Source organism: Gymnogyps californianus, chromosome Z (genome assembly GCF_018139145.2).
Source record: "Gymnogyps californianus isolate 813 chromosome Z, ASM1813914v2, whole genome shotgun sequence".
Taxonomy (NCBI): Eukaryota; Metazoa; Chordata; class Aves; order Accipitriformes; family Cathartidae; genus Gymnogyps; species Gymnogyps californianus.
Window position 1 is genome coordinate 15,702,531 of NC_059500.1, and position 106,045 is coordinate 15,808,575.

Sequence of the window (106,045 nt, forward strand, 5' to 3'; positions counted from 1 at the left end):
TTGACTGTCTCAAGAGTGAACTCCTAGACTGGCTGTACTTTTGTCATTGTTTCTCTCTTTTTTTTTTTTAAGTTTTGCTTTCTAAATTAAGGCATAATATTACTAATGTCAGCAAAAACTAAAGTGTGACTAGTGTTTGAAATTAGGCCACAGCCAACCCCTCACCCTTACTGTCCCCCATTCCACGACAGGAACATCTCTGTTCTTTTCCAGCAGCAACAGGTCACTATTTGCCCCATCAGTGTGTGTAAGAACACACTGCTGCATGGGGGCATGGAAGAAGAGGACACCCTCTCTCCACAGAATACCTTATCAAGAGTCACAAACAGCATTTTCCTTGTATAACAAAAGCTCTGTGTACTCTTTTACTGAAAGCCATTTCACCCAGAGGGCATCTTACTTAACAAGTCAAAGCTGGGCTTAGAATGAAATTGAACCCTACAAACCAGTTCTGGACTGAGAAACAGATTTTTATTACTACTGCTCTGCTGCCTATCTGGGAGTTCACATCTTCACAACAATCAAACCATACAGGCTCACCAAAATCCCAACGTGGAGAAACGGGGCAGCATTAAACCACACAATTTCTGTACCAACCTCAACATACGCAGCCAAGCAACTGCAAACCTTGATAGCTCATTACTCTGCAGAGCAGTAAAGCTGGTCATTGCTAATTATCCACGCATTTTTATATACAAATGATTAAATACATCCTTGTACATGAAAGAGATTGGCTGCCCCTCTTAAAGCCTGAGCAGTGACTACCCTGGTGAGGGGCAATGCCTGCTCCATAGCTAAGGGGAAGTTCAGCAGCACTGAAATCGTCAAGCCATGCTGTGGCACAGCGAAGTGGGGACGCTGTAGCTGATGCTCCTTCCCATACACTCTCAGTACATTCCTTTGACAGTTTTGCTGTCAGCCACACCAGCCACTGCAACATTATCACTTAAGAAACTTCAGTGATAGGCAGAAGACATCAAGAGAAAGACTTCTAAATCATCGTTTCTTTCCTTTCTCAGTAGAAACCTCAATCTGGGCTCAACGCCTCAGCTTCTGAATTAAAATAAATCCTTTCATCCAAACAAAACACTTCCTCCAGACTTCAGTTCATATACAGATTAGTGTGGCAGTACCACAACAAAGCTGCAAACACACCTTCAATTTCAGAAGTGACTTTATTTTATGTTGGGGTTTTTTTGTCTGAGCTATTACAAAGTTAGCATGCTGCTGTTTCTAGGCTACTTTTTCCCACATTACATTTGTCATTCCAGTTAAGAAAAAACATGCATGTCCACTAACATTTTGAGGTCTTTGTTTTAGCCTGAAATCTGAAGACAGGTTGTAAGATGATTTTTTGCAAAGTCATTTTGGCCAATGTTTCCTGAGATGTTCCTTTAACTGCGGGATAGTGGACAGCTGTTGTTTGCAATGATGGCATCTGAGGGGCAATTTGAGAAGTTCAGAGACATGATCTTTCACCATCACTTTTCCCTTGCTTCTTACCATCTCTATCACATCTGAAAAAAAAAAAAAGAGACCAGAGGTATTGCAACCATGTAGCATCATGGAACACATGACACTGCAGTGCCTCTGCACGCTGCTTCACATGCACAGCATGTCATCACTGCATTCTAATTTAGACCAGTCACAAAACTTGGTTGACTTTTACTTAGTGCTATTCCCCAACATCTGAAATTACATAAAACCTTTCGCTTATTACAATAGAATTTACGGCTTACAGATTTGTTTGGGAAAAAAAAGCCCAAAGCCAGAACCCACAAGCAGGATTACATGTTATGAAATACCTTTTCTAATCGTTACCTTGAGAGTTTAAGAAGTAGTCTGTAGTAAAAGAGTTCCAGTGCTTTTTGGTTTTCAGGGCTGGAGAATCAAAATCCTGGCTGATTACATGCAAATGTAGCTGACTGAAGCAAATATATTATGTAGATAAGAGAGAAGAAGAATGTTAATGCTCGAAGTTCTTTTGCAGTAGTATCAGTTGCAAGCATGATTCAGCAGAGTCAGACTGCCAGCCTTATAGGTCAGTCTTATCATGTCTGACCCATAGTCCTGCGACAGAAGAAACCCAGTCTGTTCTGGAAGCACTGTCTTGTGCCAAGTGTTTCACTTAAACAGTCAAGGTCCTAGTCTGCATATTCCATTGGCCCCTAACTACAGTCTATATTCCTGCTAGTTTCCAAAAAGACAGAGACAGTGGTTTTAATAAACCAAAGGTTTAAACTTTGTGGAGTACGTGAATGGGACTTGATGAGTGACTCAAAGCTTCATCCAAGAACTGGAGAACAACTTAGGAACACTGACTGCAATACCAACAGGCATTTGGACACTGTAAGATCTGGACTTATTGACACACAAGACTCAAATCCTTGCTCAGTATCAGGCAGGACTTGATAGGCTTAAGAGTCACTCTCTGATCCCAGATCAGTGCCCTGGGAGGGGGGATGCCCTAGCACTTGGCCATTGGCAGCGCCGCCTCTGTTGCCAGGCCTGGACCACAGGTGTGCCATAGCCCCAGCTACAGACCTCTGCTAGGGGAACCCAACTGGCATTTCCCGCCGGACCCAAGACACCTGTGTAGCCCGTCGGCATGTACGCAGCAGTGTGCGCACAGCTGCACGCAAAGGACTTGGACACCAAACTGTTTGTAGTGTTTAGGAGGATTAGTTATTCTTTAGCAATGCCAGATCACGCTACAGATTTAGCCTCAAATCTGTATAATCAGAACAGGGTCTCCACCTGATGACTCATCTAGGTCTTACCTCATACTGGGGATAGCATGGTAACCCAGTCTGAACTCCAGACTCTCTCTGGCAGGGCACTGTTCAATCATTTTTTGCCCAACTGCATGCATATGTTCCAGGAGTTGAAGATGGTCCCTGGTGACTGACTTCAGGCTTGAAATGGCATCCCATGGTAAGATAAGCCAGTGGTAACGTGCTTTGGGATATTTATCCTTGATGACTACAGTCTTTTCATCCTTGTAAACCTTGCAAAACAAGTAACTAGATTATTGACTGATTGAGAGTTAAGTATCTTATTCCTATAAGCACTATATTTAGTGGATTTTGAGATGTTATCCATCTGCACATCCCACTGTGGTTGCAAAAGTCCCTAAGCACACGTATATGTTGCTACTGCAACTGGGACTGCCAGGAAAAAAGCCAGGAAAGATTACCAGATGGGGAGAAATATCAAGCAGCAGAGTGTTCCACTTCAAGGAGGACTTTTGCTGGAACTAAGTTGGTCCAGGATATGCACCCTTTTCCATACCATGCACCAGGCAGCTACAGAGAGATGTTCCAGCATCCCTCTTTATATACTTTTCCCAAAGGAAAAAGCTTTCTATTCTTACATAGCAGTAAGTTAACCATTGCTACAGGTGGATATGAACTCTCTTGAAAATCACCTGGACTCGGATAGCAGTGAGGTCTAGGAAACTCTACTTCCAATATAGAGCACATAGGAATGCACTGGACTGCCTCATCCTTCACAGATTTCTAGAGTGAAACACAAGTCTCAGAGGTGCTACAAATAATGTGCTCAGTGCTGCAGACCTCCGCTGGCGTTACAAAGACAAAAACATTCAAGTCCGAGCTATTTCAGTTCATGCTACACAATGTACTACTTTGTAAGGTCACTCACAAAAAGGAGAACAGATTCCTGTCTATCATGCCCTTCTTCCCCTGTTTTCATTTTGTTTTGCCTTCTGCAACAATTTGATGCAGCTGATGAAGAGAACCAGTAGCAAAGCATGTGGCAAACATGGGGGACAACCTGCCCCTGGCAATAAAAATCTGTCAGGTTCTGAAGCAGAAACTGTGCTGTGTTTCTGATCTCTTAGCAGCGTGTCTATTGGTGAGACATTGATGATGTCTTTGTCATTTTTGCTAATTATTCTCATATGTTTATATACAGAGCTGATCAGTCTTGGTCTACAGGAAGGAAGATTAAAATGTTATCAGCACACAAATCATAGGACTGATTCTTTTCATCAGCAAGACTGGTTGATGCTGTTATATTTTTATATACACACATTAGTGTCTGCATATGCAACCAGTGGCAATGGGATCATGATCAAGTGTTTTCAGAGGAAACACTGCCATTTATTTAATATTTGATTAAAAAGCAAAGATAGGAGTTCTATTGATTCTGTATTTCGTTCAGAACCACAACCAATAAAGCTAACACTAAGTCACAGTCAGTTATTTGTGTTCTAACATTCAAAGAACAGTTTTAAAACCAGCTTATCTTTTGGGTCAAGAAAGCACTGTCTTGGTAAGTGCTATACGAAATTCCGCTTAAGGGATGAAGATTAAATTTAATGTTTAAAAAGTAGGCAAGTATTTCAATAGCTTTATCATTCCCCATAGAAAGACTCATTTGAAACTGATGGCATTTCCAGGAGAATGGGCATCCAGTTCTCCTACAACTCTACACAGTTCAACACTTCAGACTTGAATTTAAAAAAAAAAAAAAAAAAAAAAAAATCAAGAAATAGGGACCCTCTGATTAGTTATCACAGAAATTATTTTCAGCCTGAGGGTGATCATCACCTGAAGGTGCCCAGTGAGGCTGTGGGATCTTCGCCCTTGGAGATCATCTCAACTCACATGGACAAAGGCTGGGGCAATCACACCGAGTGCAAGTGGTCAGACTGGGTGACCTCCAAAGGTCTTTTCCAGCTGAAATTATTCAGTGATTTCAAGAACCAAGTATCACAGGTGTCTGTGATATCCATCCTCCTGAACACATACTGCCACTGAGAAGTACAAAGGGAAAAACACATCTCTAACGTTAAGATGGCCATGCAGTAGTCAGCCAGCCAAAACCCAAGCTAAATGGACCCAAGCTTCAGGCCTTACTCTGCCAGACAGTGGACTATTGATGGAGAGCATTCTCGCTATTCTGGAGTTGAGCTAAAAAGCTTATTTTTGAGAAGGAGTTGTCTATATATTTGCCATAACTTAAAAATAAAATGAAAGTAGGTTCTACACATGGATAAGGAAGATCCTCTTAGGGCTCTCTGAGAATACAATAATGAGAAAGTGTGTATACACAGCAGCCACAAAAGACATTGGTCAGATTTCTGTGTCTTGAGTCTGACCTCCCCAAAAGCAGGCAGCAGACAACAAAAAAAAGAGCTCAAGGAAAACCATTATGCAGCCACAGGGAAGCAGAGGGAGGGAGGTGCATCTGGAGCATCTGCAGAAGGTTAAAAGAAACCACCCAGGAAATTCCTGTTGGCACAAAGAAACCAGGTGGAGGAGGAGCCAGAGGTCACATCCTGTCAGCTGGCACAGAGGTGTTGCAGTCAAGAGTTTGCTGGAAATCAAGCCCTGCTGACTGCCGGAAAACAGGAACCTCCACTACTTGGCTCAGCTTCAAACCACACCCCCATTTTAGTTGGTTTCCCTGAGGAAACAAAGCAACTGCACTGCTTGCCTGCTCTCCCAACAACCTTTTTGAAATCCGTTGGCCAAATTTGACCGTGTAGAGGGCTCGAAGATATTTAAGATAATGACATTCTGCCAAATCAGTATAGTAGAGACTCCCAAATAAATGCTACTACAGAGAGAGATGCAAGTACGGTTCAGCCCTTACACAGTACCCCACTGGTTAATCAGACCATTAAAGTACACTGCAGGAGGAGGAAAGAAAGTTAAACTAACTTTGTTAGGCAGGAACTACTGTAAAGTACAAGTGTACAGCTCTCACCTGCATTTTTGGATCTTGCATGGAGCTCTTTAGACCCTGACTCCAGTGTCCTAAGTGTTCCTAAAGCACAGAAGGAAAAAAATAATTTATAAGAGAATTAAGAATCCAATTATATGTTTTAAAGCATTCAGTTAAGTACTTTCATTAGTATACAACAGTAAAATAACAGCTAAATGACAGCTGAATTACTTCCTTTCTATAAATGCCAACACACCTGCTCCAACTGCCCCCACAAAGCTACTTTTGAAAACTTTTAACAAGATACTGTTAAGATTCAAAGTTAAGTCTTTCAAATGTTGGAAATTTAACAACAGGGAGCTCTAGATCTGTTTGAATTTAATAATTTGCACGCACATGTTATGGCACAGTCCTTGATTATTATTGATGACAGATTACTTTACTAAAAGACCCTCTGCTTCATGGATCACATGGGCCAAAGGAAGTAAAAGGATCATCATTAACTGTCCTATCACATGCTCCTCTGCACAGAACAAAGAAGTGGTTGTGGTGTGTGGCCCTACTCTTATATGTATCTATTTTTTGATACTGTGCAAGGACTGGCTTGTACAGAAAACAAGGCAGGCACAGGAAGATCAAGCCAACACTAGCAGATACCTCTTAACTTGGTTACTGAATGCCTAATAGAAGGTGCCTCAAGTGCACTTTTTCCAAAACGGATAACATTTTATCAGTTCAGATCACTTTACAGGCATTATCAACGATGATCATCATCATATTCTTAGAGGAAGACATTCAAACATTATTATAAAGCTGACAGAGAAACAGTGTGAATCGTCTTGTCTCCCTGCTCATACCACCACAAATCTGGCCCTAATATAACTAGCCTGAGCTCACAAATTAAATAAGTAGTCAACGCAGCAGAACCTGGGACTGAAATTTTGTCCTAAGGGGTTTCATTTCTGTGCCTTCTCCTCCAGCAACTGCACTGTTACACTTCCAGATGCACTAAGCAGTCTTTTATTTTGTCCATGTCAGCAGGGCTAAAAACTCCCTTTCAAAAGATTTTGGCTGGTAACATTAATTAATGTAAACATGGTTCTACCATAAAGAATGACCAAAACGGGGGGGGGGGGGAGCAGGGAGGGAAAGGCAATTAAAAAAAAAACAACAAGGAGGGTCCAGTTGTTCCATTCTCTGTGTGTAAGCTTTTAGATATCCACTGCTCTATTTGTAACAGCAGATTTCATCTCAAGAGCCAGCAGAGTATCCTTGTGTGACTCCAGCTAAACTGAGCTCATGTGGACTGTCCTTCTAGCAGAAACTGCAGCAGGAACCAGAGGTTAAATCCTCACTCGCTACAAGCAAGCCCCTTCACACACACCTCCCCCCAGCTCAGGTTAGAATGGGTCCCATGTAACTTTCTCAGGACCTGGGAGATGTCAGGAGCAGAGTCTTTGCCTCAGCGCATGTCAGCTCACGTGCTCTGAATACTCAGAATCTGTGTTCACCCGAGACACTTCCCCATCAGTAGTACCCACAAAAGTAAAAGATCAAAGCCCTGGTGGAGGAGACAACCCCAGGAGAAAAAGAACAAGTACTAATACCAATATACTTGCCTTTTTGCTCGAAGTTCCTTCATGTGGCGATACACCGCTATTGCTTAGCTTGGGATTTGCAGAACTGCCTTGTGTATCCACCACCTCCATCTTCATTGTTTTTCTGGGCACAAGCTCTACATCATCATTCTCGCAGGAGTTCCTGCATGGCGTCTTCTTGGTTTGTATTTTCTCTTCTGCTTCTGTAACAGTTTTCCCTGACTCTTCAGCAAATTGCACCATGTAGGGGTAAAGTTTATTCACGATATGCAGAACTTGGCCTGGCTTCATTTTCACCTCTTCATCCTTGCCAATATTCACGAGATCAACACTAGTTGGGTTGACTCCTATCTTTGGTAGGGAGAAAAAGGAAAAAAAATAGCAAATGGTGTTGTAACTGGAATCTCCAACTACTGTTCCGTTGTCCTGGAATATCACTATCCTGGAAAGCTAACGCGTTTCATATTCACTGCACCACCTCCCCACACCGACCCACTCTAGAGGATCAGGGAAGTCCAATGCTGGAGACACCTCTCTCTGCCCCAGTCTTGCAATCACAGCTGTCAGCACGCAACCCTCAGGGGCATGGTGTCACAGGGACCCGACAGTTCTGCAGCAGCTGGCTACAGAGTTACAGCAAGACCTATGCCACACTTTGCCTAAAAAAATTAACAACCTATTAAACAACTGTTAAAATAATAACAGCCTTAGTAACAATTATTTCTGAAATGTAATAGTAGTTAATTATTCAGTCCAGTCACCCCCAGAAAATTTCCTGTTTTCAAATTATTTTACTTTCTTCTCCTTTTTACTACATTTTGTTTTCTGTTTCTACCAAGTGCTGTCCCATCAACACATTTGCCTTCAAATACACAAGCACACTCTTCTGGCTCATTTCAAGAGAGAAAGGAGTTCAGGCTCACAACTGCTGGCTCACCAAGCACAGCCCACTGCTAACACTTGCAACACACTCCCTCCTGCGTAAGCAAAAAAAAAAAAGAAATATTAGGAAAAAAGTCTGAGCCCCCAAAAGACTTCACTACACAGGGATCAGCTCCTTGCTCCCGTCTTTTTTCTTTCCCAAGCTGAATGTGATAACCCTACTCCAGCCCACAGAAGACTATGTTCAAACATGGTGACAACACTTGCCTGTTCCTTCAAGAGAGGCTAAACCTCTCTGTCCACCTCAGCTTATGCAAAGTAAATACCAGCCTGTCTGTATTTTAATGCTTTTATTTTCATTTTGCATCTTACACTTTCACAAAACTAACCATGTTATTTATTCTGTTCTAGCAGAAAATGAGGACAGCAAGGTCAAATTTTTACCTGCCTCTCTCATTGCATCAGTTTACAGCTCTCTGCAACTCTAAAATAATTTTCCCCTCAAAACAGTGTTTTAAAGACTGAGAAGTTACCTGAAGTTTAGCTGATAATTGAAAAACAATAATTTCCTCTGTCTCAGGCATAACTGATAACACAAAGTGGTGTGGGAAACCTACAGTGACTGCCTGATAGACAGATTTTGCCTGATCATGAGGGTGACCCTAGGGAAATTAAGAGTCTCTGACTTCAGCAAAATGCTTTTGGTTAATGTTTATGCATGAAACAAGCTTTAGGAAACCAGCTCTTCCCTGTGACTGATAAACTCTGTCACAGAATGTTTCTTTAGCTTTGTCACTGCGATACCTGCCTGCTTCACAAGATGGTACTGTGCCTCTCATCACTTGGTATTCACTGCGACGAAGTACCCGCCTGATTCCAGCCAGGATCTCTTCAGTCTATAGTTCTGCAGTTTCACTCAAATCAAGTACACTTCACATCCCCCGGGGCCAATATGCTATCAAACAACTGATCACTGGAACCCTGTGCCGCACACAAAGCACCTGGGAAGCAACTCTAGAGCAGGCAGCAAAAACATGCTAGCACCCACCGCCAGAAAGTATTCCCACCCCTAAGATTCCAGTAACACAGTATTCAAATTGTGGCTAAGGCTGACTTCCGTGAAAACCTGTCTGAGAGCTCTTTGTTGGATTCACCAGATACTGGTGGGGGTCCCTGTGCTTACTGAGCTCTGGAGCCATTTTGATGGAAGACATTACTCCTCAGTAGGCAGAACACATTGATGCGTTGTCCGCACATGCTGATGCTGCAGGCGCACATACCTGCCCCAGCACATGAAGCCAGAGAATTTTCCCTTCATATTATCTCAGGGATACTGGTCCTCATAAGTCTGAGAGAGTAGGCCTACATCCTACATCCAGTTAGTAACATGAGAATGCCTTCAGTGCTGTCTCACATCCCATCCCTTCCCCGAGGTGACCACACCTTTGGCTCCATCAGCCATCAAAACAAAAACCTTCCACAACTGCCCAGTCCCATTAACACAAGATCCAATTTGACCTTAAATGAAGGGCTGTCTCAGCTTTAGAGGTTTAAGGCTCAGGAGGCAGATCAGCAAGTTCAGGGGAAGAACTCCAAAATCACCCAAACATAGCACTTGGAAGAACAGGTTGGGGATTCACAGCAGTGCTCCCTGATGCTGCAAGTCTGGCTGTCTGAGACTGGAGCGTATCTGGAAGGAATAGTGCAGTCTTCCCATTGAGGTACACAAAAAAAAAAAAAGACAGATCCCTTCCAAGGACCATTCGCTGTGCTCTCCTTGGTCATAAAACAGCTTCAGGCCCTTCAGACCCAGTGATCAGAATCATCACTTGCAGCATTTGAGGAGTTTAAGTACAACCACCGTCCCAGTAAGTATCAGAAATATTGTACACCCATTTAAAAACATACCTGCTTAACTGTGACATACCCCTTGTTACAGTCTGCTTTTAACTGAACTGGAAAGAAAGAACAAAGTGTCACAAAACAGTGTAAATAAAAAGGCCAGAACGCTGCTGAACCACCCCTTGCAGAAAACACTCCCGTATTTTAAGACCTGCTACCTTCTGAAGCTGATCTCTGTGAATGTACGCAAAGAATAGTTCTGCCTCATCCTCTGCTTCCAAGACCACGGGTAAAATGGAACCAACCCACACACTGAGTCACACCTGAGTATTTCACATCATGGATCAGCAAAATTACTTCAGAATAAAGGTGAAATCTGTGGAAGTCTTCTACACGTTCCTGCTATTCTCACCAGCCCGCTGTGACAAGAAGGCATGGAGCAGGACTGTGTCCAGAGGGAAGAAAGATAAGGCAGGGAAGATGTGAAGGGGAGTATTTTATAGATCACAGATATTTTTATATATTCTCCCAGCGCATCTATAAAATAACAAGTCATACTAAAAATCAGTTGGTGGAAGACTAGGGAGATGAAGTGCCACTCACAAAGCAAGAGTGCAGGCAGTGGAACATGACTGCAAGCCTGGGGACTCATGTTAAGGTTCAATGCCTTAGTTTATGAAGGTAAACTTCCTGTTACTAGGTGTCTCCTCTGATTGTTTAGGACCCAGAGATCTCCATAAGTGCTTATAAAAAAAGCTTGATGACTTCAAGACTCAGGCAACACTATGGACCATGCAGAAAAAGGAGACCATAAGCCAGTGACTGCAGAAGCAAGCCTAAGGAAAGCCTCCTTAGGTTTCAAGGAAAAACTGTGATTTCCCATATAGACCCTGCTCAAAGCAGGCTTACGAATTAGGCCAAAACATTGGTCCATGAGCTTCACTGTAATTTAGCCAAACAGAAGAATGATGTTTATTGATAAACATGAGTGCTGTACTTGTATCTCACACTCTTCACCAGTTTGGTTGCTGCTGCGTGTATAAAGTGGGGTTTGAGCTAAACCTTACCTTGCTGCCGTGAACACTTCTTATCCGTTATCCCAGTCTCTGGGCCACGCCCAATTACCACTGCTTCCAAGTGTGGCAGTTTCATTCGCTGACTGCATTTCTCTTTCCCCACGAGCCAGCACACACGCATCACTGTGCTACAGAGCAAAACAAACAGTATGTTACTAACATGCAGCTTCCTGCTGGGTCACCTTCCTCTGGAACAGGCTCTGGGAATTCTGCTGCCAACCCATTCATTAGCTGAGTCACTTCTGCTAACTGGGTTTATGTTTCTGAAATTCAAGGCAAAGCACTGCATTAACACTAGCATAATCTAAGAGCAAGTTGCTGTTGAAAGGGCAATCTTATTTTCCTTCCTTCTACATCACCATACATTCTCACATCCATGGATCATATATAGGAAAAATCAACTGGATCAACAGTTCCATCTGACAGAAAACGCTACCCACAAAAAAAAAGTCATTTGTTTCCTACTGAATCATACCCACCAAAACAAAGAAAGCAGCAGAAGACATAGAGGGCAAGAGAGGGGGACAGCTTCATCCAGCCACAGTCTGCAGATGCACCATGCTACGAAATCGGACCCTCAAGTTTACACCAATTTAACCCTGGACAGCAAACATCCTGCACCCTCCCCCCTGCCTGGCGCCTGGCGCTAAGCACGCCTCCTCCCAACTCTGTGGTGAGCTTAGCCCGGTGGAAAGCAACCCTCCGTCCCCAGTGCAACACCAGCAGTCACACACTCAAAAACGTGCGACGTGCAGCTAGGCCCACCCAGCTGCACCTCCCGATCGGCCTGCTGGTCAGGACGGGCCCCCTCCACCGCTGACTACACACCTCGCCTCAGGGCGCCGCCTTTACCCTCGATGCCCTACCACCCGGGCGGGGGCCCGGCACACGGCAACGACCGCCAGCACCACACAGCCGAGGCAGACGCGAGGGAGCCCCCGCGGACGGCCGGGAGCACCCCAGCCCCGCACGGCGGCAGTTACCGGCCCGCGGCGCCGCAGGCCGCCGGCCTGGAGGGGAGCCGGGCCCCGTCCCCATGGCAACGCCGGGACCCACCCTTATCGCGCGCGCGGGCCGCCAGCGCCGCAGCCGGCCCAGCCAATCGGCTGCTCCAGCGCAACCCCCGCGTAACCAGAGGGCAGGCGCGGCGCGCGGCCCGGCGCATGCGCCCTGAGGCCGCGCACTCCGGAGCGGGAGCCGGCGCTCGGCGCAGGCGCCGTGGTATGGAGCGGGGCGGCGAGCCGGGCCGCCAACAGGCCTGCGCAGTAACCCCGCCCCGGCGGTGCCAGACCCGCGGGGGCGGGAGGCGCGGAGCGGGGCTGGAAAGCCGCTGCGTACCCGCCTGCGGCTCGGTGCCTCCCCGCAACGAACGGCCCCGCGCCGGCAGCGCTGGGCGCGGGAGGTGCCGGGGGTAGGGCCTGCCCGGTACACACGCGTAACGCGAGGCAGCGGCGGCTGCTCTCCGACACGCAGACGGCGCGGCCGGAAACGCCGCTCGCCGCCCTAGCGCCCGCCCAGCGCCTCAGCCCGCCGCGCGGGGCAGGGCGGGAGCCACCGCCCGCCCGGAGCATGCGCAGGACGGTGCGCGGCCGCTGTACGCCGGGAGTGGCGGCGGCGGGCGAGCTCGGCCGCCGAGGGGCGGCGGTGATTGGCCAGCCGCCTTCCGCCTCCCATCCCTATTGGCTGTCCGCCCCCCAAAGCCCGGAGGCCGGCGGGGCGGGACTTCCGGGGGCGGGGCCGTGCCGGCTCAAAAGCGCCCGGATGCGGGACCGGCTCGGAACTTTCCAGAAAAGTCGGGATCGGTGCTGGGCGAGCAGCCGCCGCGGGGTGCGGGACCGCCCGCTGCTCAGGGGCCGCCCTCCGCCATGGTGAAGGAGACTACGTACTACGATGTGCTGGGCGTGAAGCCCAACGCGTCCGCCGAGGAGCTGAAGAAGGCCTACCGAAAACTAGCGCTCAAGTACCACCCTGACAAGAACCCTAATGAGGGCGAGAAGGTCGGCGGCGGGACGGGACGGGGCTGCGGGGCCGGCTGCCGCGGGGCGTGCTGACATGGAGGGCGAGGGGACCGGCTGGGGAGGGGTTGGCGGGAGCGGGTGGGGGTCCCGCCGGGGGGGCCGTTTGGGGTTTCAAGGGCCGGGTGTCTGAGCCACGATATATGTCTCTCGCAGTTTAAGCAGATTTCCCAAGCGTACGAAGTACTGTCGGACCCAAAGAAGAGGGACCTGTATGACAAAGGAGGCGAGCAGGCCATCAAAGAGGGTGGCTCTGGTGGTGGCTTCGGGTCACCCATGGACATATTCGATATGTTCTTCGGCGGCGGTGGGAGGATGCAGAGAGAGAGACGAGGTAATGTGCCATCTTCTGACACTTTCCCAGACTTTACAGCGTGATCGTTGGGGTAGACAGGATCAAAGTCTGTGAGGAGAATGCCGTAGATGTAAGACTTTAAATAGCATTAAAAAGAAGTTACAGACTTGATCTCAAAATCACAGAAAATATTATCTGTAGCTCTTAATACCTGAAACGAGCCGGGGAGGGAATTTGGTTCCTGCGGTGGTAGTTTCGTCTCTTGTGCATTGTCTTATGTTAATAGCTAACCAGATTTTGTGTTTGGAAAGCCTTTAGCTGAGTGTAAGCCCAGCTGCTATTAGGCTGAATAAGAAACGGAATGGTAACATACCTTAAAATGATTTTTTAACTAAGCTAACATAAGTGTAGTGTCTAAATGTGAATTTGGTCTTTAGTTGCAAGTAACTATATCTAAATAAGATAGCCAAATCAAATTCAGTCTGTGAAACCTTTTTGTTTTCCGGTGCTGTTCAGTGGAGTTGAGTTGAAGCTGTGGTAAAATGCTGCTCAGAAATTAAAGTCCAGATTAATCACACTGGGAAAGACTTTGGTGTTAATTAAACTGGTAAAGAGTAGTGCTGACCCCATCACTTCTTAGTGTACACCTGGTAACAAAGGGAAGAAAAAAGGGTTTGTATCAAACTATTTACAGCGTTGTATCAAAACGTTTACAGCATTGTATCAAAGTATTCCTAGTAAGCCAGAACTTGGTATCCTTCACAAAATTAAGCCTGCGGTAGCTAAACTTCTAATTAATTCCTGAAGGTAAAAATTTAATTACTCAATTCAGTTTCCAGAAGGAGAGGTGAGAGGAAGAAAGTACTTTGAGTCTAGACAGCGTCTCCTGCTTCGTCGTAGGAGACATGTTCAGTCACTTTGTTAAAACTGAAGTCCTGCATTATAAAACTTAAATGTCTAGGGTTCTACATATTTTGTTTCTGTTATTGTTTGTGCTTTCACAGAAGAGTCTCTTGACTCATTCTAACACAGAAGCATTGCTGACAAAGCCGTTAGAATTGTTATCTAATTTGGCATCATATAGGAAGGGGCTATTGACTAATACCAGCGAAACAAGATAAAGCTATATTAAAACAGGATGTTAAAACTCATAGACTTGGTTTGTCATGACTTGAGCATAGTGACATGGGAAGTTTACTGTTACTTGGAGACCAAGCTTTCAAACTTGAGTAAATATCTGTTTTCTTTTACAGGCAAAAATGTGGTCCATCAGTTGTCAGTAAGTTTAGAAGATATGTATAATGGTGCAACGAGGAAACTTGCACTGCAGAAGAATGTTATCTGTGACAAATGTGAAGGTAACTGTGAAACTGAAACTAAACACGTTGCTTCTAAAGTTTTCGAGTTTTTTTTTCTGGCAGCGCGTAACCATCTGTCTCCAATTTTTGTTCTCCTCAGGTCGTGGTGGTAAGAAAGGTGCGGTAGAATGCTGTCCTAATTGCAGAGGAACAGGCATGCAGATCAGAATTCACCAGATTGGGCCAGGAATGGTGCAACAAATCCAGTCTGTGTGTATGGAGTGTCAGGGGCACGGGGAGCGTATCAGTCCCAAGGACCGGTGTAAGAGCTGTACTGGCAGAAAAATTGTTAGAGAGAAGAAGATACTAGAAGTTCACATTGACAAAGGTGAGATGTTTTACTAAGATGAAGTATTGAACTTGGATGTACTGACTGACTTTGCAGCGCTAAGACAGAAGCTTTAGCAAATGCATGGTGTTGATTTGGTGAGTAACACTGCTGAATACATATACAGTAAAATTGCCTGTTGCTGCCTTTAAAAAGTAGGAGACTTGTTTTTAGGGAAGGTTGATTACTTCTATGTTCGCATCTAATACCTCTGCACATAACTAAGAATGAATTCAGAAACCTGAACTATTGTAAGCAGTGAATTATTTTTGAGCAACCTCATAAGCGCGAGTCTTGATCAGGTAGCTGGGCTGATTAAAATATAACTCATCACTTGTTGGCTCAGCTTGCCTAATGAGTTTTCCCTGCCTGTAGGGAAACCCTGCAGACTCCGATCACTTCTACTGTGTTTCAGTGTGAAGGGGAACCAGGTCTGCTATAGTAATAGGGTGCAGAGACAGTGCTAAGCCTCTCATGCTTAGAACTCTGTTTGCTACGCGACCCTGACAGTGCTGCTCAGCGCAGGTACTCTTTGCCTGGCAAAATGCAACTTGATGCACAAACCTTCACGGTGACGGGAGAACGTGACAGTGTCGAGTGACAAATGCATCTCTGTTGAGGAGGCTGCTCAAAAGCTGGTGGGAGAAGTATCTGCAGTAGTGCAGCTTGTATGAAAAAGCAAGCTGACAAGCACAAGCACATGGCTTCTACAGACTTGCACCTAATTATCACCTACAACTGTTGTATGTGTAAGCACACCTTATGCAATGCCTGGATTTGTTTTTAATGGGAAAATCCTACAGTAACATTAAATATGAGGGCCAGTAGGGATATATTACTGACGTTTTAAACAGGGAAGTCACTGAGAAGTGTTTCTTTTCCCTTCCTTATAGAAAAACAGACTGTGAGCTAGCATGAGGCAGCTAGAATTTATGGTAGAGACACTTCCGTGTGGGTGAAATGGGTTTCTTACATGATGGTTACAGTCCTAGGGAGAGTGTTTCTTGCACTTGGCAGGCACAGAGATCGTGTTTCATAAGTAGCTCTGCCACATATATTTATAAAACTGAGGAAGCTGATTGGTCACTTGCTCTCAAAATGTACTCTGTACGCAGTGCTTCTGTTTTCTTTTTAGTCCTTGTGCATATAATGAAAGCTGTTTTGATAGTGTTTCCCTTAAGGATTTTATCTTGGCAGGTGGCTGTTTTGCACTACGATTAAGCTTAATGATCTTGAGACATAATTCAGGTTGGCACCACTAAAGTCTGTTGGACATGTGAGTGGATTAAAAAAAAAAAATTATGAATGCTTCAAGGGAAGGTCCTAATGTTCTAATTTAAAGATCAAGAGATCTCCTGGTACCAGCTTGTGCCTATAAAAATATTTCTTACTGCTGCTTTTCCCTTAAAAAGATGGAAAATATTTGTTTGTTTTCTGCAATAGGAATGAAGGATGGTCAGAAAATAACGTTCCATGGTGAAGGGGACCAAGAGCCAGGACTAGAGCCAGGGGACATTATTATTGTCTTGGATCAAAAAGACCACTCTGTATTTACAAGGTAAAAACTCTGGAAGTCCTTTGTGTTAACTCCTGAGATGCTTGTGCACACGCGTCCTTGATTACCACTCACCTTTTATCTACTGGAAATACCAGTAGGTAGGATAATGTGGCTAGAACTCACCTGTGAGTTTGTTTGGGTGGCCAAAGGAACACTGAGGTGTGCAGGAATCCCAGTGCAACTCATCACAGCTGCTTGTGTTCTGGTAGCATGAGATAATCTTATGTGAGCTTTGGCAGTGGAAGGGGATGGAAGGCAAACAAAACCAGTTACAGTTATTAGAAGAATTTACAAATCTTGAATTTTAAGAACTCTTAAAATATTGAGATTTTGTTTAATAGATGTGAATATTTGTGATTATTTCCTTGCTCTTTCTAGGATAGCATTCCATCGCTTATCTCAGACAATTACCATTTAGTGTAGGCAGCTGTTCGTGGCCCACTTGGCTTCAAGGCACAGAAAACTTCCAGTGTGTTCCCTTGTGCTCAGGGATCTTATTTATGACCAACTTGCTGAATATAGCACGCACCCTTCTGACCAAAGGTGATTTCCCGCACTTCATTTCCTGCCTGAGTGCACTGGGCAGAGTAATCAGTTCTGTCTGTTCTTGCGAAAGCAAAAGTGACTCAAGCAGCATTGACCATGTCTCCAGTATTTCGTGTTACCGGACAGTACTGCTTGGTGTTGCAAGCTTCCTTGTTTCAAGTTACCGTTTGTGGAATGAGTCTGTCCAGTACATTTTGGTCTGATTAAAAGCAATACTGGTCATCTCACAGAAATGTGTTGCCCTTGGTGTCTCACTGCTTCTGTTCAGAGCAGTAACAAGGGAATCAATGGATTTAGAGAAAGCATTTTTCTGAATGTGAACCACTGACACTGTACTTGTAAATAGGAACGGTGAGTCAAAGGTTCTTGGGAAACCTGCAGCTGGTCTGCCTGACTGTCGTGTATGGTGCTGAGCTCTGGAAGTTGGTGCCAGAACTCTATGCCAAAGAACACTGAGCTCACAGGTTGAGAATCAGTTCTGTTAGCTTTGGATAAGCTTACTCAGCTGATTTTTCTTAACTTCCAGTGAAACCAGATACTGAATCAGCTATGCCAAAGGGATAGTCTGGGCCAAACTGTTTGCATGGTTACCTGGGACTTGACGTTACAACTCTGCTGGCTTATTTTTGTCCATCTTTCTGCCCACTGCCTTCAGTTCTAGTGTCCTTAGATAACCCTTGATGTTACTGGTCTTGTGGGATTATACTGAGGTCATGCTGCTCTGGGACAAGTGGAATGTTCCCCCTCTCCCATCAGTCTAAAATTAACTTTTCAGGCAAGTCTCCTTCCAGAGACCTTTAAAATGGGGTGAGTGAAATAACTAAGTTCTTTGAATAGGCTGGAGGATTTTGTAGCCCTTGAACATGCAATACATGCAGACATCAGTAGCACTACCTTACTGAAGTCGGAATAGGCAATTAAAACAATTACATTATCTCTTCCAGATAATTCTTGGTGCTTTCTAAAAGGTACTTTAATCATAACTCAGAGTGGCCATCACCTGTTCAAGCTTCCCTAGTACCAGATCTTCAGAAAACGAGTGTCACAGAATAATGTAGAGCTAGCTGATACACTTAAGAAAGTATTAATCTACATAAAGGAAGGGATTAATTGTCCCAGTTGCAATGTTTAGGAGGCTGAGATAAATTTTTCCTAGAATTGGGAAGGAGCTGTGAAGTGAAACTGGATGCAAGTGAGCCTTGCTGTGTTTATTTCTTTTCAATAAACACTTCCACACTTTGGATAGCTAGACTTGATTAGTAATGGCTCTCAGTGTGGGTATCATTCCTGTAATTGCTGGCTTGAGGTGCTGCATCAATATTCAGTATTCTTTATTTAATTGCCCAGGCTTCTATTAAAATTACAGCTTTATTGTCCTTGCCAAGTTAAATACTGAAGTTGGGTATGATCCTTTTACTGCTTCTCCCTCTATGTGACTGTTTTTGATTGGTTCTGCCTTAGACGAGATGAAGACCTTCTTATGTCTATGGATATTCAACTGGTTGAAGCACTATGTGGCTTTCAAAAGCCTATCACAACGTTGGATAATAGAACTATTATTATTACCTCCCATCCTGGTAAGTGTTGGTTTGCTTTCTGCTAGAAGTCCAAACATACAGTGAATGTAAGCTGGAAATTTAAAGGAACAGAAACATCCCATCTTTGATGCACAAGGGATGTGTGCTGCTATCAAGCTTTTTTTCCTAGTCTTTGCAGTACAAATCTTTAAAGAAAAAAGAATTTTTGGATAGCAGTCAGCAGTAACTTTCTCTTTGCGTGATATAGTAACAGACCTTACCTTATGGACATACTTGTATCCTGAGGATACCTCATGAGAATTGAAGGCCGTGGGTCTCTGAAAACCACTTTTTCAGCCTTGGAACTGATGGAGCACTTAATAAATTTGTAAGTATGCTTCCTTTGGGAAGCATAACAAGGTTACAAGAATGTAATGTAGACGTCAACCTGCTTTCCTACTCAGAAGTTACCAGGCAGTAAGTCCCTATTAGACTACTACATTTTGGTGTAGCTGTCTAACCACAATGTAGAAGGTTACATAAATGTTGAAGGGAGTTAAAACTAAAGCTTCTGTTGCCTGCATGCATCCCTTCCTTTTTTTGGTCTTTTTTCTTTTTTTTAGGCCAGGTTGTCAAGCATGGGGCTATTAAGTGTGTGTTGAATGAAGGTATGCCAATTTATCGCAGACCATATGAAAAAGGACGTCTGATCATAGAATTCAGGGTAAGTGGATCAACTTACTTCCATGGCCCAGTTCAGCACTGAATATCCATCCAAAATTGGATTGGGCCTTACCTCAATCGAGAAGAGATACCAATTATCAGATGTCTCGGTTTGGTATTTGTTTTTGACAACGGTGAGAACATATAATCCATCAAACAGAATTACCGTTCAGAATAAGGAGAAAACTTCTGGAACACTCTGTTCTGAAAATACGTTAAGTACCAGAAGAATTTCTTCAGATACCTTGTGAATTACCATTTGCTTGGCACATTCTTTAGTTTCTGTCATCCTGTAGGAAGGATGGATTAGTAACTTCCCCTTTGCAGGAGCAAAGGAGTAGGCTGGAAAATGCTGATTTCTTCTCTGGAGAGAAGCTAATGCTGGGAGCTGTGGCAGCAGGCTCTGTCTGCTACGGTTTTAGAGGAGATTCAACCATCTCTCCAATGTTGATAAATCCTGTACTTTGCTTTTAGGGTGATTCCAGAGGGCAGCCTGAGGCAGAAGAAATGTTGGATAAGACTTGGTTAAGTTGCCAGAGTTAGAAGCTAACTTCTTGCAGGATTAAAAAATAGCCTAGTGACTTACGTGGCTTTTTTAAGCACTGGGTTTAGGTCATCTGTGATGATAAAGCTGACTTTGGCAGATATTTGACCTGTAGTGGAATGGAAAAAGGGCAATTCAGGCAAGCTTGAGTAACCCCAGTTCTTGATGATTTCAGGTGAACTTCCCAGAGAGTGGCTTCCTCTCCTCAGATAAGCTGTCTTTACTTGAAAAACTGCTACCTACAAGGCAGGAAATAGAAGAAACTGAGGAAATGGAACAAGTGGATTTAGTGGACTTTGATCCATCTCAAAAAAGAAAACACCACTATAATGGAGAAGTCTATGAAGATGATGAGCATCACCCTAGAGGCGGTGTTCAATGTCAGACATCGTAAATGGGCCAGTGAATTAACTTGTGATGCTTGTTTTGTATGCATTAGTGGATGAGTGAAGGACTACAAGCACCCTCACTTCCTGCTATTTGTTGTTCTATCCAGCCATAGTTGTTTCTAAAAGCAGAAAGAAATAAACTAAGTAATTAAACTGACTTTGCAATTTGTATAAAGCTCGAGGATGCAAGCTCAAATGAAGTTGATTGCACTTCACCCTTGCCTCTTGGTCACGAAAACTCCCTTACCTGCTTGTCTTTTATTCCAAGCCTTGTAATTCCTGTATGTGTGCAGTTGCCCAGGCTTAAACTAAGATTCTGTGGTGGTCTTTTTAGGAATTCTAGATCTTATACTCTGTTAATAACGTATGCACAAGTACTTATAATTCATGGTAAGATATAGTTAAGTTTTGTACCAGTTAGGATAACATGTTAATGTTTTGGGCTTGTACTGGTGTTTGTTAAGTAGGGACTGGCTCTAATGCAACCACGTAATACATGAAGCTGACAAGGATGTGGTCAATCTTCACAGGCCCGTTAAAGTCATGCAGTCCACAGGCTCTCTGAAGCTACTGCACTTAAGATCAAATAGTCCCTTCCTCTGCCAGCTTTGGTCCTCACCCTGGAGCTAGATGTGAAGCTTGCTTTGGTTCATCGCTGACTACTGTTTGGCTGCTGTCCCACACCATCCTGCATATAGAGCCAGTGGTTGCTTGGCTGCTGCAGGAGCTTCCTTTGCTACCGCGCATGAGTAAAAACCTCCAGGCTTTATCAGCACACATGCGGTTTGGAATCTGTCAGCCTGCTGGCACGTGAAGCTTGACTTCCACCTTGATTACTGAAATCGGATACCCCTCCGTGGTGTGTCATGGAAAGCAGTACCAGCCCTGTTGGGTGGGCATATGTGAGCCTGCAAGAGGAGAGAAACTTACTGTCAGTGAATACAACCAACCAATGCATCTAGGATGTTCTGAAATTAATGTATTGTGTGCATTATTTTAAGCTGACTCTTGAAAATTCTGTATGAATGTTCTAATTATTGTAGATGAAGCATTTCCAATATAATTACAAAATTGTTCATTGCCTCTTTTCTTAGACCAGATGTTGGTTTAAAGACACCACCCCCTTCTTTTTAGACAGCTATTCACAGAAAAATCTTAGCAAAAAACTTCTTTCAGAAAATATGCTGAGAAGACAGGTCCAGATTTAACCTCTAGCGTGGTAGTTTAGTCTTGTTCTACCATCTGGCTTGGGACAGAGCTTGTGCTTTTCATACTGCTTTGAAGCAAAAGTGTCACGAAGAGAACTCTTTTTCTTCCTGGAAATAGCTGCTACATGACAGTACATGCGTTGTAACTTGAATATCAGGAAACTTAGTCTTAGAAAACATCTCCAGCTCTTGTAAGCGTTATGGGTTTCATTTTGTCAAGACAGCTGGTACCATGGGTTTTGTACCTCAAATGTAGTTCCTGTTCAGGTACCTACAGAATAGTGATCCCCTGCATTTCACCTACATTTATTTGTTTCTTTCTTTGTCTCAGCAGGAATAAAATTCTGTAGGCGAAGTGTCTTTCCAAATTCTACTAGAATGAGCTCATCACTGAGCTGTACACGTGACCAGCAGGAGCCTTTGCTGTATCAGTAGGACAGTTTGGCTGAGTCAAGGGGAGGAACAGAAAGTAATCCTACCTCTGGCGAGGGCTGAGACTCCTGGACAACTGTCTTGAGACTAAGCAGCACTAAGATATGCTACTTGTTTTCAGTTCGATAAGCACCCTTGTTTCTTTTTTTCCTTAACCACTGGATCAAAACAGCTAGGGAAAACCAAGCTCAGTGCAGTGCCTTGAGGATGGCAACAGGACATTCTTTTGCTTCAGATGACTGTGTATTATATAAAAAACCATTCCATAGCCTTTTTTTCACAGGAACACTTTAGTTTTGCTTTCACCACGCGTATAGCTACATCAACACAGTTGAGGTAATATTTCTGTTCTTGAATTACTCTCAAGACTGTGGTGGCCAATTCTGCTTCATGCTTGATGACACCACGGCTAGTTTAGAGGATGGGCCAGGTCTAGCTTCCAGGAGCGTGGCTGACCAGAAGCCTCCAGAAGCCTTGGCAGAGCAGCCTGGGGAAAGATGCTACTACTAATGCAGGAAGGGCAGCAGAAACACCACCAGTTTAGCATTCTGCTTTGAAATGAGCTAGTGACTGACATAAAAGCTGTGTCCCAAAGAAATACACTGGCAGCAGTAGAGTAAGCCTTCAGCAAAAAGCACTAGCAAACGAAGGCAAGAGCTAGCAAGAAGGAGGACCCAGCCCTTAGATCTTCAAGCAGGATATTGAGTACGATGTATGGCCTCTTCCAAGCTTCTTAGTTCTCCTGTGATATTCTGGGTATCATACAGCTACAGCAAGCAGCAAAACATGTTCTGTGCCACTGAAAAATGAAATAAGACAATTTTTTCTGACTTGTTGCTCTATGTGAGATACAGTTTCCCGTTCTGGGGAATGAACTGAATGGACAGCTGTAGAAATTGAGGCTACGGTAGCACAAAATAGCTGCTTCCATAACTACCAGCATAGTAACCCAACATATCATAACCTGAGTTGATGTTTGCGATTACTTCCAGTGTTTCAGTTTCAACAACACCAAATTCCCATGACCAAGCTTATAGTCTAGTCTGCTACAATGATTCTTTCCACTGTGCGCCAGGCATGTAGGACTTGTTTTTTCCCCAGAAATCTAGCAGCTCCACTTTTCCACAGGTTTGCTGTGAAACTGAGAGAATGCCTACTGCAGACTCATTTAAGAGCCTGCTCTCATTTTTGCTTTTGCCTGTAAGGCTTCAGGGCCCTAACTGTCCTCTCCTCCCTGTGCTTTGTCTACCTGCTACCCAGCAGCAGTGCCAGAAGTTTGCTCAGCCCAGGGGAGTAAATTCAATGATCCCAAATCTGCTTTGAACTTGCAGTGTGACGCAAGGTCAAGCAAGCAAGCACCTTGCCCTATAAGTTTTTCATTAGCAACTTCATCTGGGAAGACATGTTCCTGCTACAATTTGTGATTGATTGGTGCTCAAAGCATTAGTGAGGCACACTGAGAGAAGCACAGTTTGATATAAGCCATCCTTTTCCAAAACCACAGATGATAAAGAAATGCCAGGTTCCATGTTTTCTTAGGAGGTAAGATGAGCACTATTATAGTGCCCAAAGAATGGGGGGCTTCAGCCACCCTGATATCTGCTGGCAGGACAACACAGCAGGACATAATCAATCCAGGAGGTTCCTGGAGTGCATCAATGAGAACTTCCTGACCCAAGTGAGAGAGAGGCCAATGAGGAGAGGTGCTCTGCTGGACCTCGTACTCACCAACAAGGGGCTTGTTGGGACTGTGAAGGTCAAAGGCAGCCTTGGCTGCAATGACCATGAGACGATGGTGGAGTTCAGGATCCTGAGAGGAAGGAGGAGGGTAAAAAGCAAGCTCTCAACCCGGGACTTCAGGAGAGCAGACTTTGGTCTCTTCAGAGATCTGCTTGGAAGCATTCCAGGGATAAGGCCCTGGAGTGAAGAGGGGCCCAAGAAAGCTGGTTTATATTCAAGGATCACCTCCTCCAGGCTCAAGAGCAGTCCATCCCGGTGAATAGGAAGTCCCTGGCAAAAATGCCAGGAGGTCTGTGTGGATGAACAAGGAACTCCTGGCCAAACACAAAAAGGAAGCATCCAGAGGGTGTAAGTAAGGATGAGTAAGTTGGGAGGAACACAAAGACGTCCGAGCTTCCAGGGATGAAGTTGTAAAAGCTAAAGCCCAGCTGGAGTTGAATCTGGTCAGAGATGTCAAAGACGACAAGAAGGACTTCTATAAGTACGTAGGTGGGAAAAGCTAGGGAAAATGTGGGCCTGTTGCCAAATGACATGGAACATGCCTGGTTACACAGGACATGGAAGAGGCGGAGGTACTGAATACCTTCTTTGCCTCAGCCTTACTAGCAACACTGGCCTTCAGGAATCCCAGGTCCCAGAGACCAAGGGGAAAATCTGGAGCAAGGAAGATGTACCATTGGTGGAAGAGGATCAGGTCAGGGAAGATTTAAGCAAACTGGACATACGTAAGTCCATGGGCCCTGATGGGATGTACCCACAAGTGCTGTGGGAGCTGGCAGACATCACTGCGAGGCCACTCTCAATAACCTTTGATTGATCATGGTGACTGGGGGAAGTGCCCCAAGACTGGCAGAAAGCAAATGTCACTTCTGTCTTCAAGAACGGCAAGGAGGATCCAGGGAAGTAAAGGCCTGTCAGCCTCACCTCGATCCCTGGGAAGGTGATGGAGCAGCTAAACCTGGAAACCATTTCCAGGCACATCAACAAGAAAATCATCATGAGTAGTCAGCACGGCTTCAACAAGGGGAAGTCATGCTTGACCAGCTTGATAAACTTTTACGACGAAATGACTGGCCTGGCAGATGAGGGGAGAGCAGTGGATATTGTCTACCTGGACTTCAGTAAGGCCTTTGACACTGTCTCCCATAAGATTATAGAATCACAGAATGGTTTGGGTTGGAAGGGACCTTAAAGATCATCTAGTTCCAACCCCCATGCCACAGGCAGGGACACCTTCCACTAGACCAGGTTGCTCAAAGCCCCATCCAACCTGGCCTTGAACACTTCCAGGGACTGGACATCCACAGCTTCTCTGGACAACCTGTTCCAGTGCCTCGCCACCCTCACAGTAAAGAAAAGACACAGTAAAGATCCTCATAGAGAAGCTCCTGATGTATGGGATGGATGAGCAGTGAGGTGGATTGAAAACTGGCTGAATGGCCCAGAGGGTGGTGATCAGTGGAACAAAGTCTGGTTGGAGGCCAGTGATTAGCAGCGTACCCCAGGGGTCAGTACTGGCTCCCGTCCTGTTAAACATCTCCAGTAATGATCTGGATGATGGGACAGCATATACCCTCAGTGAGTTTGCAGATGACACAAAACTGGGCGAAGTAGCTGATACAAGAGAGCGTCGTGCTGCCATCCAGAGGGACCTGGACAGGCTGGAGAAATGGGCTGACAGGAACGTCATGAAGTTCAACAAGAGGAAGTGCGAAGTCCTGCACCTGAGGAGGACCAACCCCAGGCACCAGTACATGCTGGGGGCCACCCAGCTGGAAAGCAGCTGGGCAGAGAAGGAACCTGGGGGTCCTGGTGGACACCAAGTTGAACATGAGCCAGCAATGTGTCCTTTTTGGAAGGAAGGCTAATGGTATCCTGGTTGCCAGCAGGTTGACAGAGGTGATCCTTCCCCTCTGCTCAGCACTGGTGAGGCCACACCTGGAGTACTGTGACCAGTTCTGGGCTCCCAAGTATGAGAGACATGGATATACTGGAGAGAGCCTGTCAAAGGGCCATAAAGATGGTGAAGGGACAGAAGCATCTCTCCTATGATGAAAGGCTGAAAGAGTGGGACCAGTTCAGCCTGGAGACGAGAAGGCTCAGGGGGATCTCTTCAGTATCTGTATAAAAACCTAAAAGAGGACAGAGCTGGCCTCTTTCCAGCAATGCCCAGTGCCAGGACAAGATGCAACGGGAACACACTGAAACACAGGAGGTTCCCTCTGAACATCAGGAAACACTTTACTGTGACGGTGGTGAGGCACTGGCACAGGTTGCCCAAGGAGGTGGTGGAGTCTCCAACCATTCCAACCTCAGACATCCTGTAATTCTGTGAATAAAATTGGAAAGAACACTTATTTGTTGATTTGGCTTACAAAGCTTCTAATTTAGGAAGACAGGAAAGGCTTAACTAGTTGGCAGCAGCATGTGCCTGCTCCCAGACAAGCAAATGCCATTTCCTGCCCAACAAAGCAGAGGCAGTACCAGAAGAATTTGTTACTACACAGGGAGCAGTTTTATAAGCTAAGGGACACAAAGAAACTGAGGAGGGCTTCATCACCCCATTTCATAATGCAAGCAGCACCTTTTGTAGGTAAAATTGTTATGCTCCCTTCACTTCAGCAGCATCCATCTCCTTCTATCTTGCTCCACAGGCAGCCATAGGATTCCTACTCTGCCCCTGAAATAAAGCATTTAGCCCACTTTCTCCTTAGGATTCACCTAAAGCCTATGCTTTTCCCCCTGACATTCAGATCCAAGTTTGCTCAGCCTGTCTCTCACAAGTTGCCATGATCCAGAAGGTCATAAGGGTTATTTACAGCTATCCAGTGAACACACTGGAGCCCACATCAACAGGAACTGAAGATCGAGTAACTATGCTTAAGAAGGACTTTCGAAACCCATGCAGACACTAGGCAGAAAGTGCAGAAAAGCTGTACTTAAGCATTTAGAACTGACTTTCAGCATCATCTTTCCTGTAAATCTCTGCAACATACTTTCTCTTATCTCAGACTGAACACTGGTGTTACCAAGCTGCTCCGAATCAGAGGCAGGCCCTCTTACCCAAGCTCATGGCTCAAAATCCTCAGCAACATGCAGAATCACAGATTCATGGGGGCTGGCAGGCACCCATGGAGATTGTCTAGTCTCTCAGAGCTCATGAGAATTTGGCTGCTTTAGAAGACATTCACAAAGGATCTTTTCCTTTTGAGATCGTCTTCAGTTTTCAGCTGGTCTCTCAATCTTACTAGGACTCAAGGGAGGGTTTGGTTTTTCTTTGCAGATGGCAAGCTGGCAGTGGTATCAGAGCAGGACTACACCCCATATCTACAGGCTCACATGTTACGTGGACAAAGTATTACCCCAATAACATAAAAAAAAAAATTGTTACATCCACCACTTAGATAACTGTGCAGGAACCTAAGCTTGCTTATTTTTTGCTGAGATGGCAGTAGCTCTTCCACAGACGTTCTGCAAGCACATACAGGCAGCTGATTCTACCCAAGCAAGGCTGAAATTCATTGATCCCCAGTTCAGAAACAGGAGGATGAACTGACCTATGAGACTTTCACTACATGGTGCTCCCCCCACAAAGCATTTTGCACCCCTCTATGTATGACAGAACTCACCAGCTCCAAGCAAAATAATTCAAGAATAAAGCAAGGCCCATGGGTGAACAATGCTTTCTTTAATATTAGTTAAAGCACTAGATGTTGCCTTGTTCAAGTCTTACATACAGGTAAGTGGCATAACACCTGGCTGATTCTTCAGAGAGAAAAAGTCTTCCTAGATTACATTAAAAAAATTAACATTTACATTAAAAAAAATTACATTTTAAAAAATTAACATTTTCAAGATTATCATTGTACTTTTCTGCCAACTGCCAGCTATTTTTCAAATTACAGCTGCAGCCCAGGAGGTAAGTTTTACCATTGCCCTTTCATAATTATTAGTACATTTCACTTTTTTGTCTTGAGTAGTTGATGCAATAAACTCTGAAACTCTTAAATTAAAAGCATAAGAAATGCCAGATTTTCTCACATTTTTAAGCTAGAGAATGTATTTTAATCTTTAAACATTCAGGATTCTGACATTTTATTTGCTACAACTACTTTTCTTTTAAAGAACAATGTAAGATATAGTTTACACTGAGGATTAGCAGTTCTGTGTAATCTGAAGGCAAAATGAACCACAAGTTAGATGATATTAAAAATATTTTGTCAAGATCTTCTCCTGTATCAAAAGTACTAATTGCCAATAGAGCTTGTCAGAGGTGTTACTGCCAGATGTTTCTGACACACCTGTGTCTTTTCAGGCAGGAAAAATAATCACTTTTTGCTATCTAAAAAGTAACTTCACTGCCATATCTAAGGAAGTAAAAACAATTTAGGAATTAAAACATAACAGCTAAACATAGAACCAAACACTACAGTTGTAGTGAACAAGCAATGCTATGTGAGAAGTTAAGCTACAATTTTTCTGCATTTCCTTAGGCCAATATGAACATAGAGTTGATTGAAGTGCACCTGTTAGTGCTGAAGGTCAGTCACCAGCTGACAACCAACACTTGCATTAAGATCAAGCCCTCCAGCTGAAAAAAATTGTGAGGTTATTTAAATGGGAACTAATTTATTAAGTCAAAGACAAGTTATCGCTGTTTGAAAGATTATTGCAGCAGGAAAGCATTCTACACAAGATGAGGACAGGAAACAGTGCTGCAGATTCAAATCTACATGTGTTTGTCTCATCATTACAGACAAAACCTCATTTTTTGCTGCATCCTAGAAAAACTATGGTGAGACTTTAAAAGATTGTGGTGTACATTCACAACAGTGTGCATTAGTCAGGATCTCAAACGGAATCATCATCTGCTCCAAACTGAAGAGCTTGAAAACTTCTTTTTATCATAGTGCGGGACCTAAGTATCACCTTAACTAGGTCCACAGGTATATGAAATTTAAAAAAAAAGTCTTACAAATAATTATTTAAAGCTTAAGTATGCCATGCCCTTTTGGGAAAACAGGAAGCTAAACTGAGTCAACTGGAAAAAAACAAAACAACTGCAGCATGTGCAGCATCACAGCACTAGGAACTCGGCCTGTGTAAACCAGCTTTTGCATGTTTTAAAATATTGATCCCCTGAGGCCTGCTTCAGTTAAAATTGGTCTGAAGACATTATGCACTTATAGGAAGAGGGCCCAAGTAGTAATTCCTTTCATCCTGGAAGTAAAACAAAGAAAAAAACAAAACAAAAAAACCCCCACAAAACCAACCAACCAACCAAACGAAACAACCCCCCCCCTATATCTCACTGCTGCATTAGGCAGGTTTATAGCAGGAAGTGCTGAGAGATGGGGAAGAATAGTTTTGTTCTGAGGAAGCTGTGTAACACCACTGTGTATATGTACGACACTACATACACTATATGTATAATTGGAAAAATTATAGTGAAAATTGAACACAGCAAAACCCACTGGACTTGAAAAGCCTCTGCCTTCAAGCTGAGGACAGACTAGCTTCATCTGCATTCCACGAAAACTGTGCCTTTGTTTCAGCAGTGGAGAAGAGACAGCTTTCCCATTCCACATAATTCACTCAAATAAAAAAAGCATTTTACTGTATTCTAGGAAGTCAGCAACCACTTGTAAGTGTGTATAGTTCCTAGCTCATTCAACTTTTATAAACACTGTAGGAAGAGTATAGACTTCAGGAGACAGAAAAAACACTCTCATTGAAGTTGCTTCAGCTACTCTGGTAAAAATAAAAGTACTTGAAATTAACTGATGCTATATTTAAGCATCAATCTACCTAACTTTAGACCAAGAAGTAAAAATGTCATTCTCTGGAATCCTGAACTGAAAATTGAGCAGATATCACACTCTGTGCATTTAGACCTTGTTCAAGCACAAACACCAATAACCTGCAACTAACAAGCACACTTCATAGCTCACTGTAAAATCAAGCTATGGTTTCCAGAGCTTGAGGAGGCCATCTTCACTGTAAGTCGCAATCAGGTTCTGGTGGGGGTGATGAGCAATGCCAATGACATCTTTTTCATGAACCTAGGGAATAAGCACAAAGATATATCAGGAGATTCTTCCTTTTGCAGATTCAAGCCAAATATTCTCTTCAAACAAGAACTAGAGGAAAGCTGGACTGAGGTTTAACATGCTTTGTGCATACAGCAAAAGCAGAGGAACATACACCCCCCCCCCAATATTAAGTTCCAGTTGCAAACAATTTTTGTGACATAGCAGTTACTTTTTGTTGGGCGAGGGAAGGTTCAGTGACGGTTTACATCCACTGAAATCCATGACATCTAAGCGTTCCCCATTAAATTTAGACATTCAAGCTGGTATTCCTCTTTAGTTTAATCCAAGGCAAGTTTAAGCCTGACAGCTTTAAATCTGACAGCTTGATCAGATTCTCCATCAGCCGGAGCCCAGCTCAAGACATGCTCTAGTTCAAATCAGTTTGAACTAATTCACTCTTGGCTTGGTAAGTAAACATTTTCATAACTTTTAAAATTAAAATGGTTCTAAAAAAACCTAAAGACATTTTACAGCCAAGTGTTCTGGAATACGTTTGTTACACAACATGGCTGCTAGAGGTGAAAGATTCCTTGGTACAAGACTTCTCCTTACGGACTTCTCCTTATGGACTTCATAAACATGCAGATCATCCTTGTGTTTAGAACTCTGCAAAAGCTCAAAGCTAAGAACTTACAGTCAGAGTTCTCTCCAGCTTGCCGGTCACTGTGCTAAAGCAATAGAGCACAAAATCTTCACCAACGCAGTAGATCCATTCACCACGAGGTGAAAGCGCACAGCAGACAAAGTCACCACCTTCTCTCTTACCAGAGCTAAAACTTCTTACAATCTGTAAAGACACCCCCCCAAAAATATTTGGCAGGGTTAAACTGCAGCACATCATTACTATGTTCAGAGCAAAAATATTTAGGCAGTACTAGGTCTGTTTAGAACACAGGATCTCTCCATAGCTGCAATCGCTTTCTGCAAGTCAAGTTGTTCTATAACCCGGGTACAGAATAGTTTGTCATGAAAGCAAACTGGAGAAATCAGGTTTAACCCAAGGCTAGGTTATTAACTAGGTTTTTGGCATTCTTAAAATGACTGAGAGAGAGACTTGAAAGGACACCAGTAAGATCACATACTTGTCCTTGCATATTCATAATGACGACTGTGTTCGATCTGTTGCAAACAACAAAGTGTTCTGGGTTTTTAGGCAGCAGAATGACACTGTTCACAGTAATGTCTGTCCCAGCAGTGCTGCCAAGAGATTTGAAGGTGTTTGAGCACTCTGTCGTCTTCACGTTCCAAACCTAGTATGAAAAATAAATGTAAAACCAATTAGCTTTAAAAAAATTAAACAATAATGAGCTGATTCAGGATACAGGATTCAGATTTTTTTAAGGCTCCTGAAGGGAAGTATGAATTCCAAAAATTGTAGTTTAAAGCAGATCTAAAAAAAAATAGATTGTCACATCTATTTTGAAGTGTGGACACCCTGAACAATTTCACTACAACTGAACTGAATTTCCATTATCCAAATTCAGCCTGGCTCCCTTTCATTAAGCATATTCCCCGAGAGGTGAGCCCAGACTTGCTTTCTGCTTTTAGGTGGTATCTGTGAATATATGTGCAGCATCTGCACACTGAATTTGCCTTACACAAGACAGACACAAAAATTGCTGAAAAAGCAAAGCCTCACTGATATCTGTGGGAGAGACATCCCAGCTTACAGATGCTTCAGGCTCAACACCAGGCTGTTCTAGCTGTTTAGAAACAGGAAATGGAACTGCTTGTTTAATAATTAAAATAAAACGTAACTCACCATCTGTGGAATATTTTTTCTGTTTACATACTAGTACAATCAAAATGAAAGATACCACCTTCTTATGCTATTCCCACGACTGGGGCAGTCTAGCAAAGAGTGCAAGTTTGAAGTAACACCCCATTTAATATGAGCAAAATCTATCACACTCTCCTAGGCCACATCTATAAACCGGATCTGTTTACCCATCCCCCATGCACTGCATCGATGCCCTCCTTAATGTAGCTGTTTCCATATTTATTAATTTATTATTAGTCAGTAATGCCCTGTACACAACAATGCTTTACTCCTCTTAACTACTACACACTGAGTAGTTCCACTCTTCGCCGAGACTGGAACCCAAACCTATCACTTCTACAATCAGTTTCATTAATGCTAGACTACCTAGCTTACATGGCAAGGGACTCCAAAGCACCAAGAAATAAACAGGTGTCGAACACAGTAAGCAAGAAAATGCCATTATTTCAGACACGTGAATCCTCACATTCTAGGACAAGAGGTGTCACAGTCAATTCTATTTCTAGAATAAAGCAGGAACAGGCAGGTAAGTACTGCACTTATGTCCTCCTTTCATAAATACAGCGGAAACAAGCGCTGCAACTATCTGTAAGCACAGCATGAAACTTCATCAGTTCTCATTTACACCAGTCTACAGCAAAGGTCACAAGCAGAAAGACTTATTATTGCAGATAACGCAAAGTCCTTCTCCAATGACTGCAGCAGTTATGACAAATCAGCTACAACATGCAAAGAGTCTGAATGTGTTATTTACAAAGGGTAAATGCTATCTTACCTTCACTGTGCCATCAGAGGATGCACTGATAATATAGTGGCCGTCCTGGGTAAAAGTAGCTTCATTGACGAAGGAAGAATGACCACGGAATTCCTTTAAAGTTTTCCCAGACTTTAAACCATGAATCCTGTCACACAACAGAGGTCACAACTGAGTGAGCAACTGAGGTAGTCTGAACCATCCTCTGGCTTCACTGTATTTTAAATTTGTGATACCTTTGATAGGCAACAATAAAAAGTGCTAAAAATCTGCAAGCCATAAGTCTTTATCACAAGCCCTTTTCATCAAAGACATTACGTGTTCCTGTGAAAAGCTTATGAAAATACCATCAACCTTCAGCCTCAAGAACCTGTATGTAATATACGCTGCACATATTAGAAGACAGGACTATGAAAGGGGAAATTATGCAGCTGACAAAACAAAAATTACAGAATTAAGTTTGGAAGTCTCTAGTCCAACAGACTCCTCAACTTTAAGTGAGGTCAGCTTGCTCAAGGCCTTGACCAGGGCCTTGTCCAGTTGACCTAAGAAAAATTCTTTCCTTACACACAGCCAGAATTTTTCTCTTTTGCAAGCTGTTGCCATTGCCTCTTACTGTGCAACTCTGCAAAGAGTTTGCTTAGTCATCTAAAAGGAAATTACATTGCTAATTTGTATCAGCCTTAAATTGTAGTACCTACTGGCTACAGAAATGTAGTTTTGAAGCAGAAGTCTGAAGCCTTGAGAATGAAATTCCTTATTCCATTTGAAGCTTGCCGTCCTTGATTCAACATCCAACCTTACATCATTTCAATTAAAATGCTTACGCTATAGTTCATATATATCAGGATTTAAAGATTAACATCTCTCATTAATATGTTTTGCAATGCCTGTTCACCGTGCAGTTGCCTCCAAATCCACACATTTCTTCGTTTTCATCGAAAACAGTACCATTGGTACCACTGGGTTTTACAGTACAGGCGAGAGCCTAAAGCTATTAAACCTATTACCTAATCCCATTCAATTAAACATAAAACGTATACAGTCATCAAGCACTGGATCAATCTGATTCACAAGGTAAGTCCCATATCCTGCAACTCAATTTTGAAAAAGATAGATAAGGAAGTTGGAAACGGTGACAAACCAGACAGATGGATTGAGAGAAACCTCATGATGCTGAGAACAGATTGTTGCAGAACCACTTCAGCCATCAGAATCAACTGGGGGCTGACCGGCTGCAGAGGAGGTCTGCAGCAAAGGACCTGGCAGGCCTTGGGGAAAACAAAGTGAAAGCCAGCAGCGTGTTGTGGCATTGAGGAAACACAGCCACACACCAGATGCATTAGGAGAGGCACAGTCTGCAGATCAAGGCTCCCCCCTACTTGGCAGAGGTGTAGCCACCCCTGGAGGACTGTGTCCAGTTTTGGGGCCCCACTAACGGGCCACTAAGATGGCCAGAGGGCTGGACCACATGATGCATGAGGCTGAGAGGGCTGGGTGTGTTCAGCCCAGAGAAGTGAAAGTTCAGGAGCATCTAATTGCTGTCTTCCTTGTAGACAAAAAAGTTAAACAAATTATTATTGAGTAAGCCAGAATAACCCCAAAGAAGAAAAACAACTGCGTACTAGACAAAACTCATCTAAGCTGCTTTCAACTGCAGCAAAGTGTCGGCGTAGCAACAGAATAGCTTTGTTGCAAACCAAATCTACCCAGCAGTGACCAGATTCCACTTAGTAACAAGACACCAAATAGGTGCAGGATCAGAATTACTGCACTACACAAATGTTAAGCAACTTTCCAGATGCCAAGAGCTGCAGGAACAAGGGTTTGATGAGGTTGCTGCCCATCTGGTAACTTAGATTACAACAGAGTTTAAGTATTTTTGTGACTATTTGCTAGTATTAAAAGTTACAATTAACTTCCATTTTTGCTTTTATCCACCCTGCAATGATCCTTTAAAAAAAAAAAGAAAAAAAAGAAAAAGGATACCTAAGTCCTTACTAAACACCTGAAAAATTGTAACTATTTGGTTAACATCACTACCTAACAAGTTTTTACAGAATAAATCCAAGTCAGATTCTTCTCAGAGGTGCACAGCTTGAAGGACAAGAGGCAAAGGGCACAAGTTACAAAGGAAAAAAACCAAACCAAACCAAAAGGTCTTGCCTTATGTCCAAACAGGATTTTCTCCGAGCGGGTTGTACAGCCCTAGGACAGGTGCCAAGAGAAGAAGTGGGGTCACCATCCATGGAGATTTTGAGAACTCAGCTGGACAAGGCCCTGAGCAAGCTGTCCTAACTGAAAGGTTCATTGTGCTTTGAGAAGCATATTGGACTAGTGACCTCTAGAGACACCTTCTGAATTAAACTATTTTATAATTTATGCCCAGTCTGCCTTACACAGGTTGCACAGACATTTGAGCTTTCTTAGAGCACAGATGCAAGCCTAACCACCTTCATACCTGTCCCACAACAATCCATTGCTTTATCATGTTGTTGCTTTACAGATTATCTGCACACCAAGTAAGCTGCAGTAACCGTATGCATGTAAGTCTTAGCACATAGAAAGTGTCAGGTAATGCCAAGTTTGTTCAGTTTAGCCCAATCACTTTAAGAGGGATGTACTTCCTTGGATTTTCAGCAGACAGACCTCATATCCAACTGGTGTAACTGAGCTGACACACTAACTGGATTGCGAACCAAAGCAACTCCAAAGTTTGTAGAAAGACTCAACTCCCATTCCTGGGTTCCCAAGATCTCAGCTTGTGGATCTTCAACATCATGAACAGTTTCACCGCCCAAAAGGAATGCCACAGACATTGGGAAATTGAACTATACAGATTGGTTAAAAAAACCACAGCTCATAACCCAACATAGTGCTGGTGCTACACAGCAAGGGTTGGTTTGCATGAGAAACGGAAAGAATTCCCGTGCCCAAAAGCAGAGCTGCAGAGACAGCCTGGATAAATGGGAATTATCTTTAGGGAGTGAAGAGAAAAGTGATCCTGTCTCTATGGCTCTTTTTCATCACTGAAAGAAATTTTTTTCTCTTGCCAGCATAAATGTATAAACCATCTGGCCACATTTTTCTCTAACAGAGATTCCAAAACAGCAGTACATGTCAGAGAATCACAGAATAACTTAGGCTGGAAGAGACCTCAGAAGACTGCTATTCCACTGCTCTCCTCAAAGCAACATCAACTTCCAAGTCACTCATGGTCTTGTTCAATTTAGCTTTGAAAGTCTTCAAGGGTTGAGATACCCCCCCCCCGCCTGACCCAACTCTCAGTATTGTCTAAGCACTGCCTATTTCTCAAGGGAAAAAAACATTTTTCCTCATATACAATCAGAATTTAACTTCCTGGAGGTTGTCCCTTATAGGAACTGTGCACTTGAGAAGAGTGTGGCTTTGTCTTATCTATGATTACTTCTAGATGAGGCAATTAGGTCCCTTCTCAGCCTTCTTTTTCCAGGCCGATCAGGTCCAGCTCTCTCAGCCTTCCCTTATACACCACGTACATCTGAAGAGATACTCAGATCAAAAACCAGCACCCTAAAGCACAGGAAAGGCTGTACTGCCATTTCCAGACACAAACTGCAACTCCTGCTCTTGAAGCTCTCAGGGTCCGTCAGCCTGGCTGTCTCCCAGGGTGGGATCTCTAGTATTCCATGTCAGACTGCTAGGAAGAACAGATGCCCAGAAAATATTTTCCTTGGGTCCTTCTTCCTCCTGTTCCCACTCTAAAGGGAGTTATCTGGATCGAAGAGAGAGAGGGGTAGATGTGGGGGCTGGGATTACAGAGATGGATTCAGGGTGTGAGCTGGGACAAGAACCCTTTTACGATAAGGGCTGGCAATGTATGACTTAGACAGGGAGCACCAACACGATGCAAAGCGACTGTCCCTGAATGTGTAGGGGACACAGTATCTCCTCTCACCCACAAGCAGCTCAAAGGGACACACAGACCCTTATTCAAGCCCACGGGAGAGCCACGACTATTGCTAATTTAGATTCCCAAGCACTTCTGGAAATTTTGCTTTATTCAGCAACTATCAGGAGGAAGCAGAGAAGATGCACCAAAATACTTAAAGCTGCTCTCAGAGGATTTCTTTAGATAGTAGAAAAAGAAGAGCCCATGATACTGCTTCACAAGGAAAATAAACAGGATGGAACCAACTACTGTCATGTCGTCTATTAAAGCTAGTGAGTATGATTAGGCTGTTTAGGCTGTTTCAAAAAATGTTATCATCCTGTTACCCTCACATCTATTTTACCCTAAGCTTATTATAAAAAACGTTATTTTTGAAGGTTGACAGAACTGTTTCTTAAAGCTAGGAGTCTCCCAGAAAGAAAATGCACAAGACCAACGTAAATGACAATAAAGCAGATGAAGTACTTGGCCCTTAGCCCTGGAATAATGCAAGTTAAGCAAGGTGAAAGGTCAAACTTTCAAACTGTTCCTCTCCAACCCTCAGCAGTCATGCTCTCCTATTAGTATTAAAACTCAACAAAAAGGGATCAAATCCCAGGTCAAATGAATCTATATTCAAAGTTTAACTGCTTAATGTGAAAATTCTGTTTGCTTTTCTCCTGCACTGTAGCTCACACATTCTCAGTTTATTTACCTGATTGTCTGATCAAAAGAAGCACTAAGAATTTGGCTGCTGTCTTTAGAGAAACTGAGACATGTAACACCTTTACTGTGTGCTCGTTCAAATCTTCTCAGACACTGACCGCTCTGGATTTTCCACACCTGGAGAGGAAAGAGCAAATGAAATAGAGGTGATTACTTTGTTATGAGATCACAGAAGCTTAAACATCAGAGCCAATACATATCTGTTTCTGAGTCATGCTAAACTTAATTTTTTTTTATATGGAACTGCAACATTACTGCAATTGCAAGTGAATCTTTCTGGTCACCGCCTCTACCAACATACCGTACAAAAAGATTTGTACCTTGATCTTTCCATCTTGTGCTCCGGTTGCTAGCATTTCTGTATCTCTGCTGAAGCACATGCACAGCACTGCATCATCCATCATCATAAAATTATCTTGTGCCTGGTACTTCAGATCCTAAATGAAAGCAGAAGATGCACCAGTCAAAATAGTGAATTCAATGAAAGACATTTTAAGGCGAAGTGCAAAAGCACTAGCAGTTTTAATTTCAGTTATATTTTATAACCTATCATCAAGCAGACCTCACAGCCTTGTAATAACAGGGAAGTGCTATTGTCACCATTTTAGAGGCAACAACGATGATCCAGAAAGGTAAAAAAAAAAAAAAAAATGTTATCACAGAGGGAAGCCTATGACAAACCAGACAATTAAACCCATGTAAAGATTCCAGACCGACATTTGAATCGCCCAAGCAGACATCCTTTTCAGATTCACAGTCCCCGAGAAATGAAAACAAACATAAAGTATAATCTCAAAGAATAAAACCAGGTGCTCTGGCCAATGAACTATCCGCGTGAAATAAGGCGCAATTTACCTTCCTAATCTTTCCAGTAGTGAAGTTCCATACTTCAATGAAACCATCAACAGAGCCAGTAACGAGATACTGTCCATCTGGGGAAAACCGAGCACACTCCACATGCGACTTCTGCCCAAACTGTTTTATAGGAGAATACAAATTAAGCCTCATAAGCAATTTAAAAGAAGCAAGTAATCAAAATAAACTGTAGTCTCATTTTGGTGGCAAAAATACAGTATTTTCTAGAGGTATGCATTCAGAAATTTAATGTTAAGGTACAAAAAAACCCCTGTCAATACCTACTGTCCTGGTTTCGGCTGGGACAGAGCTCATTTTCTTCTTTGTAGCTGGTATAGTGCTGTGTTTTGGATTTAGTGTGAGAAATAATGTTGATAACATGCTGATGTTGCTGATGTTCTACTTGTTGCTAAGTAGCACTTATCTTAAGTTAAGGATTTTTCAGTTTCCCATGCTCTGCCAGCAAGCAGGTGTGCAAGAAGCTGGGAGGGAGCAGAGCCGGGGCAGCTGACCCGAACTAGCCAAAGGGATATTCCATACCATGGAACGTCATGCTCCGTATACAAATGGGGGGGAGCTGGCCAGGAGGGGCGGATCGCTGCTCGGGCATCGGTCAGTGGGTGGAGAGCAATTGCATTGTACATCACTTGTCTTCTCTTGGGTTTTATTTCTCTCTCTTTTTGTTATATTCCTTTTCATTACTATTATTATTATTATATTTCATTATTATTATTGTTAGTATTATATTTTCCTTTAGTTATTAAACCATCCTTATCTCAACCCAGGAATTTTACCTTTTTTTCCCCGATTCTCCTCCCCATCCCACTGCGGGGGGGGGGAGGGGCAGTGAGCAGGCAGCTGCGTGGTGCTTAGCTGCTAGCTGGGGTTAAACCACGATACCTACATACTAGCACTTCAAAAACAAACAAAAAAACCCTCCTTTTGATCTGGTAGTATCTGTGAAAGTTACATCAAACACTCCACGCTTACAGCAGCAGCTGGGTTGGTTGTCTTCACATTTCTGTTTTTCGCAGTGAATTGTGTATGTTAACAAACACCTTTCCAGTACCCAACATATACTCCTAGCAGACTTCAGAAATTTCTGTAGTAGTACAAGTTGCTTCACTTGGAATGACATTTCTCCAGTGAAATTTTCACAGAGTATGTTTGGTACTTTTTATATACAATTTTTAAATACAAGTAACCATGACAACTGAGTATAGAAAAAGTTTTCACTAATCAGTACAAAAATCCAACATCAGTACTGGTAAACAATTATTACCAAGCTGCTACTGAACACAATAAATTGATTTCACAAGTTCCAACTCATGACTGCCAAAAAACATTATGTTCTGTCCACTGTGAGAACTGGTAGAGCTACTACAGTGAACTAACACTTCTCACTGTACAGAACTGCTTGGTGAAGTTGAAAAGCCTTCACAGGAGGAAACTGCCTATTCCACATTGTGAGTGCTGCAGGAGGACTATGTCATTACAGCAGGTTTTTTTCCTCTTTTGAAATCTACATGATAAAATCCTTAAAAAGGAGATACTGATCATGTTAGTATACCTGGTATGTACTAGTTCATGATCAAAACTTAAGTGGTTCACAGAAGCCAATAGGCACACGCAGAAGTTTAAGACACAAGTATTTCCTTGCCCAAATAAAGAGAGGGACTAGGCAAACCCCTTCTGAAAAATGAATGATTCTGAACTGTGAAGTAAAAGAAACAATTAATACATTTATCATATTCACAAATACCATGAGCACCCAATCTTGTTAACGAACCTCATTCCAGACTCTAATGAAAAGTCTCCTGATGAGATAAAGCATGGAGAAGAAGGGGCGGAAAAAGAGAGAGAGAGGGAAATGACTTACAAAAAAAGGAACATAAAGAATTCAGAGGTTTACTCTTATCTCCCAACATAAAGCATAGCAAGGAATGAGCAGCAGTAACACAGATAACAGCAAACACACCTTAATATGTCTGCTCAGCTGCGTGGGGAACTTTTCTTCTTCCACGTCCTTCACAGCTGCTTTGCCTCTGAACAAGTCAATTGTCATACCAGGAGGAAGCAGGCCCTGATGCTGCTGCCATTTCAGTGCCTTTTGAGGAGTTGAAAGCCATACTGTTAGCTATCAGTTAACATACATCTTCCTCATCAAAGCTTGCTTCTAATTAACAATACAGCAACAGTTTCTTGTACCCCTACGAATTGTAGGCCTATACAGTTTGAGACAAATACACTGCAAACAATTACTTGAAACAAGACTTACCAGATTATGCTTCCCAACTCGTGACCACAAACAGAATAGAACCTTATCTCCAAATGTTTTTTGCAAGTGAGAATGACTCAGGCCCACCCTTCTCACTCTGCCTTTGTAATGCGTAAGTAATCTTATCTTGTATGTATAGAGAGGATTACAAAAGGACAGCTGATCACTTCAGGATATTATGAAGGCCTATATCTGGTGCATCTTGAAGGAAGATGCAGACAGACAGTAGTTAATCAACTTTACTTACATAACTTTGAAACAGACTCAGCAGTACTGTGGAGTTAAGTGACCCTTTAACGAACTGTCTCATTAGAACACTTAGAATCACACCCACAAACCTAGAAGCCCCTTACTCACAGAAGCCCCTTCCTCTCTGAGCATGCGTGGTAGAAAAAGGAAACTCTGTACCTTTAATTGAAACCGAGGACTACCGGGACCAGTAAGAATCTTGAAAGATTACATGTAAACAGTATTGTCCTGATAACGAATGGTCAAACAGTATCAAATGTCCAGCGGGTGTTAACCGGGTGTGCTAGCTTTGTGGAATGACCACCTGGCACCCATCTTTGCACAAACATGAAACAAATATCTCGGCTCTGTGTGTGAGATTGGATTATTGCACACCAGGTAAAAGAACCCCGATTTTGGGACAACACCCTCAGTACACAGTATACAGTACGTACACAGTGTGAGTTCAATATTGTGATAATTTAAATTACCTGATCTGTTGTCTATTTGCCTAGAACTGCATACATTAAAACTAAAAATGACACACAAGCTTTTCTGGAAGGCACAAGTAAACTCCATTCAAAGGGCAGAATCTTATAGAACCCCTTCAGCAGAGAGCTGCCTTCAGTGACAAGCTTAAAAACTAAGATGTAAGCCATAAAACAGCAAAATACATGAAATACTGTCTGCATAGAGTATCAATGAATACATTCTGAGAAAACAAAAAAAGAGTTGTAAGTACAACAACAGAAACAGTTTGTGTTACTATGTACTTTGAAAATAATCTTCTCTATGCACTGAGTATTTATTCTATGGGAAGAAATCTACCGCTGGAGTGCTGACTTTTCCTACAAACGCTAAATCCTTGCCACATGGAGAAAATAACATTTTTAACTATACCACATGTAAATGTGCAATATTTAAGCTTTACTTTTATAAAGCTGGCAAATCAACTACATCATAGTTTTATGCGGCAAAGATCTACAGAAACTGACATAGCTACTAAAATATTTTTCAAGAATTACCTGCCCCAACAACGCCATAAGACGAGATGGAGGTACCACGCTGACTTCTCCAGCTAAAGCTTGTGCAATAGCAGCTCTCCGCTTCTCTTTGCTACTTCCATCTGGGTATGCCTAGAGAGAAGATATTTTTATGAAGTGATTCTTCTGAACTATTTTCCATAAAAACATTCATTGCTCTGAACTGAAGCCCCTTCCAGGTTAATTTTCTGTTAGGCCTTCAAAACAGCCCTTCTTTTTAACACCAACCCTTGAAACATTTGGGATATGCTTTCACTAAAAATGTCAGACTGATATAATCAGTCAGAAATCGTGTCTTATTATTACTGTTGTTATACAACAACAATTTAACTTACAAAATGTACGTTTTCTTCTGCATATATAAGACAGGAAAAGCAAGGCACAGATGTCATCCTGTGGCAGGATACAGGTATAAATCCCCAAACTCCCACCTGCAGTGTACTTCAAAATCACTGCTCTGCCGCCTTGTGATCAAGTGTTACACATCATTTCCCAAACAATTCATAAAACATGTAAAATCATCAAGTGGGAAGCTGCATGTTCTCACTCCCAGAATGGAAAAGAAAAGATGCCGTAAGCCATTAGCAACTTGGACCGATGCTAGGGGTCATGCAAGACAGCACCGTGAGGTCTCTAGGAAGAGCATAACATACCTCACGAGGATCAAAGTAAGATCTGGCGAGAAGGTTCTCAAGGTGGATGTACCGCTCTGGCTGAGTTTGTTTTAGCATGATCATGGGATCTGTTTGTCTCAGGAGAGACCTGGCAGCACCTAGTTCCCGGAGCTCAATCAACTCCAGCACAACCTGCACGAAGAGACAAACATCTGCATCAGCAAAGGGTAAGTGGAAAACACCAGAGAGAGGCTTCCACTCAGACCAGAAAAGGCCATACACAGCCTGCACTCACTCACCTGCTCGTAGAGATCAATGAGGGTCTTGTCGGGCAGCTTCAGCGACTGTATGGCTTGCAGCACTGTGTCCCAGTGCCCGCTGTTGATGTCAGCCACAAAGCTCTCAATACTATCCACAGTGTTGAGGGACACAGTAGTTTCCTCCTGCAGGGTGGCGAGGGCTCGGTGGAGGCTGTTCTCCTTCAGGTACTGCATGATCAGCCGGATCACGCTGCAGGGGAACAGGGCGCAGTCACGGCACCCACCCCACGGGCGACCCTTCCCCGCGGTCCTCCCCAGCCGCCGCAGCCCCCTCCCTCCCGGGTGCCCAGTCGTGGCGTAGCGGGCACCACCGCCACTCCTGCGACCGCCCTCATGCGCCCCGATCACCTCAGGGACAGCCCCTCCCCCGCGGCCACGCTGCCCCACAATGGCTCCCGCGTCGGCCCGCCTTCACCGTCCTCTCCCGGCACCACCCCGCCGCCGGGACCGGGACCGGCACCGCCACCCCTCCCCGCCGCCGCCACACGCACTCGGAAGACTCGATTTCGATCGACATCTTGAGCCGCCACCGCCACCGCTCACGAAGGGCCCCGCGCCACCTCCACCACAACTTCCTGCCTCACGCTCCGCCGCTTCCGGTCCGCGCCACGCCGCGCAGGACCGCCCCTCCCACCAGACGCGGGGCTTACGTCACGTGGCGGGGGAGGGGGGGGGGAGAGAAGCCGGCGGCGCGCATGCGCACTGGGACATCCCCGCGCCACGGCGGCGGGGCGGATCGTGCGCCCCCTGGCGGTGGCGGGCAGTCACCGCGGGAGGGTGCTGGGGCCTGCGGACTGGGCGGGGGCGCGGGTCGGGCTGAGGGCGGTTGGCGCCGCCAGGCCCGAGCTGGGCCTAGCTGGTGTCCCCGGGGAGGGGGGCCCGCGGTCCCCGGCAGTGCCGGGAAAGCCAGCAGCCTCCCGGTCCTCGTTGTTACTCTTCAGGTAGGTAAGTTGGAACGAATATGGGGCTTAAGGCCTGTGACGTAGCGCAAGCCAAACGCAGGCTTCGTGGAAGTGGAATTACTGATGAGCCTAGTACGGCGCTGACCTGGCCAGGAAGGCTGAGAGAGAACACGTGAGGAAAAAAGCATCAAAAAGGATGGGGCCAGTATTCTCTCAGGAGCGGCTGTCAGTTCTGGGAACTGAAAGGGTTGGGGGGGTTTCCTATCCTTCAAAATAGCAGCACTTGAAACAGAACAGCCATTTCACTGAGCACAGCAAGTGTAACATCAAGGCAAGAGCACTAATGTAAGTTAACCTGCATAGTTACTCTGCAAGTTGGCTTTACAGTGTTGTCTTAGACGTATGGTCTGTGCTTTCAGCATAAGCCTTGTTTGAGTGTTTTACAGTTTGAATACAGAACTCAGGGTTTCCAGCTGGTTTCCCACAGAGCTGCAGTGCACCCACTGCCCTTCACTCATCAGGATTTCAGAAGATTCCATGCGCTGACACAGATATGTCGGAGTGCAGGTCAGGCCTGGCGCGGCTGTGCAACGGTTCCTTGGCCGCCTGCTTCTTTGCATGTGCAGGTTCGCAGATGCAAACCAGGGATCTTACTTGCCGTTTGCAAGCCTTAAGCCAGTGTGAGCCCTGCATTTCAAGAGTGTGGTCATGTATGAATGAATGACACGGCACAAAGTAATATTTCATTAGTAGGGAAATTAATAGCATATCTTGGCTGCTTTAATTATGGACTAAGAATTGGAAAAATGCTGCTGTACTTGGCAGAGCCCTCCAGTAGCAACGGGGGACATGAGAGACAACTGCCCTTTAAACACACAAGGGGTGGCTGTGGCAGTCCATCCGTGCTGCTTGGACTCTGACCGAGGCCAAAAGTGTTGAAGCCCGGGTTAATGCTAGAAGACAAGTAAAGCTACATGTGTCCCTCCTGGCTGCATGTAGGCTTAGGTGGCCTTGCCAGGAAGGGAGCTCCTCACTCCCTGGGTAGCACCCAGGATCTTGCTGCTTGTGTCTCCCTGGCGTGGGGTACTTCCCACCTGCTCCCAGTAAGTGCCTGATACCGGTGCTAGACTGCCAGCGCACGGGGATGTGAAATCCACTGTACTTGGCCCCTCTTGGATGGACTTGTTCCTTGCTGTTTTTTTAGGCTTAGCGTACAATTTGCTGGATGAGCCATGGAAAATAGAGCCGTGTGTGAGAAACTGCCTGCCTTTGACAACAAAAGCTGTTCTTTGCTGTCTCTGTCCCTAGAGTGCTTAAGAAAGTAATCCAATAGCATAAAGTTGAAAAAATAGTGAGTGAGGCACACGACTAACGTTTTGCATGCTGTTGTTTTCTCTCCGTGATCCCAACTCATTTTTTTTAACTGCTGTTACAGAGGTGTGGGGATTACTGCCAGGAAGTATCGGTTAATCATTCCAGGCATATTTGTTTTCAATGACAGGTGTATTTATGTCTGTTGAAGGTTGTTTTGAAAACAAGTCTGATCCAGACTGTAACAAAGCAAAGCCGTAAAATCCAAAGATGGCAGCTATTTTTGTGCTGGCAGCCCATAGGAATCTGGCTGAATCTGTCAGTAAATTCAGCTGGTGCTCTCCTGCCTGCCCTCCCTCCTGTGTTACTGGCCTCTAGCAGGAAAAGCCAAACAGGCAGGCTACCTGGTCCTGAACCGTCACAGTCCTCAGGATGGAATTTTTCTGAAAGGTGAAACCGGCACAGGAACGCGCTAACAGGCTGGACAAGTGCTATATACCTCATCTGGCCTTCCTTCCCTGATAGCTGCAGAGGGAGGTGGACACCCCAGCTAAACCTCCCTGTGCGGTGAGTCAGAGCTCTCCATGAACTTCATCCGAGAAAAGGGTCCTGAAGCACCAAGTGCTGTGCAAGCACACGAGAAGCAGACTTTGGCTGTGTGGCTAGACACAGCTACGGCCAACCTGATCTGGTGCTGGCAGCAGTCCTGCGTCTGGAGACCTCCAGAGGTCCTTCCAGCCAACACCTGCAAGGATGCCAACTCTGGCAGAGCATTACATAAGGGAAGGAAAGGTTTCCATTTTATATTTTGGCTCCACTGGGAAATGGATGCAAAGGAAGATATACAGTCTTGCTGCAGTTAGGCAGCACAGATGATCTGCAGTGAAACGGGGTTGAACCCAGTCCTCATCGGTCCGAGACCTGCTCTTTAAATGAGAGCTGAGCGAGTGCCTTGGACTCAATATTTTTAAGGGAATAATTTTACCTTTTTTCCTGGCAGAAAATTTAATAAAATAATTTTGAAATCCCTCCTGATTCAAAGTCAGTTTTCTGCATTCCCCTTCTGCATCCTTCCTGCTCTCTTGCTTCCCTGGGAGAGCATCTTGAACACCAAGCCAGGAGTGAGCCATGCCTTACGCTGACCAGGTCACCCATCTGCAGTGGCTGGGGAGTGGGACCCAGGTGCCAGCTGGGGTGCAGAATCACAGCCCGCAGCTTAGGGTAGCTGTACACCTACGAGGACCTCACTTTCCCTGCCTGATGGCCGTCTGGCTTCATGTGTGACTGTCCGTTGCCTGACAAGCTGCAAGACTCAGTTTCCTATGCTCCAGAGCTGCGCTATGGCATCAGGAGGCCACACAAGCTTACAGTGACAATGATGTCCTTTCTCTGCTCTCCGAATTACTCTAGTGACCTGCAGTAGAGTTTTGCTTTTCTCAGCTTTCAGACCACAAGGCCGGAAATGAGTCCTTCCGTCGAAGTGCATTTGCTGTAGTCTCAAAATAAGATGCACCCCTCTGAGGCCAGCATCTTGAGAGAGGCTGCGTAGGGGAAACAGCCTGTGTCATTTCTGTCTCGCTGTTCTTGAGAATATTTTTTATGGGTTCCAAAAAAAACCCCCACCCCAAGACCTGTGTCTTGCAGGGAGAGACATGTGACTTGAAATCGGTGTGCGGTTCCAGAGAGTCCTTAAACCTGTGCAAAACCAAGCTTTGTTTCTCATTGCTGGTGAGGCAAACCACATGTCGGGCCATGCGAGGAGACACAGATCAAGGGACACTAGTATCCCCTCTGCTGGGCATCCATCGGGGAGGGATGCGGAGAAGCTGGAGGGGGGCCAGCAAACAGCTGCAAGGCAGAAAGGGGCGTGGGGCACGTGGCCTGCAGGCAGAGCTGGCAGGAGCTGGGCTTGGCTCGCCTGGCCGAGGAGAGGCAGGAGAGGGGTTTAACATCAGCCTAAAACTGCTGGAAGGGCAATTGCAAATGGCTGAAGGCTCTTTGGTAGCCTCAGCTGATGCAACGAGGGGCAACCAGATGGTGCTGGGGGTTTTTACTTGGCACAACTCCTTTGCCAGCAGCCCTGGGACAAGGCACCAGGGAGATGGGGACGATCCCTGTCCTGGGGAGGGAGTTTTAGCTGTGGCCACACAAAGCCTGGGGGGCTGGGAGAGCCCGGCCACTGGCGGGGCTTGAGCCGAGACCTTCCTGAGAGCCCTGGTGCTGCTGGGGCCCTGCGAACTGCGGACCATGTTCTGGCTTTATCCGACCCTCGGTGGCACAGCGGGAGGATTGGTAATTTAGGCCTGTCTCTGAGAGATATCCAATGAAATGTATCTTGGACTAATTAGGCTTTAGGGCTCAGGAACTCAGTTCCAGTTGCCTGGCCTCTGTTTTGACCCCTCTTTTCTTTGAAGTTCATAGAGAAGAGGGGAAAGGAAATGAGAGGCCCTGCTTTTCCTGTAAAATGCCTCATTCCTTATAAAATCGTTTGGCAGAAATCTCTTTCAGCTGGACAAGCTGAATACTTTGCTACATGCCTGCAGTCATTTTCCTCCCTTGTCTCATTCCTCTGGCTGCTCAGTCACTGCTCTGCATCAGTAAAACCATGGATGCACAGACAGAAATACTCCTCAAACAGGTAGCAGAGAAGATCTCCAAAAGCATGTTAGGGGGCTCTGAGTTGCAGCAGCTGTGTTATTTCATGGGATGGCTGGAAGCACACAGCATGGCACCGCAGAGTACAGTGTTGCCAGCTCCAGCTCAGCTCTGGATTTTCAGACCTTTCTTCCAGGCAAGCCTGCTGGGACAGACAGCTTCCAGCCTTTGTAGGCCATGGAGAAACCACACCAAACATCCTCCCTCCTGTGTTAACGTTGCACGAGGAGGAAAGCAGCCCAGGCATGGTGAGGGAGAGGCACGTAGTGTCTCAGATCTGTCCTGGGCACTAGGGATGTTTCAGAACAGGGGGTAGCCGAAAGCCCCAAAGGAAGGCAGCCATATTCCCTCCCTCCCACCGTAACGCAGAATCCCCAGGAGGTCTTGTAGTCCAACTCCCCGGCCCAAAGCTAGATCACGTTGTGCTGGGCCTTATCAAGTTGAGTTCTGCACACCTCCAAGGACAGAGATCTGGTCTCTGAGATGCACCACCCTCACGTGGAGGAATTTTCTCATGCGCAGCTGGAATGTCCCATCCTGCAACATGTACCCATTGCCCCACGTCCTGTCCTTGTCTGCCTCTGAGAAGAGTCTCGCTCTGTTTGTTCCATAACCACCAGTCAGGCAGTGGATGACTCCTGTGAGGACCCCCCAATTCTCTTTTCTCCAGGCTGGGGAAGCCCAGTTCCCTCAGCATCTCTTCATATGCCCTGTGCTGCAGCCTCATCACCACCTTGGTGGTCACTGCTGGCCTCTCTCCAGTTTGTCAGTGTCTTCCTTGTACTGGGTAGCCCCGAACTGGATACAGTACAGAGATGAGTCTTCAGCAGCACTAAGTGGTGAGGAAGGATAACCGCTCCTGTGCTGAACTTCGCAAGGTTGCTTCTGGCCCATTCCTCCAGCCTGTTGAGGTCATACCGGGTGGCAGGCCTTCCTCTGGAAACATAGTGACCGCTCCCACAGTTGACATTAGCTATGGGCTTTTTCTCATCTTTTCTTGGGATGGGTTGAAACCCACCTTTCCACCAGATGTGTGTGCAGTGGGTTGGCAAGGGTCCTGAGAGCTCCCCGGGGTTTCCTCCTCTCTTGGCCAGGCATCCAGGGCGAGCCATGGGAAGCACTGTTTCCCTGGAAGGTAGCCTTGCTGCAAAAGGCAACTCGCACAGAGTGTGGTTAGAGCTGGAGCCACTTTTACTTCTCCTTTTGAGAGGTGAAAGGATGGCCTGAGTGCAGTCAGAGATTTCCTGCACCTATGTTCAGTGGCGGGCCAGCTGCAGTCCTTGAGCCAGAGGTTTCACATCCTCTTTCGGACCAAGCCTACCCCACTGCTGCGGGGACGAGGACTGAATCTGGCCGCAGCAGGGCCTGAGCTCTGGTTTGGGTAAACAGCTGGTGATGGGGTGTCTCGGGCTTGCCCGGTGCTCCTCGCGTGTGCCTGGGAGTCCAAAGGGGTCTGCAGCAGTGTGTAAATGGCTCATTCTCAGACTGCCCACCGGCTTCATCTCAGCCCTCTGACTTCTGGCTTGGGCATCTCAGAAGCACTGCCACCTGCCCCAGGCTGTGAGGAGCGGCTGACCTAAGGCTGGTTAGGGAAGGAGGATGCTGGAAGGAGGAAGCCAGGGAACGTGATGCTAGCACCGGGTTGTGCAGAGAAGTTTTCTGCCATTTGCAGTGAGGAGCAGCAGCTGAGGAGCATGAGGAGATCCAGTGCAACTTGCAGATGGCCAGGCAGTTGCTGGAGTTCTCACAGAGGACAGCTTTCGGGTTCCAGCCCTGTGGTGCTTCCGCATGCAATTAGCACAGCGCGTCTGCAGAAGCCACACATGTAACTATGCACCGGTGCGGGGGCACTGGGATGCATTAAATGAATAAAGCCGCAGGCATCCCTGCACAGTTTTCACAGAGGTGCCCACTATGCTGCTTCTCTGCATGGTTTTTGAAGTCCTAAACAACTTGTGATATGAGGACAGCCAGGCATTTATTTGGATGCATACAGAGCAGAGGAGGCCTCCTGAAAGCAAAACATGGCATGGTGTACTTAGGCTGTATCATCTTGGAGGGGGAGACCACATTACAGATTTATTTCTGAAGCTGGACCTTGCAGCCCGTTGGAGTGATTTTAACGTGTGACTCATTTCAAAACTGCTTCAAGGTTAGAAGTGAAATTAGAAATTAGACTGAAAGGGCTGTTATTCACAGACAAAAATTGATTCAAGACATTTGCCTTTCTTTTTTAAGGACTGCAGGCAGGGTGGAACTGTGAGAAGAATAATTTCTGTGTAACTGGAGACTAATCATGAATAATGACACTCCCTGGTGACGTTAAATAGGATTAAGTATATTTAACTTGCAGGCTGTGTTATATTTCCAAGTCGTAATCTGGGGCTGGACTCTTGGACGCTTTTACAAATGAGGCAAGGCGTGATAACATGGGCAGTAGGAGTAGGGAAGGGACAGAGAATGGTGTTTGTGGCTTGGCAGGTCGCAGCCTTTCTTCAGGGTTAGCCCCAGTCCAGATCCCTGCGTGGGGATCGTCAGCACCAGCAAGACACTCAGTCTGCTCTCCTGGGAGCAGTGATCTTGCTGCTCCATCACCAGTGTGAAATGCCTTTGCGCATGACGGAGGCTTGACTCTGGAGCAAAACAAACCGTCTGACAGCATGGCGAGGCTCATCTGCACCCGAATTGCAGACTCGGAGGGCTGGGGTTTGATGTTATGCGCTGGCCACTGCGCTTTCCTGTGTGGCATGGCAGGAAAGCATCCAGGTGGCTGGGATTTCAGGCACCAGTGGCACGAGCAAGAGCTCTCTCTTCCCGCCATTCCTCCCTGACACACCAAACAAAAGTAGTTTCGGTGCCTCAAAATGTCTAAGCAGCCTGCCCTTCGTTTGGCTGTGTCTGCCTCTGGGTGTCTCTTGGGGAGTGCAGTGCAGTGGACCAGCTGCTGTCCCTTTGAACGAGCAGCATCCTGCTGGAGAAGGGTGCTTTCTCCCAGGTTAAGTGGGTGCAGGACAACCACAACTCCTCTCACCCATCTGTGCAGGAGCCTGGGCAGGGGGAAAACTCGCCAAGCTTTTTCCCCAGCCGGCAAGGGACGGCTAGGCTGATGGAGGGACCACCACTGGGACAGAGAGACACTCCAAGAGCCTGTACTGCTGCTGGGCTTGTGGGGGGTGGCAGCGTGGGAGCTGGTGTCCTCTTGCTGGTCTGTGTGTAGCCTGACCATAACGAACCTCAGAGTGGACAAGGCACACTGTGGAGACAAGCAGAATTCTCCGATTAAAAGTGGTGGGTTCTTTTTTTTTTAATTAATATCTGCAATATCAGCATGCAGCAGGGTGGCTGGGTGAGATCCCCAAGTATCTTGTCCCTGTCACTGAGAGAAGCACTGTGAGGTGTTCACAGCAGCTGAAGTCAAAGTTTGAGAGTCTTGAGAGTTTGAGAGAAAAAGCAAAGCTGTCTCGGAGTTGTCTTCTTTGCCTGCAGAATCCCCTAAGCCAAGATGGGAACGCCACAGCTGCCAAGGTGGGTCAGCTTGCACCCATGTCTCGTAACAAAGACAGATTTAGCAGGTATTTGCACCTAAGCAGGATTTTCTTTTATTTGTTGCAACATGAGAAGCTGTAGGCATTGCTTAGTGATTTAATTTCAGTTGTGTACCACAGACCATGTTTTGCACTTCATTGAGTAAGTTAGTAAAGCACCTTCAGCCACTACTGTTTATGACCAACTTGCCTCACCTGAATGGTTTTGGACCCCCAGCAGTGCTGGTGGTGGACCCTCTGGGGGTCTCCAGTTCATCACCCCCATTCAGACCAGGGCTGAGTGTGCTGAAGCAGCTCAGTTCAGAGGTGGCAGGGGCTGGAGATGGCCCTAGGGTAGTGGAGGTGAACACCCGGGGCAGCTCCCGGAGCACCTTGGATGGTGCGGTGTGCGCACACCTCCTCGTGCTCTCACCAGTCCGTGCACAGAATGGCTGGGGGACGGGGCTGAGCCCAGGGTGATGTGCAGGGTCTCACAGGACGCAGCAGCACAGGAGCCAGCAGGGCCCTCTGAAGGTCTCCAGCCCCGGTGCACAGCAGGTCTCTCTCCAGCATGAGGTCAGGACAGCTGTGGCTTTGTGCAGCTGTGTCTAGGAACGCCCCCGGGGATGGAGACCTCCTCCCTCCCTGATGCCCTGTCCCCCTGCCCATGCAAGTTGTGGTGGCTCGGGTGGCAGATGCCTGTGCTCATAACAGTGGCAGTAAATACACCCAAAGTACCTGCCTATGCTGAGGGTATCTGCGGAGGCACACCATGCAATGAATGCTGGTTGTGGGTCTGATGTTCGCATTACAAGGAAAGGAGACCTACTGGAGACCTTCGAGATTTCCCAGCTTGGCTGTACAAGCCCTTGAAGCTGTCCTTTCTGTGAGCAGGGGTTTGGAGCTGGGCACCTGTCATGGTTTAACCCCAGCCAGCAACTAAGCACCACGCAGCCGCTTCCCCCTCCCAGTGGGATGGGGAGGAGGGAAAAAAAAAAGGTAAAACTCGTGGGTTGAGATAAGAACAGTTTAGTAACTAAAGTAAAATAAAATATACTACTAACTAAGAAAAATATTATAATAATAATTGTAATGAAAAGGAATATAACAAAAAAAAAGATAATAAAACCCAAGACAAGACAAGTGATGCACAATGCAATTGCTCACCACCCGCTGACCAATGCCCGAGCAGCGATCCACCCCTCCCGGCCAGCTCCCCCCTCTTTATATACTGGGCATGACATTCTATGGTATGGAATATCCCTTTGGCTAGTTCGGGTCAGCTGTTCCGGCTGTGCTCCCTCCCAGCTTCTTGCACACCTGCTTGCTGGCAGAGCATGGGAAACTGAAAAGTCCTTGGCTTAAGATAAGCGCTACTGAGCAACAACTAAAACATCAGTGTGTTATCAACATTATTCTCACACTAAATCCAAAACACAGCACTGTACCAGCTACTAAGAAGAAAATTAACTCTATCCCAGCTGAAACCAGGACAGCACGTCCGGAGGTCCCTTCCAAGCTGAATTTTCCCATGATTCTGCTGTCATTGCAGGTTTGCTTGGCTTTCGTCCTTGTTCCTCTAAACAAGAATTTGTTGAGAACAAATTTCCCACACCTTGAACACTGTTGTGGTGAGAAGGCTGTACAGAGCCTTCTTCCTTTAATTGCCACCCCAGGAGAGCTTTCTCCTGGCTTATACCAAAAGGGCAGGTTGCCACCCCATGTCAGACCCTTGACCACCCTGGACCTTTTGGACTTGTTGGCCAGGTCACAGCGCCATGCCAACACACAGAGGCCACGGACTCGGCAGAGGATCCAAGGATGGTCCCGGAGACTTGTTGCTGGCATTTAATAAAGAGTTTTATAGCTCTGTGGTGATACATGTGTGAAACGGAGCCTCTCTTCCCTCCCAGACCCACGTGGCCATGGGGAGTGTGGAGAGTGGGGCTTGGACTGTCTCCATCCTGACGTTCCTCTCACAAATAGCACCATGATGGCAGCACCCCACGCTCCAAAACTCTGCCCCAGGAATTGGGGCGGGCTGCTCCCCAGCTGAGATGCACAGCTGTTTTCTGAAGGCAGTGCTACGCTCTCATTCACATGCCTGAACCAAGAAAAACGTTACAACAAATACCTATGCTGGCTGTGCTTCCCTGTGACGGGAGTATGACTTCTTTCAAGGCACATTTCAGCTTCAGGCGTCAGTTTGCTGTGCTTTTACTGGAGCCTTTATGAGTGCAACAGAAAGATGTGGATAAGGAACCATCCTTCATCTGGAGAAACTGTGGACACCTTTGTGGGGTAAAAATAAAAACAAAACAAAACAAACCCCACCTAGGATACATCCAGTGATGACATTGCTCAGTTACAGGCTGGCTTCAGGGTGCATGATAGCAAATGTTGGAAAAATGATTATGCTAACCATTTCACAAATAATTAACCTTGTTGCTTTTCAAATTGCTTACATAAATTGCCAACAGCATCAGGTTTCAGGACAAACGCTGCTATTCAAAGTTTGACTAGTCAGGGAAATGATTATAAGCATCACAAGGGGTCTACAGGTAAGACCCTGAAGAAAACTCTGGCTCCTGTTGTTTTCCTCTTTTGTAGAATGGATATTTCTATTTTTATTGCTTTTAATAAAAGTCTTCCTTTGCCAGGGAATATCAAAAAACAGAAGTAGTGCAGCAACACCTGTCTGCAGACAAAAGATGAAGTTCTAGAAAACAGGAATTTTTTATATATATACACACACACACATATGTACATGTATACTTACATACTTTTTTTTTTTTTTTTGCAGTGCTGGAAATAATCATTATGAGGGAGCGGCTGACACGGTGAAAGGCAGAGCCTCAGTCCGGAGGGACCTCTCTAAATGGGAGTACTGGACCACCAGGATGCTCACAAAGCCCAGCAAGTAGAAGTGCCAGTGGTGCCTGGTGCACAGAGGTGAGGGAGGGATAACCCTGAGCATCGGTCCAGGCTGGGAAGTGACTGGTGGAGCTGCTGGATAGGACTCAGGGGTAACTGTGAACATGAGCTTGAACACGGGCCAAAAGTAATTCTCATTATGAATAATGCAAACTGCTTACTAGGCTGTACGAGGAGGACCACGGCCAGTCCAGTGGAGGCGTGTTGGAGACTCTAGTGTTTCTGTGAGTCCAAAAAGCTCTTGAAGACAATACATTATAGTAAGGAGAAATGGGTGATGATGCTGGCAAAGTGCAAGAAAGATTCGTTTGCAACCCTCTGCGGACCTGCCAAGGTTGCAGGTTGTCAAACCAACAGAAAGCCAAGTGTTTCGGCAGGGAGACCAAAGTGGGCAGGCATGCTGGCAGAAGGTGGCAGGCAAGATGTTTTGCTGTGTGTTAGGCACTGGAGTGAACACTATACAGATTGCTGGCATGGCCTAAATAACTCATTGCCTGGATGGGGCAGCTGTGAGAGCTGCGCCGGGGTGCCGGGTGCCAGCAGCACCGTCCCTTCTGCTTCCTCCTGGGGCCATCGCTCCCGGCACACTGCAGGGGCAAAGGTTACGGTGGGTCTTGTGACACAGCCTGTTCCTTTCTCAGTCAAAAGGGGAGTTTTTTGGCACTGTCTGCTGTCCTTCGGCTTGTTCTTATGTTTTGCTTCTGCTAGGCGTTGTTTTCTCTGGAAGCCTAGGATCCTTGGCCACACCATGTTTCCAGTGTTGATCTTGTCGATATCACCATGGTTTCTGCTGGGTGGGTTTCTGACTATCGTACCATCTTGTGTTAGCGGAGCAGAGGTTGCTGAAACACTGGAGCATTCTCCGCCCTGAGCTGCTGGTACAACAGCAGCCCATGGAGTTAAACATTAGCAGAAGTTACTTATTTCCCCTAAAGGAGGATCTTTAGAGCTCTGCCCTTATTTTGTATTGTAGTCCCAGCAATACTGTAACTCTGACAGCAGGGGTTAGAAATTTGATTTGTTAAGACATTGCAATGTCATTATGTCTGGTGCTTTTTCAGAGTTTCCTGGATGTTACTTGAAACAGGATAATCACTTACTCATGTGCAACCAACGACCACATGGAAGCCGCTCACAAAAGAAGCCACAGCTTTTGTTAACAAAGGAACTCCTTTCTGTTTTATTTTTCCAACCAAAATTCCCAAAACAAAGTAATTAAATTTCTCCCTTTGTTCTGGCTTTTGTGTTTGCTCTCACTTACAGGCAACCTCAGTGGGGGGATGGAAGATACGGGACTTTGGTCTTAGAATAAGGACCTTGGTCTCAAGTTTTTCCTGTAGGTAATTATTCCTAGTCCAGAAATGTCAGAATGGGGAAGATTTTTCTTCTTTGGATTCATTTGTCTAATGCATTGACATTACCATAGATGGAATACTTTGCAGAAGATATAAGAGAAGGATTTCAGTTTAATCAGGTCCAGGCACAAATTTTGGACCAACAGCTAATACGGCAGAGCATCAGCAACATCTGTCTCCTCTCTGCACTCGGGTCCAAGAGGACTCAGGAGCTATCCAGGCATTTTTAGGACAGAAAGATTTGCTTATTCAAGAACCGCCTCCCCTTTTCTCCTTTTCAGTTTTCCTCTCGTTCTCCCAAATGCAAATCAGTAACCTTTATGAACACCAGGTCTGAAAAACATTTCTATGTTTAAATGTGAGCACAGATGGGGATTTGTTTTTGGGGATGTCAGTCAGCCAGGAATGCGTAATCAACATGAGTAACGAATTACACCCAGCACCTCCATCTGCTCAGGCATCCCTGGGAGCCCAGAGCTGGACTGGGTCAGGATTCCTGGGACTGAGAGCCTGAAGCAGGGGCAGGCGAGGGAGACGACAGCTTCCCAGCAGGGAATGAAGCTCTGGTAAGTTGGGGTAGAGCAGCTCGCACATGGGCATAGCTGGAGCGTAGGAGATGTGGTGGGAAGAAACGCTGGTGCACGCAGACATTATGTGGTGGCTGAGCGGGTCTGGAGGATGGATGGAGGGGCTGGGCTGGGTCTCTGGCCCCAGGCGGGTCTGGTGCATGAGGTGGACCTGTGGTGGGGTACAGGGGTGGAGGGTGGTGCACGGGGATGGCTCAGCCTGGGACACACCAACGGGAGCCACCCCAGGGTGAAGGGCTGGACCCTGCTGGGGCCAGACCACTTTCCATCCACCACCATTCTGGAAACGGGGCAGAGAAACGTAGACGGGGCCTCACCCAGCACCGCCTCTGCCCATGTGTTTTCAGGCAGGAGCAGCTCCTCCAGAAGTGAACCGGAAGGGGAGTTCAGTCTGCCCTAAGGCTGCATCCGAGATTAATTCTCTGTGGGAGGTGCCCAGGTTGCCTTTTCACAGCTTCAACCCCTGGGAGTGATGTTTTGTGGCCTTTTGTCTCTCCCTCCACCCTCACCTTTGCAGATCATTCGTGGGCCCTTGCTAGAGGCAGCCAAGACTAAATTGATCTGGTGTTAACGATCCACCTCAGGTCCTAATGCTGGAGGACCCTGCAGGTTGGGCTTTTGCAGCCACTGCGAGCCACTTCTCTCTCTTGGCCACATCCTCATACAGTTAAACGTTACGTCATCTGACATCAGCTGTTGCCTCTTATTTTTCTCTCTGGGGAAGGCCACCAGGCTAAATCCTGGCCCCTCATGAGGCCCTCTCTCCTGGTAGGTTTGCTGTGACCGGTACCTTCAGCAGCCACCAGAGAACAGTCGCTCGGCGGGATGTGTTCTGCATCTTTGCAGTGGTGAAGTGGCACAAGTGACTCGCACGGCGTTTAGTCACCGCAGTGGGAGGGACAACTCAGCTGGGTGTTGTGCAAGTTACAGCCCTGAACGTAGAGAATGGGGATCTTCCACTGGACATGTCTTTCAGAGGTCCTGCGAGACTTAGACAACCAGCTGGCTCATACTAGCAGGAAATCAGAGGAACGCTTAAATCAGAAGTGAGCTCTGGAGTGCTCTTAACACATCCCCTGCTCAAAGCAGGCTAACCCCAGCGTCAGGTCTGGTTGTTCTGAGCCTTAACAATTTGGGTTTGGGTATCTCCGAGACCAGAGACCCTACCAGCCCTTTGGTCCCCGGCTGCACCCCTCCTGCAGGGAAGCAGCTTTCCCTTGTGTCGAAACAGCATTTCTCCTGTGGCAACCCTTTGCCCAGACGATGGTAAAATAAATGTGTACGTCCACCTTCCCATAGGCATTCTCCTCCTTGGGCACACAGGGACAGCAGTGAGACGTGAGGCCACTGTGTGCCCATTGGGAAGGGGTCTTTGGGGCGGGGAGGGAGCTACGTGCTGTCTGACTGCACAGGGCAGCAGGAAGGAAACCCAGTGCCCGAGTCTGTGGTGGGGCTGGAGGCGAAACAGAAAAAAAGGGCTTCCTGAATCTCAGACCTGCCTTGTTTGCCCTCCTGCTCTGCCTAGCTGCTGTGGGGCCGGCAGGAGAGACGGCAGTGGGGATGGGGCTTTCTCACTGTCTTCCACAGGCAGCAGTGCCAGGCTCAGTCTCTCCCTGTGGTCTCAGCTGCTGGCCGTGTGTTGGAGCTGTGCCTCCCAGGCAGTGGTTCGGCCCATGGCTGACTTTTTCCGGGGCTGGCAGAGGTTGGTTTGCAGAAGGGAGTATGACGGCATTTCAGGCGTGATGACTGCGGTTTCCATGGCAACCTGCAGGCGTGAGTCAGCATCTTCCTGCTGCGGTGGCCGGGAGCGCACAGAGCTGCCTATCCCCAGCTTTGCTCTGGGCATGGCACACGAAAAGGCAATGCTGGGGCAGGGGAGGGGAGTGTGTATAAAGGTCTGAGCTACGCTGAGAGCAGGAAATGCATCAAAGAAAGGATGAAATCAGTTTTTCTGCCAGCTAAATGTCGAGATCCCTTTTGCAGAATGGAAATTGCCTATGCCCACCTGAAGGACGCGTGCTCTGCTTAGCGTGAAGCTCCTCTTAGCTTCCTCCAAGCATATCTGCTTGTGCTCTTGCCATGTGCTGGCTGGGGCTGTGCAAGTGTGCAAAACGCGGTGTCCAGATACACACCAGCTCAGACCCATAGGCAAGAGCAACAAGAGAGCTGAAGCGTGGTCCTTCCCTAGGCACAGAGATAACTGTCTTTGTCTTCGCAGCTACAACTCGAGAGCAGGACTCGAGTGAAGGACTACCAAGCACCACTATGTGCTTTGTATGTGACCCACTGCAGCTGAGGCCCTGCACAGAGCAGGGAGCTGCAAATTACTGTTAGCAGCAGCAATGCAAACTCTGCCTTCTGCATCTGTGGGAGTCAGAGGGCATAAAAGCTCCCAGGCAGTTCACCACACAGCCCTGGCCTGGGAGCATCTGTTTATAATGCAGGAACAGCAGGGTCAGGAGAAGGTCTGGCTCGAAAGGCAGGACTTTACCTAGCACGCACCCACCCATGCTGGGCCTCCCTGCCCAGGCTGTGCACCCAGCAAGTATCCTCAGCAGTCACTGTGCAGGGTTTGGATGACAGAATAGATTTGGTGTCTCTGCTCAGGTTGTGCAAAGAGCCAAAGCCAAGCCAATAAGAAATGGAGCGGCTATTCCCCCTCCTTGGGCCAGGAAAAGGTGTAAAGCCACTAATCATGCAAGCACTGCCAACGTTTTTGGTATTCAAGGTAGGCTTCAGTCTTACATGTGCGGCAAAATATGTTTTCTTCTGAGGGGGGGGCTGAAGTGTTCAGTCCCCAGCCACAGGCTGTATGAACAGATTCAAATTACCAGTTCATTGTCCCCACCTGGGTAGCAGGTCCGGGTGACAAATGGCGCTGTGAGGATGTGGGGAAGTCCCCCAGTGTTTCTTGAAGTGCTCTGTTTTGAGACCAGTAAGTGCTGTGTAAATACTGGTGTGCTGGGAGCAAGCTGTGCTTGAAACATGTAACTCCCCTGAGAAAGGTCGTGTGCTTCCTCCAGCTGCATGGCAGGATTGCTAGCAGGAACCAGCCCAAATGAAGCGCAAGGTGGAAAAACCTGTCCCGCGTCCATCCCCCAAGGCATCGCTGCCCCCCACCCTGTGCTGCCCTTCTTGGCCGTGTGGTCCCTGTCCCTCCCTACTATGAACGTGTTGGCACCTGGCTTCTAAGGGACCATTGCCCTCAGGCTGCTGGTTTCACACCTCCCTGTGTCCAAAGCTGTGGCCAAACTGCTGTGAACTCCTGTAACTTGCCCTGTCTACCACAGAGGATGTCTGTCCGAAAAGGCAGCGGGGCCTGCCCTTGGGGCCAGAACAGCCCAAGGTCCTCTCCCCAGTACAGTACAGACACAGCTCCCAGGACTCATCAGCTGTCTCAGAATATGTTTGTAAATCTCTGTGTTTGCAGTGAAGCGAGACTAATTTATTTCCTGAAGGTTGCCCAAAAAATGTTGCAACTCAGGCTTTCTCTGCCCTAGGATTTTGGTGTTGTGCAGGGTGTTGTTTCTCTTCTATGTGTTGACCCACAGGACTGACCCTCCTGTATGGGGGTTTGACCCTCCACAGCTACCCAGACTTGCCTGGAGCCATGAAAATGGCAGCTCCCAAGCCCAGCAGCCTTATTCTCTGTCCTGCGGTCCAGTGCAAGGTGTCTCTGCTGCCTTTTTATATACTAGGATCTTGCAGAAATGCATATGTGAACAGAGACATACATGATCCTCAGGGTGATGTTTTGCCAGGTATGGTAGATCCCAGGGTAAGATACACACAGACGTTGCTCCAGACACAGTGTGGACCCACAGCATGATGCAGTGTTTGGGCAGGTGAGAGTGTGGGCATGACCAAGGGTTTTCAGCCTCTGATCCATCCCCCTCCTGCCCAGCTTTTTGGGCATCCTGCAGGCTATTTCCCTTCTCCTCTTGCTCACCCGATGGGGTCAGTCTGCAGTTCAAAGAATTTGTCCTCTTACTTTAAGGACCTTCCTGGTTGATGAAGTGCCTCTGTGGTTGAAGAAAAAGCCCACAGCCTGTTGGAAGCCGCACAGCTTTGTAGCAGGCAGATTTTGGGCGTCCCAGCAGCAGTGCCTCCATGCTGTCTGGCATATAGACATCTGCACGGTCTACTGCCAGCAAGAGGTGTGCCCTCATTGCATGTGCATAGAGACCTGGATGTCCCTCCTTCAGCTTGCCCAGGGTTTCAAGAGGTGGGGAGGTGTTTTGTATCCGCTGTGCCATGGCTCTGTCCTGTGCATAAGCACATGCGAGTGTCTTCTACTCCCCAGAAATGTGGCAGACAAGTCCCTTATCTGTGGCACTGATCTCCTCTCTAGTCAGGCAAGCTATTGCTGGCATCAGGCTGAGGTTAAGAGCACAGCTGCTCAGGTTGGTGCCAACAACCCTTTCCTCCATCGAGTCCTCCTTGGGTCAGGATGTTCCCTGTGTACTTGATTTGCAACTGTCTGTCGAGGGGGCCAGGATGCCGAGCAGCTGTCCAGGAGTTAAAAGTGTACAACCATGCCACAGCACCTTTCCCTCCCTTGATTCTTGACTTCCCAGGATGCAATTTGCAGCCCAAAGACTAGTCTCCCTCTCAGTGTGCTCAAACACAGGCCAGGACCCCCTTCATCACCAGCTGTCTGCCAAAACACCCGTCCTCACAGAGTCATCTGTGATCGCATGGCTTCCCTCGACAAGCACAGCTACGAATGTCTTAGTGGGCAATAACACGAAATAGAGTATGGTGGCCACCAGAGAGAGCAAAACATGCCAAAGGGCTTGGCAGCACTGCTGCCAGATCTCTTGTGCTGAGCTGCAGTCCTTCTGCCATAGGAAGCACTTTCTCCTTCGGCTTGCGTACTCCTGAAGCCAGGGCAGGGGTTGGGATTTGGGGCAGCAGGGGTGGAGGGAGTGGGCTGCTCTGCTGTGCCACCACTGCTGTGCAGCAAAGTGCTGAACCACAGAGGGACCGTAAGTGACGGGACAACATAAACCACAGGCTTAGCAGCTGCGGGACTGCGGCATTGCTTCCCCCAGCCACCCCAGTGGGTGCAATGTGAGTAAACACAGGCAGCCTGTCACACAGGACCAGGGCAAGTGCAACCTCTGTCCCCATCCCACTGCCCACATCCTCCCAGATTTCCAGCTTGAAACTGTTGGGGAGAGGAATTTCCAAAACAAATGTTGCTATTCGAGGAATGCAGCGGGGGGGCGGGGGGGAGGAAATAATCACAACAGAGATAAGGAGAAGTCGGTCGACTTAACAACCGCACCAAGCAAGCTCCTCTGGCTCCAGCCGGTTTAGGATGGGACTCTGCAGCCTGCCTCCCCCTGCCCCGGGGCGGCTGGTGTTGCATTAATGTCAGCTCTGCTGGTTGGGGCTGGGGAGGCAGCTCTGGGGCAGATGCAGGGAAAGAAGAAATACCCCGCTTGCCTCTGCCTATGAGCCACCCCAGCTCCTGTCCTCGGCAGCCGTCTGCCAGGCTTCCCTCTGGCTTTGTGGTCACAAGGCTGTTTCACTAAGAGCACATGCAGGTTTCAGGCGTCTCCTCAGAAAGCCATGCAGCTGTCCTGCCCCATCCTCCTGGCAGGATTTTTGGGGGCTTATCTGCTTTCCTCCTTGTCCTGGGCTGTGTTGCACTCAGCTGCCAAGATTCCCCCTGTCCTCGCCACTGCTCCCCTCGGGGACCAGCTCTGTTTAACGTCTATCTGGCCACGTGGCACTCCTCTGGCAGACTGCTGAAGGCCTTGTATAAATGTTCTGCTGGAAAACATCCGAGGTCCGGGGCCTAGTCCCCTCCTCCCAGGGACAGAGAAAAAGCTGCATTGCTCTTGGCTTGGTGTTCAGGAAGAACTGGTTTGCTAAAACCAGATGTCTGCATCCACTTTTGCTGACCCCACGCTGGGGCTTTTGCACCTGATGCTTGCGGAGAGGCTGTTCTCTTGCTGACAAGCGGTAAGGGATTTGGCAGAGCCGAGGTTGCTCTCCCAGGACTGTGCACATCTGTGGCTTGGCAAATAAATGGTAAGAGAAAATAGGTCCCCTGGCTGGATGACCTGCAGAAGGAAAGCTGGACGGACGGTGCTTGGGCAGGTGGATGCAAGGCATTCACCTGGCTGTCCCCGACACACTCATGTCACAGGGCTCATGCTGTGCACCCAGAAACGAAGGGGATGCCCTGAGTGTTGAGATCTGGCAAGAGCCTGCGCAGACAAGATTAGGAATTAAAAATTTCAGCCCTTCAAGGTGAAATTGTCCACCCAAAGGAACAGCTTCAGATGTGCAGGTCTATCCCGGCTTGCAGGTGTGCTCAGCTTTGCTTGTCCACCCTGTGCCATTCGAGCATCCTGCACACCTTGGTCATTTTAAGTCACTGCTGTGCCAAACTTGGTCAGCACTTTCATCTCTGATAAAACAGTTGTGAGGATTTAAAAAACAGAAAATGCACTTGGCCAGGAAAGGGGATATTCTTCCTGACTCCTGCAGGTAACCAGCTCTGCAGCCTGAGCCCTGGTTTATAGTCTCTGTCACAACGCAGAGCTGCCGAAGTTACCTGCAGAGTTGTCAATGCCTCCTCCCCAGACACATACACAGTGTCAGGGAAAAAAAAGGAGCAAAGCAGAGACCTTATTGATGGACAGACTGAAGGCCAGAGGGGACTATCAGAGCCTTCCTTTTTGCTGCGCCATACCTCTGAACAGGGCTCAGAGATGCTCTCTCCCTCTCGGATGTGTGGCACAAGGTAATCTTCTGCTGTAGCACTCCTTGCTCATTTCTGCAGCCTCTTTGAATATGCATGTTTCCTTGTTCCTCTGGAAATACAGACAGCAACTGAGTGCTTTTCCTACCAGGGCTGTGCACAGAAGCAAGATGCCTCTGTTTCTAATGTCGTTACCCACTTGCTTACAGCTGGAGGTTGCATTATCCCTATTAACTGCAGCACAAAGAGCTCATGGTGTTACCCACAGATACACTTCAGTGTCTCTGCAACACTGCTTTCCCAGGCAGATCTCACATCTGGCGTTATTGGCCTCTGGTTGCGTTTCTGTAATTTATTTATTAAAGTTAATTTCACCAAACTGTAGTGATTTATTTAGATCCAGAGCCTCCTGTAACAGAGAGCCATTATTTGCTATGCCACCATGTTTCTGCCATCTGCAAACTTCATAAAGGTTTTGTAACAGCTGCTTTTTGAAAGGCCATCGAACCACTTTTTAAGCTGTTTCTTTTGCATAAGGCATGGGTCTTACCAAAGCATCAGGTGATATTAAGTAAAAAATGCTTTGAGGATATCTGATTGTGTAACAGAAACATCATTTCCTTTATTGGATTAGAGCAATAATCCTGTGCTGTTTTTTTCTGAAGAAAGAAAAATAGAAGAAAACAAGTTTGTTTGACAATGCTGTGCCTCACGGCTGACTTCAACAGCAGTTCTCAGCCTCTTTGTTGATCCTGAGTGCCAAACTGACGTTTGGATAAGCAGCCAACTGTTCCCTTGCCCTTACTTCTTTTATCTTCATGGAAATACTGTGCCAGTTTTCTTTTTCTGCAAGGGACTGCAATGAAAACATTGACTCGTGGGGATGGAGAGTGTGTGGGTACAGGAGCACCTGCAGGAACAAGCGGCAGGAGCGGCCGCAGGGCGGGCAGCCGTGGATGGCACCTGCATTAGCTGATGACAGGGCTCCTACTGCTTTCCAGACCACGCCAAAACCAGGGATGGTCTCAAATAGGCAACAGCCTGAAGCAGGCTATACTAAAGCCATTAAAAACAGCATTTGGAAGACAGGGAACCAGGTAGGAGACATAAAGTGCCCTGATAAGGAGACACAGAGCAGTGAGTGCTTCTTAATGGTTCCCAGAAGAGGAGCAGGATGGAGAGACAGGAAACCACGAGCACCGTCAGCTCCTAATGGGTACGAAAAGGCAAGACTCAAAAGCAGCACACAGTTCCTGAGGTAACAGCCCAGAAGCCATCGTAAAACCTCAGTAGTGAGTGTCTCTTTTACTCTGCCTCGCCATTAAGTGTCCCTGCACAGACTGCTTGCATTTTGGTGCTTGCATCCCCTCGGATCCTCCCATCTTGGACATCCTTGTGAGTAAGGGGATTCGGGGGGTGGCAGTGAGGAAACCAGCTTAGTTTCAAAATAAATATTCCCCTTTCCCATGGGGTCCCACAGTGAGCTTTGCTGCATTGTTGCAAGATGAACTTTTGCCAGCATTTTCGTGGTGCTCTGAGACTTCTGATTTGCTTTTCTACCATTTGCTGCTGTTGCCCAGGGCTCCACCAGGAAGGACGTTGCTGCTGCTGGTAACAGCCCCAGTCCTTACACTACAACAATGGATGCTTGCTGCACCAGGACCCTGTCCTGGCCTGTCATACTTGTTGCCAGTTTGTCATGAGTTCTTGATGTGTGAACCGGCCTGCCACACCAGGTGTCTCTTGTTGTTAATGTGCGATGTAAGTGTGATAGCAATAGAGGCCTTCAAAGTTTTGGAACAGGTCAAAAGCAGAGGCTCCAGGACTATAAATAACTCGCTGGCGGTCGATTAGCTGTGCAGCCTCAAAAGCTGGGAAAAGCCTGTGTGAAGTGTACCAAAGAAAAGCAGCAGCAGCTGAGCAATGAGAAACACATCTGAGCAACAGTGTCAGGCACCTGCTGTGGCGTGGGAAAGCAACACCCGCCGGCGCCGTGCAGGGAAGGGGGTGGAGGACGACGGCTAAGAGCTGTCTAGAAACTCAGACACCTTGAAGAAGTGCCAGGATGCTGAATGTGGTGTGTTTCTGGGGGTTTCTGTCCCCAGAATCACTGCTGCAGGACAACTGTGGGGCTGTGAGTGCCCCTGCTCCATGCAGCCCTGCTCTCCTCAGGACCGCACGCAGCCGCAGAGCAGCTGAGGTTGGAAGGGACCTCTGCAAGTCATCTGGTCCAACCCCTCTGCTCAAGCAAGGCCACCTAGAGCCAGTCGCCCAGGACCGTGTCCAGATGGCACTTGAACATCTCCAAGGATGGAGATTCTCACCATCTGCCTGGTTGCAAACCCTGACAAAACCCTTTTGAGCTGCCATGAGTGTGCTATGAGTGTGTCTGAGCGTGGGGTTTTGTGCACATTTCTCCTATCTAATGCTCCAGTCCTCAGTGAAGCTTTATTATATATCAACTCAATGTGTCTAATCACAATTTTGGGCAGCATTATAATCTAGCACCTGTGGGACAGAGCACTCCTTAGCAAAATGCTTCAAAGGCGGGCCAGTGGCAGTGTTTTAGACACGCTGATTTTCAAATCGGCTAATTTTGCAGAGGGCAAACTCCCAGGCAGAGTGCCGCGTCAGCTGGGTACAGCCCTGCAGTTTGCAGTTGCCACCGCTGACTCTGATGTTCAGCTGCCCTTTACATATTAAGGGTTTGTACCCTCACTGATTTCACACCACCTCTGCAATCACCTGGCTTCTTGTCCACCAGAAACTCTCATTTCAGTGAGATCACAGCTTTGAGGGCTGCTAGGTGGACCTCCTTGAGCAATCCCAATTTCCACTCATGTTCCCCATGTTATCTGGGCAATCCTTGTTATATCAATGAGGCATGCTGGGACCTTGTTTCTATAGGATTGCTGGTGAGGAGTACCACGATGTTCATGCAAGTTAGAGGTAACCAAATCACAGTCAATTGCTGCCTCAGCAACTGTGTTTTCTGAGGGAATGATGGTGTTTTAGAATGATTTAGGCGGGGAAAGATCTCTGGAGGGCTCTTGCTCAATCCCTTTGCTCAAACCCAGGGTAAATCTGAATTCACAGCAGGTCACCTGGGGATTTGTCCAGGTGAGGTGGAAGCTGTAGTCTTCCCCTTCCTATTGCTCCACAGACACCCAACCCATCCGCTCAGCTTTGTGGTCTGCAGTAAGACTCCTGCTTAGACCAAACTTTGGAAAACTGCCCAGACCTGGAAAATCTGTGCTGCAAACTTCTAGCAGTTGGGTGAAAAAGTGAGTTGTACAAACATAGGTGGAAAGTCAGTGTTTTCCACCTGAAATGGGCAAAACTCAGACATTCTGACAGAGCATCTGCATCCGTGGACTTGTTTCACCTCCACACCCCATCTCACCTGTGCCATTGATGTCCTCACACAGCCCTTGCACTTCTTTGTCTTAAGCATGTCCCCAGGCATTGGTGCTTAGTGAGTGGATGCATGAAGTGTATGCAGACCCCAGTGCCTGGGCTGAGCTTAGCACTGCCTCCTCTGTAAGAACACATCTGCCCTGGTCGTACTGCAGTCAGAAAGGCAAAGAAATTGGACCACCAACAGAAAAATAATCTCTTTTCCCTTCAAAGATGATTTTCTACAGTGCTGGTCTCTTCTCTAGCACATCACGCTCTTCATTGGGCCCACGCATCTCTGAGAGTATTTCTGGAAATGGGGAGGACAATAGTTATGCTGCAGAGATGTCTCCTCCCAGGCTGCCGGAGCACGTCCTGCCCCTGGAGTGATGCTGTGACCCCAGACCCCTTCATCAGCACTGCTCTTCCCTGTGAGGACTTGTCAGTATATTTGCCGTAGAGCAGCCACTAAATTCCATGGGAAAGAGATAAGGTGATGACTTTTGGGGTTTTTTAAAAATTTTGTTTCAAATGAGATTTTTTTCTGTTCCAGATTGTGGTTTGGTAAAAGAAAACTGGGGCATTTGATAGGTGGGGTGCTGCTGGAGGGATGACTTTTCAGCCTGTCTCTGTTTCACATGGGAGTCTGCCAATGTTTTGCATTTTTTGACCAAGCTGTTTCTCTCCCTCTCAAGAGAAAGTTGGAGGGTGTAAAAAAAAGCCCTGTGAGCTCTTATTGCAACGTCCTACGTGCCAGCAGCCAGCACCTCCACAGACGCCTGGAAGAAATGCTCCTATACATGGGATCAGTGTCCCTTTGCCAGCTCTGGATGAGTTGGACCCAAGCGTGGAAAGCTTCACAGCTCCTCCCTTTCTTGCAGCCGGGCAGATGCTCACAGTGGTAAATACCATGCTGAGTCTGGGCTTTTGAAACACAATGTAAAGCGGGTTTAGAAAGCACAGGCAACCATTTGGCTCCATGCTCTTTCCCTGGCAGTGCCCTGCAGGCTTCTTCAGGCTTGCTGGCGTCATCCATGGCCCTAGCTCCTGGCCACCAAAGCAGCAGTGTCCTTTTGCACTGGGAGTGCGCTCTTCTGCTGCTCCACTGGCTCTAATTTGGTGCTGCCAAGGGGCTGGTTTGTTGCTGTATCAGTCACACAGCTGGGCAACTGCTGACTAACCCTTGAAACCTCCCAAGGATGGAGACCCCCTGCCACCCCGGTATGCTGTCCCAGGGCTGCACCACCCTCCTGGGGAAGGGGTTTCTCACAGTGTCCATCCTGAATCTCCCAAGCCTTCCCTTCTGCAGGAAGACGGGGAATTTCAGTAGAAGTTCTGCTTGACTAAAAGGGGAGCTTCTTGCACTAAAATGCAAAAAAAGATGCAGGTAAGAATGGGAAATACAATAGACAGCAAAAGAATGTAGTAAACATTGCTTGCTTGGCTACCTAGAGGTGGTATCAGGCAGGTCCAAGACCACTTACAGCTCAAACTAGTGAGGATCATCAAGGTTAGTACGACGGGACTCCACAGGCATGCTAGAAGTTGGGGAAAATGCACGTCCACTGATGGATGGGGGAGACAGCATGGTGCTGGACAATATGGAAAAGACTACAATGATCAATGGATTTTTGTAGCATCTTCACAGACAAAGGCTGCTCCCAGATCTCTGCATTCACCAGCATGGTTTGTAAAGGAGATGGGAGGGCCAAATGTGGGGTTTAAGGGCTGCTTAGAGAAGCTGGACATACTCATATCCACTGGAATGGATGGCACCCACCCATAGGAGCTAACAGTGCTGGTTGACGTGAATGAAGCTGCTGTTAGTCATGGTGGAATATCATGGCAACTGGGAAAGGGCTGACTAAAAAGACCAGTATTATGCCCACACTTAAGAAGGACAAGGAGAAGGATCTGGGAAACAGCAGTCTGTAAGCAGTACTGCCATCCTTGGAAAAATCATAGAGCAAGACTTCTTGGAGATCATTTTCAAGCATGTGAAGAGCAGGAAGGTAACCAGGAAGAGTCCACAGGTCCAGGCTTTGGACTTAACCCCAGCCCCTTGTTTTCCCTGCTCAGCTCTTCACTGCAAGATCTAGTACAGGCTTGAGAAGTCAGTCACCTCTGACTCTGCAGAGATCTTGTCTCTGTGCGCTCATCTGTGTTGCCGGTAGTAACTTTGACAGCAGCGGACGGAAAAGTGAAACAGGCTCCAGGAGCGGGGCTGCTGCCTTGGATAGACAGAAAACAGAGCTCTTGTATGGGTGCATCATCCTCGACTGCACAGGCATTCTGCAAATGGGACGTAGGCAAGTAAGAACAGATCCAGTGTCAGCACTGCTGTGCTAAGACACAGAGCCAGAGCAAAGGGCAAGCACACCCACTTCAGACTCCTTCCAAGCGGGTGAAAGGGATCAGCAAACTCCAGCTTAGTCCTTTTCTTCCTTCTAACAACAGCCTCTTTTTTGTTTTTTTTTTTCCCCATGGGCTGGAGAACAGGAAGGTGTAGCAGGGTAAACATGTGGGATAAACGTCAGATACCTCTGCTCACCCATCCTGGCCATTGGCAGGCAGATGGAGCTGGAGATGGGAAAGGAAGTTCTGCTAGAGCAAGTATGGTCTCACAGCAAAAGAGTCAAGGGATCCTTTACAAGCCACATGCTGATCTGGTCCAGGGAAGCCTTGGTAACCAGTGGGGAGAAGGGTGAAATCCTACTGACACTCCTCAGCTGCTGCTTTCAGCAAGGGACAAAATTTCCACACAGGGCTTCTTCTAGTCACTGAGCTCTGTGACTCCTGCCCATTCCTCACCCACCCGAGCAGAAGAGGGAAGGAACAGCTCAATACTCTGGGGACAGAAGTAGGAGAAACTGGAAGGTCCCTCTCAGACCCTTTTTCTGCCCGTAGATATCAAACTTTGAACCATGAGAAGAAAACGCTCACGATTCCTGTGCAATGCCTTTCAGGGTCCAAAAGCCAATGAAAGATGCCACAGGGACCACCTACCCTCCCCCACCACGTCCCTGTCCAAGCCCTCTGCTGCACCCCAGTCTGCTGGCAACTTCCATACAATGATGCTCCTTGCACTGTTCCCAGGGCCCCGGAAACCAGCCCTGGAGGGATGAAACAGGCAGAGGCCAGTGCCCTCTTCCAGAGCCCTCTGTCAATATGGTCTTCAGAGCATGCCTCCAACCAACTGTAGGGGCTTGGGGATGTCCTGCCTACTGTGCCAGCCTGGGCTCCAGAGGCTGGTAGCTGGTCCCAGCTTGGAACAAGCCCACCTCTCCCTGGAGAGCACTGGGGACCTCAAGCCAGCTGCCTAGCCTTAGCCACAGTCTTGCAGCCAGAAAGATCTCTTCCACAGAAACTGTTTTCATGAGAAAGTGCCAAGGAACACAGGCAAACATTTGCATCAGTTTCCCAGGAATGACTTCTCCATTTCCACACTCTAGCCAAACCCACAAGTAGCTGGGGAGCAAGCAGTGGCCTGTTTCCCCCAAGCAGCCGACAGCCTGGGTGAAGGCTTGCGTCCCCTGCCTGGTTTCAGGAGGGGTTTGCATGCTGTCCCCCTACCCACAGGTAAACAAACCACCCTACAGTTTTCTGGTGTCATCTGGGGACTGTTGGATCTGTTTCTCTAACGCCAGTAAAAATTTTGCAGTGCAGAGAAATTCACTCGGGGGGGCAGCCAGAAAGGGGAAAAGCTGGAGAAAGTTAATGCAAGGAGGCCAAGGCATGGCCCAGTCCACCCCATCAGCCAGAAACCCACCCAGCCACAGGGGTAATTCAGAGTAATGCTGCCAGATGTCATAACTGAAAATACTTTATTTGACTTCAATAGTAAAGTAGGAACATCAGATTATACATCCCTTGATATATAAATGATAAAAATGCAAAAGCAAAACCATCTACAGGAAACCCATAAGCAGTCCAGTACACAAGTAACATCCCAGGGAAAAGCTGCGTGCCAGGACCCTCCCTCATCCTAACAAGCAAACAGTAATCCCAAAGAAACCAAGCATTAGCGTTTCCTTTGCAGCTATTTGTTCTGGGTTTCAGTCATTACACACAGTATCACTTTGAGTGTTGCTACCAGTACAGGAGAGGAAAAAACACCACCCACCACAGGTCATGGCCAGAATTCACTTCTGTGCAACATGAGCATTTGTAGAAAAAGCCCCCGAAAATCCCAGGGAGAGAAATTTCATGGCCAGGTTGAGTCAAGAGCGTTTTGTGAGTTTGACCGGTACAGTTCACACAGGGACAATGAGATCTGGAAAACACGGGTCAGCACCAAAGGGCGAAACAAGCAACGAAAGCCAGCTTCGGCTTTTAGATGGCTTGTGGCTTTAGCAGTAGAAGAGAAACTAAGCAACAGTTTCTTGCACTGCTAGTGTCTCTCTGCTGAAATGGTTTTCAAGGTTTCCTGGTTTTCCAATGTCCGTTCCTCCCCTCTTTCAAGGCACATGTGTAGAAACCTTTGATTACAACAGCCAGAAACAAGTGCTCAGACCACCTCCATGATATTCAATGATTTCAGCATACAGCGAAACAAGTTGTTACACTAACTTTTTTCTAATCGTCAGAGAATCCTAAGGCAAGGAAAAAAAAAAACCCCAAACCAACCACTCAATTATAACAGGTAGCCCCTTTGCATAGCCTGTTAGCAGACAGACACCACTACAGCTGAAGGTCCCCACTCTTCAACTTACAAAAGGCTCAGCACAAAATTGAGGTGCTCTCTGCAGAGACCAGGGATTTTCAGTAGAGCCTCGATGAGTTTTGGTGCTGATCTGCCACCTGTGGGAACGGGGCCCTGCTTCTAAGGCACCTTTGAAAAAATAAAAAATAAAAATTAAAAAAAAAAAAAAATGAAGTCCTCGCCTGTGTCTCCATTACTGGTGCAGACTACAGCTACACCAATGTTTTACAGGTAGACATTTGACCTGACTTCTGTAACACATCCTCTTCTTGTACCCCCTTGTATCTGCAAGAGCTGGAGCCTGACCTGCCAAAAAGGAGTCGTTTTTTTAATGCAACGATAAGCACAAGAGAGTGGCTCTTAAACACAAGCCTGCTTCCTTGCGCTTCGCTCCTGCTCCATGCAAACTCACCTTCGCTCAGCTCCCAGCGTGACTGAAGCAGCAAGTCATGGCCAGCAACACCTTTTAAGCGAAGGGGGTGAACACTTTCAAAGTGAGACTGAAAAGGCAGCTGGGTGTCTCCCTAGTAATTAAAGTCTCCGTGCATACTTTGAACCACTGCTGGCCTAGGAAGAAATGCACTGTTCCCCGGCCCCTGCAGGATCCCACCCCTGCAGTGCAAGGGTTCAGCAAAACCTTCAGGCCTCAACAAAAAACCAAACCAAACCAAAAACCAAAAAAAAGGAAAAAAAAAAAAAGAGGCAGTGCTGAAGATGATCCCCAATAGAACAAGTGTCCCTGATTTTAACAGCCTTCAGCACAGGCCAAGGAAGTGCAAATTGCTGTGGTCAGAGCTGGTGGCAAAGTACTCACCAGAAGGAATTCAGTTCTCAGTTCTGGCTGAGAGCTCTAAATCACTTAAACCAGCTCCAAGGGTGTCAGCGCTTGAGGCTTTCATATGGTCACGGGAAGGAAAAGCAGGGTGTCTGTACAGGTGGTGCCCTGGTGCACTGACAAAAAGTAGTATTCTAAAACGTGCATGTCCCTCAAAGCCTGAGAAAATCAGAAGGGAGTTTCCCGATAGAGGGGACACATTGCAACAGGCTTTAGGCAAAGAAAAATCGATTGGATGTCAGCCCTGCTGTGACTATCTCAGCACTGCAGGAGATTTCATGGACAAATACGCAGAGCAAATATAATACATGGCTTATATATAATGATGCACATAAAAAGGCTACTAGTCTGAAGATAAAGGAGATCTTGAATCATATCCTATTATGCTGCACCCTAGTTTAATCTGGTATTAAATATACTGCTTAGGATATACAAATTACTTTAAAAAGTTATTAAAATGTTACAACAACAACAAAAGTAATAAGTGAATTCAAGTTTTATGCATGACCTTGCAAGAAAAATGTTGTTTTTAGGAATCTTCAGACAATGTTTAAATAGCGTGGTAACTTCCTATCACTGTTAACAAGTGTCAGCAAATTTAAGGCCATAATTTTATTGCGCAATTAAATTCATTCATCTTTATTTCAAGGAAAAAAAACTGAAAAACACCCACCCCCCCCCAAAACCCCAGGTGGTGGTGTGCTGAGGCAAAAAGTCACTATCACATCCAGAAGTAAGGTTATCTGAAGCCAGCAGTTTTTGCAGATGCCATCTGTGTAGCTCCCATCCTATGCAGAGAGCTCACTGGCAAATTCTGGCAAACTCTGGCTCAACTCACTCAAAGCCTCCTCTGAGGCTAAAAGAAATAATGACATTCATTGAATCCAGACTTGGTTGTTCAACACTTGCTCTGCACATAGAGAAGATGTTTGTTTTGGTCACCATGAGAAAAAAAATATACATTGTCTCCATTAAAAACAAAATCTAATGCAAAGCGTAAACTTGTACAATTTTAGCAGCATTTTACAGTCCTTCATAAAGTAAAACCAGGAATTAATTAAAAGGAATGTTTTCATCCACCTCATTTAAAATACCAAATATCATGGGCAGTAATTGCTGATGCATCACAGTTGTAATCAGTAAAATTTGAGTCCAGCAATTAACTCAACATGGGGAGCACTGCAGCAAATAGATCAGATTCAACGTTTTCTGGCAAAGTAAATATTTACAACCCTTATGTACAGCTTCTGGACTTACAAAACAATGGAGAGCTAGAAAGTTGTGTAAAGTCAAGTTTGGAATTTAAAAAAAGAAAAAAGCACTTGTCCAACCAATTTGGAGATGCTTTGGCATGCCAGAAGAGGCCTTTTTTTGTTGTTGTTCATTGCAACTGTTACAAAACCAGCAGCTGTAAAGCATCAGTGAGGCCAGATGTCCTGGGCAACACAGACAAGGTCTCTCTTGTGCCTGTGATGTTAGCTATTTGGCGAGCCGATATCCACTGTGATCTTTGTATACAGAGGGTACTTGTCAGTTCTTAACACCTTGTAGGACAGAGTATTTAAGCCATCAGAGCTCATTGTCTCCCTTGTGTGAGCAATTCGGTCAAACCTGCGGAAGGGAAATTAAAAAAAAAAAAAAAAACAAAGAAAGAAAGAAAGGGAAAAAAAAATATGTTTAAACAACCCGAACTTCGAATGACATTTTTATAGCCTCTCAGGCAGCATCTCTGGTGTTTTAGGAAGAACCTGAGTATCAGTACGGGTCCCATAAACTCCCAGATTTGGCCAGCCTGAGCAGTGGGCAAAAGCATCCCTATGGGGTCAAATTTTAGCCAGGAAAAAGCAGCCAAGCTTTTAAATCACACAGGCCCTTTTCCAGCTCTGCACTGGAGCACAGGTTTTATATGCTAAAGGCAAGCTGGAAACAATTGCTCGGAGCTTAATTTGCTGCGTTTAAGGAGAGGGAAAAAAAAAAGGCAAGAGGCGTTCGTGCCATGGTGATATCTTGGGGAAAAGGTCTGTAATAAGGTAATAAACTGGCAAGGGGAAGGGGGCAGCTTATGGCTCAGGGAACAGAGGTCAGCAAGGGAGGAGATGGCCGCAGGCTTTCCGCGACAGGGCTTTTTGCACAGCAAAGAGAAAGCCAAGCAGCTGGAGCAGCAAGGGCAGGAGGTGCCCCTTGAATCTGCTGTGGGAGACGCACCTCTCGGGGTTGGGTTCGTTCTTCCGGTCCCGGGAATGCCGAATCATCCTGCACTTCCCAATGACGGCATCCGGACGGGATATCCCCATGCCTTTAAACACCAGCCTGTAAAAAGCAAGTACATTAAACACTCGTGACAGGAGACGGATGTGGGATGCTCTGCCACACCTTCCACAAATAACCATTGGTTTGGGGGGGTTGGCCTTTTTTCTTTTTTTTTTTTTTTTTGAGGATGTTGTTAGTGTGTTTGCAGGCTTGCCAACACCAAAAGCGGGGAAAACCAGTCCCTTTCTACACGGCCACATCAGCATGGGGAAAAGAGACGTCCCCCTGCCAACACCAAGGATCTGCTAATTCACCGCACCCTCACCTCCACCCCTGCACCGCCAGCTCCACCAACGCCCAATGCCTGCATTAACCTTGCTCCAGGCTGTAGACTAGAATTTGAATGGGAGGCATTTTAACCCATCTGGAAAGGAGCCAGAAGTGCATTCATTTTTGAGGATGTGGAAGCTGCAGTGCTGGCAGAAACTGAAGTGAATGGTGGTGAAGCAGCATGGGGGGGACACATGGTCAGAGCCACAATGGTCCCACCTGGGACCCACCGGGCAAGGGGCAGCCTGTCTTTGTTTGCATGCTCTCTGCAAGGCACCTGCAGTTCATGGACACCGATGCTGGAAAAGTACCTGGTTTCTTCCTCTTTGCATTTCCCATTTCATTTCTATATAGCATCTTCTGCTTCTCAAAACCTGAGTGCCCCCAAAAAGAGAGGACTACCACCTTGCTCTAAATGCCCTGCCCCACTGGAAGGTTGTCCCTCGCTTGGTTTATTAAACAGAAGTGCTGAACCTCAGGAAGGTACAAGCATTTTTAGGAAGACCCTTCCTGAAGCCCAGAAGAGCTTGGAAAGCCTAGAGAAAAGACCACACAGAGTGGTTTTGCCATCGAGAAATGTGAAGAGGGCTTCCCAAATCTGAGCTCCCCACGATGATTTCTCACAGCGACTGCCCTGGGGACACAAAGCCGTAAGGTAGCACAACCCCACATCCACCCTCTGCCCTGGTCTTCAGGCAGGGGCGGTCCCAGCCTGCCCTGTGAAAACATCTTCCTCCTCTCCCGCAGTTCTGAACCTTGCCTGGCTTCCTTCCGGGCAGGAAGCGACAGCTCATGGCGTTATTTAGAGCCGCTTACAGCCTGACAAACGAAGGTCTCCTGGGAATAAAGGGATCCACTACCATGCTGCAGACCCAGACAAGCCTCGAGCTGTGTTGGGCTAGGTGGGTCAAGGTCTTCTCCACCCCACCACATGCCCTGAATCCCCCTCCTTTGGCCAGCGCTGGGAGACCCAGAAGTGTGCTGCTCCAACCCACGCACGGGCTTGCAAGGCTGTGTGGCAAACAAGCGATGCTTGTGTGGGGCAGGGGTGGGATCTTTCCAGATGGACCCACTCCCCTGCACACCTTGGGAGCTACGAAATAGGCTGCCAGCACCCAGCAGAAACAGGCTTTCACTGAGCCAGCAGGTCACCCTGCGCCACCTCCGTCCCCCAGCTGGAGGGGAGGCTCCCGTGGTCAGGGTGAAAAGACACCCTGTGCCCCCCCCCCCCCCCCCCCAGGTGAGAGCAGCAGGTCTGTGCTCATCCCCACCCTGGAGGCACTCCGGGTGCCAAGGAGGGTATTTATTCACCTGTTATAAATGTCATCATCTTCGCCACCCCAACCCCAGTAATTGTTTGGGAACCCGTTGATCTTTGTGAACTGCTCTTTGCTCAAGGCAGACACACCTCCGAAATACTGATTGTAAGGCAACCTGGAAGAAGAGAGAAAAGGCCATTAGAGGAGGAGAGGTGCTAGCCAAGGAGCAGCCTGCCCGCCTGAAAAGGGCTTGCCGCTGCCCTCCACCCCAGCCCACGGTGAGCCAGCACCCACCGCACGGCACCTCCCTGCAGCAGGGAGCAGCTCGTGTTTTGGTGCCCTGGACTCGGCCGAGGCAGAGGGAGCTGGTGGGCTCGGTCCCAAATACAGCTGGGAAGTATTTTGCAACTGGCAACGGCTACAGCCTTTCACTAAGAAGTATACTGTCCTCAAAGGACAGGCTGGTGATGCACATCACCTCGCCAAACGACGGATGGGTGACATGCATGCCCCAGGAGTGGCAAGAGCTCAGCGAGGCATCAGAGGTGCCGCAGAGCCTTCTTTTCCCGCAGCTCCACCGCTTGCCTCCACGCTCCCCAGTGCTCCAAAGGAAAGCTCGCCGCCCAAAACCAAGCTGGCAGCGTGACCTTGCATGCACAAAGCCAACCAGCTCCCACTTGAAACGGGGGACGATTCACCGGGGATCAGGGACAGACAAAATTCAGACCCACAGCACAAGGAGAGGGCCCACGCAGGGATCACCAGGACCTACCACAGACCTTGTCTGTGCTTCAACAAGCAGAAGAAACCCCTGGGGCCTGCATTTCTGCTCTAAGCTTCACCTAGCTGCAAGAAAAAACTGCAGCTGCTGCAGTGCCAGTGCCAGTCCTGCTCCAAGCAGGGCTTGGGTCTGGAGTGGAGACGTGCAGGAGTCCTGCCACCAACACCACTGCTGTATCTTTAGCACTACTGGCCACCATGGGGTCACGACCGGTTTTCACTTTGTAGATGAGCTTTTAAACTCCCCTTTGGGGATTTGGAATGGGGGGGGAGGCGGGGAGGGGAAGGAAAAGCAGGACACATTTTTAGTTTACAGCAGCTTGCTGAACCCAAATGTATGCTGAAAGGCATTTCGTTTTGTGTTGCGCTCAGATACCAGGGCAGGTCCCTCAGTGGCCCAAAAATCGAACAGCCAAAAATATTTCGTTTTGCTCCTAAAATAGTGTCTGATGCAGTCTTTTTAAAGCGGTACATAATTCTCACTGTGTGAGAGTGTCTCACTTTTCAGACTGGGTGGAAACACTAGCTGTCTTCCAGCTTCCAGCCTGAAACACAAGAAGGGATACGTGGGCATCTGCAAAACGACGGGCTCTTAGTTTTTCCTTGCCCTACGTTTCACTTTCCAGAAGCTGTGAATTTTAATAAACTGCTCAGCTGCATTTCTCCCCCTTCCTCCCCTCCAGCCGATCCCGCTCGCAGCCACCCGCTCCCTGCAGGGACGCACACGCCAAGACAGGCTTCTGCCAGAGACATTTTCCCATGCTTTCAATGGTGGGTGGGGATGTGTAACGCTGCGCCTGGCCTGCTAGGCTAACGGCGATATTAGGAACAAAATGCCCCTCCAAAAGGCGTCTCACCGAAATCCAAATTTATCCATGGATACAGAGAGGTGCCGTGGCTGGCTGTAACATTTGTAGGTGTTTCTGTCATCCATTGGGATAAGGTCTACGTCACTAAACACAAAGCAATCATAGTCATACTCTTTCAAGGCCTCTGCGAATCCTATATTCAGCAGTTTAGCACGGTTAAATTCTTCTTCTCCATCCTAATTGAAAAACAAATAAAAACAGTTAAGTGACTTAAATTTAACAGTTGACATCAGCAGTCTTACCTGTCGCTGGACACGGGTGCCGCCGCACTGGGTTGGCATGCCTGTGATGGGACTGAGCTCGAGCCCGAGCATTCCCCCCGCAGCACCCACGGGATGTCCACAGCGAGCCTGCCCTGAAATGCCACCTGCAGGACGATGGCACCTGAGCCAGCTGCAAACCGCAGGGGCAGCCAAAATGGCTGAGGGAAGGCTGGACCCGGCTCAGCTCCCCTCTCTCGGTGGGAGGCTCCAAGAGGGCAGGTTTGATGCTGAGCGGTCCCCCTGTCCCACCCCACGCACAGGCATTTCAGGACTGAATTTGTGACACATTTTACGGATCGCCGGGGCAAGCAGCTGGGGCTTCTCAGAGCCGTGGAGAAAAGCAAAGAGAGACGAGCTCCTCTGGAAGAAGGGACCCTTGCTACAGAGAGAAGCCTTGGCGGTGCTTTAGCTTACAGGCAGGACAAGGACCATGGACCAAAACCTTTCTGTGGCCAGGATTTCAGCACCCTCTTCCTAAGCTCTGCCACAACATGGCTGCGGGACCGTGGTGTGGCCTCTGCTGAGCACCATGCGTAAGCATGTGCCAGACCCCATTTGCAAAGCACGGGGTGGCACCAGGAGCTAAGGTCTGCCGCTCTGCCGCTCGCTCCTGCTCCTGTGCCAAGCACGCACGGGAGCAGGACACTCCCTGCGCCCTGGAAAGGGCACTGCTGCTTCAGCACATGGCTGTGACACACAGCCTTGTTTACTGGACGGCAGGCCGGTGCAAGCTGCTTCCTGCAAGGGCTACAGTTCGCACGCAGGACGCTGCCGTCTGCTGCAGCGCACAGCCCCTTCTTCGCTGCTCCTCTGCCAGCCAGAGCATGGCATGACGCACCATCCATCCCGGGGGCCTCGCCAGGAAAATGAAACCAGGAGGGCTGTCACCATGATGGGAAGGACCTGAAAAGAGCTGACACCTCAGCAGGGCACGTTTATCCCAGGGCAGGTGCAGTTAACGAAGGGACCTGCAGAGAGCGAGGCAGGAAAATCTCTGCTTTCCTCCCCAAGCAACAAGGCGCCCGAGGAGAATCAGTTTGGCCTCTCTCAGGCAGAAAAGTTTCGAAAGCACACGCGGCTTTGAGCACAAGTACGGGCTCGCAAATTGCTTGAGTACTTTCAAAAAACAACAGCATCATACCCACAAACCCAAGAATACTGGTGGTTTGAGAGTAAGGATTTCCAATCCAGGACCCAACTTTGCAGCAGCAGCTTCAAACCCAAACCCTGTGCAGGGAAACAGAGCAGGCGGAAGGGAACTCATAGGGCATCACTGAAGGAGGCTGAAGTTTTTTGCCAGCCTGGAAACCAAGACTGCCAAATCCTTTCTCTTCTACCACATCCCACCTTTCCCCCTCCACGCCCTCTGAGCAGTGTCGAGCCAAGGGACTCCCCTGCCGTGCAAGCCATCCCCCCACCCTGAGGTACCCGCGCCTAGTGTGGGACGCGAATCAAGGACGGATAAAATACTGTGCCCAAGGAGCAGCAGCTTAAAACATCACCTCCTCCCAAATGGCTTTGCCTGGTTAATAAATAATCAGTTTGGAAACTGTTTAATCCAGACTGGTTAATGGACTTGTGGCTGGAGAGCCAATGCAGGTTCTTGAAATGGCCACAAAAACCTTTCAAATGAAGGTTTTAACATGCAAGTGTCAAACCAAGGTTTTCAAAAGCATTCATCACCTGCCTTGGGCATAAATGACTTCACAGGGAGGAGTGAGCTTTCGTGGAGGAGGATCTGAGCAAATTCTCAGCATCCTCACCTGAAACAAAAGGGTTCACACAATAACTAAGGTGGTGGGAAGATGATCACCATCATGCATAAGCAAAAGCAGTGAAAACTTGAGTGCAGAAAATGAAGGCAAGTCGAACAAAGAGGCTGGGGAGAGGGATCAGCTGAGGTTGTGGGATCGGGGGGTTTTCTTCCCCCAGCGAAGGGGGCTGCCCAGCCCCAGCTGCTGAGCACTCCTCTGGTCCCATGGTACCAAACCCGGGCCTGGCTCCATAGTCCCAAGGGGCACTTTTTCCGGTGCTGGTGCAAAGTGCAATGTGCTCACACCTCAAAGCACCTGCTGGGTCCAGTCTAGGAGAGTGTCCTCATTTCACACCCTTTGGCTGCTCTTTTTGTAATGAAATTTCAAGGCAAAGGGCACTTCACACCGATTTGGTTACCAGCAGAGGCTCAGCTGTAATTAACCCATGCCTTCAGGTAGCCTCTAACTCCTCTGGGTGACACTTAGGGATGAACAATGCTACGAGGAGCTGCGTTTTTAAACCTCTCCCCAAAAAAACCCCAAAGCACAGCGCAGTAACTGGACCAAGAGCGCACGGGACCTCTCCTGCCGCCTCACCCACCGGACTCCGGCAGAGCCCACGCCAGGGCCCCACGCGTGGAGAGGGACCAGACACACGGCAAACACTTCACATGGGCACTGCCACTCTCCTCCCAAATGGCCACACAGCTTCACACTGGGGGATCCAAAAGGCCCGGGGGGGAAACAAACAAATCACAACCAAAAAAGGAAACAAAAACCCCTCTCCAAGCCAGTTTTTAGTAACGTTACAGCGAGCAGGTATCTCATGCAGCAAACCTTGCAATGCTGTTATCAATTGTAACTCCTTTGAGGGTAGGAGGCTGGTTTTCTGTCCCAGGAGGTATGCAGGGCTTTACATTGTGTATCAGAGCAAAAAAAAGACCAAGAAGAGGTTTTGCTTTTTGCAGAAAGCTCTGTTTCTTTACCTAAGGCAATGTGGAAGCACTGGCGTGCTTGCAGTATCTGAGATTCAAATCTCTCAAAACTCAGAAACATGCTGCAGGCTTCCATCTTTGACTGATCCCCAATTTTTTGAAAGGAGAAAAAAAAAAAAAGGAGAGCTGGGAAATCTCCTTTCTGTACTGCTGTCCCTTCCAGGTCAGCACAGGGCACAGTACCACAGGCGACCCGTGAGAGAGCAGATAAAGCAGAATTGAAGAAACCTCCAGCCCTCGCCTCTGCTTGGCAGCTCCTCAGCCCATGGAGGCTCCCTGTTATCTGCCACAAGGAAATGGATCAGTTTGGACTTGCTTGGACAGAGGAGCATCATCCTGAAGAGCCAGGCAATGCACAGCGGACTGCTGCTTTGACAATGCAGCCAAGCTCTAGATGTAGCCTCCATGCTTATTTCCTAAGCTTTCAACCAGAAAAGATGTAGTCCAAGCATGTTTTGCTATTTTTTTCCCTGACATTTTTTTTTCCCTGTGTTCTCTTGTCCTGAAACTTAACCCATGTCTGAGTTCAGTGCTGGTGCCTAGCACCTGTTTCTGGCTCCTGATTTTACTCTCTATGTCTCTCCCAGCACATCCAAGTCCATCCCCATTCCCTGGTCCACGAGAGACTGGCTGAAGGGGGACAACTTGCTGCCTCAGTCAAGCAGGGTCTGATGCTAACTCCTCACACCTGCAGATGATCAGCCCCAGCAAAAGAACATCCAGGCTTTTTTACTTCCCATCCCTTACCTTTGCTGAATCTGGTTTGCTCAGCCAGACCTATCAAAGGACGCTACCTTTTTTTTGTGCCAGACAGATAAAATTGAGGTTTTTGGAACTGTCACTCAAGCTAAAGGGCTTGCAAACCAGCAAGAAGACATCTGTCCCAATTTTGTCCTGCCTCCCACTTGCATGTAGGAGGCAGCTCTGTGATTCCTCCTGCAGACAGCATGGCAGTGCAGAGGACCTGTGGCTGCATCTCCCTCACTTGGATCCTAAACTTGACGGGTCTCAGGGAGGTAATGGTGAGGATATGTGTTTCTGGCTGGCTAGGACAGAGCCATCACCTCTAACAGGAGGTTGCTAGCTAAGTCAGGGATCCGTCAAGACAGCCTGAACCACACACACAATGTCCACATAAAAGTCCATGCTCCAGTGGACTTGAGAAGGTAGAAACAGATTTCCAGGGCCATACAGGGACACCAGGAGACACTTTGCTGTTTCTCTGTCAGAAGGTTGTTTGAGGCCTCAGCACCATTACATCGGGCAGCAGGAGAGAGCAGCCACAGGGGAACGCTTACCGTTGCGTCCCCCACCACTGCAACAGTAAGCAGGAGCTGAGCCAATTCCCTCCTTTGCCCGCATACCTGGGGGGTCCTGATACCCCCTGCAAAATAACATGAATAAGTGCGATGCCCCAACCACTCCACACTCACACACGCACACACACTCTGAAAAATTGCTATTGAGGACACTGCAGGTAACGCCAGGGGCCAGTGGAAAACGACTGAACAACTGCATAGTTTTCAGGGAATTTGCTAAGTCTCCCCTTTCCCAAACTTCAGTCTGGCTGCACGGGCATTTGCACAGGCTGAACTGCAGCGAGAAAACTAATTTCTAGACCTGAGCGCCCAGATGGCAATGGCTGAAAGCACCGGAGAGCATGTGGGTAAGGGCAGGAGCAAGCGGGCCTGAGGGAGACGCCACAAATTCGCCACTGCCTTCTCATTTGCTGAAGTCATGCTTGCACAGCATCGAATGGGTGCTACAAAAAGCGCACCCAGCCGTATGTCCTCATCTCAGATTTATCTGAAAGATCCTACAACTGGTACTCCATGCGTCGGGTTTGGGTTTTGCAGGGGGTGGAGTACGGAGGGTGAAGCATAATATATATTTTCCACTGGCTCCTGTTACACACGGGGCATTTTACAAACATCATCGCCCTGACTTCAGCCAAGTCCTACTCTGAGGCATTCAGGCACGCAAGAACAGCATGGTGGAGACACAACGGACTCATGACGGAAACACATTGCGCTGAAAGGAAGAAGTTTGACATTACCAGTGCAGCAGTAGCAGGGCTCAGCGCTCCTCTTTCTTTCTATGAGATGCAGAGCACAGAAGAGCACGTAGGCAGCGTGTAAGAACCAGATCACACAGTAATTCTCCTTGCTTCAGTGATTGCTTTGATATAGACAGGATTAACAAGTAAAGGTAATATTTCCCCACTAGAAGGAAAAATAAAATAAAAAAAAAAAAAAGGAGGGCAGATGCAAAGGGAAGGACAGACAAGAAAAAGAGAAAAGCAATTGTCAAGACAGCAGAGAAATAAGACCATTTTCCTACTGCACTTCTGGCAGAATTAATACCTTTTCTGCAACTCTCTCTATTCAATGTTCCCACTCACCCTCGGGTGATGCATCCAGTGGGTTTACCACCACTGACCGCTCTGCCTCTTCCAGACACAGCTTGTTAGAGGCATGCAACAGGAGCATGTTTATTTTACAAATCAAGTAGTCTTACTTGCTAACCTACATCTGACTACTGGCTGTGTCCAGGACATATATACCCTGTGTACCGCATGACACTCCCGCTCCAACTTTGCTCAAGGGATGCATCTGAAAAAAACATTTGCTTCAATAATTTTTGTGAGGGTTAGAGCACACAGACAGCCCCACAGCCCTAGCACTGGAGGACAGGACCAGAGAAGAGGAGGAGCCAGCAACGCAGGGCAACGCAAGCCAGCATGCACCATCGCAGCAGCAGCAGGAACTCCAACCAGGCTTTGGACACTGCCTGCCTTTATGGGCACCGGCGCACCTCCACGTGATCGGGCCCCTCGCTTTCCTTACCCTTGAACGCCACTGATGGGGAAATACAAGCCCCAGCTGCACCACTGGCTCTTTGCAATGGAGATGGCCACTCACCCACAAGCAGTGCCCCTGGACTGTGGGCAGGCAGCTAGCTCTCCCCGGTCCTCCACAGAGCCAGCTGGTGAGCTATGCCTGGCCGGGAAAGCAGCAGCCCCCGCCGCAGGACCGCTGCTGGAAGCCGCATTACACCCTTGCTTCCAAGCCACGCTCAGAAAAGTGAGGCATGCTGTCCTGCCACCTTCACCCACCTGCACTCCAGTGACCAGTGGGAACCGTGGCTCAAGCAACCTTGTGGCACCAGTAACTTGCACAGGTAAATGCTGCATGTGCAAAGAAATGCAGCCTGAAGGACGAAGGGCTGGGGCTGGCCCCGCATTGCTGGGCCACAACAGCACCAGCTGCTCTTTGCATTACACAGGAAGGGTCTCCTTACAGGGCTTAATTTTAGGGCACAGCATGCCAGTCCGCATGCTGCAGAAACGCCTTGTGCCCTCAGCGAAGCAGCCACCAGGCCACAAGCACAGTTGGCTGCAGACACCGGAGCATCTTGGCTGCTGTGCTTGGGAGCTACCACTAATTCCCCACAAATCACTTTTGCCCAGATCTGTGGCACCCTGGCAATGAGCAAAGTAAGAGAAATAGTAGTAACGGACTATTGGTTTTCTCTCTAGAAAAAGGTCTCCCCTTACTTTCAATTCTGTGAGGAAACTTATCGCTTGGGTGACTATTTTAAATATTCCTGGTGTTTGATATGCCCAAACACATCAGCTGATCCGCAAATTTAAGGAGTTACATTTGAAGAAGCGTGTTATTTCATCTCAGTTTTTACAGAGCTGAGAAAGCAGAATATAAATACATATCCAAGAGAGAAACTGTGCTGTGAGATTGTCCAGCCAGCGGTCTCTGCTGGGGCTCTCAGAACTGCATCTGCCCTTTCATGCTGCAGCCCACGCAAATGCCTACACATTTTAAGCTTTTCCAAGTGTGAACAACACCCACGTATTTAACCACCTTTATGGTATAAATTAAGACAGCTTGTTTGGAGTGAAACATGCCTTTTTTTTTTTTTTTTTAAAGCCAGGTCTAAGGCCATCAGATGTCGAGGAAAAAAACCAACAAAAAACCCCCGTCACTACTTGTTTCTTTTCTATTCTGTTCACCTGAAGACAATCACTCACCTGCTCCACTGCCACAGCTTTGCCTTCTCCATCCTGACACTTTGTGCACTAACATGAACAGAAGTTGCTCAAGAAAGTAAGTGAAATCCTACAGCTTTATGGCACACCCAATGCCAGATTAGGCATTAATGCTACTTTGCCACCTTAAAGATCTCTGTATGCAATTCCTGCAGCAGTTGAGAAAAAGAAACATTTGGAAAGAGATATTAGATTGGGTTGTGCTATTAGGGATTTTTTCCCTCCTCACCAAGTGGTTTTTTTAAGCAGAAGCTCTTTAGCGTGAATTGTGCTTGACCAGAAGACGGGACCTCACGTTTTCCATCAAAATCATCAAAGCAAAATTGCTCATGTTCATTTTCACTTTTTTTGTAGTGCTACAGCCTTTTTTGTTTTTTTTAAAAAGCAACCTTATGCCTGCCTGCCAGCTCACTGCCATTCAGGATAAAGCAACCACTCCTCTGTTTTAGGGGGCACGGGCAGTGTCATGAGAGCGGTATAAAGTCCTGTGTCTTTAGCATCTTACCTGGTTGATAACATACACTCCATAATCTAGTTGCTGCCTTTGGAGAATTGGGTGCAGGTAATACAGCCAGTACTTCAGGTGCTCCTCTCGGTTCCTGAACGGTATGATTATTGCTACTTTCTGAAGTGCTATACAGTCCTTCGGAGCAAAACGACCTCCTTCTTTGACCTCTGGGTTTATTCTCGCCACTTCTTCCAGGTTCACAGGCTGGGAAAACTCCACACGTAGTGCACCAACTGGAAGAGACGCACAGCACAAAGTGAGTTAGCACACACAATTTATTTCTCTGAGGACACATCCTTTACACGTTTGTTTTTTGTTTTTTAAAAACAGACGTTTGGATCCAAACAAAATCCCAGCAGTGCATGGAGGTGTTGAAGCTTGGACCAGCCATCCGCAAAGCAACCACACAACACCATTCAGAGCAAACCCGCAAATGCTGTAGTCTCTCGGTATCAGACCCCAACCAAGTCGCTGACACCAAACGAGTCTTGAAAATCCTCCTATCTGCATGGCAAACCAACAGTTGCGCTCCCACTGGCACGTGCACCATGAAAGCAGCCTAGAGAAGAGCGTTGCCGTCTGTGCTCTCACCGACCTCGCACAGCGTGAGAGTAAAGCACTTCAAAAATAGTCCTGCTCTCCTACCGATGTAATTACTTATGCCAAGGCTAGCCACATGCAAAGTGAACAAAAACCCCTTTCTTGTTTTTTTTCTTTTAGATACTTTCAGTATTCTGTAGGCATGCCCATTATTTATTAAAAGTCCTGTATTAGAACTGCTAAAAAAACCATATCCAGATTTGCATGCAGGTTGGCAATTCCTGCGCAAGGTTTCAACAGCGGCAGGTTTTGAAACCGCCAAAATAATCTGTGCCAAAACTGGTGTGTAAAACTGAGAATCCCCCCTGGCACCACGGAGAGGATGGCAGGCACCGAGCTGCTCAAGGCTGAGCTCAGGGACAGAGGGCAGTGACAGCCCCGGGCACCGATACGGCCGATGAGACCTACTGTGCAAGACTTCGGCTCATGCGGCTGCACGAGTGCTCTTTGCTTGCCAGGGCTTCTCTGCTCTGCCATGCCAGCTCCAAAGCAGTCCCTCCCATACAGCTGTACATGGGTCCGTGGCTAAACACGGCATTGCTGACCACAGCCCTTTTGTGGATGCTCTCTCTTAACATCCAGGCTGGCCTTTCTGCAGTATTTGCTTCCAGCTGCTCCAGCCCTGATGAACAGACTTGCTGCAAAAACCTAACCAGCGCACAAGCTGCCTGCAGAAGGACCTCTCTTGCTGCCATGTCCTGCTCCCAGCAATGGCGAGCTAATAAATTGGGCTTTGCACTAGGCTCCCACTAAAACCTCTGCAGCGGATGGGGATGCTGAGGCTCCTGTGCATAAAGCAGAAGGTCTTCACCATAAACACTAGGCTGGGGATCACTCCTTAAAAGATTTGGCTGCTCTACCCTCCCCCTCTCCTCCATCTGGGTGTGAACACACGCATGTGCATCCATGCACGCACTCGCACATGTGTCTTAGAGCTACCGTCTCCCTGCATTTGCTGAAGAGACCCCCAGGCCCCTCCGAGGGCACGCACAGCGTGCACACTTCTGTGTGCACATGCCAGTGGTGGGTACACTGCACTTATGGAGCCCCTTGAGAAGGGGCGCAAGTGCTCTAAAAGACAGTGGCCATCACAATCAACCTTGTGCATACCCCAACACGTGACTACTAAAAAAGCAGAAATAATGCTCCAGGCTCACAGCTCATTCCCTGGTTATTTATCTAGAAGAAGCTACTTTAGCTCAGTTGTGCTGCTCCACAAACCTGTGCTCACTCAGGCTCAAGATGGCAAGAAGGAGACCGGCCAAACAGGCAGAGGTGCTCAGTGTACCCCCGGAGGCAGCAAGGAAGCTTTGCTGCCTGATTCACTGCCTGCACAGTGGAGGCAAGACCTTGCAGAAACTGGCATCAAGGGCAGGATGCAAAGGGATGTCCTGATCTCTGCATTTTGCACAAGTTAAATGGGCAAGTTTCCACATTTCCCTCTCGCACAAAGAGAAGGCTGCGATTTCTCAGACTCCAGGCACTGGGATCAGTCTGCCCATGCTCTCAGCACTCCCACGGTTCCCAGCTGCACCCCTGACCCGCCTGCCTGGTTCCTCACCCTCTCCACCCCATGGCGCAAGCTGGGTCCTGCGGATGCCTGCCCTGTGGGCAGCCAGCCCTGCGGCCCCTGCACAGCCAGGGCCGAAGCCTCTCCAGTCGAAAAGTGGCTTGCATGGAGAGGTCGGAGGGCGCTCTGCAGCGGGAGGAAGAGGCAAGAATGGGAGGAACTGGGGCAGGAAGGAACATGCAGTGGCACGACCGGGACAGGGGCTCGGTGGTGGCAGGATCGGGAGCTGGGCACAGCCACCCCCGTGCCAGTGGGACACGCAGGCGGCAGGCACCAGAGCAGTGAGGCCAGTGGGGGCGGGAGGGGGAGAGAGTGCATCGCTTCCTCCGAACTTGGGTACCGCTTGCCCACCGTGGTGGTGAGCGCTGTCCCACAACAGCCTCTGGCCTCAACCCACCACTATGCCTGCTTACCCCTGCCCATCCCTCTGCCCCGTAGCATCACCTCCTTTAGGAGTCCGGGACTCTCAGCTAGGATGATGCTACACTTTTCTGCATTTAAAACAGCAAAGGGCATTGCACTGGGCACGGTTCACCTAACCAGTCATGGCCAGCAAACAGGATTACATTGGGCATATGTGCCCACTGATGTTATTTTCCTGCCTTGCTCGCACCCCACTGCCAGCAGCGGGACGGACCCGGCGGGACGCTGCAGGAAGCAGCAGGGCGGAAGCAACACATCCCTTCACTGGGCCCTGCCAGCCCGGCCTGCTCCCAGGCGTCGGCCGGCTGCCGTCCCACCGAGCAAGCCCCTTCCTGCCAGGGCAGGCTGCGCTCTCTGCTCCCAGTTGCTGCTCCCGAGAAACAACTGCGAGCCCCATCAGCCCGGAGGATGCTTTCTAGTTTAACGAACAAAGGCTCTTTGCATTCACTTGTGCAGCGTAAGGGGGGAGGAAACGAAAGTTTGCCATTTAGGCGAATTTACAGTGGAAATCTCCCACTGGCAGCGTGTGAGCTCCAGCTGGGCAAGGACAGCCACAAGCGTTTCGATACTGCAAGCAGGGTTTTTTGCAGGCTGGCACCCACGAGCCCCCCAGGGCCAAACACGGACCGCTCATCCTGCCAGCACTTGCTCTTGTTTGCCTTCAGGAGGCTGGAACATCAGCAAGGAAAAAAGGGGAGAGGAAAACACATTCATGATAAAAACCAGCTGCGGAATACAGAGATTTAACAGTTTCAGAGTCTTGAAGGACACTAGTGAGAAATGCTCTGTACTGCTCCGACCTCCAGTTAATCAAATCCATTTTAAAGGCAGCACACCTTCTTGCAAATGCTGCCCCAAGGGATGCAGCCGACATGCAGGCCAGTGAGAAGACCCCAGGCACCGGCGCCGTACATGTACAGCAAGGCAGCCACTTCTGAGACACGGTTGATGCAAATCACCCGGTTAATACATTCACTGGCGTCAGTAAGAATACGAAAATGTAAAAAACCTGAATAGGCTGTTTTCAAATACAGAATGGCTAAAACAAACTAGACTTCATAAAGCCATGTGGCTGACAAAAAGCAATGGCAATATACCACCTGCTGCGAATCGATGCTTTCAGTTCACTTCCCAAGCAGGATAAGGCTAAATCCAAACCTGCAAACGCAGGCTTTCCAACTGGTGACCAGAGTCATGGTTCCAGTTGCTAATTTTAAATCGTTTTGACCGAAATTTGACTACCTGGATAGCAAGCAGCCCCAAAGCTGTTGTCTCCCAAGGATGCTGACTCAGGACATGATCTGCCCATGCCAAGAAAGCGTGTGAAGTTTGCTGCAAGTGCTGTCCCACCAGTCCATGTTTACTAGGTAAACTTTCCAGCCCGATTCACTCCATCTCAATCTTTTCTGCTTCTTTTCAAGGTGACTGCCTAACATAGGAGCCACTGTATCTTGAGCCCCTGCAAAAAACAGACAGGCATGACAGAGCTTATGTGGACTTGCAACTCCCGTCACCCACACAGCCTGGGATTTGTAGGCAGATGCCTTTTGGGTTCAGAGTTACAAAGCTCCAACCGAGAAGCTTCATGACCCTCCACCGTACGTTTTTAGCACAAGAAAACCTCGAAAACATGAATAAGCAACTGCCGGAAGCTTGCAAAAGACACAAAAGCACGGCATCACATCCAAACACTTCAGAGATTGTAAAAGGAGGTTTTAGCTGGCAGTGGTAGGGTAAGAGAGAGACACACACACAAAAAAAAAGCCAACCCCCTCCCGTCCCCCGTCTCTGGCAGTCAGAAGCATTTCTGCTCAAAGGGAGGGTGCACAGGAAAAGCGCTGTGCAGGCACAGATGCTGGGGGGCCGGCGTGGTGCACACAAACAGGAAGCAGCTTCTCACATGAAGCAAAAGGTAAGGCTTGCAAAAAAACAGAGGCAGGGCAGCGCTAAATTCTCAGGAACCCGGCCCACAGCTCCGGTGATCTTCTCATGCCCCGCTTCCCACTGGCCACGCCTGCCACAACAGCTAAACCTCTTGCCGTGTGAGGCTGCCAGCATGCGGCCTCCCCGGTGCTCATCCTGCTGACCCGAATGACAGGACCCTCGCACAAAAAGCCTAGAATCCTGATGCTATAATAAATCTAGAGGCTGCTCCAGCCTCCCTGGACCACAGATGCTACAAGTGTTGGGAAAACTCAAGCAGCAATGCCCCGCAGAGCCAGAATTGTACTCTTGCTTCCCCAGGGGGGCTGCGAACAGGACGGTGCCACGCTCCATCCAAGAAGGTGGTAGCGGGTGATACAACATGGGGCAGCAGCCACAAAGGGCAGCCCCAGGGGGTTCAGGTGGGATGGGGTGGGGGACACCCTTCCCCAGGAGGGTGGTGCAGCCCCAGCAGATGGAGATGGGAAGGAGGGCAGCTGGGCTCATGGGCAGGTTTGGAGAGGTGATCCAGCAGACTGAATCACCCTCCCAAGCACTTCACTGGGAAAAACGGCAAAATTCACCTGCACGCTTTAAGCCAGGCGCAAATCTCAGATATTTAATTTAGTGAGAATGAAAGCAAAAGCATGTAGCATTGAAGTTAGAAAAAATCTCTCCCCAAACAGAGCAGGAAATAACGTTTCCATCGCTCTGGCCGAGAGCTGGGCGCTGCTCTTCAGCTGCCGAGCCATGTGCACACCCACACTGCCATGCTCAGACAAACCTCATGCGAAAGGAAAGCTGGAAAAGAGAAGCAGAACTCACAGAAAGGGAAAAAAAAACCCAGAGCAAGCTCTCTTTGCAGGGGCCCAGCAGAAAAGGGAAGGGCCCATCGGCCACACCAAGTCTGCCATGGCTGGGAAAAACAACCAGCTCCACCCTGGAAAACATGGGGCAAGTCCCCCCACCCCGGGCTGTGGAGCACGGGTCGCTCCAGCCCCCAGATCCACGTGGCAGCTCCAGGGCAGGCAGGTAGCTGCATCCCACGGCTCAGCGAAGCGAGCGTTTCCTATTAAAATCAGCTAAACTTCAGAGCTCTGCCAGCGCCTACACAGGCGGCACCAGCCAGGCTCGAATTGGGATTCAGCCCTGGCAGGGGGGGACGGGACCGGTGGAAGGGCCAGCCCCAGCACCCCTCATCCAGCTGGGTCCCCCAAGCAGCACTCTGTCCTGGCAGGCAACCAAAATGGCCACGGGGAGATCTCTGTCTCCTTGCAAACTGGCTGGCAGCTGCTGCCCCTTGCTGCCTGCAGCCCTTGCTCCCCCATGAGCGTTTTAAAAAAAAAAAAAAAAAATCCTTGGATCTGGCTAGAAATATCCCAGTGAGGAAAAAAAAAGCCTTCCCAAGGACCAGCATACATTTTCTTTGGCTGGTCTACACTTGCAAAGTTGCATCCCCTTACAGATGTCAGCTATGACAACGCAAGGCTTGAGCCTGCTACACCATCACATGCCCTGTCTTGGGCAGGCTCACACAGCGTCTGGCACCTGCAACTGTGGACCCCAAAGGGAAACAGGCTGAAAAAAATGAGGATGCATCACACGCGCTGGCAACACTGGGTCTGCATGATGGCAGGTTTGCATGATTAACTGAAAGACTACAGCCAGAGAAAAAAATTTCTTAATCCAACCCCAAACACTGCCTATTCCAACACAAGGTCTCACACTAGTACATGGCATCTTTAAAAAAGAAAAAAAAAAAAAAAGATTGTCGTTTCCACAAGAAGGTACTTTTGGGAGAGAAGCAAAGTCCTCATCGGTGGCTCAAATCCAGCGCACGCTCACTGAAGTGGCTTTGAACTGTCTCCCTTTGAGCCGGGCAATCTGCATGCGATTAGCCCTTCTCGCTGCCGCCGAGAAATTAAATTCCAGGCCCTCAAACAGCAAACTCAAAACAAACAAACAGAGAGGCCTGGATCAGAAAAAGCCTGAGCTGCCCCCTGCCAGGAACCCCCCACCCTGCCGTGGGACAGGATGGGCGGGCAGGAGCTCTCCCGGGCTGAGTGGCATCCCAGGGACGTGGCTCTCCCAGGGGCTGCCCCAAATCGCAAGGCAGCCCCGCAGCCCCCCTGCCCCATCCCATCCCACCCCACCGGTGGCGGCTGCACCTGGATCCCAGCGCTGCCCCGGGGCTGGGGCAAGCTCCCCAGATAACGCGGGCGAGCGCCGGGTGCCAGGTGGGGCGGAGGTGCGTCTGTCTGGCTGAAACTCAGCCAGGGCTTGTGCACCCCGGAAAGCACAGGGTGCTGCCGCCGGTGGGGAGTGCGGGAGGCAAGGACAGGAGCAGGGCATTGCATGCCTGGGGAAATGGCTGCTGAAACCCTGCTGCCTCGAGTGCACAGGTTTGTGCAAACCTGACCTGTAAAGTCTTTACAGGGCCATTTCCAGCTTCAGCAAGAGATGTTTGCAGGTAAGTGCCCTCAAAGCGAGTCCAGTGACACCCCAGTCTGGGGACCGGTGGTAGGGGAGGTGAAAAAAGCAGCCCTCTCTCAGACAAACATCTGCAGGGGCTTGGGGACTGCCCCGAGCTCCTGCAGCTCAGCTGCAGCCGGGAGGCAGCTGGAAAGGCTGTTTGCTGTGCCCCAGCATCCCTGGTGGCCACGGCCACCGCTTGCCCGTCTGGAGGTGCTAATCCACGCCTGGCTCACCAAGCACCTCTCCTTGCAGGCAGGGGCTCTAGGCACCGATTTGCACAAAGGAAAACACTCTCCCGGTGGGGACAGGCTCAGCAGTGAGACCTTCTCCAGCCCAGAGAGACAGGGGTGAGCTGGACACTGACACCGCTCCCTCCATGTCCCAGAAAAACCCAGATCTTTGGCCCCACCACTGCAGCACTGCTGTGGACTAGCTGGCTCTGTCCACAAAACCTCTGCAACCAAAACCCCTCCTGCCCCGCGGAGAAAGGTGCGCAGGAGGGAGGGAGGGGAGCTGTAGCTGCAGGATGCTGGCTGAAAAGGAGTGTCCACCAGCGAGGGGAGGAGGTGAGCGGTGGAGTCCAGGAGCCCAGCGCCTCGGGCTGGCTCACAAGGCCACCAGACCCAAAGCATCTCCCTGCTGAGGACCGTGCACCCCCAGCACACTAACCTCTGGGGTGGGGGGGGCCCTCAACACAGCAACAATGTTCTCCATCTGCTGAGTGAAGTCTAACTAAGGAGCTCCACACCAGAGGAGGAAAGTTGAGAGCTTAACCAAATTCTGCATCCAAGTGCAGTTCGGGAAGCTGCAAGCGTCTGTCTCTTTCCAAACACAAACTTGGCCCAATTTCCAAAGAAACTAGCTGTTGCTTCAGATCAACGCTGGCAGAGAAACAAGCACGTTATAAAACACGAGATGCACGAGACAGAAAACTTTGCTTTTCTCCCCAGCACATCCCATATGTTGTGCCGTGTCCCTGAAACAACTGTTCTCCAGGAAGGCATGGTACCCTTTTGAGTTAGTTTGCAAGCCCCATTAATAGTCCTTGACCTTCACTTTGACCAGGTAAGAGGATGCTAGGGATGCTCTTACCACAGAGGCAGCTCCCTGCCCACCAAGAAAGCCTGCACGTCAGAGGTACGACGTGCTCCCGACCACATGGGTAGCTGCGGAGCTGTCGGCAGTGTTGCCAGGATCGCGCATCTGCTCTCTGCCAAACATCTTAAAACATATTCTTTGGAGAAGTTTAACACAGTTTCTCAACCTCTCTTTTGAGGCCAAGAAAGCCTAACTTTGAGCAAACTGGTCCACGTGTTAGCTCCCCCTCCCCCAGCCCTCTCCATGCTGTTCTCTGAGTTTCTGTTTTACTTCTTCGAAACAAGGCGGCGGAGGGACACAGCACAACCCCAGCTTCTGGCCATGAGCAAAGTAATGCCTGTAGCACCTGGGTTGGGGGGGAGGCGGGAGGGAGCGGAGATAGCGGCTGTATCGGAAAGGTTCAAAAAAACAACAAAAAAAAAAAGCAAAGCAGACAATAGCAAGTTCAGATGAGAGGAGGGGGAGATGCTGCGTGTAAAGCAAATGCTTTCTCCACCACTTGGTATCATTAAGTGACCCCACAGATTCAGAGGCCCCCAGTTTCTGGGGCAGAAACCCCCCACAGGGAGACAAGAGCCCATGACTGCAGGTGGGCAACGTGACAGGAACCTGACCCCAGGCATGCCAAACCTACCAAACCCCTCCAGCACAGTCACCACCAGAAGACTTCTTAAAAAACGGTGTTTTCAGCACCTCTTAGGCTTTCACTCTCGCCCCGAATTACGCTCCGCTAGGGTTCTGCCAGTGCTAAAGCATCCTCTACCCCTGCCCATGCAACATCCACATATACAGGGGCCTCAAACTACATTATTTGTGAATTCGCTGTCCTCTCAGGCAGCACATAGCCTCCAAAAACTTCTGTAAGCATCACCACCGATTTGACAGGCTACCTCTGTCTCCTCTGAACAAACCTCAAAGCATCAGAATACCCTCATCACTTATCTTCAGCATTTACAGTTTAGAGCGACTGCTTGCACTGACTACACAAGCACCAGAAGCGGTGCATCGAAGAGAAAGCCTGTGCCATAGGTCCTCCCCCCTCCAACTGAGCAACAGCTGCTCACCCACAAGCTGGCCAAACGAGCTTCTCTCCGTCCTTGGTTTTTTAAACGTGCCTCGCTAACAGTGGGAAGCATCAGTTTCTATCCAGGACTCTGACATGTTGAAGAAACAGTTGTTTTCCTTGTATGCCCAAGATCTCCCAGCAAATAACCATTTGAAAACTGTATTCCTTTTTAAACATTAGTGAAAATGGGTGCATCTCTGGTGGTTTGTGCTTTGGACAGTTCACTCGTTCTTATATTAACCTACCAAATTTGTTGTTTTGTCAATATCCCTTAATTATTAGGGTTTGGGGATGTCAAGTTTTCTAAACTTAAGCCTGGAGGTGAAAAGCTGTTGAGCCACACACCTGACTTGCACCATGTTTAGCGGCCTTAGGTCGTCTTTGCCATGAGATGCTCACAGGGCTGAGGGTAAGAACACATCTCTTCGGTCTGCCATCCCTTACCAGCCACACCTGGTATCTAAATGAGGGTCAAAAATGGCTAAGGAGACAGCTGTATTCTAAAATAACCTCCATAAACAACACGTGCTCTCGATCGGGCAGGACTTGAAAATGACATCCCTGAAATACAGATGAGCCTGTCCATGAGATTGTGCTTTGCAGACTTCTGGCACCGTAAGATAAATGCTGCTTTAAGATGAGTTCTTTTGGAGAGGGATCTCACTGCCAAAAACCAGCCCCTTTCCACACTCCCTCCTAAAAACAGCAGGCACACAACTAGCCCATCACCAAAACACAAAGAACTCAAGGAAAAGGTAGAAGAAAAGCATTCAACCGTTTTGAAAGCACTTAGGCCAACATATATACTACTTCCATAGAGCAACTTTTAAACTTTTTTTTTTAAAAAAACCCCAAACAATACTGTTCTACAGCTCCTAAAGAACGTAACAGTTTGGGGAATGGACACCTGCAGGATATATCTACATTTGCTTGCTTTTGGACTTGTCAGAAATGTTGAAATTTCACCGCAGCAAGTGGGCTCTGCTTCTCAATACTCCATTTAAGATACTCATTGGCACGCAGCTCTCAACTGGAACATAAATCCAAAATGCTTATATTACCTTGTATTAGAGAATTTCATAGCTGTTAAGGACTTTTAATTCAAAGTTGAATTATAGTATTATTTCCCCAGCCCTGATTTATGTTTTAAATTATAAATAAAGGCAAGTGAACCATAAAAGCATTTTAAATTTGGCAGCTTCTTGTAGAGATTAAACCTCATTCAGCTAATGCATTTGCTGCAGAGCCAGACAGCAGGGATTGTAAACTACTCCCTCTAAACATCGCTAGAAAGAAAACTCTGGGCCTCTGAAACGAGTATCTGGCTATTTGACCATTCAAAAAGCCTGAGCAGCTCAGTCACACATATCCTGCGTGATTTATCACATGCTTCCCAACAACGGGGGGGGAGGAGGAGGGCAGAAAATAAAAAAAAAAAAAAGGATGAGGTGCATTTCAACAAATTTAGGTTTACGCTGAGGGAACAGGGCAGTTAGAGCTACCTGTTCTCATCAGAGCACTTCTCCATGACTTTGGGAAGGTGGGAATCACAGGAAGGTTCTTGCTGGTTCCTGCTTGTTACGTTCATACCGATAAGGAGCTTTGTGCACAAAAAGAAGAATTTTTTTGAATTCTGGGTGGGTGAATTAAGTACCAGAAATGCCTGCAGAGTGTATGCCTCTCCACCCGCCTTAGAGATACATGAGCTGTTGATCCGGGCAGACTCAGCTCTGACCAACATCTGAGGCACAACAGGATTGTTTTACAAATGCTGTTTGCTACCAAAACCTGAAAAGAGCAGGAAAAAAAAAATACCCATCAGGTTTCTCACCTACATGCTGTCTACAAACCTAGAAGCCGTGACGGTGCCAGCCTGCCTCTGACTGCACCACCCCACAAGTACTGAAGGTAACACAGCTAGAAACCATTTGCCTACTGTGTTGTAAAGAGCTACTTTCTACATGGCCTTGTAGCTCTCTGAACATCTGTAACCACTTCCAATAGCCTCATTTGGCCTTTGGCAGATTCAGCAAATTGCACTGAAGATGTTAAAGACGGTATAAAATATTTTAATTGATCCTTCGGCAACTAACTCTGATAACGCTTTGGATCTTGGAGACACTAAGAGCATTTCTCTAAACTCCAGGCATTTCAAAAGCACATGACTCACTCCTGAGGGGATCAGCGTAAGTGGAGACCATTTAAAGCAAAGCCATATTCATAAAGGGCTCCCACATCCACTCTTGTGAGGACAGGCTTGCACAGCCACTTTCAACTTAAAGTGATCTAGGGGAAAAAAAGTGAAAGATACGAATCAAAAACAACAACAAAAAAACATAGCACAGTTCCTTTTAGTGACCTCAAAACCACCTTCCTAAAATAACAAACCAGTCATTTGTTATTCAGATGCATTGATCCATAAACAGCTGACCAGCGAGCACAGAGAGAAACTATGAATTTCTGTGTCGGTTTCGTAAATTGAAAACCACAGGTAGCATCTCGGAAGTCTCTTCCCCCGTTGTGATCTTCAGTAATAAAGGTGCCCGTGCTAACGTGGCACGCTGATGATGACGGAGAAGATCCCCAGGCTCCAGGGCCCAAATAGCTTGTGGCCAGGTCACTACCAACTGGGATGCCAGCAGGTCATGGCAACGAACTGTGCCTACACCATAGGAGGGTCTATTCAAGGAGCAGCAACTACAAACAGCAAGTTGGGTGAGAACCTTGTAAGGGGAGGAAAAAAGCTGAAATTCACCTCGCTCCCACCCCTGCCTTATGACAAAGCCCGTGGATCAAAACAGCTACAGGTGATCAATGTAAAAATTAGACCACCAGCAGGCTGCACACCTGCAAACAGCCTGCCAGCCTCCCAGCACCCAAGCAGTCCTGGGAAAGGCCTGTGGGGAGCACAGCTCCAGTGCAGATAAAAGACACGCCAGGCTGCCACGTATCAGGATACTGCATCACAGGACCAAATACGTGGGAAGCGCCGCTGGGATGCATAACAACTGTATTCATGACCCTACCTCACAACGCTTTTATATCTATGCCGCTCATCGAGCAGGTCCGCGCACACAAAAGACTGCGAAAGCCTGCACAGCGCAAACAGCCCGTCTGATCCTTCCCGTGAGATTGCGCAAGAGTATTATTTTGGGTAGAGTTCCCAGAGGAAATTACCCAACCTCTCCGGCAACCAGAAAGAAACCTAGCCGGACGGAGAGGCAGCGCTCCCCGACAGCGCCGGGGCTGCGCTCGCCGCTGCCTTCCTTGCGAGAGCATCCGCGCCTCGGTCCCCCCAAACACCGGCTCCCCGGGGATTCTCCCACAATCCCCCTCCGCCGGGCGCTGCGAGGCTGCGCCGGCCGGCCGGCAGCACGCGTGGGCAGCCGCACCGCTGTCACACCCGCCCCCGCCCCGCGGGGACAGACACCCACGAGCGACATCAGGACCCAACGCGCGGCGGCGGCACCCGGCGGCGGGCGCTGTCGTCCGGGCGAGGGCGGCGGCGGCGGCCGCCCGCGATGCCCGCGCCCCCCACCGTGGCCTCCGCGGAGCGGACGGCGGCGGGCACCCGGCGGCCGGCAGGAGGGGAAGAAACGGAGCCCTCCTGTCGTCGTCGTGTCCGTCCCCCCCCCCCGAACCCCGACGGGGCGGCACTCACCGAGCAGCGGGGAGGGCTCGGGGCAGGGGCCCGGCGGCGGCGAGGCGGGCGGGGGCCGGGGCCGGGCGGCGGGCGGCGGCGGGCGGGAGAGCGGCAGCGAGAGGTTGGCGGGCGGCGGCGAGCGGCGCGGCGGCGGCTCGGGTCTGCCCGGCGGCCCCAGGGCGCTGCCCGCCAGGTAGTAGAGCAGCGTGGCCGAGAGGTGGAGGGCGCAGAAGGCGACGAGGAGGCGGCAGGCCCGCTGCAGCGAGGTGCCGGGCAGCGACGGCTCCTTCATGCCGCTGCGCTGGCGGGGAGCGCCGCCCGCCCCGCGCCGCGCCGCCGACGGGGGACGGGGACGGGGCGGGGGCGGCGGCGGCTCCGCCCGCCGGGGGCCGGCCCCGCGCCCCGCGCCCCGCCCGCAGCCTCCCGCCGCCCGGCACCGCGGGGAGCACCGGCGGGACCCCCCGCCCCCCCCGGCATCCCGCCCTGCCCCCCCTCCCCCCCTTCCCCCGGGCATCCCGCCCCGGCATCCCGCCCCGGCCCCCCCGCCCGCCGGCATGCCGCCCGCCTCCCCCAGCGGCGACTAAGCAGCGTCCCCCCCTGCACCGGAGCGGGCAGCCCCGCGGCGGGGCTGGCCCCTGGGAGCGCGCCCCTCTTCTCTGGCTGGCTCTCCAGCACGGTACCCGGTACACCGTGCAGTAACCACGGCTGCAGGTTCGTGCAGGTCACTGTAGCAGCACGCAAAAACGCTCAGCTTTAGCGGAGGGCGTTAAGAGGCAGCTGCGAGCTGCTGCGGGGTAGCGCAGGCTGTGCTTGGGTTCATGCCCCATGGAAGGTTGCAGGTAGTCTTCACTTGGCACGACTAAGTGTAAACTGTTTCTGTCAGCTCAGCAGAGCTTGTTTCAACGCGTTTTCTGCAAAGCGAGACAGGCCAGGACCACCTTTTTGTTGAATAAATCACAGGACCCCAGCAGTGCCGGCAGCAGGGCCTTCTGGAGGCCTCCAGCCAAACGTCCTGCTTGGAGCAAGACTATTGCCAGCAGTAGGTGAAGTCAGCTGTGGTTTTGTCCCACTGAGCCTTGAAAGCTGCCCAGCATGGGGATCTCCACCTCTCTGGTGCCCTGTCCCAGAGCTGCCCCACATTCCTGAGGAAGGAGTTTCCTTGTGTCCATCATCAAGCCAGTAGAAGTGCCTGGGCAAGCAGGTCTGGGCACCATCCAACATCCCTCAGTTACATGTGTTTCTTATGAATGGCGAGTCCATGAGTCTGGAAAGAAACCTCCTTGGAGCTGCCCTGTAACCCTGTCTCAGGCAGCAGCGGTGATGGTGGGAGCATTTAGTGTTGCCCTTCTACTGAGCAGCGACAGTCAGTAAGCCAGGACTAACCTTGCTGTTCCCAGGGGTGCTGCAGGCACTTTGCTCACAGCTGACTGGAGAGGAGTCAGTGGGCATCAGTGACTCACGGGGTAAGCGAGACTGACAGCTGACCAGGCAAAATCCTGCTGGCGGTCTGGCAGACTTGAATGTATCTGGTTAGCCCTGTGAGCCTCAGAGTGCTTCAGGGACACCGGGTGACACTCAAGTGGTTTTCAAGTGCAATAAATAACTCCTGCCAGTAGTCCTTAATGCTACTATTTAATTTACTGTTTACTTTGTCTCATGAAAGCAAAGTCACTGCAAGGAGAAGTGAATCTACATTCTTCTGATTGGTTAAAACTACTTCCCAACACACGCACGAACCACTTCCCTCAGCCCTCGTGGTCTGCTGATTTCAGCGTCCTCTAGTGCTGCTTGGTGGGCCGCCAAAGTGCTGGTCTGTGGAGCTGGGCTCTTGTCCAACGTGTTTGGATGCTCCTTCAACGTTTATTCAATGACTGCTCACAGGTACTCTTCCAGATTAATATGCCATCTGCAGTCTTTGATGAAGGGTACCGTGTCCCATCCTTTGACCCCTGACAACACCACTGTTTCTTAGTCTCAAGACTAGCACTCTTCTGTGCGATCAGACGCTGCATGTGGCTGTTTCTCTTGGTTTGTGTTGAGGTTTGGACCAGCTGGACCTCGCCAGATCGATGTTTTGTCATCTGATCCTACGGACTATAGCTGTTCAATGCTACGCACAAGCAAGCACACATGTGTTTTTATTACTGGCCATGGTGAAAACCGGCAGGGCAGGGTCTCAGTTTGTGATGCTGTGCTGAGAGAGCAGAAGCAGGAAGAGAATGCCCAGGAAGTATGGCTGTTGCCATCAGTGGGAGGGTCTGCACTCATCTTTAAAAACTGAAATGGTCAGCAATCTCCGGGAGCAATCCTGAATCTGGACAAATCTACCTTGCTCTGGGACAAAGGAGTTTCCTTTTTCTGGCAGGACAAGGAGTTGACTTCAGGTCTCAGTGTCTCTTTGCCCTTCCCAAGTGGCTTCCACTAACCACTTGAAAGCTTCTTTGGAAGATGGGCATCACTTTTGCCATGAGGAAGCTCAAGGAGAAAGAGTTATCCTGCAGTCAAGGTGCCTGAACAGAGATGTCTGCTTCCTCTTGTCTGTTCACCTACACGTTTCTCAGTTCTTTCTGACACCTTCTGTAAGTCAGTCCAATAATCACCTTATGCTTTGGTTAAACCTGATGTTGTGAGCATCACGATGACAACGCTGGTGTCAATGACACTAATGCCATCACTGCTGATATTCTCAGTCAACGTTCGACTAAGGACCAGCTCATAAATTGCCTTCTTCAATGAGCAAACCCAGCTTTCAAAGCCTCCAGGCTCTCCAGATATCTTTTATGGATCAGTTAGCAAAAGGCAACCCAGCAACGTGACTCTCGGCAGACAATCCATTCTTCAAAACTTGTAGGTCAGTCCAGAGTTTCCATGTTTCACTGCTGTCAGCAAATACCTGGACTTGTGCTAGTAAAATTTGTCTTTCCTTTCTTTCAGCTTTGAACTGGGCACTTGTAGGGAAAGTTCCCTGTAGTGCACTGAGAGTCAGACCTCGATTGTGACTCAAGGTAGAGTCAATTTGATTTCCCATGACACTATTATGTATGTCACATCCTAAATTTAGCTAGCAATAGCAAAAGAAGTTACAGCACAGTGTTCAGTACAAACATCAGAGGGTTAGGAAGTGTCTAACACATTTTTCCACAAGTCTGTTGTGGCACCCTACCATGAATGCCTGCTATGTTTTGTGTAAGTAAGTGGTATAAAAATATTGCCATTTTTTCCATGAGACCACTGTCTTGCTCACGCTTAACATGGCTCTGGAAGTAGAGCGGGGCTTTGTGATGAAAGAAGCTTCTGTTGCAGCCAGGGATCATTTGCACTCTGCACACACGCAAGTGTGCCATCATGTGTGTATGGGTAAATATAGGTATACAAATCTAAGTACGTAAAGGCACACCTCTTTTTGGTATAGAGGTAAGATGTCCTATTTAACCTGTGAATGAGGAAATAGAAATACAGGCCTTAAAGGAAAAATGCATATGTGGATGTCCTTACACAAGGTCCAGCTGCGCACACTGCACGTCAGCCCTCTCCAGCTTTTCACCATTGCAATCTCCAACTCAGCCCAACCTGTGAAGAGTTCTTGGAGATCTCACGTTACCAGGCATACCCAAATCAACTTCCTGCTCCCTGGCTTCATTGTGGTGGTGACGTTCTTTTTTGGTGAAGCTAATTTTTTGCCTTTTTCTCCCTACAAAAAACTGCTGTGTGACTAGACTGCTGTGCTGCACATGAATACATCTGTCCATCCACCATGCCTAATAAGTTTGATTTTAATCAAACTTGGCAGTTGGAGGAGACCATAAACATCCAAAATACTTGCTGAAACAAGCCATCAGGGTGCAACAGAGTGAAAGTTCACTAGTAATGTGGCGAGACATTTGTAGCTAGGCATCAAAGTATGAGGGGAAGAGGGAGGTTATAAGCCCCGTACTCTTAGAAGAAAAGCAAAGTTCTCAAGCAGCACAGCAGAATCCAGGAAAGGATGTGAATATGTGCCAAATGGGGGTTTATGAATCCTGCAGCTCATGAAAGGATTTGTTTCAGTGTGATCTAGCTTTCCAGGTCCATGCTACAGTCAGTGTTTTAGCCATGGGGGTAGCACCAGCTGCTGCCACGGGGCAACCACTCCTCACCTGAAGAGCAGTGTGTGGTCACCACCAGCACTGCAGGGGTGTATCCACATGGAAATGCCCTGTCCCCTGGTCCACATGGCCCCTCTGAGTGCGTGGCCTTGTGGGGCTGAAGGTGGCTGGGACAATAGAGGTGCAGGAGCTGGTCTAGCCCTTCTCAGTATGCCTGTGTCAAGCCTCACAAGCCCTTTTCTGGCCAGGGAGGGCACAGAGAAGCACAGCCCCTAGCAGCAGCTCTCATGCCAGCTTACCCCCAGCTCAGCATGCATCATGTCGGCTTCTCCAGGGAGAGTGGGAGTTTGGCTTGTGACCCCACTCTTCAGGGTGGTCGCGGCAGCCCTGAGCATCCCTGGGGACAGCAGCAGACCCTGCACATGTGAGCAGCTTCGGATTGCACTGAGGTGAAGCCCCACAGCCCCAGGTTGCTCACAAGAGCAAAAAACATGCAGCGCACCTCCCCAGGGCATGGAAGCAGTGCCTAGGATGAGCACGGCTCAGGCAAGAAGCAAGCAAGACGAGAGATAGGAAGGTAAGGTCGGGATTTGGGGAAGGGCTGGTGGACAGCGGTGGGTAGCAGTGGGGCCGTGCACCCTGCACTGCGGGGGGGGGGGGGGGTTGTGCCGTGCGTGGGGTGCCCCGGTTCACAAGTGCCCTCTGCTGGCACCGTGCACCCTGAGTGCTGGTGGCAGACCCTGCGTGTGCATGCACGCTCTGGACTGCAGCCCGTGCACTGCGCTGTGCAGCTGCGCTCTCAGGTTCATTCAGTGGAGCTGCCTTAATAGAAACGCTGCTTCCAGGAGTGCCAGCAGGACAGACATATGCTCCCTCTCCAGCGGCGTGGGATGGGGGGGACCCTCTTTGAGGTCATTGCTCCCTTCAAGGCATGCAAAACCCCAGGGATATCCCCAGTGTCTGTCTCTCTCTCCCCCCCGTCTCTTCCCCACTCTGGGGCATACTGAGCAGGTGGGTGAGTGAGCATCACTGGTGCGTAGCGCCGCACCATTCAGGCACATTCCTCTGTTTTTTTCCAGCGCCGTCATCGTGGCAGCAGTGTGGAGTGGCGTATTTCTGCAGGGCAGGGGCCAGAGGTAAGGGCATGGCTCTGTGCTGCCTGCAGGTCACCCAGCCGCAGAGCCACGAGGCTGAGCGTCCCATCATGGCCCCCTGCTCTGGGGATACTGCTCCATGAGGCCACTGCTTGCCACTGTGTGGGCTGCAGAGCTCTTCTGCCAAGGTGCTGGTGTAGGAGGAGGGTTGGGAAGGGCTGACTTCAGCTGGAGGGACAGGTAGCAGGGAAGGCAGGCAGACAGCAGAGGAAGAAGTGAAGAAGTTGAAAGCCCAGAAGAGTCAAATCAGGGACAGCACTGTCTCCGTGGAAAGAAGTCTCATGAGAGACCAGACAACAAGCTTTGTTTACAATGCTCGTTACTTGAAATAAAGGCTTGAAACTGGTCCAGCTTGGCAGAGTGCGAGACTCACATTTGACATCATCTTACAAATCTGGAAGTCTTTTTGCATAGTTCCTCTTTAATTTCTGCTGCCAACAGTGAATCAGTTTTGTGGGGTGGTTCTGCACAGTGTAGCAATTTGGGAAGGGTACCAAGCAGCCCTGAAATAGCAGGTGCTGACATAGACCAGCTCCTGCTAACCTCCTTGCCTCCTGAACGGTGCCGGCCAGTCCCGCTGCAGACAGAGGGTGTCCCATACTTGTGACAGGAAAGGTGCATGAGCCTGTATCTCCTTACCAGCCCTATGGGGCTGATTCCCCCTTTCATTTCAGTTGTAGCCAATCCTGTGACAAATGCACGTGTGCATCTTTTTAACTGGATGGTGCTAAGCTGCGTCTCATGTATCAGGTCCCATTTTGTGTGCTCGCCTTGGCAGAGAAGTGAGGATAATCCTCTGCAAGAGGCACACAGTCAGGCCTGTCAGAGCACAGGGAGGTGCCTGCAAAGCTTCGTTTGTGTGTGGGTTGAGGAGTACAAGAGAAAAAAATAACTTCATCTGCAGAGAAACTCATCACCAGGCAAGAAGCCGTATTCTACCCACAGTTACATTCATCTAAGCGAAGAGAAACTTCCACCGTTTCTTAGTTACAGTCTTTAGCATTTTTAACCCGAATGGTTCCTTTATCTGTTTCAGGGTTTTTTTATAGCTAGACATCATGGCTTAGCCCAAGGTATGGTGCCACACACATCCCATTCTAGCCACCAGAATAAGGTTAAATGGGCCTTGCCAAAATCTGGCTCCAAAGCCAGCTCAGGCTGGGTCACTGCTGCACTTACCCAGTTCCTGGCGAGACTCATGTTCTCTTGGTTTGGGTGGCTCGTGCTGTACTGCTTTCTATAACATACAGCCCAAATCATGTGTTACAGCAATTTAAGCATAAATCCATTATAAGGCTGCTCAGGCTTTGTGCTTGTCATTATCAGCAGTGCATTTCTTCTTTATGCACTGCTTTGCCTCCTGGGACAGACAGCAGCAAGAATAGCATCTGTCCAGAGGTACCAGGACCTGGCTGGGCCCTTGAACAGCGTATTTTCCAGAGCAGAACCTGGGATGAAGGTTATGCACAAAGGTGTGGTTTGGTGCCACTGTTGAGCTCATTTTGCCTGACAGGTTCACAAAGGAGAAACTTTGCATTAGCATCTGGCTACTCAGAAGTAAGCTGCTTGCAATACTTCTAGTTGTGCTCTGATCCGCCAGTACAGATCTAGATGGCCACAGTGTGAGAGTAAAAAAATAAAGCAAAGATGTGAGTTAGCTAAGGATATTGCTATCTCAACATAAATGAGGTATCTCAGAGAGAACTTTGCTCTGCAAACCGTAAAGTTCACTCTGCAAGTTTTAAAAGGAACAGAAACCAAAAGCTGCAGGAATGTGCTGCAAGAAACAGGATGGGTTTCACTGGGGGTGACGGTGCCCTTCCGCTCCATGATTTTTGTTGTGTCTTCCTCCTGGTGTTAATTTGTACATACCCAAGTAGTTAATAGGTCATTTGGAAAAAATGATACCCGCACAGTAGGTAGGCTCTGAAGTCAGAAGTAGCAGGCAACCTCAAGGACACACAGTGCTGCTTTTAGTATCTATGTGTAAGACATACTTCTTCCTTCTCTGGCAATTTAGCTAAAGGGAAAGTGCTGAGCAGCATGTGTGCCTGCACATTCACTGTATAAAGAGCGCACTGGAGAGTGTTTCATTCCTTGGATTTTCTTTAGATGGATGCTGCACCCCTGGATGTGTAGAAGAAAGTGTGAATGTTACCAGCGGCAATGTGGAAAGTTGGCCAGGCATGCCTGGGTGACCCTGGTGCCAAAGATCCATGCAAATGCAGCGTCACTGAACAACACCCCCTCAATGCACAGAGAAACAAAAAGACTTCCCTGATTCTCTTACATTGCATCCTTCTTTATATTAATTCATCCTGGGGTAGCTTCGGGGGCTTTAGCAACTGGCAGACTGGGAAGGCCAGGCCTTTCCTGCAAAAGCCAAGGGACCTCCTCCACAAATACTTGCCAAGAGCAGCTGTCACTTTGAACAGGAGAGCTAACATATGTGCTACCCGTTTTCCTCCAGCATGGTGCTAAATGCAGGATGATGACACATTAGACAAGACAGAATTAGCAACACTGTTCTCAGAAGGTATAAAAGACTGAGGCCCAGTACAGGTTTGTTCATCCAGAAACAAACTCCAGCGAGAAAGAGACTCCAAAATCTGATTTTTTGGTAAATTACAGTGGATGCAAGTTCCCAGATAAACAAGAATCAACATCAGTATGCTTGGGACAGCCACTATACCTACCCCTGCTGCCAGCATCCAGGTTAACTGTGTCAGCTGAGCGTAGGAGGGCACAGTCCTGCAGCAGTCACAGCCCAGCTAGCACTGCCCATCCAGCCCAGGTACACAGCCTCATCCGCTCCCTTATGCCAGCACAGTGGCTTGGTTTACCCCATGCTGAGCATTTACTGAGGAAAAGTAAATCCATGGTTTTCTGCTGTTTTATGTGCTGCACTGAGGATTTGGACACCCGTCCCTCATGTGGGAGGACGTAGAAAAAGGAAGGTCAACACCATCCTTAAGCCGCCAAGGAGCTGCAGGGCATTTGCGGACCGCAGATGCATTCAGAGCATGTCTTGCAGTCCAGAGGTCTGAACAGGCAGAGGCAAAGCCAAGGGAGAGGAGAGGCAGGTGTCCTTGGATCGGGGTGAGCTGCAGCAACTTCTGCCCAGATACAGTGACTCCAGCTGACAGTTGAAACAGAGGAAAAAGGTGTGCAATGGATGCTCTCCCTAGCCTGCTGCACCTCTGAGGTCCAGCACACAGCCCAGCTTGGTGGGAAGCTCTGATCTTCTCCAGATCAATGCCACCTTGGCCCTGTCGCCTCTGCTGATGGGAGTGTCAGCAGGCAGGAGGACTCGTCCATGTACTCATCCTGTCTTGCGCTCTCGCAGTTGACGGTGTCACTGGGAAATTTTTGAATCATCAAAGAAATAATGAGCTGTACTTACTGCCTGCCATGTGGGAGTATTTACCCACAGTAATGAAGAGAGGAGGGAGGCAGCTGAAGGTGTGGTCTGGATCCAGAAAGTCTGGCGAAACTGCCGGTAAGTGGTGGTGGCTGATCCCTGCCCCAGTTACGTAGAGACCTCCTCAGATGTGAGGTTTTGGCTCCCTTGTATATCCAAAGGAACACCTCTGGTCATCTGCATCCCTGCTTTTTTTGCACGCAAAGGAGAAGAACAAATCAGTCCTTCTCCTCCTACTCATGGGGGGACCTC

At 48.2% G+C, this 106,045-nt stretch overlaps 4 protein-coding genes and 1 long non-coding RNA gene across 11 annotated transcripts; 2 read left to right on the plus strand and 3 right to left on the minus strand.

Moving 5' to 3' along the window:
* Positions 1 to 1,162: 1,162 nt before the first annotated feature.
* Positions 1,163 to 12,533, minus strand: APTX (aprataxin). 3 transcript variants are annotated; one of them, XM_050912868.1, is made up of 8 exons: positions 12,431 to 12,533; positions 11,084 to 11,220; positions 10,083 to 10,129; positions 7,314 to 7,643; positions 5,737 to 5,796; positions 2,781 to 3,007; positions 1,822 to 1,925; positions 1,163 to 1,517 (listed from the first exon to the last, which is right to left on the minus strand). In XM_050912868.1, the coding sequence occupies exons 2-8, from the start codon at positions 11,211 to 11,213 to the stop codon at positions 1,363 to 1,365; spliced, it is 1,053 nt and encodes a 350-aa protein (XP_050768825.1). In that variant the 5' UTR covers positions 11,214 to 11,220; positions 12,431 to 12,533; the 3' UTR covers positions 1,163 to 1,362. The 3 variants fall into 3 exon arrangements, with proteins under 3 accessions (XP_050768825.1, XP_050768823.1, XP_050768824.1); XM_050912866.1 differs by lacking the exon at positions 12,431 to 12,533 and adding an exon at positions 11,921 to 12,031; XM_050912867.1 differs by lacking the exons at positions 1,822 to 1,925; positions 12,431 to 12,533 and adding an exon at positions 11,921 to 12,031 and having other exon boundaries at positions 1,395 to 1,517.
* A 366-nt stretch (positions 12,534 to 12,899) lies between these two features.
* Positions 12,900 to 21,441, plus strand: DNAJA1 (DnaJ heat shock protein family (Hsp40) member A1). Of its 5 annotated transcripts, XM_050912604.1 has the most exons (9): positions 12,900 to 13,089; positions 13,173 to 13,174; positions 13,227 to 13,441; positions 14,656 to 14,760; positions 14,861 to 15,088; positions 16,532 to 16,646; positions 18,654 to 18,769; positions 19,333 to 19,433; positions 20,152 to 21,441. In XM_050912604.1, the coding sequence occupies exons 1-9, from the start codon at positions 12,958 to 12,960 to the stop codon at positions 20,368 to 20,370; spliced, it is 1,233 nt and encodes a 410-aa protein (XP_050768561.1). In that variant the 5' UTR covers positions 12,900 to 12,957; the 3' UTR covers positions 20,371 to 21,441. The 5 variants fall into 5 exon arrangements, 4 of the variants coding, with proteins under 4 accessions (XP_050768561.1, XP_050768560.1, XP_050768562.1 ...); XR_007767790.1 differs by lacking the exons at positions 13,173 to 13,174; positions 20,152 to 21,441 and adding an exon at positions 18,978 to 19,097 and having other exon boundaries at positions 13,264 to 13,441; positions 19,333 to 19,398; XM_050912603.1 differs by lacking the exon at positions 13,173 to 13,174 and having other exon boundaries at positions 13,264 to 13,441.
* Positions 21,442 to 29,006: 7,565 nt separating this feature from the next.
* SMU1 (SMU1 DNA replication regulator and spliceosomal factor) lies at positions 29,007 to 42,893 on the minus strand. The gene is made up of 12 exons (XM_050913280.1): positions 42,837 to 42,893; positions 42,325 to 42,535; positions 42,065 to 42,217; positions 41,394 to 41,504; positions 39,841 to 39,969; positions 37,863 to 37,982; positions 37,328 to 37,444; positions 36,997 to 37,124; positions 32,393 to 32,519; positions 30,920 to 31,087; positions 30,472 to 30,624; positions 29,007 to 29,807 (listed from the first exon to the last, which is right to left on the minus strand). The coding sequence occupies exons 1-12, from the start codon at positions 42,860 to 42,862 to the stop codon at positions 29,709 to 29,711; spliced, it is 1,542 nt and encodes a 513-aa protein (XP_050769237.1). The 5' UTR covers positions 42,863 to 42,893; the 3' UTR covers positions 29,007 to 29,708.
* A 349-nt stretch (positions 42,894 to 43,242) lies between these two features.
* LOC127027828 (uncharacterized) lies at positions 43,243 to 54,909 on the plus strand. Its single transcript, XR_007767833.1, has 3 exons — positions 43,243 to 43,286; positions 53,541 to 53,689; positions 54,733 to 54,909. It is a non-coding gene; the product is annotated as an uncharacterized LOC127027828 (long non-coding RNA).
* Positions 54,910 to 70,756: 15,847 nt separating this feature from the next.
* On the minus strand, positions 70,757 to 97,425 carry B4GALT1 (beta-1,4-galactosyltransferase 1). Its single transcript, XM_050913276.1, has 6 exons — positions 97,152 to 97,425; positions 84,333 to 84,568; positions 76,741 to 76,928; positions 75,156 to 75,278; positions 73,470 to 73,574; positions 70,757 to 72,875 (listed from the first exon to the last, which is right to left on the minus strand). The coding sequence occupies exons 1-6, from the start codon at positions 97,423 to 97,425 to the stop codon at positions 72,740 to 72,742; spliced, it is 1,062 nt and encodes a 353-aa protein (XP_050769233.1). The 3' UTR covers positions 70,757 to 72,739.
* Positions 97,426 to 106,045: the final 8,620 nt, after the last annotated feature.

Bases quoted from the DNA above. Each gene is read 5' to 3' on its own strand.
- B4GALT1 (XM_050913276.1), bottom strand. From the start codon at position 97,425: ATGAAGGAGCCGTCGCTGCCCGGCACCTCGCTGCAGCGGGCCTGCCGC. The intron at 84,569-97,151 runs GTGAGTGCCGCC...CGTCTCTTCCAG, and splicing joins CGAGCCCTCCCCGCTGCTCG to TTGGTGCACTACGTGTGGAG. The intron at 73,575-75,155 runs GTGAATAAATAC...TGCTTTTTACAG, and splicing joins GATGATGACATTTATAACAG to GCTGGTGTTTAAAGGCATGG.
- DNAJA1 (XM_050912604.1), top strand. From the start codon at position 12,958: ATGGTGAAGGAGACTACGTACTACGATGTGCTGGGCGTGAAGCCCAAC. The intron at 13,442-14,655 runs GTAATGTGCCAT...TTTCTTTTACAG, and splicing joins GATGCAGAGAGAGAGACGAG to GCAAAAATGTGGTCCATCAG. The intron at 19,434-20,151 runs GTAAGTGGATCA...TGATGATTTCAG, and splicing joins GTCTGATCATAGAATTCAGG to GTGAACTTCCCAGAGAGTGG.
- SMU1 (XM_050913280.1), bottom strand. From the start codon at position 42,862: ATGTCGATCGAAATCGAGTCTTCCGA. The intron at 42,218-42,324 runs GTGAGTGAGTGC...CTCTTCGTGCAG, and splicing joins TCATTGATCTCTACGAGCAG to GTTGTGCTGGAGTTGATTGA. The intron at 37,125-37,327 runs GTACAAATCTTT...TTTCCTCTCCAG, and splicing joins CACAAGATGGAAAGATCAAG to GTGTGGAAAATCCAGAGCGG.
- APTX (XM_050912868.1), bottom strand. From the start codon at position 11,213: ATGCGTGTGTGCTGGCTCGTGGGGAAAGAGAAATGCAGTCAGCGAATG. The intron at 7,644-10,082 runs GTATGTTTTTAA...TCCCTACCAAAG, and splicing joins GGTATGTCACAGTTAAGCAG to ATAGGAGTCAACCCAACTAG. The intron at 1,926-2,780 runs GTAAGACCTAGA...TATTTGCTTCAG, and splicing joins CATGCTATCCCCAGTATGAG to TCAGCTACATTTGCATGTAA.